General features: G+C 35.9%; 1 pseudogene; it reads left to right on the top strand.

Annotated features, from left to right (window-relative positions):
• The first annotated feature begins 45,525 nt into the window (after positions 1–45,525).
• On the top strand, positions 45,526–133,624 carry LOC100713852 (ribosomal protein S6 kinase delta-1-like; annotated as a pseudogene).
• Positions 133,625–144,179: the final 10,555 nt, after the last annotated feature.

The raw sequence follows: 144,179 nt of genomic DNA, 5'->3' as shown, positions 1-144,179 counted from the left end.
AATATATAATTTCAAAAAATTAAACAATAAGAAAAAACTAGTTGATAATTATATATTCTCTTCTTAGAAACAGCTGTTTAAGTTATAAAGTAAAGGATACAAAGTGGACATTCAAACAGTGAACCTGCAAACAGTTCTCTTCAATGATCCAACAAAAATTTAGTAATTTGTTTATCAATCCTACACACTTAAACATACATGCAGTTATATCCTTTAGAGCATGTTCTTTTCCTCTCTTTTTTTACAATACCAATTACATATTTTGGGTTTCATTACTCCTACAATTCTTATTACTTTTTACACTAGAGACACAATGTGATATTTACAAGTATGATTTTATTTATTTCACTAATGAGAATAGCCTCAAGTTGTCTCCGTTTGCCTATGAAGGCCTCAAGATCATCATTTTTATAGCTGAGTAATGTTCCATTGTTTAAAATACTACAACTTTTTCATTCACTCTGAAGTTAATGGGCATCTTGATTATTTCCAAGATTTAAGTATTACAAATTGTGGTGCTATGAACATGGGTGCACATATATAACTGTGACATGACCTTTTCAGTTTTTCTGGGAAAATACCTAGGAGACGAATAGGTGGGTTGGATGGAACTTCCAATCCTAGTCTTCTGAGAAATCTCCATACTGATTTCCATAGTGGTTGCACCAGTCTAACTCCCACCAGCAGTAAAGCCGTTTTCCTTTTTTTCCCTGCAGCCTCGTCGACATTTATTATCAGTTCATTTCTTGATGGCAGCCATTCTTTATGGTGTGAGATGAAATTTCATTGGTCTTTTAATTTGCATTTCTCAAATGACCAGTGATGGTGAACCATTGTTCATTTATTTATTTGCCATTTGTATATCTTTATCTGAGAAATGTGTGTTCATCTCAGATGCCCATTTTTGGAGAGGGTCTTTGAATTTGAGGGGCTTGATGCTTTTCAATTATTTGTATATTCTGGATATAAGTTCTTTGTCTGTAGGGTTGCTGGTTAAAATTCTTTCCTATTCTGTGAGTTTTCTATTTACTCTATTGGTGATTTCTTTTGAAGTGCAGAAACTTTTCAATTATATGATTCCAGTTATCGGTTCTTTGAAGAGTTTCTCATGCAGTTTGCATTTTGTTCATGAATTCTCTGCTTATTCCTATGTCTACAAGACTTCTGCCTACCTTGTCTTCCAGTAGACTTAGTGTTTCTGTTTTAATATTTAGCTCTTTGGTCCATTTAGACTTTAGTTTGTGATAGGCATGGATCTAGTTTCAGTCTTTGGCATGTGGAAAGCCAATTTTTCCAGAACCATTTATTAAAGATGCTATACTTCTTCCAGTGAACATGTTTAGCCCCTTTGTTAAACATTAGGAGGCTGTGTGTCTCTGTAGTTGTGTTTGCATCTTCTAATTTGTTCCATTGATCCTCAGGTCTATTTCTTTGCCACTATCATGCTGATTTTATCATTGTGTCTTTGTAGTATAGTTTCAAGTCAGGAATTGCAATGCCTCCTGCCTTGCCTTTGTTTCCAAGATTGCCTTTGCTATTTTCTAGGTTTCTTCTGTTTCCAAATGAATTTTAGGAGTGTTTTCTCTAGATCTGTGAGGTATCTTAATGGTATTTTGATTAGGATTGCATTAAATCTGTGTAAGACTTTTGGGATTATGGCCATTTTCACAATGTTGGTTCTTCCTAGCCTAGACCAAGGAATATCCTTCTATTTTCTAATATCCTCTTCAATCTCCTTTTTTAGCATAGCACAATTTTCAGCATATAGGTTGTTTACATTCTTAGATTGATTCCTAAGTATTTCATTTTTTTAGATGCTATGGTAAAGGGTGATATATCCATAATTTGTCTCTTGGTGAGTTTTTTGTTTGTGTACAAGAATGCTATTGATTTTTGAGCACTGACTTTGTATCCAGCTACAGTGCTTATTACTTCAAATAGTCTTTTAATAGAATTTTTTGGTTTTTCTATGTAGACAATCATGTCATTTGCTAATAGTGATAATTTAACTTCTTCCTTTCCTATTTTTATTCCTTTTATTTCTCTCTCTTGCCTGATGGTTCTGGCTAGTATTTCCAGAGCTATATTGAATAGGAATGGTGATAGTGGACATCCTTGTCTTGCTCCTGATTTTAAAGTGAAAGCTTCCAGTTTTTGTCCATTTAGTATGATGTTGACTATTGGTTTGTCAAAGATGGCCTTTATAAGACTGAGGTAAACATTGTGTTTTGAGAGTTTCTGAAGGGTTTTTACCATGAACATGTGTTGGACTATATCAAAAGCTTTTTCTGCATGTATTGAGATGATTCTGTGATTTTTGTTTTTGTATTACACTTATTGGTTTGCATATGTTAAACTATCCACGCATTCCTAGGATGAATCCTACTTGGTCATAATGTATAATATTCTTAATGATTTGCTGCATTCGATTTGCCAGTATTTTATTGAGAATCTTTGCATCAAAGTTTATTAGTGAGATTGGTCTTTAGTTCTTCTTTTTTGCTTGCTCTCTCTCTGGTTTTGCTATGACAGTGATATTTGCCTCCAGGAATGATTTAGGGAAGATTGCTTCCTTTTCTATTTCATTGAAAAGTTTAGTATTGGCATCAAATCTCCTAATTTCTTGTAGAATTCAGCCATGAATCAATCAAGACCTTTGCTTTTCTCTGTTGGTAAGTTTTTAATTATATTTTCAATTTCAATAGGTGGTATTGGGTTATTCAAAATTGTTAGATATTCTTGGTTGAGCTTAGGTAGTTCATATGTTTCTAGAAATCTCCATTTCCTCTGTGTTTTCCACTCTATATGAGTAGAGATTTTCAAAGTAGGTATTCATGATCTTTTGAATTTCCATGGGATCTGTAGCAATTTCCCCCTTTTGAGTCCTGATTGTGTGAATTTGGTCTTTTTCTTCATTTTTCTTTATAGGGTCAGCTAGAGGTTTGTCAATTTTGTTTATTTTGGAGAGTAAGTATTAATTAAGGAGATGAGTTGGATGTGTGACATTGACATGGGGTGAGTAATGACTGTGAATCCTGATATGTCAACTATACTGGGTTAAAATATTTTCCTAGCAGATTAGTGAAGCATGCTCCTGACTGTGTCTGGGTGGGTCACAGAGCTGTGGCCTTGGGTACTGTATCCTACCCCTCATGTGTTCTTCTCTGGTACTGTTTCTGTGTTCTCCCTGCCTACCATGAACTAAGAAACTTTTCACTGCCAAACTATTCCATTATGATCTTCATGCCTTGAAGCCAGTCAAATATGGACTGAATCTTCCCAAAACATGAGCTAAACTAAATCTCTCCTCTTGTAAGTTGTGAATTTTAGGCACTATGTCCAGTATCAGGAAAGCTAATACTATCAGGTACATACGAGGTATTCAGTAAATGTTTATTTGAATTTATGAACATCTTCCTTGCTTCTGAGTATTCATCTGCCTAAATGCCCAAATACTGACTAGATTCCCCAAAGTCATGCTGCACCAACTCCACTCACTAGTTGCCAGACATAGATAACCACTAGCTAACTGCGCCATGTGAAGCTGGACTTGTGACTTCTCTTCCAAAGTTTATAGCTGAATAAACATTTCCTCTGTAACATAAAACCATCCTCTCTCTGACTCAAGAACATGGTCTCATTTATCTTTCTATGCTTGATCCTTCAGTTAGTATGTGTTGTATTTAGCGGTTGTGTGGAGAACAATTAGAATCAGGACATGTAGTTTATAATATTATTTTTATGATGATCAGCTAGAGTTAACACAAGAAAATGCAGAAATCTAACTGCAACACCAAAGACATAGAATATTTAGTCAAGGGCCTAAATCCCACAACAATGTCCCACATGAGTCCAGATAGGAACCCAGAGCTCATGCCAAAGCTTCCCACAAGTCCAACTGGAGGTCCAGAGCCCACAAAAAGTACTCATGCCCATCTCTTTATGGATCCATGCTGGGAAGGCCCAAGGGTCAGCGGTGGAAGCCAGAAAGTCCATGTCAGTGGGGTGAAGGAGCTGTGTTGATGGAATGAGCATTCTATGCTGGAGCCAAGAAGTCACACAACAAAGATCAGGGCTGTCCTGAAAGGCACCACAGCCATTCTCAGTGACACAGAAGCTCTGAGCTCTTCCGACAACAAGCACAAGCATGTGTCAGGCAGCCAGCATGATGAACCGATCCTGGAGACCAACTAGCACACATCTTCCCCTCTAGAGCCAGGAAGTAATACTCAATGTAGGACTAAAGCTTCTCCAAGAAAACCTAACAGTTCAAACAGCAACTCGTAGGAGAACCCATAATGCCTCAATGCAATGCAGTAATGAATCATTGCCCCAGTGTCTCAACACCTCCCTTCTTCTCCACCTATTTATCCTGAAAACTTTCCTCAGGTGGAGGATCTTCACTCAATGCCATGCTGGTGTAATATAGCTGGAGTTAAGTTGACCACCAATTCTTAATCCATAACAGTATGTCTTTAAGATCTAAAACACTGATACACGTGTATCATATTACCAATATGTTCAGCTCCTATGCGTGTGACAAGGAGGCCTTTGTGGTTTTATTGATCAAAGACAGACATCAAAATGAATATATTAGCTCCATTACTAGTAGCTCAAATTGGACACTATGAAAATATCAACAATAAAGTGTATGATTAACTGTAGTATGTTCATATAATAGAATATTATACACAGAAATGAGAACTGAGTTGAGCTACCTGCAACAAAATTCATTGATCACACAAGAACAAAAGAAGGTAGACAAAAAATATCACTGTACATAATACATGAATTCATTTGTAGTAACTTTAAAAATAGGCAAAATTAATCTATAGCATTAGAGTATATAAGAATAGGAAGTAATGACTAGAAGGAGTTAAGAGGAGAGTCTAGGATGGTGGCAACACTGTTTCTTTCTTTTTTAATTTTAAAAACAAAACAAAAAAGGTTAGAAATAATACAGAATTTCATAAAATAGGAAATTAACACTAGTTAATACGTTTCATATTGTTATTTTATAAGTAGCTGATCCAAGGCTTATCTAAACTGTGACTGAGAATTCTTTGACAAGTCAATTGATACTTACTCATAGTTTGTAAGTTTTTCTATATATAGATTAATCTTTAATTGTCACAGAATTAAAAGTTCTAAATCCTTGTGCTAGATATACTGTGGAAAAACAAAACAGAACAAAAAGCTATAAGAAATGCATTTTCAAGGCTGGGGATTTAGCTCAGCAGCATAAGCACCTGCCTTGCAAGCAGGCAGTCATGAGTTCGATCCCCAGTACAACCAAAAGGAAAAAGACAAAAAAAAAAAAAAGAAAGAAAGAAGTGCATTTTCTTAGTTTTAGGATGTTAGAGAAGAATTCATTAAGATACAAACATCTGGGGAAAAATTCATTTTAGATTGTGAATGAGAATGACAGAGGTGTGCCAGAACTGGCTTATCTGAGTGTACCGTTCACATCTCTTGCCAACTCCACATTCAGTGATGTCAATCTAATAACTTGAAATCAGTCGGTATAGGAACACTTACACTAGACAAAAGCAAAAAAGCAACATTTTGTTGGTATAAATCTTGACTTTCTTCCATTCTTCCTCCCCCATCAGATTATTATTTACCAGCACTTCACTATCTAGAGAAAATTACAGCGTTACGATAATTAGCATGAGAATTACATGCCAATCTTAGCCCAGTGTAGTATAGTAATAAAGAAAAAAAAAAAAACCTTTTATTTAAAAATTCAAGAACCAATCTTCCCATAGGAAAGAAAAGGCCTACAGACTCTTAGCTCTGGGATGCATCACCCTACTGCCCTCCTGTGGCAAATAATTTCCTGTATTCTTATCTAGAGATTGAGCTCAAACCAAGAAATTCTAGGCACTGCACATAGACATTATTTGGTTCACAATACCTGTAGATAAATATCACTAACTCTGTAAGTTCTAGAAGAATATAACTGATAGACTATCTTAATACATAAATCAATATTTTTCCTCCACAATGTAAGTTAGAAACAAGATAACATCCCGAGAATAAAGAAGTCAATAAATCATGTCTGTGCAAACTGTATTCAACAATCTAGTCTAACCCACTGTGAAATTTACAAATTTACAAGAAAGCTGTAGAAGTTCACAAATCCTACAACACTGTAAATAATGCATCTGTTCTGTGAAAATCATACAGTGAATAATACATCAGAGGCAGGAGATCTGACATCTAGAACAAAGAACAGAACTGGAAAAATTTCAGGGGATTGGAACTGTGCATTACAAGCTCCGCAAGATTACTAACACTAACAATACCTAGGTACATAATATATTTTAAAGGGAAAAGATAATAGAAGAAGAAACAGTTTTAGGTTCTTAACATTAAAACAGGAACAATCTCTGTTTCATAATTACACATGAAGGAATGCAGAGGAAAGCATTGTTGAGATACATGTAATCCCTGAGACATAAGCATATTAAAGTAGCGATGAACATTAATTTCTTCATCCTCCTAGTGCCAGAAGAGTTAGGGAAAAAACATACCCAGCATATGCTACTAAAGTAGAAAGAAGTGAAAGAATCTTCCAAAGCTTTTAAGCCAGTTCTTAAGATATTTCAAGGCATTTAAGCCGTAGGCCCCAACTCAAATGCCAATCTGGTATTCCTTTCAACATTGAAGGTACACTATATTTTAAAAGATAGTGCATCTCCTTGTTTGTTTGTCTGTCTGTTTTCTTTTTTTTAAGACTATGAAGATATGTCAGTTAAATTTTTTAATTTAAAAAAGAAAAGAAAAACAAAAAACAAAAGAGACTAACAAAAAACAGCAAGCTCAAGAACAACAGCAATATAGGCTTTCAAAACAAGATGATAGAATTTAACAATGGTTTTTACATTGCACATTGTTATCTTCAAAAGAGTTGCTTACTTTAGCACATACAGATATGCAAAATTGATCTAATAATGAATATTAACTGTTTCTTTCTAAGAAGAAATAAAGTTAGTAGTATGATCACCTTAGCTACCATATATATATGTGTGTGTGTGTGTGTTTTATATCTTTTAAATTTACATATATACAAATTTATATCCTTTTCCTTTTCCCTTCCTTCTTTCAACCTTTCCCCAATCTAGTTACTTTTCTCTTTGAGCAGTTTCTTACCCTTATAAAACATTTATTATAGATTTTCGACCTTATTTGCTCTTTCAGTTTCGTATACTAGGGAGACAATGTGATATTTACACATGTGAGTTGGATTTATTTCACTTCTGAGTATGATCTCCTCATATCCATTTACATATAAAAACTTCAATGTGATCCTTCTTTATAGCTGAGTACTACTAAAAATACCACATTTTTTTAAACCATCTCCTCAGTTGATGCACATTTGGGTTGTTTCCAAGACTTGGCTATTACAAATTGTGCTGTTATAAACATGGGTGTACATATATCACTGGTACAATGTTTTTAATACTTCTGAGAAAATGCCCAGAAGCCTAGTAGCTGGGTCAAATAGAACCTCTAATCCTAGCTTTTTGAGGAACCTCCACACTGATTTCCATGTTGTGGCACCAGTCTACACTCCTAGCAACAGTGAAGAGTTCCTTTCTCTCCCCAGAGCCCCTCTAGCATTTGTTATTGGTTGATTTCTTGATCTTGACCATCTTTTCTGGAGTGAGATGGAATCTTAGCATTATTTTAATTTGTCTTTCTCTAATGACCAATTATGCTGAACATTTTTCATGTATTTATTTGCCATTTATATTTCTTTATCTAAGAAGCATGTATTCATCTCAGATGCTTATTTTTAGATTGGGTCTTTGAATCTTGAGGGCTTGATTTTTTAATTCTTTGTATGTTGCAGATAGAAGCCCTTTGTGGGACAGTTGGCTAAGATATTTTGCAATTCGTGGGTTTTCTTTTCAATGTGTTGGTGATTTCTTTTGACATGTAAAAACTTTTTAATAAGATGAGAGCCCAGTTGTTGATTCATGGGAGTGTTTGCTGTGAAGTTTGATTTTTATTCATGAACTCTCTGCCTACCCATGTGTCTTCAAATTTCTGCCTATTTTGCCTTCAGGATATTTAGTGTTTCTGTTTTAACATTTAGATATCTGAGTTTAGTTTAATGCATGGTGATAGACATGGATCTAGGATTAGCATTTGGCATGTGGAAAGCCAGTTTTTCTAGCACCACTCATTAAAGAGACTATCTTTTTTCCAGTGAATATATTTGGGCCCTTTGTTAAAGATAAGGTGGCTGAGGGTGTTTGTAGTTGTGTCTGTATCTTCTAATCAGACAAAGTAAAAAGAATAATGTTTCTACAATCAACTATACGGAAGAAAACATTCTCAGCCTACATTTGGAAATGCTTGACTGAATAAATATGAAGAATTACAGTAGATCCCATGTAGGCTGCCCAAAAATTCTCATTTGACATCTTCTGGTTAGAAATTCAGCTCCTGGCCACAGAAGTAGCATGAGGCCTGGATCTGACTGGTAATAGCACCTACTTCCTCTGGATAAAGTGAGCATGATCTGGAGTGTCTCACCAGTGTAGAGTCAATTAAGCCCTTCTTTCCTTGGCTCAATAAACACATAATTAAATAAAAGAATTTTTGGTTTTGTTTTGCTGATTTGGTTTTTGGAGCTTATTAAACTGAGAAATGTAAAACTGAAACTGTTTATGATAAGGGGCAGGCATTTTGTCTAGAAGCCTACAGAGAAGAAAAAGAAAGAAATATAGATTCAAAATGCCAGTATTTGAGTCCAGGATCCACCCATGCCAAGGAGCTGAAATGATCCTTGAACTTCCCATTTATTACATGAGCTGTATATGTATGTGTGCATGTTCATTCTTAAAATCTATTGCAAGGAAAAACCTAACACACATTGTAAGAGAACTCTTACTAGAGATCTAACTAGATCTATTTTAGTTTAAAATTTTGGCACACTCAGCAGTCTGAGGTAACAGAAAGATTCCCACCACTCTGAGGTCAGCTGGGCTACATAGTGAGTTCAAGGCCAGCCTGACTGGAAAAGATTCTCTATAAATAAATAAATCTATTTTATCTGGATACTGGCTTTTTGGCCATGGACCTAGGTAAAAGATGAATCATCAAGTGGTTAATTGTGATAACTTATGAGAAATCTCAAGAAAATTTATAAAGGAAGATCAGAGCTTATTTTCTATCATTCTTGAAAGAAGTAAATCACTTTCAGATTTACCAACCTCAACTTAACATATGGTATTGAATCCTCTAGACAAGAAACATCACTCTAAGCTACAGATTCTATTAAATAAAAGGGACTAATACCAATATTTACAAGTAAAATGTTTTACTTATACTGTAGTAATTCAATTGATCCTTAAACACCCCCGTATAGTAGGTTTCACTATTATCATTATCTAACAGACTAGGAAACTGAGGCATATAATCAACAAATCAAAATTTCAATGAGATACCAAATCATGCCAGTAAGAATGGCTACTATCAAAAAAGTAAGAATGAAAGAAAGAAAGCAAGCAAGAAAGAAAGAAAGAAAGAGAGAGAGAGAGAGAGAAAGAGGGTGAGAAAGAAAAAGAAAGAAAAGAGAAATAAAATAACAAATTCTGGCAAGGATGTAGAGCAAAATGAACTCTTATAAGCTGTTGGTGGGAATGTTAATTGGTATGGCCATTAAGGATAACAATAAAGATTCCTCACAAAACCAGAAATATAGAAATGTCTGATGGTACCATTATACCTCCTCTAAACATATTTCCAAAGGCAATGAAATCAGCATATCAAAGTGATACCTGCACAGTCACATTTATTGTATCTCTATCCATAGTAGCTAAGGTATGGAATCAGCTTGGGTGTTCATCAACAGATGAACAGATAAAGCAACTATAGTATACGTAACAATGGGGCATTGTTCAGTCATAGAAAAGAAGGAAATCCTGCCATTTTCCACAATATAGATAGAACTGTAGCACAGTATGTAAAGTAAAATAAGCCACACAGAACAAAGACAAGTAACACATTTCTCTCTCATATGTGGAAGGTAAATAAAATCAATCAGAAAATAAAATCATGGTTATTAGATATTGGGAAGTAGGATGGAGTAGAAAAATGATGGTTGGATTTGGCATGTATGTATGCAAATATCATAATGAACACCCATACTTTCATTTAATATATATTAACCAAGAAAACAAGGAAGGGAAGAAAGGATGGAAGAAATTGAAGTACACAGAACTTAAATACTTGGCCAAATTCACACAGTTGATGAAAAGTAGGCCCAGGATTTACACCAGTGGTGTAGTTCTAGAGGCCATCATATCTTTAAATAATAAGCTATACTACATTCCTGAAAGCACAAGAATAGCAGTGTTGAACTACCTACTATATGTAGACTATGGTCTTCTCAAAATGACTTTTAACATCCTTTTGAGAAAATACATGAATGCTAACTTCTCCCCAAAAGTAGCCTTTACAGATATAAAATATTCTTCTCCAATTTGACAAGCTGTTAGAAGTTGACTAAAATAACTCTGCATATTGCCTTGGAAAACAAATGCAAAGATTGTAATAACAGAAACCAGCTGAATAACACCATACTACCATTAATTGGTAACCACTTGGTCAGTTGTCTGCAGATCTGTAAGGCTTCAAATACAGACTCAGGTCATTTTAAGTAGTATCTCCATGCTTTTTTGCCATCCAAATTTAATAAAGAAAAGAAATACTAAAATGACAGACCCAAACTCTAACCAAAGTCAGCAGATCGGGGGGGGGGGGGAGTTGGGTATGAGGTCTCATTGTTTTCAAGTTTTAAATCTTTGAATCTTGGTATAATTAATCCAGAATTGTGTTCTTACTTGCACTGACTTGAATATTAAGTTGACAAGATTTTCTTGAAGCCATAATTGATACTGTACTGCCCCTCTCCAAGATGCACAGATTTTGCTAGGAAAACTGAGAATGCTCAATGTTTGTTAATAAATCCCACTATTGAGAAATATTTTGAAAATATGTGTCTTCCATAAAACTTCTTGCTGTCAGTAGATTCACTCTGTATGTAGTCTGACACCAAGGATTTTCTAAAATGCAAGGGGAAATAGATGAAAAGGCTCTGGAAATATTGACGAGTGCTGGTTTTTCTCGAACTTGGTTTTGGAATATAAGCAAAAGTATTTCCAATTTTATTCTGGGCTTTAATACTATGTATTTCCAGGTCTCCTAACAGCATCATGCATGACTTTTAAAATGAGCAGAGGAGTAGCCTTTCAGGTGGAGAACGTTGCCAAGGTAACTCCCTACCTTACCACCCTGGTATCTCTATCTCTGGTAGAACAGACAATTGTGTACACATGCTTCCTTTGCCCATAACAAAACAGAGCTGGAAAACTGCCCTCAAAATATTTATTGTTTCAAAGTCTTTCCAGTTAAATAAATAACGTCTTACTGGGCATTTTCCCAGAATCCCAGAGTCAGTTGCTTCTACTGAGCATTCACAGAGTAAAAGAGAAAAGAAAAGAGGCATAAACAGAAAGGACCAGCAAATTGTAGCTTCCAATGACTGTGACTAGAAGCTGCCAAGCTTGTTTCCTAGCTGGTGTTTTAACTTGTCTACTTGGTCTTATGAAATTAAAACCATTTTTCTAGAAAAATAAAAACAACAGGAAAGCCTCTTGCTTTTTCTCTTCCTATGTAAGAAAATAACTTTATTATGGAATAACTGTTTATCTTGTACTCTGTTCCCAAAGAGCTGCATAGAGATAGGAGACACAGGGGACAGTAATGATTTTTCAGGCATCCAGGTGCACTCCTATTTTCAGGTCAATTTTCTGCCTCATCCTTTTCGAATGATGAAAATCTATTCCAGTCACTTTCCAGCACATGTGCTACTCATTCTGCTTAATTTGGGAGAACTGCAGAAGAGTTCAACATGAAAGGAGAATACTAAGAGTATCTAAATGTAAACCCCAGCTCTGGTATTTCCCAGTTCTGGACTCAAACATCCATCCTCAACTACCCTTACCTGTCTCTATGTAAAATGAGAAAAAAAGACAGTAATTTCATGTTGAAAGTTCACAGAAGACCATGTAAATATATGTGATCACCTAGACACAAACATTTTTAATTATATCTATTATTTATTTTACTAGCAAAGTTAGAGACAAGCCCTTTGACAGGATGTTAAAGAAAAAAACAACAGAATTCCAGGCCAAGTCAATGAGAAAAGGATCAAATACTTCAATAAATAACTTTAAATCATTCCCTTTAAGGTTGTTTACAACTCTAGGGGTTAAGGATTATTATCTCTGTTTTGCAAAGAGAGAAACTGAGTCTGGAGGCTAATTACCTATCCCTAAGTAATGTAACTGAAAAATAGAAAAATCTGGATTTGAACTAAAGTCTATCTCATGGCAATGGAATGTATTCTTTTATAAGACAACAAATAGCCAACTGCATTTAAAACAATAACAGGAATATAGCATCAGGTAGACAGGAACCACTGGAACCTTTGGAAAATTTTTAGCAGGAAATAATAGTCAAGCTACTACTTACAGAAACTGTCAGTTTCTGTGAATGACAATTAATGGTGGAATTTACTTCTGGTATATCAAGATGTGGAGGATCAAATGATGTCACTAAGACCATTTGTCTATTTCCTCCTGATTTTCCTTAGAAGTGATTCCATTCTTAAATAAGATTTCCTCTTACTAATTGAAAATTGCTACAGTCCTGAAAAGCATATTTATAATCCAGAAGTCACTGAAAATATTTACTGGGATTCAATTCAAGCTATTATAACAGAAATACAAAAGACTTAGTGGCTTAAGCAACAGAAATTTATTTTGTACAGTTCTAGAGGCTGGCAAGACCAACATTAAGGTGATGGCATATTGCACATCTAGTGAGAGCATACTTTCTGCTTTGAAGGTAACTTCTTGTTGTGTTCTCATAGGAAGGAGGGGAGAAGGAAGGAAAGGAGATTGCTCCTGTGTCTTTTATTCTTATCAACTGACTGAATAATGTAGTGGTGGCAAACCTATAGCAAGTTTGATGTAGCAGGTTATTGTATCACTGAAAGCTGAAATATTTGCTGTCACTGGTAAGGTACCGGGGATTGAATTTTGGCCCCACATATGCTATGCACCTATTCTATGATTAAGCTCCATCTTGGCTCTTTTTCCTTTTTTTTAAGGAAATATACAAATCTCATTCAATAGGATTTCACCTTCATGACTTGATTACTTCTTTAGTGCCTCGTGTTTCCAAGTATCACTATAGTAGGGATTAGATTTCCAACATATTAATTGGAGAAGAAGTAGAATGCGATGATAGTACTCAGATAGGTGACAAACTTTAGGAACGTTTAATAAGGCAATTAATAGATTGCAAATATGCAGTCTGGTTGTACGTCACAAAATTATGAGTCACATTTTTGAAAAAATTGAAGCTATGCCTTACATATTTGAGTTATACTCTGTTTTGAGTCACAAAACCCCTTGAAATTCATCAGTGAAAAACAACCCATATTTTTAGTATCATGGAGCATACTACTGGTAACAGTAGGACTAGTCCCAAAACCAAAAGTGAAAAAGACTCAGTCTATCTTCTTCATCCCATGGGGGGAGGGGGCATGCACAACACAGCTGAGGTGTGAAGTTCCATACATTTTTAAATTGCAAGGAAAAGGACCCTTGTGAGACAAAATCAACATCTATATGTCTCTTCTGGCCATCTATCCTTTTCAGGTTTTAGAATTTGACCTAGAAATTTTCAACCTTGCCATCTCCTCTGCTCCTCCTTTTTGTAAAAATCTACTACCTCGTATTTTGAGAATTATTTGTTCAAAGAAAATTGCTTGGATGTGGATAATACAACATTTTCAGTAGCTACTTCTACCACCCCAAATCCTTCTCTAATGTTATCATTCCCTACAGTAATCTTCCTCAGAAGACTACAGAAGAACAAATTGAAGATGAAGTTCTCAGCTGTCACTCCAGGACCCATATCGACAGGCAGCTCAGCCAACTGTACCATCAGAGGGTCAACGCACCTGCCTTCCTCCACTGACATAGAAGACAGAGATTATTATGTGTTGTTACTTTACTCGAGTATCCTCATTTAAATGCTTCTGGCCTGTCATGTGCTTAAGACTGATTCTTAGTAATCTGTGCATGTACAATATTAGCACTTTAAACAGATGGAATGTTTTAGCCTTCTTTGTAAGACAGTATTTACACATGAGCAAGATGAGTGATCAAGATAAAAATCTCTGATGTGTGGTCTATAGTACTGTCTCAGATGGCATAAGCTAAACCATTTAAAAGCTTTACATTTCCCTTTGTATTGACAGATAACTACTTTTCTGAGTAATAAAAAAATACACAAACCATTTTTAAATCATTCCCAGGGGTTTGTGGACCCTGGCTTGTGAATCTAGAGAGCCTAACTCCAAGTGAAAATCTCCGTTCTACCTCAGGAGACAGCCTTCCAGCAGGCAGAGGACAATTTAGAGTAGCAGCTACTGTCACAGTAGGTCTCAACTGGGACGGTTTCTTCCCAGACAATGTCTGGAGACCATTCTGATAATCAGAACAATTAGCATCTAATGGAAGAAGCCATGACCCAAAATATAAACAGTGCAGTGGATGAGAAACTCAGTCAAAAGGACATGAATAAAGAGATAGAAAGACAGATAGGTACCAACTGGTTGTAAAAAAATAATACTAGAACTTTACCTTAAATATGACGTAAATACTTTAGAAGTATATGTACTCTAGGCCTGGGTGGAATTTTGTAAATCTTTTATTATAGTTATTGCTATAGGATGTTGTGTAGTTTAACATCAAAATCACTAACCATTCATTCTTTCTACTATTTAATACAGTTTTAACTAAATTTTCAAGTGAGAATGATTACTAAAGAGTTTCACTTCCTCTAGATCATAAAAAGGGCTATTCATATAAAGTTTCTGTGTCTTAGAATCTGTTTCTGAATTCTCCATATTATCCTTTCAGTCTGTCTGATCCAGTCTGGCACATTGATTGAGTTAATGGTTATGGGAGTATCCTATAGAAAACCTGATGGCACAAGTCACTTTTACCCACTAGCACAACCCCTGACACCCCTTGCCCTGTCACTGCCACTCAGAACTGTCTTGGTATTCCTTTACTCATCCAAAGCACTTGAGAACCAGTTGAGTTCAAAAAGTATCCAATCTCACTGGAATTATGTTGAATTCATAGTGGGAAGATTCAAGAACTTTAAGAAACTGTTAGTCCTGGATCAACTTATGAAATGTTCTTACTGGGTTTTTTTTTTTCTGTTGATTCCTTTTATTTACTGGTACACAGCAGTATTGTCTACAAATAATGGAGTTATAGTTCTTCCTAATCCCTCATCTTCCTTGCTGTAAGGGTGAGGGGTACCAGGCCATTGCTAAATAACAGCACACTACTGGTTAGTTTCAAAAGTTTGTAGGAATGCCTGTGATGTTTGAATTTTTAAAATATGCTGAACTATTGGTCCTGACAGAAATCTTTATTTACATAGATTAGGGTGTTTCTTTCTCATCTTACTAAGAATTTTAAAAAGAGATGGATTATAAATTTTATCAAATAGCTTTTTTGCATCTCAAGAGAGTACTAGGAAATTTTCTCTATGATCAGAGCTAAAATAGAGGCTCATGAGCAGTGGTATTACCTCCTAATTCAGCCTTCATATCCCACATCCCCATGCATGCCAGGAACTGAATACTTGTGCCCAAGGACAAAACAGAGTTGAAGACTCTAGGTGTGGCACTGGAAGTCTTCACAAGCTGCTTAGGCACACAGGGTTTTGGAGGCCTCGCTTTCTTTCTTAGGAAAGGAAATTTGCTAGGAACAAACCCCAAGGATAGGAAGCAGCTCTTTTTTTTTTTTTTTTTTTTTTTTAAGAGGAAAAAGAGAAAAACACAAAACAAACCAAAGCGGCGTAAGGGTACATGCAATACAGAACTACAAAAAACAAAACAAAACAAAACAAAACAAAACAAAAAAACATAACAGTAAGAAATCACCTGCTAGTAGATTACACACTATCTTCTTGAAAATAGTTCCTCAAATCACAGTATCAAAGAACACAAGGTGGACATTCAAACAGGGAGACGGCAAACAGCTGTGTTCAATGTTCCAAAAACATTGACAAAGTCAGCTATTTAACACCCCCAAACACACTTGCTGTTATATCCGTTAGAGCTCTTTTTCTTTTTTTTTCTCTCTCTTTTTTACAACAAAATTTACACATCTTGGATTTTATTACTCCTTAGTGCTTATTACTTTCTTTGTGGGGGGGAAGAATACAGTCAAATATGGCAAAACAAAGCTGTCAGTCAATACCAAGGATAGACATAGCACATGGTGTAGAACAGAGTACAAGTTTATCAACAATGGTTATCAACGTTGTCCCTTGTTTCCTTAAAAAGAATTGTCTATCTTATTAGATATTATAAAGTTGGACAAAACAGTAGAGAACAAGACCAATAAAACTTAGGCATTGTAAACATTACAAGACTTCCAAAGAAGACAATAGTCAAACCAGAATGGGTATCTTAGTGAATCTTATTGTCTTCAAAGTAGTTGCCTATGTCTTCAAACTTGATACTATCATATAGAATGGAACAGAGTCTAATCAGTCAAAACAAGATCGTGGGAGTACTACAGGACTTCAAAACAAGTTAATAGGAAATCGAAAAGAGTTACTATTTATATATCCTAATTTTTTTGAATTTTTTCTTTAATTAAGACAAACATAAGAAATGACTAAATAATTTTTTTTGAAACAATAAGGGGGAGATTGAGATAAAACAGGACATAACAATATAACAATAGAGGTCACAGCATGACTGTTTCAACAACCTAGTACTTCACCACCTTATAACCTGACTTAATAGTAGTTACCATAGTGTCTTTTTCCTTGAAATATTTGGATAAAACTTCATATACTCTAGCTTCAAATATTTTCATATCAAGAAGCCCAGAATAAAGCCTTTCTAATTAATGAGTGAAAACTTTATAAGGCTTCAAGGCCACCTAATGGGGAATCATGATTACCACATATTTTTATATATTTGAATCATTATTTACATTAGGGAAACTATTCGGTACTCACACATGCGAGATTGATTTATTTCACTAATGAGTATGGTCTCAAACTGCGCCCATTTATTGATAAATATCTCAATGTGATCCTTCTTTATAGCTGAATAATACTCCATTGTATAGAAATACCACAACTTTTTTATCCATTCCTCAGTTGATGGGCACTTGGGTTGTTTCCAAGATCTGGCGATTACAAATTGTGCTGCTATAAACATAGGTGCACATATATTACTGGATATGATGCTTTCAGTTCTTCTGGGAATATGCCTAGAAGTGGAATAGCTGGAATAAATGGGATTTCCAGTCCCAACTTTTTGAGAAATCTCCAGACAGATCTCCACAAAGGCTGTACCAGTCTACACTCCCACCAGCAGTGCAGGAGAGTTCCTTTTTCCCCACAGCCTCTCCAGCATTTGTTGTCGGTTTTCTTGATCCTGGCCATTCTTTCAGGAGTGAAATGGTATCTCAGTGTGGTTTTAATTTGCATTTCTCTAATGACCAATGATGATGAGCATGTTTTCATGTATTTATTTGCCATTTGCATTTCTTCATCTGAGAATTGCATATTCATCTCAGATGCCCATTTTTGGATTGGATCTTTGAATTTCGGAGGTCTGAGTTTTTTTAATTCTTTATATGTTTTAGACAAGAGGCCCTTGTCTGAGAGAGAGTTCACTAAAATCTTTTCCCAGTTTGTGGGTTTTCTTTTCACTATGCTGGAGATTTCTTTTGACATGCAGAAACTTTTTAATAAGAAGTGGTCCCAGTTATTGATTCTGGGAAGTATTTCCCGTGCGGTTTGAGTCCTGTTCATGAATTCTTTACCTACTCCTATGTCTCCAAGGTTTCTACCTATTTTGTCTTCCAATAGATTTAGTGTTTCTGTTTTAATATTCAGATCTTTGACCCATTTAGATTTTAATTTAGTACATGGTGATAGACATGGGTCTAGCTTTAGTTTTCGACAAATGGAGAGCCAGTTTTTCCAGCAGCATTTATTAAAGAGACTGTCGTTCTTCCAGTGAACCTGCTTGGCTCCTTTATCAAAAATAAGGTGGTTGAGTGTGTTCGTAGTTGTGGTTGTATCTTCTAATCTATTCCACTGATCTTCAGCTCTGTTTTGATTCCAATACCATGTTGATTTTACTACTGTTGCTTTGTAGTATAACTTCAAGTCAGGGATTGTGATGCCTCCTGCTTTGTCTTTGCTGCTTAGAATTGCCTTTGCGATTCTAGGTCTCTTCTGGTTCCAGATGAAATTTAGGAGTGATTTCTCTAGATCTATAAGGTATGTTGATGGTATTTCTATTGGGATTGCATTGAATCTGTATAACAGTTTTGGGAGAATGGCCATTTTCACAATGTTTGTTCTTCCTATCCATGAGCAAGGGATGTCTTTCCATTTTCTGAGATCATCTTCAATTTCCTTTTTCAGTGTATTATAATTTTCACTGTATAAGTCTTTCACTTCTTTCGTAAGAGTAATTCCTAAATATTTCATTTTTTTGCTTGCTAATGTGAATAGTCCAGTTTCTCTTATTTCCCTCTCTGTAATTTTGTTGTTCGTGTATAGGAATGCTATTGATTTCTGAGTATTGATTTTGTATCCAGCCACATTACTGAATTTATTTATTGTATCTAAGAGTATTTCAATGGAGTTTAGGGGGTCTTCTATGTAGAGTATCATGTCATCTGCAAACAATGATAATTTAACTTCTTCTTTTCCTATCTTTACCCCTTTTATTTCTCTTTCTTGCCTAATTGCTCTGGCTAGTACTTCCAGTACTATATTAAATAGGAGTGGTGATAAAGGACATCCTTGTCTTGTACCCGATTTTAAAGTAAAGGCTTTCAATTTTTGGCCATTTAGTATGATGCTGGCTGTTGGTTTGTCATAAATGGCCTTTATTATATTGAGGTAAAGACCATTTATTCCAATTTTCTGTAGAGTTCTTATCATGAATAAGTGTTGGACCTTATCGAAGGCTTTTTCTGCATCTATAGAGATGATCATGTGATTCTTATTTTTGGCTTTATTGATATGGTGGATTACATTTATTGATTTGCGTATGTTGAACCATCCTTGCATTCCTGGGATGAATCCCACTTGGTCATGGTGTATAATCTTCTTGATGATTTGCTGGATCCTATTTGCCAATATTTTATTGAGGACTTTTGCATCTGTGTTCATTAGGGAGATCGGTCTATAGTTCTCTTTTATAGTTGGGTCTTTCTCAGGTTTTGGTACTAGAGTAATATTTGCTTCCAGGAATGACTTAGGAAGGATTGCTTCCCTTTCAATTTCATTGAATAGTTTGAGGAGTGTCGGCATTAGGTCTTCTTTATATTTCTTGTAGAATTCTGCAGTGAATCCATCTGGGCCTGGGCTCTTCTTGGTGGGCAAGGACCCAATTACATTCTCAATTTCATTAGCAGAGATTGGGTTATTCAACAGTTTTATATCCTCTTGATCTAGCTTTGGTACTTCATATGCTTCTAAGAATCTGTCTATTTCTTCTGTGTTATCAAACTTTTGAGAGTAGAGGTTTTCGAAATAGGTGTTGATGATCCTCTGTATTTCTATTGGGTCTGTAGTGATTTCTCCTTTTTCATTTCTTATTGCATGAATTTGAGCTTTTTCTTTCCTTTTTTTTAATAAGGTTGGCTAGGGGCTTATCGATTTTATTTATTCTTTCAAAGAACCAACTCTTTGATTCGTTGATTCTTTGGATTGTTTTCTTAGTCTCTATTGCATTGATTTCTGCTCTGATTTTTATAATTTCCTCTCTTCTTTTGGCTTTGGGCTTGACTTGCTCTTCTTTTTCTAGCTGTTTGAGGTGTAGCATCAAGTTATTTATTTGTATTCGTTCTGTTTTCCTGATGTGGGAACTCAGTGCAATAAATTTTCCTCTCAGAACGGCTTTCATTGCATCCCACAGATTCCGGTAAGTTGTATCTGCATTTTCATTTTCTTTTAGGTATTGTTTAATTTCTTCTTTAATTTCTTCTGTGACCCACTGATTACTCAGGAGTGTGTTATTTAGTTTCCATGTGTTTGTGGAATTTTTGCAGTATCCTTTGTCATTAATTTCTAATTTCAGAGCGCTATGATCCGATAATATGCAAGGGATGATTTCAACTCTTTTGCATTTGCTTAAATATGTTCTGTGAGCTAATATATGGTCTATTTTAGAAAATGATCCATGTACTGCTGAGAAGAATGTGTATTCTGATGTTGTTGGGTGGAACATTCTGTATATGTCTATCAAACCCATTTGTTCACAGGTGTGATTCAGTTCTGTTATTTCTTTGCTCATTTTCTGTCTGGTTGATCTGTCCCTTGGTGTCAGTGGTGTATTAAGGTCTCCTGTTACAATTGTGTTACTGATAATTTGAGTTTTCATTTCTGTTAATAATTGTTTTATATAACTGGGTGCTCTGGAGTTTGGTGCATATATATTTAAGATAGTTATCTCTTCCTCTTGGAGTTTTCCCCTTACGAGTATGTAGTGACCTTCTTTGTCCTTTATGGTCATTGTTGGTTTAAAGTTCACGTTGTCTGCAAACAGAATGGCTACTCCTGCCATTTTTGGATTCCTGCTGCATGAAGAATTGTTTTCCATCCTTTGACTTTCAGTCTGTGAGTATCTTTCTGGGTTAGATGGGTTTCCTGTAAACAGCATATGGTTGGATTTTGTTTCTTGATCCATTCTGCTAGTCTGTTTCTTTTGATTGGTGCATTGAGACCATTTACATTAATGGTTATTACTGTTAAATGCTGGTTAATTGTAGGAATGTTATCTCTCTGCTGTTGCATCTTTATCTTTCTGTTCTGTTTAATTATTTGCTTTGCTTAGTGCTTTTTTCCTTTGTGTATCTAAACTGTCTTTCAATATTTTTTGCAGGGTTGGTTTGGTGTTCATGAAGTTCTTCAGCTGTTCTTTGTCATGGAAGTATCGTATTGCACCATCTATTTTGAATGATAGTTTTGCAGGATATATCAGTCTTGGTTGGAAATCATTTTGCTTTAGGATCTGGAATACTTCACTCCATGCTCTTCTTGACTTTATCGTTTGTGCTGAGAAGTCTGCTGTGATTCTGATAGGTTTTCCTTTATAAGTGATTTGTCTTTTCTCTCTGACAGCTTTTAATAATCTATTCTTGTGTTGGATTTCTGGGATGGTGATTATTATATGTCTGGGTGTAGTTTTATTTTGGTTATGACTGTTTGGAGTTCTATATGCTTCACTGATCCTGATGTCAGTTTCTGATCTCATGCTTGGGAAATTTTCAGCTATTACTTCTCTAAATATCCTCCTGACATCCTTCATGTTGTCTCCCTCTCTTTCATTAATCCCTATCATTCTTATGTTATTCTTCTTTGCATCGTCTTGCAGTTGTTGAATTGTTGTTTCCTGGTTCCTTGTTATTTTCAAAAGATCTTTCCTTTCCTGTTCACTAGCTGCAATCCTGTCTTCAAGGTTTGAAATTCTATCTTCACTTTCATTAAGGCGGTTTTTACAACTTTCAGTGGAGTTTTTTATTTCCTGTATATCTCTGTGCATCTGCATTATGTATTCTGTTTGTTTCTTATATTGCTCGTCTAGGGATTCTATCTTTTTGTTTAGTTCCTCCAATTTTTTATCTGTGTTTTCTTTAGATATATTTAGAATCTCTTTCATTTCTTTTATCATTTCTTCTTTTATCTGGGAGATTATTTCGAGTTTGAATTTCTTTAAAGCTTCCTGGAGTTGCTTGTCAATTTCAGTGGCTATTGTGTCCGATATATGAGGTGGATGGGATATATTTTCTTCTATATACATCGCTCCTAGGGTTTCTTGAGATGGGCTGGAGGTTTGAGGTTGTAATTTGGTCTTTCGTTTTGTCATTTTCCTATATTTCTGTGTTTCAAGTGTTATTTGAAAGCTTCCTCAGGATCTGTTGAAAATACCCTTCTATGTTTGGAGCTACTGAGACTCTGGCGCCACGCTACCCCAAGCCATTAGGCCTACAGAACCAGTGTCCCTCCTCTGCCTGCTCAGAACTCCGCAGTTCCAGACAAGCTGGGCCTCAGGGACACTGTGCGCCCACCTGCCCCTTGGAAGCTCCACAGTTCTTCAATCGCAGCCGGGTTAGGGTACTCACCACAGGCCGCAGTGCTTCAGGAACCTGTGGACCCTCCCTGGTTGCAGAGATACCCACAGTCCTCCAGACACATGGAGAGGCCGATGCAGGCACCCCAAATCTGTCCAGCTCCTCCTCTGCAGGCCTATGGCCAGGCGCGGCAGCTAAACAGGCTGGGCTAGGCTGGTAGTGTGGGCCAGCCCACCTATCGGGAGCTCAGCAGGTCTCCAAATGAAGCCGGGAATGGGGAGGCTGATGTGGAAGCCTCAAACCCACCTCTCTCCTTCACTGCACCTGGAAGCCTGAGGGAACTCCAGCAGTCTGGGCGCAGATATCCAGAGTCCTCCAGACATGCAGAGAGGCCGGTGAGGGCACCCCAGATCTGCCCAGCTCCTCCTCTGCAGACCTATGGCCAGGCGCGGCAGCTAAACAGGCTGGGCTAGGCTGGTAGTGTGGGCCAGCCCACCTATCGGGAGCTCAGCAGGTCTCCAAATGAAGCCGGGAATGGGGAGGCTGATGTGGAAGCCTCAAACCCACCTCTCTCCTTCACTGCACCTGGAAGCCTGAGGGAACTCCAGCAGTCTGGGCGCAGATATCCAGAGTCCTTCAGACACGCAGAGAGGCCAGTGAGGGCACCCCAGATCTGCCCAGCTCCTCCTCTGCAGACCTATGGCCAGGCGCGGCAGCTAAACAGGCTGGGCTAGGCTAGTAGTGTGGGCCAGCCCACCTATCGGGAGCTCAGCAGGTCTCCAAATGAAGCCGGGAATGGGGAGGCTGATGTGGAAGCCTCAAACCCACCTCTCTCCTTCACTGCACCTGGAAGCCTGAGGGAACTCCAGCAGTCTGGGCGCAGATATCCAGAGTCCTCCAGACATGCAGAGAGGCCGGTGAGGGCACCCCAGATCTGCCCAGCTCCTCCTCTGCAGACCTATGGCCAGGCACGGCAGCTAAACAGGCTGGGCTAGGCTGGTAGTGTGGGCCAGCCCACCTATCGGGAGCTCAGCAGGTCTCCAAATGAAGCCGGGAATGGGGAGGCTGATGTGGAAGCCTCAAACCCACCTCTCTCCTTCACTGCACCTGGAAGCCTGAGGGAACTCCAGCAGTCTGGGCGCAGATATCCAGAGTCCTCCAGACACGCAGAGAGGCCGGTGAGGGCACCCCAGATCTGCCCAGCTCCTCCTCTGCAGACCTATGGCCAGGCGCGGCAGCTAAACAGGCTGGGCTAGGCTGGTAGTGTGGGCCAGCCCACCTATCGGGAGCTCAGCAGGTCTCCAAATGAAGCCGGGAATGGGGAGGCTGATGTGGAAGCCTCAAACCCACCTCTCTCCTTCACTGCACCTGGAAGCCTGAGGGAACTCCAGCAGTCTGGGCGCAGATATCCAGAGTCCTCCAGACACGCAGAGAGGCCAGTGAGGGCACCCCAGATCTGCCCAGCTCCTCCTCTGCAGACCTATCAGGAAGCAGCTCTTAGGAACAGTGGTACATGGATTAAAGGGAGCAAAGAAAATTCAGATAAGGAGAAAGATGCCCATGGCTTTGTCACCACCTCACAAGTTAACATAGACCTTCTTAGAGTCCTCGTAGCTTGTATCAGGACTCACCACATAGAGTCCCAGCCCTCTCATGATAGAGGAAATAAATGACCAAGTGAAAATACTTAGCAGATGTGTGGGACATATAAGAGCTCCACAAATACAAGCTATAATACTAGTAAAGAATGCTAAGCAATCAAAGGAAATGTTATTTGCTAGTATATGATTTGTAATCAAATGATGGGTGAGAATCTATGAATCATTAAATTAGCAAAATAAGAAATAATATCTTTGGAGAAAAGGACCATTCATTTCTAAATACTACTGTGGTAAAGGTAAATCCTAAAATTTATTATTTCTAGGAGACTATGTAGGTCATTTTACCTACTACATCTCAGTCTCTATTTCCATGGCCTAGAATATAATTCCCATACATGAGGAGAGGAAACCTTGAGAAGCTCTTAGGATTGTGGACTCAGGAACCAAAACAGCTATGCAAAGTCACAGCTCTGCTACCCATCATCTGTATGGCCTCCAGCACTATCTTCAGCCTTTCTGTGCTCTAGGCTCTTCATCTTCAAAACTGGTTTAAAAATAGAACCTAACTCATGGTATTGTAAGGAATAAATAAATACTATATGCAAAGCACTTAGGTAATAATTGGAGATATCCTCTATCTTTACTGTTATTATGAGCATCATTATCTCAGGTATGTAGGGAGAAATATATGAGATTTAGAAGACATTGCAAAAAGTAAGATTTGTTTATCAGCTACTTTCCATCCAAAGGGTAAGGTATTCACTTTTAAAAATGAGCAAGTATTTTTAACTTAAATTTGAATCAAACATATGTTTGGTAATCATCTTCTTTTATGTTTGTAGAAACCTGCTCATATGTCAATATTATTTTAGAAGTACAGATCCTTCTGTTCACTCTAAATTTGGGGAAAGGAAAATTAAAAGCCTCCATTAAAATGCCAAAGTGGCAAAACAACATAATGGCATTTATTCAGAAAGGTTTGAAGAAATAAAAGTGATTCCTAATCTCATTTTAACAGATTTAGTCTTCAAATGCTATTAATGATTCCATGCTGCCCACATCATAAAACTTAAACACTTTGGTCAGCATTCCACCATCTGGCCCACCTGCTGTACAACTGTATTGCCTATTTGTTCCCTGTCCTAAACTGAGTTTTTAAAATATATCATTTGCTTTTCATCAGCTGTTACATTTCATCTAAATGCCCAATGAACCCACATCATCACCTTTCTAAATTCAATCACATTTTTGTTCTGCTAAAGTTTGGGATAGGGAATATCTCACCAAAGTTTTGTTTGCAGAATAAAGAATAAGTTCTGTACATCAAAACAGTCTGGGAACTACAGGAACCATTGGCAGTGTTGGAAATTACTGGCAACTTCAAGGGATGAGGTCTCATAAGAAGTCTTCAGGTCACAGCAGGCATCGGAAATTGGATTGTGGAATTGTGTTTTCTCCTTTTCTCCTCTTTTGCTCATTCTAGCCATGGAGTTAATGTCTTTGTTCTATCATGTGCTCCTGCCATGATATACTGTACATATTCATACCAGAATCCTAAAAGCAATGTGTCTACCCAATCATGGATTGATACTGCTAGAACTATCAACTAAAATAAAACATATATATATATATATATATATATATATATATATATTGACTTAACTCAGGTTTTAGTACAATAATAGAAAGCTAACACACTATTATGCCATGAAAGCCTCTCAAAATATTTTTCCCTCTTCCCAAACCAAACACTATCTTTCCTTCCTTTAACTTTCCGCAATCTTTGATTTACATCTTGCAGGTGTTTCTACACTTCTGTACCCAACAACACTGTGCATACTGTGTAGGGTACTGGAGACAGACAATTCAATTTGAGCTAGAAAAATGATTCCCGTAGTTCCCACACTGTTATAATGCACAGTACTTAGAAGGGTAAGAAATCAATTCTGAATTTATCTGGGGCTGGTGAGTCAACGCAATTCCCTCTGGTTTAATCAATGGCTGAAATACACTGCTCATTTTAGAAACTAAGCATACATATCCTGGCCTCTTGAAATTAGTAGTCAAAGTAAAGCAGGCAGCTTTAGGATCCCAGAATCAAAGACTCAGCAGGCTTAGAAAATCATTGAGTTCTTTCAATGATTTACATTAATTGTCATCATTTGCAGAACTGAGATCTTTTTTTTTTTTTTTACCTTTAAGCAAGGTAAAATGTAAGCACCTGGGCTATATCTTCTCACCATTTTTTTCTATTTTTGCTGGGCCTTCTGGAGTCAGCATCATTACCCATTCTGTCTTTCATTTCCCCCATTACTGAGCTTAAATATGAGTTGCTCTGAAAGATCATGGTAATCCACATAAACTATATTTCTATTACTTTTCTTTTCTTTTCTAAGAGAGTATGATAATTGCAAACTACAACAAACAGAGCTGAAAATAACTCCCCAGGCAGTTGTGCATTAGGATTAAAATGAGCCAAATTAATTTTTAAATGACCTGATAATTTGTAAGAAAGATTTAAGCAACTTAAATTTTCATCAGTGGAAAAGTAGGAGGCTCATGAAAATCAACTGTTGGTCAGATGTTTGGAGAACAGACCTTTTTTTCAAAAGTCACAGAGTTGATATTGATGGAGTATTGTTTAAGCATTTACATTCAAACAAGAAGAGAGAAGAGAGTCCTAATTCAACATGAGTTTAATCTGCCATAAAAGTCTGAAAAAGAAAGCAAGTTCAATGCCAGTTCACAATTAAATATGATACAAACATGTGCATAGAATTAATTTTCTGATTAGCATTTGAAAACAAAACCTTTGAAATTATACTTTATTTGTATTTAGAGCCTGAAGGTTTCAGCCTTTAGTAGCAGGAATAAGGTGAGTCACACTTGTCCTGCACTCACTGAAACCAGGAAGCATGGCTGTGGCACGGAGGCAAGAAGAGCCTGGTCACCTCTACAGTGTCATGGTGAGGCACTGTCCCTGCCTCCCACTACCAATCACATGGAAACATTTATAGGCAATTCACACTGCAGTTTCTTTCATTTAAAAATATTTATGTATTATTCACCTCCTAATATTTAAACAACAAGCCAAATTGTTAATGTTATATATACATTAAGGCAACTGGCTGAATTTGGTGAACTTTCATACAAAAGTTATTAATAAAAATATTTTGCTATGTTCTCACACCTACTAAGACAAAACAAAAGGCCAAGACTATCGATTATTGCCAAAGTGAATGATGTCACTCATGGGCCTTTGCCACCATTAGATCACTATTAACTAAGCAACTCTATTTTCAGTCGTATGGTTGTTCATTAATTTTGATCTATGTTGTACCCATCTTGTGATTTTGCTCTATAAAACTTCCTTTAAGAGGTGGGTACGTTGGCAACCCATTCAGTACCCCTCCTGTCTCTCAGAATCTATTCCTATTGCCCATCCCCCATTTCTATTTTCCAATAAATTTTCCTACTCATAAAAAACACTCCAACCCCTTTGGGGAGATATTATTACAATTGTAAACAAATACAAATATATATAATGAATATATATATATATATATATATATATGTAAATGTATACATATATTAATTACAAGTGTAAAAGTCTTTCAAAACAACCATCTACAAGTATCATTTTTGTATTCAGTGTAGTAAAATATTTAAATCTTATTCCTTTTTGTTTAACAACAACCATTTCACTGGGGCTTAAATCAACAGTGTAGTTATATCAATAGAAACATGTGTATGTCCAAATACACACATACATGTATAGATACATTTTTTATTCATATAAATACATGCATATTTCATATAGTAAACACAAATGCTTGTTTAGACCCTGATACATCTCTTGAATGTTCAAACCATCCACTTTAGGAATAAAAATGCCAGTATAAATAACTTTCTTAAAAAAGGAAGTAAATTACCACAATGTTTTAATCTATCCTGAAATTAAAGCATTAAAATTATAAACAATTCAATTCCCAAAGTAATCTAAGCCTAATGGAGGCATTTCAAAGTTTTAAATGATATTCAGAAACCACTGAGCTACATGCACTCTTTTGCTTGTTTTTCATTCCAGACACATGCTCTTTTTTCTGTGGTCTCTGTCCTCAATCCTGCTCTCAGTCCAGGAAAGACAGAAATCCTTGTATTGCATCAATGGAACCCAGCACTGTCTGACTTTCCACTGTGTTTGACTGGGGTGGGGGGGCAATAATAAGAGACCAGAGCAAAGGAGTCATCTTCCCCTGCCTCACTCTCCATGCATCCATTGGTGTGTTGTGGCCTGCTCTTCAGGGACTGAGTGTCCCATACTTTGCAGATACTAATTCTGGTACACTGCCTCTCCAGAGATCAGGGTACTGTCACCCAGTGAAATTGTGAGGACCTTTGTTGTTGCAGTGTCTTTTCATTCCCAGGGAGATGGGGCTGCTGAGCTCTAATCCCTGGTTGCTAAACTCCTTGCTGCTCCCTGTGCCCTAGGCTTAAGCCACCAGAGTATGCTCCAAGACTTGAACCCCATTCCTATAAGAGATCTGTGTAAGCCCATGGCTCAGCAAGTATGTCTGCATCTCATGAATGATCACTCCTGAAATCCCTCTCTCCCCTCATTCTAACCCTGCAGGCAGTCTGACAACTTCTCTGTTTGGCCACATGTTCTCTCCAATTATCCCTGATAGTTCCTTCCCAAACTTTTCAAATGTGTGTTTATAAATAAACCCTCATCAAACTCTCCATGTCCAAGTGTGCCATATGTTTCCTCTTATGATCTTAGCAGCACAGGTAATACTCCTGCCTTATCATCCTTTAAAATTTGCTCAGGGAAAAAAGGAAAATTTCTGTTCAGTTCTAACAGCTGCCATAAACTAAAACATGAAGACATATACATACAAAGAGAAGTTCATTTTAGTTGTAAAATTGCATGAGGTTCATGCAGAATTTGAAATAGATCTTTGAGGACTCTCACAGAAGACCAGTGCAGGCAAGGTAATAACCCAAAGAAAGGAAAACTAAGCCCAAATTTCAAAAACAGAAAATTACAGGCAGTTTTCAAAGATGATCAAGAGAAGAACACAAAAAGGGGTGGGGGGGAGAGCCTGGAAAACAAGTCTAAGACCATGCTTAACAGGATTTTGGAATTCAAGTAATAGTACTTCTAAACTATATCCTATGGAAAATTAATACCTTCTAACAAATTCAGACAGAGATAAGAGTAAATTATAGCTTTGTGTTTGTGAGGTGTGGGCATGTTTTCTGTATGTGTGTAAATTTAATGAGCTTTTATTTCACTAAACTTTAATCTTCATCAGACCAGGGGTGATTATCAATTGTGTTCCATAATACTCAGCATAAATTAGGTCTTAACATAATTTTATAGGTGGGATGCTGCCAGACTGGGAACAAACAGACCCCAGCCTCTCCGTGTGAGTCAGTGCCATTCCTGTACTAGGGGTAGAGAGAACAAAACCCCATTAACAAGCAAATCTTATCTGAGAATCATTGTCATGCATTGGCCACCCAGCATATCAGGAACAGATAGACCCCAGCCCCTTCTGGTGTGTGGACTGGCAAATAGAAGTACCAACACTAACCCTCCCCTATACCCACCCCAACCCCCACCACTGCCATAAGCAACTAGCTTATCCAGAGAAACACAGGCTGTGATGATAGCTATAGAGATGAAATGCAATTGGATGCCTGTGGTGCTTTGGTGTTTCACTAACATTGCAGGTCCAGGGCCAGTGGTCTGATCATAGTTTCAGAGGATAATGGTACAGAGTATAACATCTAGGGGATGCATCCTCTTCTGAGGATGGCAGCCATTGTTGATTTCCTATGATCTTGTTTTGAAGTCCTACATCATTTCTGTTGTTTTGTTGGGTTGGGTATTATTTTCTTTTGTTTTGTTTGATTATGTCAAATTCGATGGCAGGACAGCTATTTTAAAGATAGCAAGATAAATTATGGTAGCAATTTTGGATTTACTATAGGCTTGTTTAAAGTCCTTTATTGCATTCATTGCTTTGTTTTTATTGTTTCTATTCTATTCTGTTCTGTTTGATTTGCACTATACCTGAAGTTATCTACAGCTATTTTGCAGACATGAAAAGGCATTATAGTAACTGTTGCTAGTTTTGTAATGTTTTGAAGTCTGTATCTTTTACACTGGTTTTTGTTGATTGGTTTTATTTTGTTTTATACTCTTTAACAAAAAGTAAAAAAATAGTTTTATATGTGAACAAATACTTAAACAATGAAAGAACTATAGATAAGAACTCAGTTGTGAAAAGTAGGAAAACAAAGTAGAGAATGGGTATTGAGTTACAATGTAGTCATTGGAAAAGCAAAAGAAAAAAGATGGGAAATATAACACCTCTAATCTCAGCATTCTGGAAGACTGAGGCAGGAGGATTGCAAGTTCAAAGGCCAGGCTGGGCAATTTGGTGACTTATTGAGACCCTGTCTCAAAGTTAAAACGGTAAAAAAAAAAAAAAAAGTGGGAGTAGAGATCAGTGCAAAAGCCTTGCATTCAATCTTCAGTTCCAAAAACCAAAAAAGGCTATTCAAGATCAGCAGGATACAGGTGTGATAGGATGTGACTGTTATCCCAACAATCTCAGAGACTAAGGCAAGAGGATACAAGTTCAAGGTCAATTGGGCAATTCAGTGAGATCCTGTCTCAAAATTCAAAACATTGAAAGGTCTGCAAATGTAGCATAATGAAAGAGTGTTTACCTAACTTTTGTAAGGGCCTGAGCTGAAACCCCAGAGTAAGGGGGGAAAACCTCTGATAAAAATTTAGTATGGAAATTTCATGTGCAGCTAGTGATTCATCACCAAATATGCAGCTTTCAGGCATGATGAATGCTTCCCTACGAGAAACTTTGAAACATAATAATAAGACACCCTACACCATGGAGAATAAACTGTGTAATAAAATATACATGCCCTGAAGGTGAAAGATACCTTACCTTATATGGATTTTCCTTTAAGTTATGGAATTTGACAGAAAAAAAAGTCAAGGTGGGTTAACTATATTTGGGGAGGCCAAAACTGGAGCTTAAAAGATACAGCTATGTGGATGGCAGAGGCCCAAGTGAATTCATGTGTGTGACTAACACACACACATGAGTCACAAGTGACATGAGTCACAGCCATACCTGGCCTAAATTGCAGCTGCATCCCAGCCTTAGAAACCAATAAATCAAAGTGCTATACTCTTCTAAGAGCTGGAGCTACTACTACTCTGTGCCCTGCTTCTTGGATCCAGTCACCCTGCCATTCTCAGAGTATAATGCTGTTGTTCTCTGCCACCCAGAGACTTCTATGTCACCCCACTATTCCCAGATCTTGAGCCACCCTAGTAATCTTCCATTTCCAAGGCCATGTTGCTACTATGCTCTAACGCCTTGAGCCCAAGCTACTATTGCTCCCTATGTATTAGAACCAAATGACCAGAGTATACCCCTAGTCTTGAATCCTGGCTTTATAGGTGATCTATGCATGCTTATGACTCCAAAAGTGCATCAGCACCCCAATACCTAGGTTCTTCAGTAGATTGCTGAGATCCTGAGCTCTGGATTCTGGATCTACAGTTACTCACATCACTACCCTGGAATCCAATCCTGATTGTGTCTGGCTGCAGGTTATGCTAAGCTTGGGAACAAGAGAGATTCACTCAATTGGGACACTTATCCACTGGGAAGAAGACAAGAGGTAGACCCCAGAACCCTCTACCATCAAGGAACTCAAAAAACCTTTGCTACTACTGCAATTGCCATAACTACCCACAAACTGAGTTTCCAAGATCCTACAATTTTCACTGAAGCCTGCCTCAGCTGATGGAGCTTCATCATTGTGTAGACACCTACAAGAAACACACTGACTGAATTAGAATCTTTACAATGAACTCAGAGGTGAAATTCTTACCCCACTGAAACCAGACCAAAAAGCCAGGAAAAAGTGAATGCTTCACCACATGTACACACACAGATTCAACATCAGAAAAAACACAGAAAAATAGGAAATATTACTTTTAAAAAACCCACACACAATAGCTAAATCAATTTCTAAATGTTAATATCCAGTTATACTGCCTTCCCAAAATTCAGTTTTATCTTTCAGAACATGTATAGGATGAAAATGAATTAATATAGAAAGGTATTCTAGGAAGGGAAAAAAGAAATGACAGCTTGCTAGAGGGCTGGATGCAGAGGCTCTGCAGAAAAATCAGATCAGATTCTAGAATATGACAACATGGAGAGAGCCAGATGAATGGATAACAATTCTTATTAACCAAGGCTGTAACAGAAGGGAAAAATAAATCTAGAAAGAGGGAGGAAAAGTGTGAGTGGATAGCTGAAGCATGACACACTCACTAAGACCTGTTCCGCATTGTAGTAGGCACACCTGCAGGATCCAAGGTCACACTGAGACTGCGGCTGCCAATAACAGGAGTCAGCAAATCCTGGGCCCTTACAGGAGGATGCTGCACAGTGAGCAGTGGATCCAAGGGGAAGAACTATATTGGCTCTCGGTGACTGCTGTAAATTGGGACCTGGGGTCCCTCAAAGCAGCCAGAGCCACCTGGCCACATCAGAGGAGACTATGAGAAGCACCTGGGGTCCAAAGCCAGACACTGTACAGTTTTCTGACTGATTTGCCATGTGCTGGGAATGCAGTGAAGATACATTGTGCAGTGTGCAGTGAACCCAAGATGAAGATCTGCATTGATTCCTGGTGAGTGCTAGGGACTGGGTCCCCTGGCTGCTGTTGCTGGCTGGAGGACATCTTGGAATTGGGTGGAGTCCAGTGCTGTGGTGGCATCAGTGACATAGAGAGGACTGGTGGATGACATCTTGGAGTTGGGCAGAGCCCAGGGCTGCGGTGACATCAGATATTTACCCCTGGTGCAGAGAGGTCTGGTGGAAGACAGCTTGGAGTTGGGCAGAGCCCAGGGCTGCAGTGACATCAGATATTTACCCCTGGTGCAGAGAGGTCTGGTGGAAGACAGCTTGGAGTTGGGCAGAGCCCAGGGCTGTGGTGATGTCAGATATTTACCCCTGGCACAGAGAGGTCTAGTGGAGGACAGCTTGGAGTTGGGCAGAGCCTGGCATCATGGTGACATCAGGCAGTTGCCCCTGGCATAGCAGACCCCAGCAGGGACCGTTGGGGCTGAGCTCTGCACTGGTTGGGACCCAATAAGCAGACACAAAATTGTCATGACTCTAACTTGCGGATTGACAGGCACACAGGCTTGAGGCTAGCTTACACTGTCCCTGCATCCCTGTGTGTACTTCAGATAACAGCAAACTGGGGAGGGCAGCAAAAACTCAAGTGAGCATGCTTTGGAAAGACCCTAAGCAATACGGAGAGGGCCAGAGACCCCAGAACACACCAGTCTGAAAGAAACCAGAAACGTGACTAGAGATAGAAATTTTTTTAAAATCTCCAGCTGCCGAACCTGGGAAAATAAGCCCAGGAGAAGTAAAGGCAGAAGAGAACCAGTGCAGTAACCATCTAATCTAGACACAGCACCAGTGGATATAAAGAAATATCTTCATTACCTCATAGATGAATTCAAAACTGTACTTCTGACCCAAACGAGGCAAGATATAAAAAGATTAATTAAAGAAATGATAAGTCCCTCCCAAGAGAACACAGATGGAAGAATGGAGGAAACCAGAAAAGAAAGAGAAATCTCTGATGAAGAATTTAAACATAACCTAGAATACATGAAAGAGATCCAAAGAGATTACCAGGAAACTAAAAACTCCATTGAAAACTGGCAAAATGCCCTGACAGAAACTAAAGTTAGCCTTTTGAAACTTAAAGAGAGATTTATGATATATGATCATGAAAGAAAATACCTCTTAAAAATAATGAGGAAAAAGAAAGAAACAATTCAAAGGCTAGAAGACAACAAAAGGATACATAACTTAAGAATGAAGCACATGAGTGAGGAATCAAGAGAAACCAAAAATGAACTACAAAGGATATTCACAGATATATTAAAGGAAAACTTCCCAAGTATAGGAAAAAGAAATGATATCCAGATAAATGAGGCATACAGAACCCCAACCACCTACAATCAAAACAGATCTACACCCAGACATATAATAATCAAGATTCCAGAAACCCACCAAAAGAACAGAACACTAAGCCAAGGAAAAGAAGCAGATTATCTACAGTGTAAAAGTGTGAAAGTAACAACAGACTTATCAACACAAACTCTCAAATCGAGAAGGGCTTGGAGAGAAATTATCCAAACCCTGAAAGAAAATGATTTGCAACCAAGACTGATGTACCCAGAAAAACTCTCTCTCAAACTTAATGGAGAAATAAGATGCTTCCAAGTCAAGGGGGAACTGTGGGAGTTCACGGCCACCAGCCCAACCCTACAAAGAATGCTGAAGGACATTCCAGAGAGAGAGAGGAAGGGGTACTAGGATTCCAGCAACAGAGGCAGAGAGGCCTCAGTGAACCAGGCAGACAGTGGAATGAGGGAGTAAGGCGGACAAATTATAGCAGTAAAGTGGAGTAGCAGATATGAGGCGAGACGGTAAGCTATAATCTTTGATATAAATAGCTTTGATACACTAAAATAAAAAAAAACAGGCAGAGTAGATTAGGAGGCAGGTTCCAATGAGATACTCTGAATGGGAAATATACTCAAACTGAAGGAGGGTTAATAAACTGAAAGTCAAAGATGAGAAAGCAAAGCTGTATGTGTCACGAAACCTGAGAGAAATAGGGACAACTCATCCAGCAGCCGCAAATAGATGGAAAGCTATGACACTTTGGGGCAGTGTAGAACTACACAGCTGGAAGGAAGGAAAACCCTATGACTTTAGTGAGTAAAGGAGTACAGCTCAAGATGAAGTTCAGGGGTAGAAAGGTTCAGCAACACTCAGATAGACAACAGCCTGGCCTCCTAATCTAAAAACTATAGGGGCTAATGGGACTCAAAACATGCAAAGCATCCTGAGAAGGGGAAAGGTAAAAAATAGCCTAAAAAAGGAAGGCAGAGGTCATTGTTAATAGTGTATCAGTATTTAAAAATCACAGTAGTTTTATCGCTATGTTTAGTTTGACTTTACTTTCTTCCAGTCTGTCCACTCATGTCAGATTTGAGGGCACAGACATCTAACCCAAAAATAGCAGGTTATACCATGGTAACTATCCTTAATTTCCTATTAACTTAAAATGAAACCCTGTATTACTTACATTGTCTTACTATGACTGATCTTATTTGAATCTGGTTGGCTAGACCATGGTTTTTCCTTGGCTGATTTTATTTGAATTTGGTATGCTTGATAGTATCAAGTCTAAAAGTAGAGGCAACTACTCTGAAGATGACAAGATGTAAAAGATATCCATACCGGTTTTGATTATCAACTGCTCTCAAGTCCTACGACGTTTTCAAAGTTGCACTTCTATAAACATAGCTATGTAATACTATGCTTAACTACATAAACCCTGATGATGTGGTCAAGTCTATTGAAAATAACAAGAGAAAGCATAGTAACTAGGATAGATCACCTAATATTGTGATCTTATGTTTCTTTTTAGTTGCATGTTTTTCTAGGAATTTGTTTTGTTATCTTGTTATGATCTGTTTTTCCCTATAATACAGAGAGGATATGGGGCTGGGGATTTAGCTCAGTGGCATAGGCACCTGCCTTCCAAGTAGGCAGTCATGAGTTCGATCCCTGGTCCTGATTTAAAAAAAAAATACAGAGAGGATAGATATACATGTAGAAATTCACACATGGGAAGAATTTTTTAAATTATTTATGGGAACACATTATATAATGTGTGGTGTAATGAACAGATGATCTGAAGAAGAAGAGACACTAAGAAACCCAATGCTAATTTTGTAGCATTATGATGTAATATATAGCAATACTATTATTCCCTGTTCAGAGTAATATTAGTCTAGTCTCTTTCAATTTCAGCCTACATAAAGATAAGGATAGCTACTATGAAGACAGTGAGAGACACTGTGGTATTTATTACTGACTTCCCCAATGTCATATCTTGAAGACCTAAAAAGCCTTTATCATCCTGTAATGATTTGACTAGCTCTATAAAATGCAAAATGTATTCAATGTGTGCAAAGATGGGGACAACTATTTGGAAGAAAACTAGAAACAATAAGAGAGACAGTGAAGATCTCCAGTGGACTTGCTTTGAAATCTGTATTTCTTTAAATTGTTTCTTTATGAGCTGTTTTGTTCTGTTTTGATATGTTTCCTATTACCCTCTTTAAGATTAAAAAAAAACAATTGTGTAGGACTGATAACCATATTACTAAGTTTTTGTTGGATCACTGAGCAGAACTGTTGACAGTATCACTATTTGAATGTTACTTTATGTTTTAATTTTGTAACCTGAACAACTATTTCTAAGATGACAATATGTAACTTATCAAGTAATGATTTCTTACTATTAATTTTTCTGTAATTCGGTATTATTTCTATCCTTCTTTTTCTTTATGTTTTTTTGTTTCTTTCTCTTTAAATAATAATAAAAAAGTATTCTATGAAAATTGTAACAAAAATTGAGCAATGATGGCACACTTACATCACAGCAAATAAACACATAAGCAAAGGCACTCTAAGAAGAAACTGAAGTCATTCTATTAAGAAATTAACTTGTGAAAAAAAGTAACATTAGTAAATATATATGTACCCAATATTACAGTACATAAATATATAAATCCAGTATTAATACAACTAAAATAGAAAACAAAAAACAATAGTGTTGAACTTACTACTCCATTTTCAAGAATGGATATATTATTTGGATAGAAAATCAATATGGAAAAATTGACTAAATAATTCTATCAATCTAGTAGACTTACTACAGAAATATAGAACATACCACTAAACAGCTATACCACATACATTCTTCTCAATATTCTTCAGCATAAATTGTATGTTGAATTACATAACAAGTTTCAACATACTTAAGAAGAATAAAATCATAACAATTATACTTTCTAAACAGAACGGTATAAAACTAGAAAGAAACACACAGGCAGATGAAAATTAAACTTACTCGATAACAACAAATGAATTACAGAAGAAATCAGAATATAAATTAAAAAAGAAATCTTGAGATAACTTTGGGAACACAATATATCAAAATATATCAATACAACAAAAGCAAATCTAGAAGAATGTTCATACCAGTAACTCCCTACCCTAAAAATAAGATATCAAATAAACAGTCTACTCTCAAGAAACTATAAAATTAAGAAAAAATAAGCCTCAAAATATAAAAAAGGAAATGATAAAACCCAGAAATAAATAGTGAATACCAAACCAAAGGAAAAGATCATCTAAAGTAACAGTTTACTTAAAATCTATTACTATTTGCTTTTAAAAAGTAGAGATATTTACAGAATAACAAAATATTTCACAGACAGGCATGCCCCAAACTATAATTTACTGTATACTTCAACAAACTAGAGAGATTTTCTAAGTTCTTGCCAAAAGGAAATGATAAACTTTTGAGGAGACACATCAGTTTAATCTGATTAAAACACTGCAGAAATATAAATGTATCAAAAAACCTATATCAAAACTCACGGATACATATCATTTTCATATTTCATACAAGTTAGAAGAGAAATTTAACAATAAAAATATTTTTTAAAGAAAAGACTGGGGGCTGGGGATTTAGCTCAGTGGCATAAGTGCCTGCCTTGCAAGCAGGCAGTCGTGAGTTCGATCCCCAGTACCGATAAAAAGGAAAAAGACAAAAAAAAAAAGACAAGACTAAAGTTTGGGGAAAAGCAAAATCTAGTGATACAAATGCCTACAGTAACTTTCTTCTAAAAGGTGAAATCCATTCTTTTTTCTTTCAAAAATAGAAGTACCTATTTCGATGATCTTGAAGATTCAGATTTAGAAAAGGGAAAAGGTTACCTTGAATGTAGTATTCCAAGACCCAGGTCATCAGGAATTTCTAGAAACAGTCAAATCCCTAAAGCTTCCACAAAGTAAAGAAAAATCACTGGTAATTATTTGCACTGTGATAGTTTCCTTCATCTTTTCAGGTTCTACACATTGATTTCTGTACAATCTTGGAAATGTATTTTTAAGCCCCCATTAGCTGAGTGCCTTTACATGTACACACCCCAAGGTCATGACTGGGTGGTTTACATCTTCTTGAAAAGACTTGATGTATAGTGAATAAAAAGAATCAATGTTGTATGCCTCTTTTAATGGTAGAGTTTCAATTGAATGGTAAATATAACTTTGGATACAGAGATATGTACTATCTTTGACTAGCACCAGATACTGCCATGGCATCAGTCAGGGTTCCTGGTCACAAATAATAGAAAAGAACTTGAGTTAATTAGTCAAAACAGAAGAGTTTATTATAAGAATTATAGAAGAAACTAGCTCCACTGTCAACAAAGTATTTAAATGGTTATCATCTTGCCTCTGGCTATTGTTTTATTTTTTTCACACTTTCTTTTCCTTCTCCAGTCCCTGGAATCATTCTACAAGCAAAATAGTTGGAGAAACTGAATTTAAAATTTGTTTTAAATGCTGGTTTGTAGGGAAGGACTCTTATTGGCTGAGTTTGAGTGAAAAGCCCAGTGGGTTGAATTAACTACTTTTGATATTGTGGGATTGTACACCAAAGGTCTGCTGCACAGTCCCTCTTGTGGGTTTAAAAAGGTTTTAAAAAAGCCTTTCAAAGAGGATGGAATATGTTGTTATGAATTAGGAAGATTCTCAAAACATTCCTTCAACACTAGTATCCTATTGCTTAAGAATTCCTGCTGCTTTTGCCACAGTCATGTTTCTAGAAATAGTTATATAAAAGAGAAATAGCATGTGGCAAGTTCATGTCAAACCAGGTACAATAATTCCTTTCAGTTAAATGTACTCAGTTTGTCGGTACCATTCGTGGGCCACAGGGAGGAGGACAAGAAGCCAGACACTTCCTGTGTGTCGGCGCCATCCATGGGCCATGGGGAGGACAACCAGATGCCAGCCCCTTCCTGTGAATCAATGCCATGCACAGGCTGTGGGGAGGTCAACAAGATGCCAGCACATAGGCTGAGAGCCAAGAAGTGCCTAAGTGCCACCCATGAGCCATGATCAGAGAAGCACGGGCTGAGATGATAGCTATTGAAGTAAAATACAACTTAATGATTACAGTATTTAGTCTTTACCTGACTTTGAGGCCTAAAGTCTGATCACCTATTCAGAGGATAACAATACATAAGTAGCATCTATGGGGGATCTCCTTCTGAAGTGGGCAGCTGTTGTTAATTCCCTATTATGTTGTTTTGAAAGCTTGCATATTATCATTGTTTTGTTTGAGTTTTATCTTGTTTGATTTTATTATATCCAATGGCATGTGCAGCTGTTTTGCAGGATAACAAGCTATATTATGGTAACCATTTTGGATTTACTATTATGTTTTTTTGAAGTCCTGTATTGCATTTATTGTTTTGTTTTTATTGGTTCTATTCTGTTCTGTTTTGCTTGATCTTCCTATGTCTGATAATATGGGCAGCTATTTTGAAGACAACAAGAGGCATAATGGCAGCCATTGTTGATTTCCTATTATTTGTTTTGAAATCCTGTATCATTTACACTGTTTTGTTTTGATCAGCATTATTTTGCTTGGTTTCACTCTCTTTAAATAAAAACTTTTAAAAAATAAAAGAAAACAATGACTCAAAGTACAGAGGTCATTATATAAAAAAAAAAAAACCCAAGTGGTAGATGTTTCTACAATGTTTGACTGGTCTTTGTTTATTTACTTTGTTTTGTTTTTCACAATACTGGCAATTGAACTAAGGATCTTCACATTAATCTATCCATACTCCTTTTTATTTTGGGGTGTGAATTTCACTAATTTGTCTACATGGCACTTGCCTTGTAACCCTCCTACTCAAGCTCCTAGAATGCTGGAATTTCAGATGAACACCACCATGCCTGGCTCTCCAATGCTTTCTTTTTATGTGAGAAGCAAATAAATAAACAACCACAGAGATACTCAAGTAAATTATGATAACAATTTTAAATGAACAATTCTTCAGCCATTAAAAATGACCATGAAAGTGATAAAAAGAATGTTTTTGAGAAAAACCAGAATTTTGTGTCTTGCTTTCATTTTCAACTAACAATAACCACATATATGTTACTTCAAATACTTTCAAATATCAAATGCTTTGACAATTTTTAAAATAAATTTTAAAATGTACACTCATATTTAAAACATCAGTAATTAATGGAAAATGAAAGACATTGTTTCATTGGAAGAATGGAATTAATGATTTTCCATTTTTATTTCAGAATTTGCTTTATTTATTACAGTAAAAATAATAATAGTTTCTTTCACAAAATACCTTCTTTATGCCATGTATTACACCTTATGGTTTACATATCTTATTTAACATAACCCTCAGAGAAATCATGTTAGTTTGGTGTTAGAATTGCCACTTATAGATAATAATTTAACGCTTTGACAAGTGAATAAAATTTCCCAGAATGGTGACAATTTAAAGACACACAACCACGCTAATACAATTTAACCTTACCTGTGTGATTCACTAAGTGGTCTATTTCAAAAGAATGCATTAATATTGTGTGCATGTGAATGTATACATGCATACATACATATGTGTGCTTAAAAATGTAAGTGAAAATTTCAAAGTCAAATAAAAAAAGAAATAACATATGCATTTTCTACTGACAGCCAACTAAATCTCTGGCAAAACTGGAACAAAGCACAACCATCTCAGTATTTCATGGAGAAGACTCAAAGTTTCAAGCATCCAAACTAGCTTAGTAACATTTATAAACTTCAGTGCTTGTACTGTATAACTCCCATTCCCTTAATACTTCTTTAAAAAATAAATCTTCTTCCAAAAACTAATCTTCACCAATTAATTAACTTGATATGAGAACTAATACTACATAATTTGTATTTGCCAATATATTAATGTATCTTTTCCTATTATGATTTTTCCTCTAGGCAAAATCAAGCAAGTATAACACATTGTAAAGTCACTTAGCAGACCAAATCACTCCAAGATATGATATAATTAGTGTTGTGACAGTATTTAATTAAATTATGGAAGAAAAATTAAATGACAAAAGAATGAAAACATCAAAAATTAAAAATACCAGTGACATTAATTTGTCAAAAATAGAGAATGTCAGAGATACAAAGACTAAAATTGATGGGATTCTCAAAAAGAATAAAAACTTGCTTAGTGCAAGCATTCCAGCTATGGCAGAATTAGAAAATCTTTTTAAGTTACAGGAATGTAATTACGTACTCTCCATAGTTTCTGTGAAACATTTAGAAGATAAATTTGAAGGAAAAGACAACTATAATTTTAACCTAGGAAGATTTTCTTGGTCCACTCTTTTATAGCCCCCACCCCAAAATATGCTGTGTTCTGGCAATCATATACATACAAAATAAAAGGCCTAACGTTCTCAGCAGTGGTTTCTGCACAATAAAATTGCAGCTTCTCACCCTGGGTGACTTAATGCCTGAAAATGACAGTTTTACCAGCTATCAACAAAAACAAGTGTCTGCTACCTACTGTTGTTAAAGAGTGCTAATAAACTACATTTTCAGTGGCCTAATAATAGACTTAACCGGAACCATAAAATGACATGATATTTGAGAATGGGAATGAATCAGGAAAACAAATGAACAAAAAACATTAGTATCTTCTGTTTACAAATCAAAGATCTGAGACTTTCTCCTCCAATAGATACCTTGACAGATTCAACATTGAGATGGTTCTCCTATTTTCCAAAGTAATTTCTTTAGACTATCTGTAGCATTTTTTCTTCTATTTTATTGTTGGTAGGTCCATTGAGAGGAACCCAACCAAATATTTTCTCCATAAAAGAAATTTAGGGTATTTCACATGGATAAGTAGAAATAAAGATTTTAAAAGGCACTATTATAAGATGTAAAGGAGCAGCTAGGGGAGCAAGCTCAATGCTATAAGTGCCTGCCTGAGAAGAGCAAAGCCTTGAGTTCAATTACCAGTACAAAAAGGCATATAAAGAAACAATAATATTGAAATAATAGTAAAAATATTAATAGTGGTAGCAGTAATAGTAGTAGTGAGATATCCACTATCTTTAAGTAACTTTCCCAAGTAACCTTAGAATTGGATAATTGAAAATAAACATGAACTCAGTACAAAAGGCAAAGCACCACCCTAATCACCCAAAGTAATTTCAATTGCAGAATAAAAGATGGGCCAAAGTATACTACAGAAAATAGGTGGGGGGGGAGGAATATCTCTGGTTTTAATATAAAAAAGATGGAACATAATCCAAAAATAGTAACAAAATATAGATGGATGACTCAGAGCTACAAGAGAAGAATTCATAATAAATATATAAAACAATTGTAAATATCTAAACTATGAACCAGTAACAGTATTCATTAACTAGATATTGTGTGATATAAGAATAAACAGAGAGGGGCTGGGGATTTTAGCTCAGCGACATAAGCACCTGCCTTGCAAGTAGGCTTCGATCCCCGGTATCAATAAAAATGAAAAAGACAAAAAAAAAAAAGAATAAACAGAGAAAATACATACTTGAAGTAGAATTAAACTATCAATTGCACAACACGTATTCAAAAATATATATGAATATAAAACATATGAAGAGAATTAAAACATTTGATAATGCAAAAATTCTAAAATTACAAAATATAATTTCTTTTTAAATATTAGTATAACAAACATTAAACCTAACTATATTTAACCACAGAAAGTGTTACAATAAATTTTGAGAAGTTAAAAAAGAAACAATAATCTTTTTCACAGTGCAATAAAATTAAAAACTAATAACATTACAAATTTAGTAAGTTGCTCTTATCTCCTCATAAATCTATGAAAACAGGTTGTAGCTCAGAGGGAAAGGCCTGGATAGTTCAATCCCCATTACCAAAAAAAGAAAAAAGAAAAATCCCATTTGCAATAGCACAAAAGGAGAAAATGCCTGGAAATAAATTAACAATAAATATATCACACTTACATGAGGAAAACTTAACTGTTTAGAAAGCAGATGATGCAAAGTTGAAACAAGCATTCTCACAAACTGACAGTGGAATTATAATGTGACTCACATCTAATTAAGGCAATAGAACAATTAAGGAAATAGAACAAAAGAAATTCAAGCCACAAGTGAACATACCTTCGAGGCACCAATTCCATTTCTGGAAATTCATACAAATGATGTGTGCTTGCACATGTGTGAAATTATTCCTAATAACTAGAACCAGTCAGTTGGTCATACACCAAGCACAAAGAGGACTACAAAGGAATAGAATTGTGTTTTAGTGACATGTAGTAATAACTTTCATAATTGTTTCTGAAAACAATGTAATGTGTTTTAAAAATACTATGTAAATATTTAAAAGGTCTTTTTAAAAGTTCACACATTTGGATGTAGTAATCACACTTCTAAAAATATGTATGGAAATACTCTCATGTGATTATACATAAATGGGTAAATATGTTTCAACCCTGAATATAAAACAAACCAGACTGACTAAATGTTTTTCTTTTCCCTTTGGAAGGCAGCAAAATGCCTACTAACAAGCACCATCCCTTTAGAAAAAACCAGTTATAAACCGCTATAAAAAAGAAAGCAAGCAAACCCAAATGCAAATACAGTGCTGTACTTTTTTTTTTTTTTTTTTTTTTTGTCTTTTTGAGACAGGGTCTCTCTACGCAATTCAGGCTGGCCTTGAGCTCACTTTGTAGCCTAGGCTGGTCTCAAACTCACAGTGATCCTCCTGCCTCAGCCTCTGGAGTGCTAGGATTACAGGTGTGAGCTTTACTTTTAATGACCAGGAAACTGATCAATTCTTTCATGCATTCCAACTGCAAGATTCAATTCTGAAACCCCTCTGAAATGAAATAATATACAATGCTTATATTAATGGCTTTATTTCAGGCCCTGCAGTTGATGTTTTACCATAATTTTAATACAGGTCCATTTCAATTTCAGAAGCAACATATGTTCTCTTTTAATTAGGTTTTCACGAACAGTAGAAGTACAAAGTTGTAACATATAAAAAGATAGTTAAGACCAAACAAGAGACCAAGTTCCTGTAATTATAGGACTAAACACACACATACACGTGAGTGTGCACACGCACATGCACACACTCATATTCTAAAAACAAGGTTAATTTGGCTAACTGATGGCAAATAGTTCTTATAAATTTTAAGGCAACATAATTCTCTACTACCTTAGATTCAGACAGTCTTGTGTTTGATTTCTAGTTTTGCTCTATAATAACAATGGACAAACATTTAATGTCTCTAGATTTCTGTTTTTGCCTACAAAATGGGGGAACTGCGTATACACATACTACAATGTATTCTTCAGATTAAATTAGAAAATATTTGTGTAGCATTTATTGATCTGAGTAATGATTGGTGCCGAATAAACATTGTACTTCTCTCAAAAAAACAGAAGCAACAGGCACGTGTGTGTGTTTGTCAAGGGAAAGAAAGAAGAAAGGAAGAGAAAAAAAGATGGGAAGTGAGAGAGTATGAGAGAGACAGAGATGGATCCTGATTGCAAGCGTTGTCCTATGCAATGATAGCTGCTTGCAATTTAAAAACCTGTAGGTTTGAGAGTAGGAATGAAGCGAAGAGTCAGTATTGCAGTTTCAATCCAAAGATTGGTCGAATTCTCTCTTCTTTGGGGGATATTTTTTTTCTTAAGGCTTCCTACTGACTGAATGAAACTCACCCACATTATACAGGCAAATCTTTACTTATTTCAAATTTAATAATTTAAATGATAATCTCATGCAAAAAAATATTCACAACAATATCCAAATATGTTTGCCTGTACATAGAGACCATGATTCAGCCATACAATGCACAAACTGAACCACCACATCTGATTTCACTGTTGCTAACTGGGTTGAGTTTTATTCTTCAGTAAGTTCATCCATACACATCATTTCATTTAAAATTTTAATCTTAAAGGACACTCAAGAGCCACAAGCCGCCTCACTGCTCCAAGGCTACTTGGGGACATGGACATCTTGGGCCCAGGTAATGCTGATGATTCTGCGCTAAGGGCAGCACCAGAGTGACAGGGAGGATAACAGTATAGTGGGAACTGAATGCCAGGTGGCCACTTTCCACACTGTCACCTCACCCCAGAAACATCCAAGGTATATAAAAAACTTAGTATATAAAATCACTGTGTAGGTTGTTACATAAAGAAATTCATAAGATGCCCACAAAGTACTTTTATTTGAAAGAGATGCAATGATTTTAAGAAACTGCACAAAGAGATATGGAAATTTGCAAACATTTACTCTAACCTTCAGAACTGTTTCCTCGATTAGCTAAGAGAAGCATTCGATGAAATCGTCATTGAAGAGAGAAAACTTTGGGCCAAAGACCTGCTACAGTCCTGTGTTAATTATCCTACTATTTGCATCAATAAACTATAAACAGCTTGAAGATTTTTTTCATGGTGGAATAATTAATGATGGTTTTGAATTAATTAGTCCTGCAGAAGCTTGCTAGGTTTTCCTCACTGATACCTTTTCAGAGTATAGTATGCAATGTTTCTCCACTGACAGTGATCTAATATCTCTTACTATTGATGTGTATTTTCTTGCTAATTTAGAATGGAATGGCTTCTAATTCCAGTCAAAATTCTCCTTTTAGAATTTGTGGTCTGGATTTTTCTTTGGATTCTTCAGGGGCTATTGCTAGAGGCTATCGCTTCTGCAGCTAACAGATAAAAACAGAATAGGAAGTCATAGCCTCTTTGTGGTAATTTAAAACCAAAACATGGAGATTATTTGGAGAAAACAGGAGAGTGTGAACTGAGTTAGCTTTAAAAAAGAAAGAGGGAATCAACTATATAGCTGTTGCTTATATTTATAGGAAGGAAAATGACTGATTCCTAGAAGGAGAGTCCAGCCCTACCTGCCAAGAAACTATAGAAAGTACTGTAGAATAGCTCATGCTAGTAGAAAGCACCTCCAACTTTAATGGAAGACAACAGTTAGATGATGTGTCTCACATTTTACTTGTAATGCACACAGGGACAGAATAGTCACTCATCTGAAAAGGCCGGAGGAAAAGCAGTGAATCCAGCGGGAGCAGAAAGACCATCAGCTCCTGCTGCAGGATTGATATGATGTATCTGCATAACTGCAGGTATGTTTGAGTGTGTAGGATGGAAAACCATATTACTGAGCTTTTGCTGGGTCATTGAATGGAACTGTCTCCAATATCACTGTATGAACATCAACTTTATATACTTTAATTTTATAATTTTGACAACTGTTTCTAAGAAGACAATATGTAACCTATTAACTAGTGATTTCTTACTGTAAAAATTTTTATCTTGATATTCTGAGTTACTTGTACCCTTTTACTGCTTTGTTTTTTTTTATTCCCTTTCTTTTTTCTTTTTAAGTAAAATAAAAAAAGAGTGTCATCTCCAAAGAGTGAGTGTTGCTTATGTTACAGCATGCCAAAGGTAGCAAATTCTGGCTGTGTGCCACTAAATTTATAAACAAAAGTCATGAAGAAAGTTTTGCTATCAAGGAAGTAAAAAAAAATCCATACATAACTAAGGTTCACCTGTGGCAGCCAGCTTGTACCCCTCAAAACAGCAACAGCTTTGAGTCCAGAGTAAACAGTTGTTGAAGCATCCTCAAAGTTCTGCCTTTGAAGACCAATCTTACTCCAAGTTCTCCAGAGAATATTATCCAGGAAGATAATGGTGAAGACTGTTTTCCATCATATCCTACTTCTGGTCAATTTTTAAAATTGCCCTATTACTTACTTAACATTGAACAATGAATATGGTAAGAAAAGATTGAAGCAGGGTCTTTGAAAAAGGAGCACTTTAGGGAGAACTGAAGGGAAATATGTGGATGCCAAAGCCATTCTGAGCTTCCCAGCACAGCTTGCTGCCAACAGTAACAGCCTCAGCACGCAGCTGAGAGCTCATGAGCTGAAGTTCTCCTTGGACATGAGGACCCAGAAGCAATTCTTTCCTAAGAGTATTCAGTTCCCTCAAGATGTCAATAAATAGCTTCATGGAATCTTTTAGGATGTAAAATAAGGATAGCACAAATGATTTTCTGGGGCTTGATTTCAGAGCAAAAACCTGCATAGTATAAAATCAGAATCTTTGAAGCCATTCTTTGGTCTTCCAGATGGAGAAAGTGCTTACAAAAGTTTAAAGCTCAGGAGACTAAGGAAGAAAGTGGATTAGTTTTGGAAGGAGGCATAAAAGTCCATCAGATTTTTGAGGACCTTGATACAAAAAAATTATCACTAAATTTCAGGTTTTACATCCCAGAAGACTGCATTCAAAGACAGACAGCAGAAATCGTGTTATTCTTGATTCTTTACATAGAGAGGGAATTATACACTGAAATTTGAACCTAAGCAATATCTTACTGTATGATAAAACACACTTTTAACTAATGTATTGTAACAGGTGGAGTGAGGTTGAAGATTCCTGTGACAGTCCCTGACACAGCAAGAATGTACTTAGTGTGTCCTCAGAGACTGGAGCAATCACAGAAGAAACTGAAGCCTGTGATTGATAGAGCTTGAGTGCATCCTCTTTGAACCTCTCACTGGTAAGTCTTTTGCTGAGTGCCATCAAGCAGGAACAAAGACTTGTAGTACTTTGAACATGCCAGAATGTGTCTGAGAAGAGATTCGCTCACTCATTGAACAACTCTTGAAGTTCCACCCTCTGGAACATCTGGGCACTGGAGTCAGTGGTGTTGAAGATATCAAATCTCACCCATTTTTTACTGCCATGGCTCCAGCAGAGCTGATGATTTTAACACTATCCAGGGAAACCTTCACACATTTGGATCTCCCTGTGGCAGCAGCTCAGCACATAGTCATTACAGAGTACAGAACTGTTTGGATCAAGATCTTAAGAGGAAGCAGGGGGAGGAGCTTAAAGGCTTTAATTTACAATTGCTGTCTGGAAAGATAATTTTTGCAGAAGATGTTATATATACATCTTTAACCAAGGTGACACTCAATTTAATCTATATTCAGGTGGCAGAAGCCTTGCAAAACCAGCAGAAATAGGAAGACCCTTTTAAGAAACGCTTCTGACAAGGGGTTCTAAGTGTAGAATTGTTTACCTTGAGAGAAGGAACTTTATGTGGCACCTAACTGTCCTCTGCTAATCAAGCTTGAGTTATATGATCAAATTACTTTCTGAATAGTACCCTAAAAGTGATTGATGCACAGTGTCATCTATGCAGCATGAAAAGAGAGAAAAACTATTTTAGGTCTTATTTTAGGCATCCATACTGTGGTGTTCTGTAACTCAGAAATTTGTACACGTCTCCAGACAATTTCTGTGAGAAGGAAACACTTCATAATGCTAACTTTGAACTCTGTGGGTTAATATTGTTTCTTTTGAGAGGATTCATATAAACAGAAATACTCATTCCTCTCTCTTCAGCCTTACCTTTCTTTCCCTATCTTTCTACTTCTTATTCCCTTCACCTATTTTCTGATATTACCTTCTTCCTACTCTTATTACAACCTATGCGACCAAAAAGGGAAAGGACGTTATTTATTCCCCCAAAATGAATCACCTTAGTAAGGAGTGAGACATCATGATATAAAATAAATGTAAAAATGTAAAATAAAGTCTTATCATTCCCATAAGATAGAACAATAAGTACATATGATTTTCCTATAAAGGACAGTATAACACAGATAAGGAGACTAGCAGATTGTGACAGACAAATCAGAGTTGGGAGTTATTTACTGTATCCATTTGTGGAATATTTGCAGCTGTCTCGTGAAGGAAAGAACACACAAACAGCCTGGGGGAAAGGGGAAAGTTTCCAAAGTAAGTGGTACAAATGAGCAGAAAGATTATTCCAAGCAGAACAATCATTACTTCAAAGGTTCCACAAAAAGTATGCATCACAAAAAGATTAGCAACACAGCCAGGAGATGCATTTTAAAAGTAGTGGGAAATTAGACTGGTGGGGTGGGACTGTGAGTAATGATCATTCCAGGATAAGAAGAATAAAAATGGAAAGGTGAGTAGAAAAAATGGGCATGAGGTGTGTCCATGTGCATGTATATGGAAGTGAGTTTGGGACAGAGAAGAGTAAAACTGTTTAAGAAAAAGGAACTCTGCTTAAGCAATAGAAAGACATAGACCAATGTTACTAAAAATGAGGATGATAGATAGATAATCACAAGTACTAACCAAAGTCCTATGTTTAGTGTTTTACATCCCTATTATTATTTAGTCTTCCTACAGTTACAAAGGATTTTTTCTTTTCACCACTGATGAAAGTAAGTCTCAGAGAAATTCGACAACAAACCCAAAACTTCACAGTTTGGAAGTAGCAGGGACAGAAATCAAATCCAGTTTGGACAATATTGGTTCAGCCTCTCATCATTCATCATTAGAGGAAGAGTGTATAGACCACACAAACACTCGTGGAATCTACTGTAATATCACAAGAACCCATAAACCTTGTTTGCTTAGACCTAACACTCATGATTTTATATCTGCTCTAATCAACCTGACTGTAAACTTTTGAAGGTGGACATTTGCTTTCTGTTTTGCTTTCTGTTCCTAAACATGCTGTTGACTTTTTATTTTATATATTTTATGAATATTTACTGATGATTCAAATGAACTATCCTCTGTGCTAGCTACTAGTTTAAGAATGCAAGAGTCACATGGATGCAAAAATGTGTAACTTTTTTGGCCAGGTTACGGGTCCATGGTCATTTATTATCTTATCGTATCACTTTGTTATGTGTTTGTAATTTTTTATAATAAAAAGTCATAAGCAAGAGAAAGTTACCTGTTGCCAAAAATAATGGAAACTGTGAGAATTTACCTACCCTTGTTGCCCACAGTAGTTGACTCTGGGAACATTGAAAATAGTTGACAGAGAAGGACTCATCCGGCAGGTAGAAAGAAACCAGCAGTGTGGGCAAAGGAACTCTTGAGTCCTTCCTGTTTCCTTTCACCTCTCTAATTAAGGCTTCTCAAGCTCTTTTCATTCCCTAATGCTCTGTCTTTCCCCTCATCCTTTAAATTTCAGAGTTGTTCTGCCAAATTACTATTTTTTTTAATTTTATTTAAAGAGAAAAAGAAAAAAAAAACAGAAAAAGGGTACAAGTAATACAAAATTTAAAAAATAACCAGTAAGAAATCACTAGTTAATAGATTACATATTCTCATCTTAGAAATAGTTGTTCAAGTTACAAAATTGCAGTATATAAAGCGGACTTTCAAACAGTGAGACTGCAAACAGTTTTGTTCAATGATCCAACAAAACTCAGTAATATGGTTATCTATCTTATACACTTAAACATATATGTAGTTTTAATCTTTAGAGCACTTTCTTTTCTTTTCTTTTGTACAACGATAATTACACATTTGGGGTTTTATTACTCCCACAGTTCTTATTACTTTTTTTGAGGAGAGTAAAACAAAGCATGACATATCAGAACAGAGTCAGTCAAATAAAAAGGATGGACATAATAGATAATGTAAAAACAAAATGCAAGATGATCAACAATGGTTAACATACTGCCTCTTGCTATCTTAAAAAGAATTGCCTTTATCATCAGTTATAATAAAATTGAATAAAACAGTAAAGAATAAAACCAAAACATTGGAGACATTACAGGACTTTAAAAGAAGGTAATAGTCAACCAGAATGGGCATCATAATGAATCTTATTGTCTTCACAGTTGTTGCCTATACTTTCGAACTTGGTACTATCAAGCTAAGCAGAATAGGGAAAAATCTGTCAAAACAAGATGGTGAGGGCAATACCGGGTTTCAAGTCAAGTTAATAGGAAATCACAGTAGGTTACTATAATGTATCCTGCTATTTTTTATTTATTTTTCCCTTAATTAAAAAGATAATAATAAAAAGTAAATAATTTAAAAAAGGAGATTGAGATAAAAGAGGGCATAACAGCAAAACAGCGCAGGTAAAAACATAACCATTTAAGCAAAATAGTGTTTCACCACAAGATATCCTGACATAAAAGTAGTTACCATAGTGTCTCTTTCCTTGAAATCTTTGAGTATAACTTCGTATATAGTAGCACCAAACATAGCCAGACAATGTAAAACCATTCAAGAGAATAACATTATTACAGGGTATTTAGAGCCAACTAACAGAAAATGAACAATGGTTTCTGTATAATCTCCTTGTCTGTAAAAGTTTTTGCTTATATTATGACATATAATAAAATCCAATAAGATACAACCTGTTAAGACTGATGGAGAGAGAAGAATAAAAGCTTGATGAGACTTCAAAACAAGATGATACTAAATCAGCACTAGTTGTTATGATGTTTTGTTTTCTCCAAAATAGCTGTTCCTACCATCCAATCTTCTCTGACTCATTTCTGTTGAGCTCTTTTTCTGTCATTTGTTATCAGTTTGTCTTCTTCATTTCTCTTTGTGCTCCATTCATTGTAGCCTCTCTGCTACTATTTCTGGAATCTTTGTACTTTCCTTTTTTAGAATATCCTGCAGTATTCTCTGTAGAGTTGAATTGGTGGTTGCAAATTCCCCTAGTTCCTCTTTATCCGGGAAGCACTTTGTTTTTCCATCAATTTCCTGGGACAGTTGTGTAGGATATGTCAATCTTGGCTGGAGGTTATCATCTTTCAAAGCTTGAATTATTTCCCTCCATGCTCTACATGATTTGATGGTTTGTGCCAAGAAGTCTGCTGTAATTCTGATGGGTTTTCCCTTGTAAGTGATCTGTTTCTTGTCTCTGAAGGTTTTTATTATTCTGTTCTTATATTGGATTTCTGGAATTTTAATTATTATATGCCTGGGTGTAGCTCTGTTTGGGTTGTAGGTGGCTGGGGTCCTGTATGCCTCATACATCTGAGTATCCTTTACCTTTTGCTAAATTAGGGAAATTCTCTTGGATTATTTCTGTGAATAGCTTTTGTAGTACATTTGTTTTGTGTCCCAACTTCTTCTTTTATGTTCTTAATTCTTAAGTTATAGATCCTCTTATCATCTTCTAGCCTTTGTATTATTGTTATTAGTTTTCTTGTTATTTTTAAGAAGTTTTTCATTTCATGCTCCCACATTACAAATCTGCCCTCCAGTTCAGATAATCTATCCTTAGTTTCTTTCAAGCTGTTATGCCAGCTTTTGATAAAGTTTTTAGTGTCCTGGTAATCTGTTTGAACCTGCTTCATGCATTCTACATTTTCTGTTTTCCCCATCAAATAATTCTCCCCTTTTTTTCTGTTCTTCCATTCCACCATCTGTTTTTTCTTGGGGAGTGCTTAGCATTTCTCTAACTATTCTACTTATATCTTGCTTTAGGTCGTTAATAACTTCAGGACACTAATAGCATAGATTTAAGTAATCTTCTATGTAGTGAGACAAGCTAATCTACGAAGGTGTTTAACCTAATTCTTGTTACTATACTTATGAAACTGAGAGTCCTAACCCTACTAAATCAAATAAAACTTAGTGATGTGTCATGTAGTGTGGGGGATGAGGTGTCACTTTGTAGGCCCAACCCCCTCTAACCTATAATTTATAATAGCCCCCCTGGTATGTGAGACCGAGGTAGAATAGAAATGTCTGTTTTTAGTGAGATCCCTCACCCTCTGGAATCTATATTGTGAGCTGGCTTTGTTTTGTAGAAGTTTTGAAGAAGTGGCTGGCCACCCTTTGTGACACTAACAGCAGACAAATTAACAACATTCTTGAGCTAATAAATTTCTTCCTGGGCTAGAGAAGTTATGAGAACTGGTTGTGATTATTTACTTCACTTAGATAGTTTAGAATAAACATTGTAGTCTGTCACGTTGTAGCTTGCCACAAAAAATGCCTTTTCACCACTTAATTATCTGGGCTCTGTAAACTGATTGGGTTTACTATATATAAATCTTAAAATAAAGATTGGGCGTGCAGTGCAATGTAACGCGGTGCAGACAGTAAAGGTGCCGTGTCCTGTCTTCCTTTCCGAGCACTGTACCCCCCGTGTCCCGATAAGGCGTGTGTGCGTGTTTACCTTTCCCGGAATTCAGAGTGCTCTAGACACTCACGACAAGTGGCGCCCGAACAGGGACTCCGAAGGTCGCTTAGGAAGGTAAGTGAGACAACTCCCCAAGGAACCGAAACCGTGCCTTCAGAAGCAAGCGCGAAACCAGCTAGAGGCTAAAGATGCTGAGCTTGTTCCTGTCGCAGCCATGGCCAGATTACAGCTAAGAAATTCCCGCCGCTCACAGCGACCAAATTTAAATCCCCTCCCTACATGGGGACAATTAAAGAAATTGACCATAAAAGGGCAACGGCTTGTCCTTCAAGCAGGAAAGCCTTTAAACCCTAAAAACTTGTTTTTAGCTTTATGTGCCTTGCTCACCGTTGCATCGGGGGCTGAGGTACCTCCACATTCATACTGGACATATATTCCAAATCCCCCTTTATTAGAACCTGTAAAATGGGGAACTAGTGATATTTTACTTTATACCACACCTAGAGAAATTTTGTCAGCACCGTGGGCTGATTTAACCCCCCACAATCAAGATGATGGGACATTATTCAATTTTACTTATTATGGTAATCAAAGGCCTATTTACATTGGGGAACCGCCTTGCATCCCTCTGGGATGGCAGTATTGGATTCAACATGGAATAAAAGCAGGCAACAAAAGGACAAGGCTTCAAGCCTTGGCTGCTCAAACCTTTAATGTTACCTAGAAAAATTTAACAGCACCTGATACAGATACATTTCCTGTATGCCCTGAATTCACTTATAAAAATATTTCTTATCATCCCATAATTTGGCTACAGTGTATGAAAAAATTTGCTAAAAATATTGATGGGTATATTATTTGGGGACCATTTAAAAAATTCGTTAATGGATGTGCTAAATGAAATGAGACAAGATGTAATCTCTCTGTTATGTATAGTCTTCCAGATCCAAAGAAAATAACTGACGGAGCTCCTATATTGCCTCAAAAGACGTCTCTTTTGTGGTGGGGAGATGATGGAATCGCTAACCCTGCTGTTGCAGCCGAAAAATACCCTCATCACCTTCAAAATCATATTTGGAAGATTCCAGCCGCTATACAACCTGTAACCTTGTACAATGTTTCCTATTCAGGGACTAGTCGATCTGTATCTACTACTTATAATTTTACTAGGTTTAAAATATATAATATTACTGTTTGTACACCTCTGCCTTATGTCTTTTTAGTGGAAACTTTTAATTTTACACATTTTTCTTGTACTTGTTTAAATTGTCAATTGTTTACATGTTTAAATAGCACACTAAATTTCACTAAGCCTTATACAGTTATGCTGTTACAACAAAAAACTCATATTTGGTTGCCTATAAATTTAACTCGACCATGGTCTCAAGACCCAGTAATTTCTGTTACTACTAAATTTTTTAAACATCTGTTAAAACATACAAAAAGATTTATTAAAATAGTGGTTGCTATACTGTTAAGTCTGATAACTATAGCCTCCCTAACAGCAGTCTCAAAAATAGCTTTACAAACCTCTTTGCAAAAAAAAAATGTTATAAAATTATGGCATAAAAATTCTCATAAACTTTGGTTAACTCAGTGACAAATAAATGCCAAACTACAACAACAAATAGACCTCCTTAAACAAACAGTTAAATAGATGGGTAAAAAAATATTGGCTCTTCAGCATCAAGTGTTTTTAAAATGTGATTAAAATTCAACTACTTTCTATATAACCCAACGACCTTATAATCAAACAAAACATAAATGAAAAATAATTAAAATATATCTAAATAGAAACACCTCTGCCCAAGAAAAAATAAAATCTTTACATAATCAAATTGACAAAGATTTTACAAAACAAAATGATGATAAATCCCTGACACAATTCACACAATTGCTTGCTCAATCTTTAAAAGGATTAGATTCCAAAAAAATCTGACAGAGCATAACCCACACTTTAAGTGGCATGGGACTTAGTTTAATTATAGTTCTCATTGCCATAGTTCTTATATATTTTTACTACATAAGACAAAATACTATTTATAACCTGATCTTATAAAAATTGTTGTTAAAAAATAAAAAGGAAGGAAGTGTGGGGGATGAGGTGTCACTTTGTAGGCCCAACCCCCTCTAACCTACAATTTACAATAGCCCCCCTGGTATGGGAGACCGAGGTACAATAGAAATGCCTGTTCTCAGTGAGATCCCTCACCCTCTGGAATCCATACTGTGAGCTGGCTTTGTTTTGCAGAAGTCTTGAAGAAGTGGCTGGCCACCCTTTGTGACACTAACAGCAGACAAATTAACAACATTCTTGAGCTAATAAATTAATGTTTTTGGTTGGATCATTGAACACAACTGTTTGCAGTCTCACTGTTTGAATGTCCACTTTGTATTCTTTGATACTGTGATTTGAGCAACTATTTCTAAGATGATAATATGTAATCTATTAACTGGTGATTTCTTACTGTCTTTTTTTTTTTTTTTTGTAGTTCTGTATTACGTGTACCCTTACACCACTTTGTTTTGTTCTGTGTTTTTCTCTTTTTCCTTTTAAATAAAATTTTTAAAAAATTATAGTAGTTACATATTAAATCTTACATACAACATACAATAAGAGGTACTAGATATTCACTGCCAGATGTCCTAAAAAATGTGTGATACAACAATTATTCAGCAATTATTCTTAAATAAAATTTACCTTGTTTAAAATAACAAAAGATGCTGCCATTTGTTGAACATTTTTCATGTGCTCGATGTGAAATGCTATATACCTTAACTTCATATGTATTTACTACAGGTCTGTAGGTATTTAGAATCAGTTTTTGATTATTCATGTACTCTACATATGTAACACTCTTCTTAAATTTCATATGTGATTCTAAATTAAGCTCTCATGGCATTAACATTGTCATTGGATTTGTAGGCATGTGAAGAATTATGAAAATTTTGAGTCACCTGACATATGTCTGCATAGCCTAGGTCAAACAAGGCATCACTCAAAACAGTATGTTGCCTTTCTGTTTTACCCATCACATATAAATAAGTATCCTGTCTTCATGCTCTTTGGATCCTTGTGAGTGATTTTGCTGCTTGAAATGGTCTAAATTTAGTGTTGAGATGGTTGTAGTGTTCTCGAGCACAGAAGGATGTGTTGTGCCTTATGAAAACACAGTTTTTGGAGGATATTTGTTCAAGTGTAAGTTGCAGTGCAGTTAGCTAGCAGTCCAGTATTAATGAATCAACTATATATATTGGGAAATTACTTTAAAAATCATAAAACAAGAGTATGTACTGATTCCAAGGAGAAATATATGGAGTTCAGTGTTTGCAAATTCAGAGTTTATAGTAACTTTATAGAATATGGTAACTACAGTTTAGGAAATCAAATGTACTTATGACAAAAGTTAAGATACAATTTTTCTATTTTACAAAAAAATGACATCTTGAAGAGGTCACACTACGTGACAAAAAAAGTAGCACATTCTGTATCTAAGCATCTCTGAAACCCATGTCCAAGCACACTATTCTGTCAAGCAGAGGCATAGTGGCATTTCATATCTAACTGGCATGAGCCCTGGGCTCTAATCCAGGCTCAACACCAGTGTAACAGTTGGGCATTAACATTCTCTCTGTGCCTCAGTGTCTATGTTCATAAAATACTCACAAAGCATAAATAAGTTAATATGTATAATATATTTTAAAGAGAGCTTTAGTTAGTTTCAAAATTAATAATATAAAGACTCCCTTCTGTTGTAGTTAGGCGTTGTGCAGAGAACAATTAGGATTGAGACATGGAGTTTATAATATTTTTATAATGGTCACCATGAATTAACACAAGAAAATACAGGAAATAATATCACAACACCAAAGACATAGAATATTTAGTCAAGAGCCTAAATCCCACAGCAATGTCCCACATGAGTCCAGATAAAAATCCAGAGCTCATGACAATGCCTCCACTGAGTCCAACTGGAGGTCCAGAGCCCACAAGAAGGACTCACACCAGTCTTTTTTACAGATTCATGTGGGGAAGGCCCAAGGGTCAGCGGTGGAAGCCAGAAAGTCTATGCTACCAGGATGAAGGAGCTGTGCTAGTGGGATGAGCATTCTATGTGGGAGCCGAGAAGTCACACTCACAACAAAGACCAGGGCTGTCTTGAAAGGCATCACAGCCATCCTCAGTGATATGGAGGCCCTGCACTCCTCTGATGACAAGCACAGTCGAGTACATGTCAGGAAACCAGCATGATGAGCCCAACCAGAGCCAGGAAGAAATGCTTGATGTGAGGACCAAAGCTTCTCCAAGAGAACCTAATGTCTCAAACAGCAATTCATAGGAGAACCCATTATACCTCTATGCAATGCAATAATGCATTAATGCCTCAACGCCTCAACAACCTCTTTCTCCTTCTCGGCCTATTTATCCTGGCAACTTTCCTCAGGTGGGGCATCTCAGCTCAATGTCATGCTGATGTAATCCAGTTGTCATTAAGGTGACCACCAGTTCTTAATCCATTAAACCTTCCATTGGATCTGAGGAGAAGATCTAGGCAGGTAAGGAAATATCTTCCCTAGCCAACAAATCAGACTCTACAAATTGATTCTCCAGATATGGTGTCCCCATACATATGGGGAATGGCAAGTTATAGTTATTTAGTCATAGTGATTTAACATCTTTCATGCAGGAAGCACTCCTGGTGTGAAGATTAACAAGCTCATTTTCTCCATCGTGTCCAGGCTTGAGATAATTCCAGTCATCAATTCTTTTAAATCTGTATCTCTGAAATGTAACTGAGAAAAACATCATTTTCCTAGTCCCTTTCCTGAGTACAGAAAAATGTTTTATTTTTCCCTTTTTTTTAATTTTATGAAAAAAAATAAACACAAAATAATAGGTAATACATTGCATAATGTAATCTTCAAAGTAGTTAGAATACCAGATATGGGCATAAAAATTAACCAAACAATATTGGCACAAATCTTTCTTTTCACTAAACTAAGAGAAACTAGTAGGATAACTATCTTCTGTTTTTTTTTTCCTTTTCTCTTCATTCCTTTCCTCTTTGTGGCACCCTAGTTTTTCTTTCCTTTTAAACAGTTTCTTCCCATTTTACAATATTTATTGTACATTATGGATCTTGATGACTGTTTCAGTTTCTCATCAGGAAGACAATATGATGTTTTTATATAAATGAGTCTGGTTTATTTTATCTATGAGTATAGTCTCAAATTGTATCCATTTACTCATAAATGTCTCAAATTTATCCTTCTTTATAGTAGATTAGTACTTCATTGTATAAAAATACCTTTTTTAGACACTTCATTGTTGATGGATGTTTATGTTGTTTCTAAGACTCAGCTATTATAAATTGTGCTGCTATATGTGTGACTGCACATATATCACTGTGGTATGATATTTTTAATTCTTACAGGAAGTTACTCAAAAGATGATAGCAGTGTCGAATGGGAACTCTAATGTTAGTTTTATGAGAAATCTCCATACTGATTTCCACAGCGTTTGCACAAGTTTGTACTCCCACCAAGAGTGGAGAATAATTCCTTTTTCCACACAGTCCCACCAGCATTTGTTATTGGTTGGTTTCTTGATGATAGCCATTCTTTCTTAAGTGAGAGTCAGTCTCAGTGTTGTTTTAATTTGCATCTCTCAAAAGATTAATGATGCTGAACATTGATGCTGAACACCACATTATGATGGTAAAATCAACATGGTACTGGAAAAATAAATAAATAAAGCGAGCCCTGAGGATCAGTGAAACAGATTAGAAAACGCAGACACAAGTACCAACACACTTAGGCACTTTGTTACTGACAAAATGGCCAAACACATTCACTGAAAAGAAAGATCCTTTAATAAATGGTGTTGTGAAAACTGACTTTCCACATGCCAAAATGAAGACTAGACCCATGTCTATCACTGTGCACCAAATAAAGTCAAAATAGATTAAATATCTAAATATTAAAATATAAACACTAAATATGAAAAAGAAGTAGAGAAAGTATGTAGAAATCTTGAAGACATAGGTATAGTGAGAAACTTCATGAACAAAACCAAGATCACACAGGAAATACTATACAGAATCAACACCTGGGATTCCATCTTACAATAACAAAAGAAATCACCAACAAAGTGAAAAGCCAACTACAGAGTTAGAAAAAATTTCAGCCAGCTGTTCCTCAGCAAAGCACTTATAACTAGAGCACATAAAAATTTAAAAATTCCAGACTCCTCCAAATTAAAAGACCCAATCCAAAAATGGACTTTTGAGGTGAACATATACTTCTCAGATAAAGAAATACAAACAGAATAAGATTTTATGCTCATCTCACAGGAAAAAAAATATGGTAAAATGATTATCATATTACTTGATTCTACATAATACCAAAATAGAGTCACTTAAAAGCAGAGGTCAGGAGTTTTCTCCCCTGTATTCAAAAACACATTAATATTGTCTTCAGTTTTACATGTCATTTAAAAAAACTGAGTAAATTACACTCTTAACATCACTTACCAGAGTGCCTACTCAGGACTAGAATAAGATATAAGAGCATGCAGAAAGACTGATTAATTAAGATCCCCTAAAGTATAGTCATTAACTATCTGTTTAGCATTAATCTAGAAGAAATGCTAAACATTGCATCTAGAAAAGGGTAGTACGCATCCTGGTCATGTGTCATTTTACAAGGACTTAGTCTAGAGCTGGTTTCATCGGTTTCATTTTGTTTTGTGTTTGCAATTCTGAGAACAAAATTCAGGGACTTTTCAATGAGTTAGATTCCCCAGCTCTTTTGCATTTTTTTGAGACAAGATCTTGCTAAATTGCCAAATTGTTTAGGCTGGGTTCAAACTTGCCATCTTCCTGTCTCAGCCTCCCCACATGCTGAAATTACAGTTTTATACCACCACGTCTTATTACACACTGTTGACATTTGCAGAGCAATTATTTTTTGGGGGGTAGGTAGTGAAAGTGTCTTGTCCACTGTAGAATATAGAGCAAAATTCCTATCCTTTATCAATTAGAGGCCAGTACCATCTCCTACCATTTGGAATATTGGAAAATGTCTCCAATCATTACAAATGTCCTCTGAGAGACAAAATGTTTCCCTAGTTGAGAATCTCAACTCTAGAGAAGCAAGGACAGTATTTAGCTAACTAGCACAAATGGGACTAGGTTGTACTCCACTGTCTTTACCTCCACTGAAAATTCTGCATTCACTGTACTGAGTTTGTAATATTTTGGGAAATAGCCCTGTAGAAGAACAAATTGAGTAAATCTCTTGCACTATCACTTCCCATAAAGGCAAGTGAGGTATAAGATAGCCTATGTAAATGTACATATATATGATCCAATATATCTAGGCAATGTGACACATCCTGAAGGAAGCATCTCATAAAGAATTTTCTCCATTTCATCTCTCAGGTTTCTTTTCATGTTATCCACATGCTGGTGTCTGGGCACAACACATGTGGCCCACTCCTTAATGTTGCTATAACTGCTGCATAGAAAAAAGTTGCTACATGACAGATGCCACATTTATTATTGTTATGCTTATAGCTGTGTATTGTTTCACATGTTACTTTAATCTCTCAGAGGTTTATTGCACTTTTTAAAGCCAAATTCATGCACATAAAAAAAGCAATCAAACATCATTTTCATTAACATTGTGGTATAAGAGCTCTGGGTTGATACACTGTCTCTTGGGAAACTGGAGGCAATGCTTCATTTTTACGTGAGTATGTGAAATTGCTTCCTACTCCATAGAATCATGAATGCAGGGTGTATCTTGATTCAAACTGTATCTTAGGTGACAGTTTCTTCCTCTAGCCTGCTACTGTTCACAAATTAAACCCAAAAATGTCAGATTAGATAACAAAGCAAGCACTACTCAGCCTCTGAAAGTGCTCTGTTGTATCACTGCATATGTGGCTTAGTGTTTCAGAAAACTAAACGCCTAAATGCCTTCACCATAATTAACACGCCTCCTCTTTGGAATTTTAGCTGCAAAGTTTCAATAATGCTAATGATTTGGGGGCAACACCAAAACTAAACATACTAAAAATTCGCCCCCAAAATAGTCTGAAGTTGCAGGCATGCAAAAGCTTTTGGCAGTACTGATTCCAGTTTCAGTTAAAATCTTAAAGAAAAACTGCAAATATCATCAACTAGTCAAATGTTCTTTTACCTCCGAGGGAAAATGAGCCCTCTCAGAAGGGAGCTAACAGCTGTGCATATTTTCTTCTGGAATGAAATTAACTTTCTTTTGTTATATTTAGCTAAATTCTTAACTAAAGTTACCTTTGCTAGAGAAATAGAAAATCACCAGATTAAGGTTCAGTGGCATAAGAAGAGTTGGCACAGTGGACAGAAAGATCAGATTATTATTGCCACATGGAAGAAAACACACCCAGTAGCTTGAGGAACTTGATCAAATAAGTTAGCAATATTAGAATTTCAACAAAGTGTGCTCCAAATTCCATGTGCTTAGCATGGTGTACAGCTTTGGAGTCAGAGGTTCTTGATAAGTTCCAGCCTCAGACACTCAAGGATTATTCATAGAAAACATCTAAGCTGAAAAAAATATCTAAACTTTTGAAAATTTAGTCTTCTTGTTTACAAAGCAAAACTAATAATCACTATTTTATGTCTAGAAATACTGTAATTCACAAAAGAATTCTATACATATATTGTTATTATTATGTCACAGAGAAAACATGAACATTATGACATGAAAAAATGTACACCAAATACCCCCCCAAAAAATAAAGCTGAGCACAAAATTATGTATGTGTTGCTAGATGCAAATATATGCCAATAGGTATAAACATAAAAATATTATAAAATTTTAATAGAAATTTTATCTTAAATAAAGACAGATATCCAATATAGCTCAGCAGCACAGTGTTTGTGTGGCAAGCATGAGGCTGTGAACTCAATTCCCAATACAAAACAAGGACACATATTCAGGTATATATACATACAAATAATGTATACAAATATATATGTACTATACATACCTTTAAAGGATTAGAAGGCAGAAAATGTTAACAATGGTTTCCTTACCATAATGTCTATTTTAAAGACTTTCTGCATTAGAGGAGATGCTACACAATAATTAAAAACATGAGAAAAATGTTGATTTTAATACATATCTGTAGCTAGGTAGCAACAGTTTCTAATCTGTGAAATCATTTATCCTGAAATTAGACAATCCAGGTAATCCTGAAGACAGACATTTCTATTTTAACACAAGTGGGAACAAGTCTCACACTCATTATTATGCTGTTTACTCCCTCAGCCTTCTCAAAGTGTTACCAGAAACAATACAACGTTCCCAGGGGAAAAATCATTTAACTGAACTGGCAATGCACTGAAGTGCTCTGTCCTGGGATTGCACTATGTTTGTATTAACCTGGGTCTTGAAAGAACTTGTTCTGCTGGCAGGAACTGTTCCTAGATCATTATCAGAAAGCAGTTCACTCCTCATCTCCTTGCAGAAGTAGATCTGAAATCCCAACACATTCTTGTCTGTTCATTTTTCTCAGGCTTAAAATAACCTCTGAATTTGATGATAACTATAGTGTATGTTTTCAGCATCTGCCTCTTCCCTGTTGCCATCAGTATGCTTTTCTAAAATACTGTGAGTTTTATGATATCCTACCTTAAATGGTATTTTTTTCCTGCAGGATCAGGTCTTTACCTTCCCTAAGAACTTCTGCAGTCAGGCTTAGGCCTGCCCTTCCAGTCTCGTCTCCTACAGCACCTGCATTAGTACCCTGTGTAGATACATTACTACTCCTTCATTGTACTCCATCATCTTTCAACTTCCTTGCTTAGTTTATTCATGATCCCTTGACCTGAAATGTCTTTCTTTTTCATGTAAGCCCATCAAAATCCTACTACATTTTTAAAGTTCAGCTCCATTGCTGCCTCCTCAGTGAAGCATTTGATGATCCCACAGGAAAGACTTTCTTTCCCTTCTTTTGAATCTCCAGTATGTTATACAGAAAACATCCACTTTTCTTACCATCAGAGTAACCAAGCACCAGAAGGTCCAAATTTGACCACTCATAGTGCTTTCTATTCAGTACTCACCACAGAAAGTAAATAGTATAAACCAGCATTTATGCAAGGCACTAATACACAGTGTACATGCACGTACATTAGCTCATGTAATTCTTGCAGTCCTATGGAATAGATTAGTTATAATACCTGTGTTACAGAGAATAAACCAAGGTCAGCTTGCGGAAGTAACCTTAATATTAGCCAATATGTTTTTCTCAAATAGATCTGCTAATATTTTATTCCATAATATTTCCTTATTTATGGAATCCTTTTCCCCTGCCCCAACCTCAATTAACCTGCTTATTGGAGATGCTGGCTCTGGCCAGCCAAAGCAACAGCTTCCCCTCAGTAATGAGTCTCCAGAAAGAAGGCTGCAGAATACTTGTGGTTGCCTGCTGAAGCAGCTTGGCAAAGAAGCCAGCAATCCTAAAGCTCACAGCTATTAATGTTGCTGTGAAGTTCGCCTGGCCTGACCTGTCTTGTAATTCACACTGCCTGCTCTGTCACTTTCAAGACTTTTTACATCATCCAAGAGGGACCCAGATGGAATTTGTCATGGAAACTGATTACTCACAGGGCCAGACGAGAGCAGCTCTAAGCCAAGAAGTATGCTCTAAAAGACAGTTACTCCTGCAGCTCCTGGTATAGTCGGATGTTATTCTGATCTAGATATCTTTCCAGGTGAGGTCATCTCTTTGGGATACAGGTATACAGCAATCATTCATCTAGCAAATATTTATGTATACCTGATATGTACAACAGCACAATTCCTGGACTTGGAAATTTGATGAGGAAAGCATACACATACAACCTGAATTCAGAATTTTTTCAGAAAGAACATTTCTTTCACATGAATATGTCCTCCTGTATCTTAGAGCATCCAAACTATAATACATATCTCAAAGACTGGGTGGCTTATTCAAAATCAGAGAATTTATTTCTCACAGTTCTAGAGGCTGGTAGTCCAAGATCAAAGTGCTGGCTGCTTCAGTAAGGGCCTGCTTTCTGGTTCAGACAGTATTTGTCCTATAAGTCTTCGCCTGGTAGAAGAGAAGATCAAGCTTTTGTGTGTCTATTTGTGTCTATTTGTGTGTGTGTGTGTGTGTGTGTGTGTGTGTGTGTGTGTGTGTGTGTATGATGGGTTCCAAAATCCCTTTTGAAGACCAAAGTTCTTAAGTCTCTTTTGAGGCATCATAACTCTATATAACCTATGTACATCTCACTTTACAATTTCAAACCATTTCTATATTTTTATAATACCTAATGTAATGTGAAAACTGTAAAAATTATTGGTATATTATATTGGTTGAGGATAATGGCAAGAAAAATGTTGGTATCTGTAATTAAAGGTGCATTTTTTTTCAAACATTGCCTACTCATGATTGATGGAATACATGAAGATATAACCTGTGGATACAAAGAGCAGATGCTATATGTGTGTGTGTGTGTGTGTGTGTGTGTGTGTGTGTGTGTGTGTGATACTCCTTGCATCTCAGTCATAAGTCTAGATGCTCAGAAAGGTCTAAGTAGTTTGCAGTCATAATGAAAGAGGCTAAAAGGAACTGATCTTAAATACCTAAAGGTTTTTGTCAGGGAAGTGGATAAACTCTCCAAAAGACTTTATCTTTCCCATAACTATTCTTTCACTTTACTGCAAAGAGAACTCAGGGTGAAAGGCCAGCTCCATTTCACCTCTTCAGTTCTATCCTCTAAACCTTGAGGGGAAGAGAGTTAGTAAAAGAAGTGTGGTTGATATACTGTTTGTCTGTGTGTTAGTGGGCTGATGCCACACGCCATTTCACACAGACTGCTCAATAGTCCTCAGAGAGCAGAACCAAGTTACTCTCAGACTGAGCTAAATTTAAAGTTGTGCCTCCAGGACAAGTCTATATGAGGTCAATAATTCACACTGGACCTCAGAAGTCTCTTGCGAGAATTAGCTATTTGTAGGGTAATGGGAGTTGTTTACCAGAAAGCCAGTGACTTGCCTAAGGCTTGTGTTGATCCCTGGCACCAAATACTCTATTGAGTGGCACTGCAGTTCCCATCTGAGATTAATTTAAGGCAAGTATTATTAATTCATTTGCAAATCACCTCAACTTATTGCTAGGTGATGTATCTAGCATGAACCTGCCTGATGTAATTCTGTCATCACTAATTCTAGCCAATCGAGGCACAGTACTAGCCAATCTTTTGTCATTTTCAAAATTGGTCACTAAATAAGGAGGACAATAAATATATTACCAATTCCCCCAAAAAATAATTTTCTATTATAACTTATTGGATCTAATTTCCCTTTTCCAAATGATCACTGTATAATGCATAATTTAACCTTCATACAAATATATTTGTTCCTATAATTTTGTCACTAAAACTAAATACACTATAACTTCTTTTAAATAGCACTAAGTAATATAGCCAAATATTCTGTTCAAACATACTTATTTTAAAAACACCTGTGTAGAGAATCCATAAGTAAGAAGAAAGCAAGGAATTTGGGACTTTGCAGCTGTTGTTTGCATTATAAAGAGGAAGTAACAAAATAGCAAACAATTTATCTTAGCTCTGATTAATTAACCACACTATATTAAGTCCCTAAGTAAAGGAAGGAAACAAAATAAGTAATTAGGATTTTATCAATTTGAAAAAAAAAAACTATTTTCACATGTGTGTCAATTTATCTTGTCATACAACCAAATCCTTAGTGAATAGCCACTGAGCAAGTATTTATATAAAGGAATCTTACAAATGTAAAAATTAGTGCTTTATTTGAAAAACAAAAACCTTAGTCCTAAAACCAGAAGGAAAATTGGTCTTAAAATGGAACTATTGAGAATGCTACATGGCCAAATAGAAATGCTCACCACTCACATCCTCTTTCATGAAGAATAAACAAAACAAAAGTTAGATAGCCACATTTTGAGGTGAATAGACTGTGGGAAATGATGGAATTCAGAGATACCCTGGGATGATTTGGAAACCTATGGCAATAGCATAGACAGAGGAACATAGCATTGCAAAAGGGAACCCCCTCATCAGGAAAAAGACCAACAGGAGAGTTCCACCAGATTCCATCAGGAAAACTGACAATACTAAGAAGTATCACAAGAAGTATCTAAGAAGTATCACAATCTAGTCATGATAGGCTTCCTTTTCAGTTAGCGAAACAACTTGTAGTCTCTCCAGTAGACTTCTGCTTTGGAGAAGGATCTCATATCATCCACCACCAACTCCCAGGGCCCAGGCTACTATAGCAGGAGTCTTACCAAGAAAGAAGTTATAACCTGAGTTATATTGCTCTAGGGGTCAGAAAAGCCTCCATGCTCCCATCTCATAGACACTTCACCACACTGGCAGAGGGAAAACACAAACTTTATATGGCAGAGCAACTGTGACCACACACCCAAGCCCACCCAGCACATTTTGCACTTCAGGAGACAGATGTTTCAGTACAGAATGAAACAGAGTGGGTTGCCCTCAAAATTATGAGAAAAGGGTGCTTGACCTCTAGGGTCATGGACATGGTCAAGGGCATGTGCATTTACATCTCTGCTAGGACTGAGGCAGGCAATCAAGAAGTTCCCAATGCCTACCTTTATTCTGCATCTGCACATGCACTGCTGTCAGGGTAGGGAACCAGAAATGTAATTTCTGGTGCTTCTGTCCCCACCCCTGTGCTGCTTCTTTTACAGTTGTGACCTAGAACTACAGTTTTCACTGCCATCACCACACACCCACACTGCACGCAGGCACAGAAAGTGCTGGAAGCAAGCAGGGCAAAGGGAGCACTGAAGCCTACACCACACTTTTGCTACTAATTCCCCTCAAAACATTCTAAACATCTTCACTCACTTAGAAAACTTATCCCATCAATCTTGGCAATATGTCTATTATTTCAATTTTTAAATTTAATCTTTAACCACATGTTTTGGTCACTCCTTGTATAAATGAACTGAACCTTAGCAATATACTAACCACCTTAAATCACAAAAGTGAACAACAGGAGAAAAACAGAACAATATATTAAAAACAAAAGAATTTTAGCAAAATGACAGGCTAAGTCCTTACATATCTATAATAACCTTGAATGTAACAGAATAAGTTCTCCAATTAAAAGGTAAAAACTAACACTGAGAATGTAGTTTCCTGGTACAATGCCTGTTTTACAATCACTGGCCTGTGGGCTTGATCCCAGAACCAAAAAATGATTGGCCAAATGGATACAAAAACAAGACCCAGTGATACCTTGACTATAAGAAACCCATTTCACCAGCAAAGACACTCACAGTACCTGTGAAAGGAAGAAAAAATTATTGCATATGAATGAGAACCAAAACCAAAGAAAATAGTTTTTGAGACGAGATGTATAAGAAGAAATAAAGGTCACTATATAATAATTAAGAAATCAATTCAGCAAGATGATATGAAAATCTTACTTCAAAATATATTATAAGCCATAGTAAGTATAGATATATCAGATACACCAACAGAGCAGAGCAGAGATCCTAGAAGTAAATTCATGCATCTATAGCCAACTGCTTTTCAAAAAAGGTGCTACAGTGTCTTTTCAGTAAGTGGTGCTGAGTAAATTAGGTTTCCAAAGGTGGATGAACAAAACAAAACTTCTATATCTCATACATCAAAAATCAGTTAATGATAAATATAAGACATGAAAATCCTACAGGGAAACATAAGGGAGATGCTTTAGGACATTAGAAAGGGCATGAAATTTTTTTGAAAGACCCCAAAAGCACAAGAAATAAAACCAAAGCTAAGGTAATTAGATTTCATTAAGGTAAAATAAACATGAATAGAAAAAAAATCTATGTAAATTATGTGTTTGAAAATATGATAATACCAAAAATATATAATCAACTCAGAAAATTCAACAGCACAAAGAAAAAAAATCTAGTGGGGGAGAGGAAAGTGTCTTGCTATGTGGTTCATGCTGGCCTTGAACTCACAGCAATTTTTCTGCCTGTACCTCTTATATGGTGGTATTACAAATGCACCACTATGCCTGGCTCAAATAACTCAATTTAAAAGTGGAAAATAGTCCTAAATCTACATTTCACAAAAAAGACATACAAATGTCCAACAAGTATACTTTACAGTGCTGAACATCACTAAGCATCAGCAAATGCAAATCAATTGAGACTATAATTATGTTAAAGGAAACAAATCAGATGCATGAAATTAAATATCACAGTTTTCTTCATACAGTAAAAAGAAACTACAAGTAAAATAAAGGTGAAAATTGAAGATAGATAATAGGAAATATGGAAATGGATCTTTTGCAAGTGGGAAGAGGACCAAGAGACAGAAGGAGAAGTAAGGGAGATGAGAGAAAGTGAGAAGACTTATGCCAGTACTCCAACTCTCCCTGGTGAATGCAGTGGTTATGTACTGCAAACATGCATGCATACAAATAACTTTGAAGTCTTTCATGAGTGGATTTAAAATATAAATTTAATTTTATTAATTAAAATCAGTTATAACAATTTTTTTCAAAAATCACAGTTAGATATCATCTCTTGTATTAAGAATGAGTATCATTAAAAAGACAGGATAACATGTTCTGGTTAGGACATGAAGAAAAGTAAACACCGTACACATGTTGGTGGGAACACAACTTAGTATACCTATTATGGAAGGTATGAGATTTGCCACAAACTTAAAAATAAAAATATGAGCTCCAGATATCCTGCTTTTGGGTTTATATCCAAAGAAAACAGCATGTCAAGAAAACAACTGCACTCCTGTTAACTGGAGCAGTGTGTGCAAGTGCTAAGGGACAGAATCAGCCTAAATGTCTAGCAACTGATAAAGGTACAAAAAAAATGTGGAACATGTACATCATGGACTAGCCAGATCTTGGAAACGACCTAAGTGTCCATCAACTGAGGAAAGGATAAAAAAAATTGTGGTATTTTTATGCAATGGAGTACTACTCAGCTATAAAGAATAATCACATTAAGATATTTATAAATAAATGGATGCAGCTTGAGACCAGACTCATAAGTGAGATAAATCAAACTCACATGTATAAATACTGAATAGTTTCCCTAGTGTAAGAAATGATAAGAATACATAAAAGTAGGTGGTAATCACGATTCCCAATCATATGGGTTTGAGGCCATATTATGTTTTCGCTCGTGAATTGTAATGGTTTTAATCTGGGTTGTTCAACTTTATTATCTGTGATAATATGAATAGCAATTTTAAAGAAAACAAGACATCAAAATAGCTTGTGCCAATTTAATATCATCTTATCTTCCATTAAGCTGTTGTTTGTCGGTTTCCATGGGTTTTAACATGTTGTATCTTATTATATTTTACTATATGTGATAGTATAAACAAAATTTTTTATAGGCAAAGAGATAATATAGAAACCATTGTTTGTTTTCTGTTAGCTGGTTCTAAATGCCCGGTAATTCTTACATTCTCTTGAATGGCTTCACACTGTCTTGATATGTTTGATGCTATAGTATACGAAGTTATACTCAAATAATTCAAGGAAAGAGACATTATGGTGACTACTATTGTGCCAGGTTATCTGGTGGTGAAACACAATGATGCTTAAATTGTTTGGTTCTGACTTGTGTTGTTTGGTTACTATGTCCTCTTTTATCTCAATCTCCCACTTTTTAAAAATTAATTTATTTTTTCTTATTTTTTAATTAAGGCAAAACTAAATTTAAAAAATAACGGGATATATTATAGTAACTTTTTTGTTTTCCTATTAACATGATTTGAACCCCAGTATTTCTCTCCCCATCTTGTTCTGTCTGATTTTACTATATTCTGTTTTGTTTGATAGTATCAAGTTTGAAGTTATAGGCAATCACTTTGAAGGCAATAAGATTTACTATGATGCCCATTATGGCTTGACTATTATCTTCTTTTGAAGTCCTGTATGGTCTCCAGTGTAGGTTTTGTTGGTCTTGTTCTGTACTGTTTTGTTCAATTATATTGTACCTGATGATATAGGCAACTCTTTTCAACATAGCAAGAGGCATAATGGTAATCACTTGATATTCTATTTTTGCATCATATACTATGTCCATCCTTCTGTTCTAACTGACTCTGTTTTGTTTTGTCACATTTGGTCTTATTCTCTTCAAAAAAAAGTAATAAGAACTGTGGGAGTAATAAAACCCAAAAATTGTAATTGTTAATGTAAAAAAGAGAGGAAAAGAAAGTGATCTAAAGGCTATAACTGTATGTATATTTAAGTGTGTAAGATAGCAAACCATATTACTGAGTTTTTGTTGGATCATTGAACAGAACTGTCTGCAATCTCACTGTATGAATGTCCACTTTGTATGCTTTAATTTTGTAATTTGGACAACTGTTTCTAAGATGACAATATGTAATCTATTAACTAATGATTTCTTACTGTATATTTTTTTCTTGAAATCCTGTACTACTTGTACCCTTTTACTGCTGTGTTTTTTTTTCTCTTTAAATAAAAAAAGAAAGAAAAAAACCTAAATCCTGTCATTCATCATGTCATGGAAAGTAGTAGAGATCATAGGTTAAATGAAATAATCCATGGACATAAAGACAAGTACCACATAATCTTATTCATTTGTGGAACCCAAAAAACTTGATCTCACAGATGTCCAGAGTAAACTCGTGTTTATCAGAGTTGGTAGGTGGAAGGAATGGGAAACAGTCAATGGTTTAAAGTTACAGTTACAGTCCAGAGTAAGAAAATTTGGTTTGATATACATCTATCAAAACATAACATGGCACCCATAAATATGTACAATTTTTAACTTTTGTGCATTAGTTAAAATTAAATAAAATATGAGAGACTCAATCTGGCTGGTGAAGATCAGCTCACTGACTTGTATTGTTTTAATATGTAGTCTTTTGGCAGTCTTATGCTCTCCAATTCTCCACCAATACCACCATTCACTTACTTACTGACACACGTACTATATTTCTAGTACTTGGTATTTGAGTCATTGTTGCCCTGCCTTAGAAATTAACCAGGGAAAAATATTTCCTGGTTGTCAACTCAATTATACTCTCAGTTGCTTAAGATTCTAGCAAGGAGGATAGCAAAGGAATACATATCTGAAAAAGAGAAGCAAGATACTAATGGTGGATTTTCCAACACTAGCAGAGATGATAAATTAACTGCTTCTTTAATGACTTTTGCTTCTCTTCTTCTTTAGTTCAAAATGTGAGCTGATGATTTGTGGATCCTTCTTATATTTAGTCATATCCTCTTGTGACACTAATGACTAGCCCTCAGAACCCTGAGTTTGAAAATATACAACACCTCCCTGACAGCATGGTAAATTAAATCTTCAGAAAGACTGAATTTTGGTCTGGAGTTCCTTTCTAATGTGCTTTTCTATATTCCTGGTATAAACACGTAGTCCTTATAGTAAACTAAATCCTATCACAAGGGTTATAAATATTCAAAAATACTTAAAGTGTATCTACCAAAAAGCAGACACCAGCCTGAGAATGAAAATATGGCAAAATTAAAGCCCTCCACTGTAAAGGAATTTACTTGGAGAAATACATAAACTTAGGATAGCTTCAGAATATGGTATCTTGAATATAGTCACATGAGTAAAAGAAAGTAAAATGCATCCAAAAGCTCTCTAAGGTAGAATCAGTTAGATTAAAATATGAGCAGTTAGTTGAATGAACTCATTCATTCAAATATTTGGTAGAAAAATGCATGGCAAGGCCCAATGGTAGGAATTAGCTTTGAATTCCTTAAGAGCAGAAAGAACCGTATTGTGATAGCAGCTTTTAAGCAAGTAGGAGAAAGAAAAAGTATGAGCTTAGAGCAAAAGGCAGGTGCAGATCCTGTAAGGACCTAGTATGACACACGGAAGAGCTTGGCTTCTGCTCCAAATGTAAAACAAATGAAAAGCTTACACCTGGCTCTACTTCAAATCCTGTCTCTGAACCAACACATGCTGTGGCTTAAGTCTTCCCTTCTACAAAGCAAGTATCTCTACCTTGTCTAAAGGATTTTCAAATAAAGAACTCCTGAGCTTTCATTCTCCCTTCCACAGGGTTTGGCACGTTCCCTAAAATGTGTTATGTATGAATAGACATAATCCTCAAATGTAGCTCAACCTTCTTAGACTTCTGTGAGATTATTCTGTTTTCATTGCACAGATATACATTACTTAATATTCATTTTAAGAATACAGCAAAACTTGCTTTGGGTTGTGTATAAAATACCATATAGGGAATTTCCAGGAAGACAGTGTAAAGTTGTGGATCATCCAGTGAGCAATGGAACTATGAAATCTGTGTTTGAGTCCTAGTTATAACATTTATCAGCAATGTGGTCTAGGGTAAGTCATTTAACCTGTTTGAATCCTCTTGTTCCTTCTGTGTAAAAGGATGATAATATACTGTTAACTTCTGTGAGGATGAAATTAGACACTCTAAGTAGAGAATATGACGTGGTTTCAACAACCGAAAAATGGTAAATTTTTGCAGTTATCATTTCTATGGAGGAAAAAAAACCCCTATATTTGGCATCATGGGATAAGACACAGAGAAGTCTATGCATCTGTATGACAAATACATAAAAATAAGATCACTAACTCTAATGATCAGATCACAAACTTAGACTGACTGATTACAAACTATTACTGTAACATAGGCTCTCATACTACTCATTCTATTGATTTGCCAGCTGTGAAACTTTGAACAAATTATTAGATATGTCTGAAGTTATTTTGCTTCATAGTAAGTGGAAATTTCAGAATCCCTTACTCAATGAGCACTGTATTAAGAGCATGAAATAATGTATATCACATATTGATCACATCAGCTGGTATATAATGAAGTCTCTTGGATGTAGATCGGAAAAGCCCACCTTTATTCAATCAGCAAGAATTTGTTAAGTACCTACAGTGCATCAGGCATGGTTTGAGTAGCCCAGGTACAGCAGTGAATACATTCCCTGCTCTCACTTTGCTGATATTCTGTGGAAGAAGATTGACAATGAGCAAATAAATAGGTCATGCTAGGTGCTACGAAGAAAATTAAAACATGGTAAATAAATGGAAAGTGTGGGTGCTAATTGATAAAAGGTGATTACAAAACAGATCTCCAGTTACTGAGAAGGATACAAACTCAAGAGTATTGCACCCAGTTTTATTTTTAAGTCAAGAGTGGAGAAATAATTCCTCTTTTCCTGCCCTTTGGTTTGCACTAATTCTTATTTTTTAAGGGTAGGTTCATGTCAGTACAGCTTGTTAGCAGCCAAGTGATAATTTCCATTTGGCAACACTATAATGAAGACAACATCCCCAGGAAGGGCAAGTAGAACATGAAGCACTGGAAGTTAATACACATCAGAAGTGAAAAGCTCCAACCCTGACCAATCACTGTGATAAGAAACAAAGACTGTCCTGTGTCCCCAGACAGTTAGGAAAAGAAATATATTTCTGTAGTACATAACATACCCTTTATCCACTTGTTTATTTTAGAAGTAATCATGATTTTTGTCAAATCAGCCAAAAATAAATTGAGATTTTAAAAGATGAGCTCTACTTAAACATTCTGAATTAGAAGCCTTCTCACATTGAGGTCTTTCATGCCTCTGGCATGAGAAGAATGGGAAGTGGAGTTAATCTCATTTATCCTTAAGATATCTATTCAGATTATAACAGCCTGCTGAGTTACCTATAGTGGTACCATTGAAATCAATCCAGTAAGCATTATTCTCCCTCAACAGGCTAAATATTTTTTTATCTAACATGCATAGCACCAGAAATGTCTCAGATTTTTTTTCAGATTTTTACTACTTACATATACATAGAGATATATTAGATTAAAGTCAAATCTAAACAAGAAATTCATTTATGTCTCATACACAAGTTATATATATGACCTCAAGGTAATCTTAGTATGTTTTATATAAGATGGCATTTTGACTGCTATTCAACACAAGAGGTCAGGAATGGAATTGTCCAGCTACCATTTGGTTGATGCTCAAGATGTTTCAGATTTCAAAGCATTTGTGATGTCACATTAGCAATATTCAACCTGTATAGCCAAAGATATAACCACATGTGCTAAGTAAACTCACAGTTAAGTAAATAAGACAGTTGTATAGAAAAATGCATGAAATAAAGAACAGATAAAATAATGAAAGTATGCTTAAGGTATAAGAAAAAAAGACAGAAACATAGAGGAATGCTTCCTAGAAGCAACAACCAATCTGGCTTTGAAAAATGCTAGGAAGATAAATTGTGTAAGAAAATCTTGCCAGATAAAGGCAACAGCAAAACAAAACAAAACAAATTATATTATAAAAAGGAAGTAGGAGGCAATCAGGATAACCTGTAAATGAAGTTCCACATGTCAGCGGCATAAAGCAGAAGTACACTAATGTTAGATGAAGCTCAGAGGATAGGTGGCCATCAAATGTTGAATAATTTGGTTGCATTTCTCATTGTCATATATTTAAGAGACAATTAATTGGGTCTGAATTTGAAAACAGTCATTCAAAAAATTCTACAATCTAATTTTGTTCCTCATAGTCGTTCTGATATTCATTTCTAAGTTTAATAACTTACTGCCTGTGACCTGAGATCTGTCCTTATCCATTCCCCTTCTAGAGTCATACCTTTAATGTATGAAATTGAATTTATGACTAGTGAAGGGTAACAGATTAATAGCACTATAAATTAATCTATTCATCCATATAATAAGAGTAGAAAACCAAAAAAGAGGCAGTTTAATCTAACATCATCTATTATTATGACTTAAAATTCAAGCCCAGGAAAATGAGATAAAAATTTATAACCCAAGACCAAAGATCAGGGAACACACAATGGGTCCAATGCTTGGTTTCCAGAACTGTTTCAGAAAAACACCTGCAATCCCTTTCCTTTAAAAAAAAAAAAAAAAGCACATTATCTTTATATTAAATCAAATATCAGTGTTTTATCATTTCATTCATATAAAGGGAGATATTAAAATATTATTTATTCTAAACTATAGTGAACAAATAATAAGATAGTAAAGGGCAATGCAATTTTTTGATCATTTCTTTTGCACATTTTGGAAAGAAAGGAAAAGTCATTAGTCGTAGTAATATCGGGATCATCAAATACATAGCTATATGCTACCATCTTCTAGCTCTCTCAGAGAACAAGCACTGATAATCCACTGGATTTCTTTTCAACACAATCCTTACGCAGTTACTTCCCTTTGCCTTTTCAAAGGTGGTGAGCAAAATATACTATCTTAGACCAAAAGATTCTCACCTTTTTTCTGACTAAATTTTCTCCAGGTAAATTAGCTTCTATCTTCTTTTAAAACTTTTTCTGTCTTCTTTTAAAGCTGTCCTCCTAAAATTCAAAGTTAAGCATACCATGTGTCCTGTTAAAAGCTTCTGTTGGCTGCTCCAAATATAAAAGGATAAATACATATTTATTAGCCCAGTCAACAAGCCTTTCTTTATTTGGATATATGTCAAAAGTCTTTTTCTGGCCTTGCCCCATTTCCTTTCTCTGCTAAAATCCTAGTTCAACTACCTAAACCTCTCTACAGACACGCAAAGCCTTTGAATAATACCTTCACCCTGAATATGATATTCCATTTCTCTCCATCTTCTTTATGTGGTAAATGGTTATTAATTTTACCAAGTACAGTTCAAGTGCCAGCACAAAGCAAGTGGATATTTAGTGGATATTTTCCAGCATCTATTTCTTCTTGCTTGGGATGCATCCCTTCCTTATTCTCAGCATATGAAACTCAGGGTAGGTCACATGAAAAATCACATGACTTAGGTCTAGTTTAAAAGAATGACATTGCCCTTGATACAAATACTGACTCCAAGATGGACATGTGGCAGCTAGACCAGTAAACTTTCTCCCTCTGCAGTCTTTCAAATCACTAAGAAAGAATCACAAATACATTGATAAAAAATAATCTTACAATCATCATAGACTATTTTTGCCAACATATAGGAACATCTTGCTGAGGAATTAAACCTTAAACTAGGAAGATGTATCAGGTCAAAAAAATGAGAGGCACATTTCTATCATAAAGTACTGAGTCCCTGAATTCTCTTTTGTCCCCCTTAAGTTGGCATTGAGTTTGTGTTACTAGCAATAAAAAGGATTTATCTAATATATTTATCTGGTGACCCCAGAAAAATTAATCACTGTTTCCTTTGTAGCTTCATAGGTCTGTTAAAATACCCTAATATCAATTATCATGTCCTTTGGTAATTTAGTTACCTTGATGTGTCTCCTACTGCAATGGGAGCAGGACAGAATCTTGTTCATCTTTGGCACAATGCCTGTGACAGAATGAGTAGAAAGGTCTATTTAATGAAGGAGCAAAAACTCACACCTCATCCCACATTTCCAGTTTAACTGCTTCTTCAAGCTTGCAACACTCCAGAGAAAATGGTCCTGGTACTTTCTCATTCTTTTAATTTTTCTCTTATAATTTCCAGTAAGTTAAATGTGGAAATATTTTCATACTAGCTTGTAAGTTTTTTAGATCATGAACTACATGTTTCTGTGGAATTAAGCATGATGATAGGCCCTCCGTGAGACTAGTGTGCTGTATTAGTCAGCTTTATCATTACTGGGCACAGTAACAGACATCTAAAACTTAAATGAGGAGAGGTTTGATTGACTCACAATTTCAGAGGATGCAGTCTAAGGTTGACTGGCTCTAAGGCAGAAACATCACAGCAAAAAGATAAAAGATGCTTAGTTCATGGTAGCCGGGAAGAGGATAATGGAAACAAGGCTGGGGAGGAAGAGCCCAAGGGCCATATGTAGAAGCAAGGTGATGTCTTTCGCTCCACACAGATGTATGCTTTACTAATCTCTTGGGTGTTTCTTACTCCAGTCATGTTGACATATCACAATTAATAGTCATATGTGCTATGAAATATAATATTAGAATTTTATTTTATGAGTAGGAAATGCAAAGAAATCTAATGCATTTAAGAATGAATTATGAAAAATAAAACATTCAAATTTTTCTGGTTAATATAGCTGTAGATATATTTAAAATATAGAAAGATAAATACCAAAGTCTTTAAAGAATTATTTCAAAGTGATAAAATATGAGGTGATTTTGAAATTTTTTCTCATTTGCTCCTTTTCTGATTTTAAAACTTATTTATAAGAAGTGTGAGTATGTATTATAATAGCAAAATAAAAGTTCTTTTCATTTGCAAAATAAAAGCATAAATTCCATACTGTGTTTCCTTTGGTCCAATTTAAGGAAAGATGAGGAAATATATCCTTAAATGATGTAGCTGCTTATCTTTAAAACTTTAGTCTTATACACTAGCCCATTCTTAAACACAGATATTCTGGTAGAATCACAACAATTGCTGCTATTACCTAGTTTACTTGGCTGATCAGATGTAATCCCTCATTTCTGCTTTAGGAAAATATTCTATCCAGTGATCTAAGTAACAATGGCATTAACTGTATTTCTGTATTTAGGAAAAATTAAATATACATCATAATATAGCCATATGGTGGTCAAAATTAATTGTATTTGCAATTAAAATTTCATGCAGCCATTCATGGCCAATGCCTTGATGTTTCAACTAAAACTAAATACAAGAAAGTCAGTCTGTCCCTCAGTTATCATTCTGTTCCAACTATCACCAGCTTCTTAACCATGAAACTGAATATAAAATGGTAACCTTTGAAAAATTTGTGTATAAAATGTACCAGCTCCCATGCATTACTCATTGTAAAATAATACGGCAAGGAATATTATAGCAGTTAGCAAAATGGCCAACCATGAACTCAAACCCACAGAAACAACTCTTCATTGTCCTAAACCTACATGGGCTTCATCAAACCTCCACTGAGGCTCCCATATGCTGATCTCATGCCTAGACTGAATGAAGTTTTCTGAAATGTCTTTCCCTTACATCCAATTCCTATTTATCGAGCGTCATTATATATTCACCAATGATGTGCTCATAAAGGATGCACAACCAATTCTGGTTGAGGTGGAGCCTCTTTTATAGCATTTTCCAATTTCCATGATTAAATTATACACCATGACCAGCTCAAGTATTCAGTGTGATGCTGCTGAAAATGAAGTTGGAAAGAGGTCCTTGATGATGTCACCATATAGACAGGGTATATGTAAATAACTTCAAGAGTACAGATAACAGAACATAAAAATATTAAAGAGTGGATAATTTTGAGTACTTATCACCTTTGATTTTAATACCAGCTAATTATATTTTTACGTAATTTTATTTTTATTAATATCTCTTTAACAACCTACTCACAAAATCCCTTCAAATTTGGTGCTCACAGTCCTTATGAGCCAGCTAAGCACATCACTGGCATTAGACTAGGATAAGATCTGGGGATTCATGAATAAAATAGTGTCTCTGTCCACAGGAAGCCTTCAAAACCAGAGTAGAAAGAGATACATAAAGAAAATACAGCACAGGGAAAAGTGCTAAGTGGAAGTCTCTACAGAACACACCATACAGAGCAGTCTGAGGGGAGAGTCAGGGAGAAAATCAGGAAATGGTTTGAAGATATGATTTGAACTAAAATACTTCCCACATGAGAAAGACTGTTTTTGTTTAGTTTTGTTAGTTACATTTTAGGTTTAGGTTTATTGGGGCATAACTGATATATACAGAACATGTGCATATTTTATGCATACATCTTATTGAGTTTGGAGATATATACACATCCATAATATCATTAACACAATTAAGACACTAAATATATCTTTCATGTCCCAAAATTTCTTTATATTGTCTTGTGTGTCTGTTTTGTTGTTTGTTTATTTGGATACAAATATTTAATGTAAGCTCTATCTTCATAATATACATCAATATGTGCAATATCACATTGCTAACTATAAATATGAATTCAAGTTTCACAACAGATCAATAGAAATTTTTATCTTGCACAGAGAATTTTTAAAATTTTAAAATAAAAAAGAATAAAACAGTGATACAGAATTTCAAAACAAAATAACAGAAGTTAACAATGATTAATATGTATTTTTATCTTCAGAGTAGTTACTCAGATTACAAGATGTAGGCATAAAATGATCAAGCAATAAACTGATGAAATAAAAAACCATTCTTTTTGAATTAACAGATATGAGTAGTATAGTTAACTATGATATGTATATATATATGCACACATATATATGTATATCCTTTGTTTTCTCCTTCTCCTTACTGCAACAATGGTTATTTACTTTTAAGCAGTTTTTTTGACTTTCACTTTCACAATATCTACTGTATATTTTGTACTCTATTTACTTTTTCAGTTTTTACACTAGGGAGGCAATACAATATTTACACATGTGAGTTTCATTTATTTCACATGGTATGAAGTTGTATCATTTTACCTTTAAGTTTATCCTTCTATATAGTTCAGTAGTACTTCATTGTATAAAAATGCCACCTCTGAAAAAGAAAAAAATGCCACCTCTGTTTTAGCCATTATGCAATTAATGGGAATTTGGGTTTGTTTCCAAGATTTAGCTATTACAAATCATGTTGCTAAAAACATGTTTGTACATATGTTACTGTGGTATAATGTTTTCAGTTCTTTTGGGAAAATATCCAGAAGCATAATAGCTGGATTGAATAGGACCTCCAATTCTACTGTTTTGAGGAATATCCACACTGATTTCCACAGTGGCCAGCTGTATCAGTCTACACTTCCACCAGCAATGGAGAAGGGCTACTTTTTCCCTGCACCCTCACCAGCATTTGTTATTGTTTGATTGCTAGTCATTCTTTCTGGAGAGAGATGGAGTCTCAGTGTTGTTTAATTTCCATTTCTTGAATGATCAGTGCTGTTGAATATTTTTTCATATATTTATTTGCCATTTGTATTTCTTTATCTGAGAAGTGCCTATTCATCTCTGATGCCCATTTTTGGATTGGGTCTTTGAATTTAGTGGAATTTGATTTTTTAATTTCTTTATATGTTCTAGATAGAAGTCCTTTGTCTAAGGGATAATTAGATATAATTTTTCTCTCCCTGTGGGTTTTCTTTTCACTCTGTTGTGATTTCTTTTGATGTGCAAAACCTTTTTAATAAGATGAGGTTCTATTTGTTCTTTGAAGCATTTCCCATGCAGTTTGTGTTTTGTTCATGAACTCTTTGCCTATACCTATGTCTTTAAGATTTCTACCTACCTTGTCTTTCCAGTAGATTTTGTGGTTCTGTTTTAATATTTATATCGTTGATTCATTTTGACTTCAGTTTAGTGCATAGTGATAGACATGGGTCTGGTTTTAGTCTTCGGTATGTGAAAAGCCAATTAAAAAGAAAGGATGGCTTAGTAACTGTGTCGTTGCATCTGAATCTTCTAATCTGTTTAACTGATCGCTTTTTCACCAGTACCATGCTGATTTTATTCACAGTGTCTTTGTAACATGCTTTCAAGTCTGGAATTGTGATGCTTCCTGCCTTGTCCTTGCTGCCTGGATTGCCTTTACTATTCTAGGTCTCTTTTGTTTCTGGGTGAATTTTAGAAGTGTTTTCTCTAGATCTGTGATGTATACAAATGGTATTTAGATTGGGATTGCATTGAATCTGTATAACTGTTTTGGGAGTATGGCCATTTTCACAATGTTGGTTCTTTCTTACCAAGAGCAATGGATACTTTTCCATTTTCTGATGTCCTCTTCAATCTCCTTTTTCAGGATACTATAATTTTCATTATATGGATCTTTTACATCCTTTGTTGGATTTATTACTAATTATTTAAATTTTTTGGATGTCATTGTAGAAGGTGTGGTTTCCCTAGTTTCTCTCTCAGTGATTTTGTTGTTTGTATACAGGAAGGCTATGATTTTTGAATGTTGATTTTGTATACAGCTATGCTACTGAATTTGCTTATTAACTCTAGTAGTCTTTTGGTGGCATTTTGGGGGTTTTCTATGTAGAATATCATGTCATCTGCAAATAATGATAATTTAATTTCTTCCTTTCTTATTTTTATTCCTTTTATTTATCCCTTGTCTAATTGCTTTGGCTAATGTTTCCAGAACTATATTGAATAGGAGTGGCAATAGTGAACATCTGAGTCTTGTTCCTTATTTCAGATTGAAAGCTTTCAGATTTTGTTTATTTAGCATAATGTTGGCTGTTGGTTTGTCATACATGGATTTTATCAGATTGAGGTAGAGACTATCTATTTCAATATTTTATAGTGTTATTATGATCAATGAGTGTTAGACTTCATCAAAAGCTTTTTGTGCATGTATTGAGATGATCATGTGATTTTTTTCTTTGGCTCTGTTGAGATAGTGTAACTGTTCACTGTTTTGCGTGTGTCAAATCATCCCTGCATTCCTGGGATGAATGCCACTAAGTCATGGTGTATAATCTTTTTGATGATTTGCTGCATTCTGTTTGACAATATTTTCATTCAGAATTTTTGCAGAGAGAAATTTATACTAATGAAAGAACAATTCCTTTTTCCTTAGCCCTTGGAAACTATCACCCTATTCTTTGTTTCTATGAGACTGATCATTTCAGGAACTTCATATTTGAGGAATCCTGTAGTATTTGTCCATTTGTAACTAGCGAATTTCACTTACCATGTCTTCTAAATCCATTTATGCTGTACAAAAGCATGGATTTCTTTCTTTTTTGAGACTAAATAACATAATACTCCACTATATATATATATATATATATATATATATATATATACTATAATTTATTCATCTACTCCTCCTTTGATGAACATCATGCTGTTTTCATTTCTTGGCTGTTGTATACAATGGTGTCTTGAACATGGGGTGCAGATTTAATTACACTTTTAATTCTTTCCAATACATACTAGAAGCAGAATTTCTTGATTATTTAGTTGTTCACTTTTGGAACTCCAAATATATGGTTCTTCAATACATTACTATATCAAATCCAATAAGCATTCCAGTACTCTGTGCTCTTTAACATTCCACTGGAGAAAGAAGTTTTCTTGGAATAAATAAGAATTTTTTTACAATAATTAAAATATTACACTCACTTTGGAATGGCTTGCAAAAATCATACCAAAAATAGTTCATTAAAAGGCCATATGTAATATACTGAATCTTCATTTCCCAAAAATTCAAATATTTCATAACACTTATATTTATATATATATATATTCACACAGGAATCTTGACACTCACCCTGATGGAGTTAGAAGGTGGGGCCTTTGGTAAGTGATTAGGTGTTAAATGTGGAATCTTCTTAAATGGAGTTATAACAGTGACACACAAGAGCTAGCAAAATCATTCTACCTTGTGAGAATAGAACTACAAGTTCTATGAAACAGGAAAGTCCTCATCTCACAGATCACCATGTCTTGATCTTGGGCTTGCCAACCTCTACAACCTAAACCCTCAAGAATCAAGAGAAATTTCTGCTGTTTATAAGTCATCAAGTCAGCTGTATGCAGCTACAGCAACCTAACTGGTCTAAGACAATAAACACTTAGAATATAATCATATTGAAGTGGTCTGTAATATATTATATACTTCAGTGATCAGGGATATAAGTCCCTAGATGCTGAAATATCACTAGAAAATACTACTCATCTGTCAGTTCCCTTTGAAAACAGTCTTAACTGGATAAAACACCATGTCTCTGGTTACACCCCATAACAAAGAAGGGCCACATCCCAGAGATAGTCACAGAGGGACAATAAAGTTCCTCAAGTCAGGACAACTCTAGAGATAGGTTTCTATGGAATGGCTCAAGATTTGTTGAAAGTAAATCTTTTTGCCCAATTCTTCTTTATTTTCCCTGCTTCTACTAGTACTAATCCAACCAGTACTCTCTGTATGTGAATCATTGATGCTTATTTCTGTCTGAGTTTCTTTCTAGGTAATTCAACTTGTAAAAACAAGAAAAAATAAGACTCAACTCCTTAAATTAGCTCTCAGTAAATACCTATTGACCTCTGACCACACACCAAGCTCTATAAAGGACACGAAAGTTTGAAAGGGAAAGAAAGTAAATTATGATACCTATGGTGGATTGATTAGTGGCCCATATGTAACACCTAGCTAAACTGAATTATCATGGTGGGGGACATGGAGGGCCTACCTGAGGTTTGTTTTCAACAGCATAAAAAAGAACTGGAGGGGAAGAGGGTATGATATTGATTTGACTGGAGAAGCTTGTAGTCCTGCCTTTCCTAATATGAACTTGGTTGTTATCATCAGAGGAAGTCAGGATCTCATTGTCTCTGATGATGGCTGCAGTTCTCTTTGAGGGAGTTATGATCCTTATCCTTGAGCATCACTTCCTATCTACCATTCATATCCCTTAGCTTGCTGGCACATGACCTTCATCCAAGGTACAGACTTTCTAGCTCCCACCACTGACCCTTAGGCCTTCCCAGAGCAAATCCTTGATACAGACTTGTATGAGACATTGTTGTGGGCTCTGGGTCTCCAGTTGGATTCATGCAGAATATTTTCATGGGTTCTATGTCTTCAGAAGGACTCATGCAGGACATTGCTATGGGATCCAGACCCCCATTTGTATTCTTTAGGTTTGTAGTGTGTGGCAAGATCTCCCATACTCTTTGCATTTGACTTTGTGGGTGAATGTTATAAAAAAAATTTTATAGATTATGTCCTGTATTATATCTTTTGCCTTGAAAATCCTTACTACAACAATACCTAAACCTTTTCTTACAAATTTCAATGAAAGAATAAATATAAATTAAATATTCATACTAATAAATGCACAAAATATGATTACAAAAATAATTGCTCCTAAAGAAAATAACACAGTTCCAAGTGAATCTGTATAAACAATCAAATGGTACTGGAGGTCAGCTGTGGAAAAGAAGGTTAAGAATGGGGAGAGCTTTTGTATTTTCCCATAAAGTTAATAAGCAGATTTATGAATGCTGGTAAAATACATCTTAGGTCAGACACAAAAGATAGTTCTTTTACTCAGAGGAATGGGAAAATATAGAGTATCAGCATATTTGCATCATTTCCCTTAGTGACAGTATCAACAAGGCAGTGTGAAGATAGTCAGATGGCACTTGCACATGTAGTGAGATGCACTAAAAAGAGAAATACTGGTCTTGGAGAATTAAAATCTTATGATGGGCAATAAGGAAACCTGCTTTTGCTCCAACTCCTTAATCTGAAAGAATAATTCACAATGAACATACAGAAACAAGCAGAAGCATGAGAGATCCAAACAATGTGCTATTTAATCCAGGAAAAATAAATATACTCTGTCAATATGAAGTCTAGTCACTTTAACTTTAGTTTGAATCTTTCTAACAACTATCCTAAAAGAAAATGGTATAATTTTTTTCACTTTTCAAATTACCAGCCTAAGTTATAAACCCAACCACTTGAATTATCTTTCTTATCAAATCAAAGTACATTCTGGTATGTTGTAATATACAATGGTAACCACTGGATTCAAAGAAAATCAATATGCAAATCAATGCATTCTACTCCAAGTCTCATCTGTCAAGTCTTTCATATAAACTAGCTTAATTAGGAGCTCAGTGAAATGCAAGAATAGGCCTAACTCAATATCCTATGCCAAAGCTATATCAACAATACATAATCTTCCAGAAGATAGTGCAAAAAATCAGTATTAAAAAGCTGCTTCACCTCCGAAAATGAAAATGAAAAGCTGAACTCAGAGACAAGCATTTACAAGTATGAAGCAAAAAAACTGAAGGATTTTTTATTTTCTATTTATAAAGAAACTCTACCTCTCCTGCAAAAAAAAAAAAAAGTCTCATAGTTTTAGAGGTTCCAATGTGATTACCAGAAGCTGAGAGTATAGAAGAAAAATGGTAAGAAAAGGTAAGTTTAAGAATACAAAATTACACTTAAGAGAACCATGTTCTAATACTCTATAGTATAGAAGATGGCTATTGTTAATGATAATTTATTGTATATTTCTTTGGGTTTTTTTTTTTTTTGTATCAGGTATTGAAATCATGACCGTGTGCTTGCTAGGCAGGTACTTATGCCACTGAGCTAAATCTCCAGACCCTTCAAAGTAGCTAGAATAGAGGATTTTGAATATACTCAACACAAAAAATGGTTTTACTTGATGAATGTGCTAATTATCCTATTTTAGTGCTATCCATTTTACAGATGTATCAAAACATACAATATTTCCTAAATATATACAATTGCTACATATCAGTTAAATTACAGTATTTCAGAGTTAGGCAAATTTTAAAAGCTGATACATCTTAAGATTATCTAATCAAAAGAAAACCATAACATTTCTCAATATGTGTTGTACACCAGGACAACATTGGTAAATACATAAATGATCCCCATGTGTACCAAGATCAGGCCAAAAATGACAAATGTCTTAAAATTTGAAAATACATCAATCAAGTGGAATGTTTGCTAAAGCACAAAAAAATTCACCTTGATAACTACTGCCCAGAATCACAATTTATAGGGCTAGAGCCCCGGCAGTAGTTTTTAAACTTCCTAAGTGATTCTTCTGTGAAATAAAGAAGAGCATCACCATTTCATGGACAAAATCAACATGGCCCATGTTCCCAGCAGACTTCTCCATCAAGTAATGTGTTCAAGAACAAAAGTGATAATAAAGATCTCTTAAGTAGATGGATCAAATCACCAAAAGAAAAAAGTTAAGGTAATGTCTACTGCTAGGAGGAAACAGTACCTACCTTGTAAGTGGCAGATACGCTGGCATGCAGTTTGGCACTGAAATATGAGGAGATTTAAAGATATTCCTTCCTACTCTTTACTCAATATTCATAGCTTTGGGCTTCATTATATAGAAAATGCAAAATACTATTAAATTTTAACTTTCAAGTATGCACCTTTGCACCTTTCATATAAGAACAATTTTATTTATTTATTTATTTTCATATAAATAAAAATTTTTAAATGTCAAAGCCCAAAAGTCATACATTAAGGAAATAAGTTATGATATATTCATATACTGGAACATTCAATGACAGAGGAAAGGACTTACAACATATTATAAAACAAAAGGATCAGGAAATAAAATTTTATATATGAACTATATAATCACAGAACGCAGACTATAGGAAAATTTTCTATAACATTTCTGTTAGTTTCCCTGGCCTGTGGTGATATGAATGAGTTATCATAAAAAGCCATTTTTAATAAAGAAATTTATAATTTTATCATGGCTCATTTGAGACAAATAATGGCAACTAAGTCATAAAATTTGCCCTTTCTTTTCAATAGTGAATAACATTTCTATTTACTGTTTATTAATTCTGAGCTTATAGAAATAAGCACTTGATCCAGTAGCAAAAGTGATATGTTATGCACTTTTCAAATCTGCAACTTTTATGCAATAGATTTTTTTCCAAAGAAATCTTCAACAAAATAGCAATATATAAAGTGGGAACATAACTGATCTATTCAAAGTTGGAGGTAGTACCCAGAACATCAAGCCACCAATCTCTTCCTGTCCTTGTAAAGGCCTAAGAAACTCTGAATACTTAGAAAACAATTCAGAATCAATGATACTAAAAGCTCTCCAACCAAAAGCTTTCAGGTTTTTACATAATTTCTCAAAAGCTCACACTAAGGTTTTCTCTAAGCCACCAGAGAAAAATAACTGCAAATCATTCCTTTTGAATGAAAGATTTTGAGCTTATGCCCAATAGTTCAGTTTGTTCTCCTCAGTTTGTAATCATAAGTTTCTTAAAAATCTATCCAGTCTATCATTAAAGGTTCATGGCACCAAAGAAATGGATCAATACACTGACAAACATATTAATCCACAGTCCATAAAAGATTCCTCAAATTTAACAAATGTTATTATTTTATACCATGACCTGCCACCACAGCATAGTAAGGCAGATGCAATCTATGTTAGCTGAATTTTCTTTGTGTGGATGGCTGGTTTAAAGGCAATTTACAAATGGTTTTCTGTGTTTATTAGTGCATATCGATTATAGAATAATTTGCTTCTATGTGGCATTTTCATGCATGTATATAATATACATAATACCTTACTTGAATATTCTCCCTGTTTTCGCTAGAGGGTAAAAGTATCTCCTAGAATTCTACTGACTCTGGGAGGCAGGATCTGAGGACAAATGTATGAAAATCTATGATAAAAGGTGAAAGAATTGCTCCACCTCTCGTCCACCTCAGTGAGAACGGCTCTACTCATATATATCAGCTTTTCATATAATATTTGATATGCAGAAAGGGCACCACTGATAAAAATTTTCTACCCAAAACAATTATCTTAAGAGGTGATCATCTCTGTGTATTACTGCTCACAAGGATTGCCATATGGAGGAAAGGAAATACAGTGACCTGAAAATGATCCCGGCAAACATTCTATAAAATACTGTAGTCATGCTTCTTTCTTTTGTAGCCTTTCAAAGATATAAAGAAATACTTATCTATACTTTATACAAAATATGATGCATACTATATAAGCTTTGATTCTATGCTATTTTCAGTTAATGTCATAAATTTTAATATCATGAAATACAAATCTAGATTATTTTTAATCTACACAACTTCACTGGATGGGTTTCTCCTAAAGATGTCTGCTCAAAAAATAATTTTCCAAACCAGTGACCATGCAGGCAAAAATATTGTGCTAGATTAGAAAGAAAAAGCTCATCCAATACCTATAAGCATGTTACAAAGTTATTTACCAGTTCTGACTTTGTGTAAACCTACCTTTGACTACTCCCCAAGTAATTGCAAAGACTTTTGCAGTCATCATTAGGAACAGCTATTTCTGATCAACAATCAGTCTCATAGAAATTTGCTATTCTCAGTAAACAGCAAAATTATTCCTTGTTTCCTTAGGCACAGCTTATTTGAGCTATTCCTGCCACATCTTATGCTTCATAACACTGAATTAGCTGTCGGGTGGAAATGACCCTAAATGCACTTGTATAATCCAATCCCTTATCACTTGGCTCCATAAGAATTTTCAGATCTCTCTGCTGTCAAGTTTTAAAATGTTTGCATATCTATCTGAAAGATAACCTCAGTACATCGAAGGCATTAGAAAATCTGTACAAAGAATTACTTCAGCACTGGAACATTTTCTGAACAATGGCTTTCAGAATTCCATTCAAAATAACAATGATTCAAGCCTATTCAAACAGCTAATGAAGAACTTTTGATTAGGACCTTCATAAGGACAAGGTTTCTGGGAATATTTCTCTGGATATAAGTACTGGTTTCACAGATGATGATTTTTGTGTGTTTCAAGTAAAAAAGTTATACCACAAGGACCACAAGGGACCATGCTTCTGTACCTCTCCCAGTCACCAGTAGTCATGGCAAATTTATTTCTTCATTCATCAAACAAATTACATCATTCCATTTCCTATAATTTTCCAGTGGCACACCAATGGCATGCCTAAAAAGCAAGAAGAAAGCATTTAAGACAAAGGGAAGATTTTGGTTTAAGAAACAAAAAATTGCCTAGTGTGACTGAATTAGAAAAAGGGAAAGAGTGAGTATTAAAAGTGAGAATGGAGAGTTTTGTGAGAGCCAGATCACAAAAACTTACATAACATGGTGTGGATATCGTTTTTGCTCCAACTAAACTGAAAATCTCATTGTGTAACTTTCACTGGTAAAGGGAAAAAAATCTCATACACATTTTAAAAGTGAAACTTGAGCTTCTTTATAGAGAATGGCTTTGTTTTTGGTCACATTTGGCTCACATAAAGACTACAGAACCAAACAACCAGAAGTTCATTGAGAACTGCCAAACTGGCTTTGTGATTTTCATCAGTCACTTCCATTACTCTGAGAAGCTGTCTTGGAAGTACCATTGGCAACCAAATGGAATAAGTGCAAAAATGTGGCTCAGTTTTAGAGCACTCAAATATATAACAAACACCAAGGACATGATAGTAGATTTCACCTATGCATGCTTCGAAAAATACTTACAGAGCCCCTACTTACAGAGCACATGAGCCAATTATCACTACTGTTAAATGATAACACCTACTTACACTTATAGGTATTACAATTTTAATATGAAAATATCTTTTATAGAATATTCTTATTTTACAAATTTCATTAAAGTAGTATTACATAGTATGGATAATATAAAATCTGTTTCACTGATATTCTGGCTCAAATGACTATTTCAGAGAAATTCTGTATACTCCAACCTTAGTCAGCAATAATGCTTCCTTTATTCATGCTCATCTCATTTTGACAAACACCAGGAATGAGATTATAGCAGGATAGGTTGTATGAGAAACTGAAAAGAGTCTGTTTGAAAAAGAATGTCACTTCCAAGTGGGAGATGGCAGCTTTGCGACTGATTATGAGGAATTTTAAAGAAAAAGAAATCAAACTTCTCTATAGCATCTTAGATCTGGCCTCTCAGTAGAAGAGAGTGGCAGCTCAGTAGCTCTGAACAACAGCCCCATTCTCTTGCCTTCTCATTACTTCTTTTCAGATATCACACACTGAAGGACAGTAAACTTAGCTTAATGAATGCACCAATATGCATCTGTCTCGATCTCAGCTCAGCACAGTTTTTATGCATGATGGTCTCATTAGCTGCCCACCTCTTTCTGTTTCTACAGAGAGCTTTTTCAGTTCCATCTGTAAGGAGATTATTTATAGGAAGTCTGAGGAAGGACAGGATTCCAAGGAATCACCTCAAGTAATATTTATTCTACCACAGTAAAATTAAAATCAGGTACATCAATAAAGGCAGAAAGGCCTCTGTGGCAGAACAATTCAATTCCACCTTTATGTCACAAGGAATATTGTTAAGAAAAGTATTTGTCAGTTCTTTTCCTTGCCACCATCACCTCTGTAGTACCCTCCATGGAAGAAAAGCCGTCGGCCTTCACCTTTCAAGTGCCTAGTGACCTCTTTAAAATCTATGCTGCTCTCAGCTCAAACACAGGTCTACCAGCTACCCAGTCTCCTCATCAGGGAGAGAGGCAAGTTGCACACCAGAATGCCAAATGTGTATAAATCACACTGTTTGGCACTTTTCTTCTCACTAGGAACTCATTTATTACAAGTGTGTTTCTCAGGTACACTGGAGATTGACGAAGAGCTTTCCTGTTCTTTAGAAAGAAGCTTAGATTTGGGGGTAGGGGAGAGCAGAGGTGGAGATTACTAAACAGGAAGGCCAGAGATAAAACACAACATGAAAAGAACTTTTTAAAACCAGGAACTTTTGAATGAACTTGAGAATTTTTGTACAAAATAATGAATCAGATAGATTCCATAAGAGTAGAGGTGGATTGCCCCGGGACAGCACAACCTATGAGAGGAGTGTGAGTTTGCACTTCCTCCTTCATCCACTGCCCTGGAATGGCTCAGTTGGTGAGAGGAGTCTGAATTCACGGCTCCTCTCTTCCTCCATTGCCCCAGGATGGCTTGCCTGGTGAGAAGAGTATGAGTTTGTCTTCTCCCTTCCTCCATTAACCCAGGACAGCCTGGCTACTGAGAGAAGTCTTAGATCTACTCATCTTTCCCTTCACTAGTGGGACCCAAGACTTAAAGGAATGCAACTAGCAGAGTAAAAAAAATCAAAGAAATAGAATAGGACCCTGGCTAAGGCACACACAATGAACAGGCAAAACTGCAGGTGTGGAAATATCGCATGCAATTTAGCAATATGAGCCAACAGGGGATTTCTAACCTTTCCCTTTGCTTTATTCTACTCATACTCTTCCTCTCTTTCATCAACTAATTGATTATGATACTTTCATGTGAGTAAACATTGTCTCTTCTCTTTCTGGTTCACTACAAAACTTCTAGGCCTTCTCTTCCAGTCTTTCTCACCTGTGTCCTATAATTACCCAGTCCCTGGATGATCATCCTGTGCCCTCCAACACTGTTGATACTATATTTAACTCATTCAGCTCCACATTCAGCACCCTTTCCTCCTGACTCCCCCCTCAACAGGGTAAAATCTACTAAATAGAAAATCATTACATACAAATTCCAGATTTAAGGTAGATTACATTATATTTCTATAGGTCTTCCTCCTGCTGTTATAGATATCAGGAACACGGTTACCAGTTTGTCAGTAGCCAGGCTACACTTGAGTCTATTGTTATTGACAAAGGAACTACTTTAAACAGAATGTCATACATGTTATAACCATTTTTCCCCCTTTATGACAATACTGTAATGAGTTATAACCATCACCATAGTCCAGTACCAAAGGAATGGGCCCTAAGTCAAACTGATAGTAATATGTTAATATCTGTCTTAATATATTAGGAAGATCGGTTCTTGAGATAGACATGATGATCAAGAACCACCTACTGCTAGAAGATGTATGAAAGAACAGGCACCTCCTAGGAAAGCTTCACCATCAGTGAAAGCCTATCTGACATAAGAAACCTACAGGTGTCAATACATAAAACAAAATAAAATAGAAAATGACAAGATGAAGAGCAGAATGCAATCCCAAATGCCCAGCCCACCAGGACAAGTCTGAAGCACAAAAAGATAGAAAAAATCTGAAGCTAACCAATGGAACTCTATGAAATGATAGCAGAAGAAGTGAAAAAACAAATGGAAGAGGCCATAAAAAATAATCTCTAAGGTTCAAAAAGAAATGACTATCAAAATAGAAGATATTAATGTGAAAACAGATAAATAAATATAGAATCTCAAGAAAATGATGTAAACCATGAATGCAAAACATAGACAAAAAATGGAATTGACGAAACAGATATAAACAGAAATGTGGGAGGTTGGAAAATTCATTTAAAGTATACACACAGTTAATGAAGTGAAGATAGAATATCAGGCCTAGAAGATTAACAAAAAGGAAAAGAAATATATCACAAGAAACCATGAGAAATTAGTCCAACAGCTATAGCATGAAGCAAAGAAAAATAACAGAAGATGATTGGAATCAGTGACAAAGCTGAAGACAGAGCAAAAACCACTAAAAAAAAACTCTTCCTAGCAACAATGGCAGAAAACATCCCAAACACATATAAAGAACTTGACATACAAATCAATGGAGCATAAAGAACTCCAAATAGCCATGACCAAAATAATCCCACACCAAAGCACATACTAGTTAAGATGCTAGAAACTCAGCACAAGAATTAAATGTTAAAAGCACCTAGAAAAAGAAACATATTACCTATAAAAGAAAGCTCATCAGAATCACAGCAGACTTCTCAACATAAATCCTCAAATCAAGGAAAGTTTAGAGTCTGGTATTTTAAGCCATAAAGATAAACAACCATCAACTCAGATAACAATCTGAGCATTCCACAAAACTATCTTTCAAAATTGATGGAGAAGTAAGACACTTCCATAACAAAGGACAAGTGAAGAAATTTATGACCACCAAACTAGCTCTGCAGAATGCTCTGAAAAATATATTAGAAAGACATAATGAAGACTGGAAACACATGAACACCAAGCAATTAAAGAGAAGAGACAGTGATAGAAACAAGAGGAAAACAACAGGAAAAAGAAAAGCCAGGTGTTTGGTTTTTAGCTCAGCAACTTAAGCACCTACCTGACAAGCCTGACATCATGAGTTCGATCCTTGGTACCACAAAAAAAAAAAAAAAAAAAAAGAAAAGCTAATACTTATCAGTTATTACCATCAATGTAACTGGTCTCAGCTCAACAATCAAAAGAAACAGGCTGGCAGAATAGATTAAGAAGGAAGTTTGAACAGTATGCTGCATTCAAGAAATGCATTTATGAAAAAAACTCATAGACCAAAACCCAAAGTATGTAATATGATTCTGATGCCAGAGGACCCCCAAAAATCTTGGATAGCTATTCTATTTTCAGATAATGCAAACTTTAATCCAAAGCTGGCCAAAAGACACACAGAATGTCACTCCATATTTGTTAAGAGAAAACCCCAGAAGAAGCGTTACAATTATAAATATTTATGCATCAAACACAGGTTCACCCAATTGCATTAAAAAATTGACAAACATGAAAAACCAAATAAGCACTAACACAGTTATAAGGGGAGATCTTAATACCTGACTCCTACAAATAGATAGTTCAGCTAGCCAAAAAGTCAACAAAGAAATATGAGAATTAAGCCTAACCTGTGAACATTTGAACTTAATAGATGCCGACAGAGTGTCCCACCACAAAACATCAGAATACACATTGCTCTCAGAACATTCTTCAAAACAGACCATACATTAGCTGACAAAACATATTTCAGTAAATGCAGAGGAACTGAATTCATCTCATGAATACTGAATAATCATAGCACAATGAAACTGAAAATCAATACTAAAGAAAATCACAAAAACTACATTAACACATGGAAATTAAACAACAACCTTCTGAACAAAGGTTTCAGAGAAAATTAAAGACAAAACTAAACATTATATACAATTAAATGATAATGCTGATACAACATACCAAAATTTATGGAATGCAATGAAAGTAGTCCTATGAGGGACATTTGTAGTGATGAATTCTCACATCTGGAAAACAGAATGAGCTCAAGAAAACAACCTAATGTGAACCTCAACCTTTTAGAAAAAAAAAAAAAAAGAACAAATGAAACTCAAATCTCTTACAAGGGAGGAAGTTATAAAGAGCAGAAATTAATGCAATTGAAAACAATATAAAGAATCAATTAATCAAAAAGCCAGTTTTTTAAAAAAAATCAATAAAGTTGATAAGCCTTTAGTCAACTTCATCAAAAAGATAGAGAAAAAAAAAACACAAATGCAAGGAGGAATGACAAAAGAAAAATCACAACAGATCCCACAAAAATCCAGATAATAATCATTATCTACCATGAAGAGGCATTTTGTAATAAGATGAAAAACTCAGAAGAAATGGACAGATTCCTAAATACAATTAAATTGCCAAAATTAAATCGAGTATATAAAAATTGTAAATGACCCCACATCAAGCAATAAAATTGGAAATGTAATTAAAAATTTACCAACAAAAAAAAAGCCCAGGACCTTACAAATTCAGTGGCAAATCATAGAATAAATTCAGAGAACTTATACCAATAATGCTGAAATGAAAAGGGAGGAAGTACTTCCAAAATCATTCCTCAAGCAAGTATTAAAATGAGTCCAAAACCAGAGAAGAATGCAATCAACAAAGAAAACTACAGGCCATTCTCCTTAATGAACATAAATGCAAAAATTCTTCATAATATATGAGCAAACAGAGTGTAGCAATTATCAAGATAATACACCATGACCAAGTATGATCATCCCAGGGATGTAAGGATAGTTGAACATACACAAATCAATAAACACAATACACCACATTAAAAGAATCAAATACAAAACTCCCAAGATCATCTCAATAGATGCAGAAAAAGCATTTGACAAATTCTAGTACTCTTTAATGAAAATAATCCCACAGAAAATTGGAACAGATGGTCTTTATCTCAGCCTTATAAAAGCCGTCTATGACAAACCAACAGCTAACATTGTATTAAATGGGAAAGAAAGTGAGAACTTTCATGCTCATCAGGAACAGAAAACGATATTCATTATCACCACTCCTATTCAGTAAACATTAACCAGAGCAGTTAAACAACAAAAAAGAATGAAAGAAATAAGGATAGGACACTCTACATAGAGGACCCCAAAAACTCCACCAAAAAACATGTAGATTTAATATTCAAGTTCAGGAGTGTAACGGGATAAAAGTCAATACTCAGAATTCAATAACATCCCTGTATACAAGCAACAACACACAGAGAGAGAAAGCAGGGATAGCACAACCTTTATAATATCATCTAAAAATGAAATAATGGGGAGGAGACAAGAAGCAAGCTCTCCCTGTGAACCAGTGCCATGCACGAGCCACCACCAGCAGGGGAACAGCCAGATCCCAGACCCTTCTGGTGTATGGGCTGGCAAACAAGAAGAGCCAACTCCCACGCCCACCTGCAAAAGTGACCAGCTGATCCAGAGAAACACAAGCTGTGATGATAGTTACCCAGGTAAAATGCAATTTAATACTTGGGGTGTTTCACTGACCTTGCAGGTCTAGGGCCAGTGGTCTGATCATCTGTTCAGGGGACAGTGGTATGGCATCTAATGGGGATCTCATTCCAAGGGTGTTGGCCATTGTTGATTCTCTATTATCTTGTTTTGAATTCTTGTATCATTTTCATTGCTTTGTTTGGTTGAGGTTTGTTCTATTTTATTTTGTTACATTTTGTTCTATCTAATGGCATGAGCAGCTATTTCAAAGATTGCAAGATATATTAATTATAGCAGCCATTTAGGACTTATATTCTCTTATTTTAAAGTCCTTTATTGCATTCATTGCTTTATTTTTACTGGCTCCATTATATTCTGTTCTGTCTGATTTTTACTATGTCTGAAGTTATCTGCAGCTATTTTGAAGACACCATGAGGCATTGTGATAACTACTGTTGATTTCATATTATTTTTGAAGTCCTGTATCACTTATACTGGTTTGTTTTTATTTGGTTTATTCTGTTTTATTTTCCTTGGTTCATTCTCTTTATAAAATAAAATAATGAAGTAACTAGGAGTTAATCTAACAAAGGACTTAAAAGATTTGTAGAGTGAAAATTATATTTCTCTAAAAAAGCAGATTGAAGAGAATATCACAAAATGGAAAGATATCCCATGCTGTTGGATAGGAAGAACCAACATTGTGAAAATGGCCATACTCAAAGAACTGTTATACATATTTAATGCAATGTCAATCAGAATACCATTAGCATACATCACAGATCTAGAGAAAGCACTCCTAAAATTCATTTGGAATCAGAAGAAACCTGGAATAGCAAAAGTAATTCTGGGCAACAAATACAAGTCGGGGCCATCACAATTCCAGACATAAAACAATACTCAAAGCTACTGTGAAAAACTCAGCATGGCATGGGCGAAGAGGCCTGAGAATCAGTGGAACTGAATATAAGGTGTAAATGTAACCCCAAACACCCTCTGCCACCTCATCTTTGACAAAGGAGTCAAAAATGTTCACTGGAAGAAAGATAGTATCTATAATAAATGGTACTGGAAAAACTGGCTTTCCATATGTTGAAGACTAAAACTAGACACATGTCTATCACCACACATTAAGCTGAAGCCAAAATTGATCAAAGATATGAACATTAAAATAGGAACACTAAATTTACTGGAAAAGAATATAGGTAGACATCTTGAAGACAAAGATATAGGCAGAGAATTCATGAACAAAACTCAGACTACAAGAGTAATATTACAAAGACACAACAAAAAGATCACACTTTATTTTTAAAAAGCTCTTTCATGACAAAACAAGTCACCAATTGAATGAAAAGACAACGTACATAGTGGAAAAAATTATAGCCAGTTGTCCTTCAAAAAAGGGCCTATATCTAGAAAATATAAAGAAATGAAAAACTCAGAACTCCACCAAATTCAAAGACCTAATTAAAAAATGGGCATCAGTCATGGTATGTGTCAATGTCCCCCAAGACTCATGTAATTATGGACTTTCCCTAATCTAGCATATGTGACTGGTTCATTGTCTAACGTTTGGATTGGTGGTGTGAGTGCTACACCCACCAAGGGGTGGAGCAAGCATACAATGCATTGGCAGGAAAAAGGTATATTTCTCTCTCTTCTTGGTTGGAGCCTTGCTGTTTGCAGCAGCCGTGAATGGCTGCCCCACCATGCCACACTCTCTTGGAGCCAATTGAGTATGGACTGAAACCCCAAGAACTTTAAGAAATAAACCTTTCCTCCTCTAACTGTGGTCGTCAGCATCAGAGATGAATACACACTTGTCAGATGAAGAAACACAAATGGCAAATAACTATATGAAAAAATGTTCAGCATCATTGGTCATTTGAGAGATGCAAATTTAAATCACACCAAGATTTCATCTCACTCTAGAAAGAATAGCTATCATCAAAAAATCAACTGATAACAAATGTTGGAGAGGATGTAGAGGAAAAGGAACATTTCTTCACCTTTGGTAGGAGTGTAGGTTGTTGCAACCATTATGAAAATCAATGTGGAGATGCCTCAAAAAACTATGATCAGAGGTCCCAATTTGACCCAGCCACTGTCCTTCTGAGTATCTTCCCAGAAGAATTAAAAATATTATACCACAATAATATATGTGCATCCATGTGTTTAGCAGCACAATTTGTAATACCCAACTCTTGGAAACAACAGAAATGGCCACCATCTGAGGAACGGATAAAAAAGATGTGACATTTTATATAATGGAGCACTACTCAGCCAAAAGAAGGATAAACTGGAGACTTTCATAGTAAATGGATGCAATTTGAGACCTTACTCATAATTGAAATAAATCAAACCATATGTGTAACATCACATTTCTCACAAATGTGAGAAGCTGAACAAGTGTATAGAATCCAAAATAGACAAGAGTTATTGAGAATAACTGTTTGGGGCAAGCAACTGTTCAAAAGAAAAGATAAACTGTGATGTGGAAAAGGGAAAGAAAGGAAGGGAAAAAGAAAAAAAATATATGTATACATAAAATAATTATGATAGTTACACAGTTTTTCTTAGTTCATCAAAAATGAAGGTTTTTGTGTGCTAATATTTCTTGAAAAGGATATAGTGTTTGTGTTAATATTATTTGGACAAGGTATAATGCCTATATCTTGTACTCTGAATAAATAGTTTAAAGTTAACAATATGCAACGAATTAATCATTGTGCCTTTCCTCCTAGCCTGTCTTGAAACTCTATTTTGTTATTTTTATTTTTTAAATAAAAATTAAGGAGTAGAGGTGAAGAATTTCAGATGTTAACTCAGAAAAATCAGTGTCTCCAGCTCTTTATACCCACTAGTTCAATGAGGCATGAGTTAAAACAATTTTAGAAAACAATGAACATGTATCGAATTTTTTATTGTCAATATTGTCTAAGCAATATATTATGGCAACCATGTACATAGCACTTCAGTGTATCAGATATTAAATGTAGAAAAACTTTAGTATTATACATAGGATTGTAGGTTCTATGCAAATACTACACCATACCACAAAAAGACCTTGAGCTATATAGTATCAACATCCTGAGATGTTGATATCCACAGTGTCCTGAAAGTAATCCCCCATACATAGCAAAGAATGACTATACTCATTTTTTTTAAATGCTGTAATAAACTATCATGAACAGAGAGGTTTAACCAGCAAAAATAAGGGGGAGGGGGGGCTCTGGTAAAGATGGCAGAGAGATAAGAGGAGATTACAGAGGCTCCCTGAGACAGTCAACTTAGACACCAAAGTAGCATAGCATGGGGGGTCCCAGGCAGAGGTAAATGGATCCTCTTGACTCAGAAAGAAACTAAGGTGATAAGAACCAATCAAGTGTGCAGCCCCAGTGCTACTATTAGGACAGCTAAAGGTTCAGTGCTCCCTCTGCAATGCCCAAACTCACGCAGCCGCGACTTACCAAGCTACCCGAATTCCAGCCCTTTTGACTCACTGGAATTGCAGTCACACTGAGGTCAGGGATCAGCATGACCAACAGAGAGCCAAGTTAAAAGGGGACCTGGGTCAACCTGTGGTGGGTGCCGGGAATAAAACCCTTCCATGGAAAAGAGTGTCATTCCAATGGGACAACATCTGGAACTGGACAGGACTGGCAAGAACAAGGAACAGCAGTGGCTTTAGTCAGTTGTTCCCTTCCCAGATAGGACTGGTGGGATGTGTTTGGCCTGGGTCACTCCACTGGCTAAGACCTAAAATAAGTTATCCCAAACCAATTTCCTATGCGTGGCACACACTAACACAGTGAAGGCCTCAGTATGTTGACTGATTTGGAGGGGAGGGGTCAGTATACACCACCCCTGTTTGCACCACAATAGCACACTGAAGGAGGCAGGATCACCTAGCCAGCATGCTTCAGAAGAACCATGACCAACAAAGAAAATGACTGGGGACTCTTCTATATCTGTGAATGGAAGAAAAAAAAAATATGAGAATAGGAAGCAACAAGAAAAAGTACCCAGCCCCCAACCCTGAGAACATTGATCCAGGAAAGGTAAATACAAAGGATATTGAGGACAGCAAGCATGCCATATCAGACACGGCACTAGTGGACATAAAGAGATATCTTCGTGACCTCATAGATGAGTTCAAAAGTAAAATAATTAATCAAGTAAAGCAAGATATGAATAGATTAATAAAAGAAAAGCTAAGCACTTCTCATGAAGACACAGATGGAAGAATGGAGGAACACAAAAAAAGGAGAGAATCATTTGATGAAGAATATAAAGAAAATGTAAAATACATGAAACAGGTTCAAAGAGATTACCAAGAAATTAAAAGCTCCATTGAAAGCTTCAAAGAAACTAAAGATAAATTATTCAAACCTGAGGACAGGTTTGCAAAGTGGGATCATGAAAGGAAAAATTTCTTAAAAATAACAAGGAAACAAGCAGTAACAATACAAAGGCTAGAAGATGAGAGGGTCTATAAATTAAGAATAAAGAATGTGAATGAAGAAGCAGAGATACAAACAAAGGGGCTACAAAGGCTATTCACAGAAATAATTAAGGAAAACTACCCAAACATAGGAAAAGGACATGATATCCAGATGTATGAGACATAGAGAAATCCAGCCACCTACCTCCAAAACAGAGCTACACCCAGGCATATAATAATCAAGATCCCAGAAATTCAATATAAGGGCAGAATATTAAAAACTGTCAGAGAAAAGGAACAGATTACTTATAAAGGAAAACCCATCAAAATCATGACCGACTTCTCAAAACAAATCATCAAATAAAGAAGAGCTTGGAGTGAAGTATTCCAAGCCCTAAAAGAAAATAACTTCCAGCCTGGATTGATGTACCCTGAAAAATTGTCCATAGAAATTAATGGAGAAAAAAGATGCTCCCAAGACAAAGAGGAACTGGGTTAATTCATGACCACCAATCCTACTCTACAGAGAATACTGCATGACATTCTAGATAGACAGAGAAGTACCAGGATTCCAGGAACATTGGCAGACAGGCCTCAAATAATGGAGCAGAAAGCAAAATGAAGAAGACAAACAGACAACTAATGGCAGAAAAAGTGCACAACAGAAATGAGGCAGAGAAGGTTGGCTATAATCCCTAATACAGATGCCTTGATACACTACATTAAAAAAAAAAAAAAGAAACTGATACTCAGAGTAGATGAGAAGGTAGGATCCACTGAGACGATCTTTATAGGAAATATAATTAACCTGTAAAAGGGTGTGTGGACCAAAAATCAAATATGAGAAAACAATGCTCTATGTGACAGGGAACCAGAGAGTAATAGGGACAACTAGACCAGTATTCGTGGACAGGTTGGAAAAAGTCTTTAAAAGGTAAAGGAATACAACAAGAAGTCAAGTCCAGAAGGGAGAATTTTTGGAACCACTTAGGTAAATAGCAGGTTGCCCCCCCCCCCGCCAAGGCAATTTAAAACTGAGAGTGTTGGTGAAACCCAAAAATGCACAGTGCACCCTGGGGAAGTGAAAGGAGAAGAATAGTATTTAAAAATATGGCAGAAGATACTGTTAATAGTGTATCAGGAATTAAAACCCTTATACTCGCACTGCTCTAATTAGAATTTATTCTGTCCCAGTTTGTCCACATGCACTAGATATGAGGGCACAGTCAGCTATACCCAAAATATCAGGATATAGCACAGTAATCATCTTTAATTTCCTATTAACTTAATCTGAAGCCCTGTATAACTTACATTGTTTTATCATGACTCTTAGTTAAATCTGGTTTGTTTGATTGCTATTTGGTATCGACAGATTTTATTCAAAACTGTTATGATTAATAGTATCAAGTCTGATAGTATAGGCTACTACATTAAAGATGACAAGATTCACTACTATACCAATTCTGCTTTGATTACTACCTGTCTTTGTAGTTTTACACTATCTATGAAGTTATGTTTTTATTAATACTGTTATATACTGATATATTCAGTTATACTATGTCTGATGTACTGATTGTACTGATTGTACTGAAGATAACAAGAGACAACACAGTAACCATGTAGAATCCCTTGTACAGTGGTTTTGTGTCTTTTTCATTTTATGTGTTTATAAGAATATGTTTTGTTTTGTCCTGCTTTGTTTTGTTTCTCCCTCTAATACAGAAAGGATAGAAATACATGTTAAGTCTCATGCATGTGTAGAATCTATAAGCAATTTATGAGAACTGATCTTATGACACATGATAAAATGAACAGATATTTTGAAGAAAAAGAGGCACTAAAATACCCTGTGCTGATCCTGGAGTGTCATAATGTGAAACTCAGCAACAGTATTATTCTTTGTTCAGAGTGATATTAGCCTGCTTGGGTTTATTCAGTCTCAACATAATTGAAGATATGGATAACTGCATGTATGTTTAAGTGTATAGGATCGATAACCATATTACTAGCTTTTTGTTGGATAGTTGAACAGAACTGTTTATAGTCTCGCTGTTTGAATCCCCACTTTATATGTTCCATTTTTGTATCCTGAACAACTATTTGTAAGAGGACAATATGTAGCCAGGCATGGTGGCTCACGCCTGTAATCCCAGCACTCAGAAGGCTGAGGTGGGAGGATCATTGTGAGCTGGAGACCAGCCTGGGCTACAAAGTGACCTCAAGGCCAGCCTGAACTGCATATTGAGACCCCATCTCAAAAAAGACAAAAAAAAATAATAATAAAAAAGGACAATATGTGAACGTCAACTAGTGATTTCTTACTGTGTATTTTTTCTTTGAAAGTATATATTATTTCTACCCATTTCTGTTTTATTTAGTCTTTCTTTAAAATAAAATTTTAAAAAACATAAACATGTATATACTGTCACAGTTCTAGAGTTCAGAGAATTAAATTACCAATAATAGGATCATGCTGCTTACACAGCCTCCAGTGAAGCCCCCCTTTCTTGCCTAATGCAGCCTTTTGCTGCACACATGCATTATCTTGGAGGTTCAGTGGCAGTGCAAGTACATTCTCTGTCTGTCTCTGCATAGCTGTCTTCTCCACATGTCCCTATGCCCACATTTCTTTTTTCTGGTATGGACCTTCAAATAAAGTCACAATTGGAATTAAAAGCACACTTTGTGGGGGTCCACAATTTGATCCACAAGAAGTGATCAGAGAGGGACTCTCTAAGGTGGTGAGATGGTCCAGAAGTAATTTGAAGGAGCAGCTTTCCAGGCAAAGAAAACAGCAAGTGTACCCAGCCCCCATCTATAGGCAGTTGTTGAGACAAGTTCTGAAGAATGAGATAATTTATGATGTAGTCAGGCATTTGAAAGAAGCAAATCAAACTGACAGGAAAACAATTAAGAACACAGGGACTCTTGCAATCATAGATCCCTAAGGCAAATATATATAATGGTTAGGCAGTGGAAATTCACATCTACATCATGTAGGGAATGGTACAGGGAACAAAACCTCTCTAGTCTGCAGATATCTAAATTGATGTTTATGAAGACACTGCAGTAAAAAGTAAAACAATAACATGTTAAATTACGAAGTGGAATAGATTTTCAAAATTATGTAAAAAATATATCTTTTAAACTATGCAAATATAGTATATCTATTGGATTATTAGTCTTTAGAACTGCCATAATACTACATCTTTCTGGTTGTTCAAATGGTGAAATTATGTGTAGTTTTTTAACACTCTTCTCTAATTTCTGGATTTTTGGGTTAATACCAAATTTAAAATGAAAAGTAATTTTTGTCCAAAAAATGACACTTCATAAAATTATGAAACATTGTAATATGACAAGTATGAATGTTCTGTGGGACCTACGTAATCCCCCATGTCTTTCTATGGCTGCTTCAGATTTATATTACAAAAAAAGCACTGTTGATGCAATTGAAACCTCCTTTGGAAAGGCAATATTTTCAAGTCAATCATGAAAGGCCAAGAAAAATTTCATATAATATTTTTAAGAAAATGTAGCTTTGTGAAATGAATGCAGTTGTCATCACATTTATGAAACAGAGAGAGAATGCTTCTACTGCAGTAGAATTCAGCTTTTGACAAGAAAAGCTAATGGTATCTGCAATAAAATGGTGTTTACTCTATAATGCCAAGAATTATAGACTATTCCATTTCCCACATTTTAAAATGTGTTTCATGCCAATGATTAGTCTGTGTTTGTGCTCTCAGAAGACAATGCAGTGAATAATAAATATGGAGTTAGGGTAAAAACACACTGTGCTTTACATTCTAAGTGTTACCCAGTAGTGCGGAAAACTGAAACATAAGCCTTTATGGCAGGGGAAATTTTCTTTACATATTGGTAAAAGATTCAGGATACATAAACATCATTCTTAAAGCTCTCTCTTTTCTAAATTTGACCACCAAAAATTTCAGTGGAAAAATGAATCAGTCTCACCTGGTAATTCCATAAAAATATCTCTATCAATGGATTTTAAGTGTCAATGCAACAGCACTATTAGTTCTCAATCAATCATAAAATTAGAAAGGTTAAGTGAGACCCCTTTATGATTACCAATTTTTCTGAACAATATTCAAACAACAATTTTTGTAATTTTTTCCATTATTGAAACTGCTTTTCTAAATAAATGAATTAAAATATTCATGTTTTGAAAGTAAATTAAAGAGAAATACTCTGCATACTTCTTTCAGTGTTCCAGGACCACTAATATTTAATATTTTAGATCAACTATTAACTAACTGAAAGACTTTCTATTTCAGCTCAAGATATTTCATGATACAATTAGATACAATCTTGCCTTTTAGTGGTTGATAAAAATAGTATATAAAATGTACTTGCAAAGTATAAAGTGTTATGGGAATATAAGTAATTTTCACTATTCGCTAAAAATAAGCGGGCCAGAATTTAGCTCAGCAGTGTAAGCATCTGCATGGCAAGCCCAAGGTTATGAGTTTAATCCCTGGTACCAAAAAAAAAAAGTGTTTGGCAGTGGGGAACACTGTCCTTTTCCAATCCTTTAAAGTTTATTATATGATATCATGATATACTAACAATGATAATGGCATTGTCTGTAAGTTTTTATCTCCCAAAAAGTAAAATCCTTATTGTTTCTTTGATATAAGATCAAATATTAAACAGTAAAAATTCAAACACTTATTTTTCACTTAATAATATTCAAAGATTCTAATTATTTTTATACTACAGAGGCAATATGATATTTACAAATGTTTCTTATTTGAACTACTGGACATAAAAATCACAAACAAAGACTCTACATTCAATTTTTAATATAATTCCCTTCAGGCTCTTTGCCAAGAGGTAACAAATAGGGACAAGCCAGTGATTGTTATTTCTAGAGACAAACTGTGAAAGAAATAATTTCTTTAAAATTGAATGTTTTCCACCAACCTGATGTATGATTTAAAACTGCAGAAGATACAAATTCAACTCAGTTATTTTTCCAAGTAATCACCTTGCATAGCTACCCACTTGAGTATTTCTACTTCGTGTAGTTTTGGGTTTTTTCATTCAGAAATCAAATCGTTTTAAAATCTATGGAACATTAGACTCTTCACTTTTTCATGAAGTTAAATCATTCCTCATGGTCAACAATTTGGCCACCAGTAACTTGTGTTTATTTCTAATCATCTAATTCACTTGTAAAGTTCAACAATTTGCCATATTTGTCAGTGTTTGAAATAATGTGGTGCAGATTCAAGACATATTAGCCTAAGGGAAATTGCAAACATATATTGCTCAACATCAACATCTTTAGATAAAGTAGTTACGTGTTGACAAAAATGAAGGAAGTGCTATATGTGTTTATTAAATATTGATCACAGTAGCCATGCTAACATCACATTTTCACAAACTAATAAGAAAATTCTCACAGCATAATGGCACCGAAGAAAAAATAAAGAATATGCTCTGTATATTTGCTCTTTCAGAGGATCATTATTTATTGAAGCCAACTATTTATTATTTATATGGCAGGTACTATTTTAGATTTTGGATTCTTAGAAGGAAACAAGTTTATAGAAATGTACCAGAAAAAGAGGCTGGTAAAGCAGCAACTTAGGGAGAACCTGGCTCTAAATTAAAAATAGAAAGGGTTGAGGATATAGCTAAGTGCAAAGACCCTGGTTTAATCACAAGTACAGAAAAAAGAAATAAATAATGTAATTGTTATTCATGGAAAGTCCAATGCTATATGTCTCAAAGTCTTCAGTATGGGACTGTATACAGTATATCAAGGCTACCTCCATTTTTTTTTCCTGTGGACTCACATTCTGCTCACCCATCAAGTCTTTTCCATTCAGATGTCAAATGAAGACAAACAATGGAGAAAATCATCCTATTTCCTAATCTCCTAGGAAACATACTCCCCCACTCATACTCTATTGGATAGAACCAAAGTCAGACTCTACCTGATGCAAAGGATGCAAGGAAATGCAGTAATGATTAGCAACCTACCTACCAGATAGAAGACCATAAGTCTTTTGGAGGTTAGATGATAGCTTGGCTTAACATCCTAAACAGATGATATGGTAAATTACAGTGGAGAGACTACAGACAATCCCATTTAGGAGACAGAATTGAAACATTAAAATGAAGCCTTAGAAAATTATGATTCATAACTCATGTGAGATGAATGCTGCTGGAGAAAAAGAATAGTTCACTACTTGGAAAGGTAACACTGAAAAAAAATGAGAAAAAGACTCTGAAGTGAAACTGTTTGGAAAGTGGGGAGAGATGACATTATAGCAGTTTCAATGAAAAGTATGGTAAAGGATAACAATTCCATTTAAAATAGTATCCTGTTTTGAAAAGCTGCATTATCACTTTAAAAACTGAGAAATGGCATATATTTAATTGCTGTTTTGTCAGAAGCACTGATTTCCTTGATTGTGTTGTGAAAACAAAACTACTAAAGATAATCTTTTTTAAAGCCCTCAAAGAAAAATTAATATTTATGACAGCTGTCCATCTGAAACCACAGCAGATTGAAGTCAATCATTAACATGGCCAGAAAAGTTCTTGCAAGTGGCCTCATGCTGAGATTTTTTTAATATATGGTTTTTCCTCTTAAATAACCTTTTGGGCATGAATGAATGACTGAAAAAATAGTAGGATAACTTGGCAAATCAAATTCTCATATATAAAGAAGTATATCATTCTGAGAAAATAATGCACTCAGACTTTGATTTTCTCCAGTTCAACAAGGAAGAGTTAAAGTATTTTAAATCCCAAAACTAGTAAGCATAGTGTATCAAATTTTATGACTCAAAAATCTAGCTTTTAGGAATGGGAAAAAAAACCACTTCCATCATCTCATTCACCTCATTCCCCCATTTCTCAGATGAATGTATGGGAGATTAGAGTCAAACTAATAAGAACATTGGAAAAATCAGGTTTGCAACTTATTGTTTATTGAATAGGGACTGCCCATTAAACAGCTGACCATATACATTAGCCTTTCCTTTTGACATCTCTAACAAAAGTACTCCATGCATAGCACTATAAACTACTCCTATAATATTGAAATCCAGCTTGCTGCAAATAGGTTCTTAGTGCAAGATATTAGGCAAAGACAAGAATGTAGAAGAGGGAACTAAAAAACAAGATTTTTCCCCAGAAAGTGCAGGACTTTGGGGGAACACACAGGTACACAGACAGCATTTGTTAGTCTGGTGCCTTACGGATTATTCTATTGATCTATTGACTTTGTCCCCATACTAAATATACTCTGGCTCTGTAAGGGTTAGGATTGTTTGAAAAAAAATCCTGCTATTTTTAAATTGTGGTATCATCCACGATGGATGGATGAATTCATCCATCCATCCCACAAAGCTTTGCTCAATTAGAGGCCAATCATTACATTACAATAAAGTAATGATGAATACTAATATATTCTGCATTTGATAGGTCCCGGTGGATTAGATGAGGGATACAGAAAAATGTCACCACAATATCATCAGCTCATACGTGTGATTTTCTTAAATGTTCCTTGAGTGGAAACATTCCTTGACAAAGTTGCTCATCAGAAAGGCAATATTGAATATCTGGAATTACGTGAGAAACTCAGTTACTTTGCATGGTTTTCAGGTTCCAAGATAAGAACCTGTGTATTATGATGTAAAACCATCTACATGAAGGATTGTCTCCACCCAGTAGCATTGATAACATGTTACAGCTTGTTAGAAGGGCAGAATCTCCAACTTGCCTTCAGATCCAGTGATCAGCAATCCATATTTTGCCAAGATTCCCAGAAAATGGTGTGTGTCCATTTTAAAAGAGACCCTATACTAGAAACTAAAACTATCTGTAATGTTTACAAATATCATAATCACAAACTATAATTTCTCCTGTCTGAAACTCACCCTCTTGTCCTATCAATTGAGGGTCATTATTCCTGTCTCAAACACATGGAACATAAAGGAGATGTCAGGACTGCAAGTGACATCCACCTGGTGACAGACCTGAAACAATAAATCTGTGATCATATTTTTAGGCCTATTCTGCAGGGATAGAAATCTAGGTGCTCTAAAATTTCCACACTAGCCACTGGGTAGTTGTTCTATTGCAGTTGGCATCATTATACAAACAGGGAATAATGATAAAACTCAAAGCACACAGTTTTGGAAGGAAAGATCTTTAGAACTGGAATGTTTGAGCACTACTTTAGTTCCTTTCTACTTATTTACCCTATCAAAATGCCTATCAATTTCTCTTTGAAGTCTGCTCTAACACTTAAGAGAAAGTGTGACTATCCAGAAGTCAGCTTACCTATCTGAACTTTAGTTTCTCTCATGTGCCCTTGGGGATAATTGCAAATATGCTTGAGAGGTTAGAGTTAATGTACAGAACCACTTCATGTAATTCTCAGCATGTAAGAGGCCTTCACCAAAGGGAGAGAAGAAGAGTTTTCTTATTTCTGTACTTTCCTGCCTCATAATCATTATTTTAGCATATTCCCTCCCAGTATTTTCTTCCCTAGAATATGAATGATTACTCCAATTGTAATCACAGTTTACAATGAATATTATAAGCTGTGTTATTTGGGTTGTTATACAATCTCCATAGCCTTCATTTTAATGGATTTATTATACAGTAAATAACTGAGTGCATTAAACTCTGAATGAAATACCATTACCAATTCTTAGACTGATTTCCTTTTATTTTTGTATTAGAAAGTCTATTCTAATGAACTTCTTTATGCTCTTGCTTTAGTCACATTTTAAGTTAGATACTTAGGTTAAATTTTCAAGTGTCATCGTCTGAGTTTTTAAAAATATAATTAACTCTCTAAAATTATACTTTAATGAATTCTCAAGTCATCACAGCTTCATAAACATACATATGTTTAATTTGAATTGTTTCACTCTATATCCAAAATAAATAAAATATAAGCCTCTTAGAGGCAATGACAGAATACATTTAAATTATAGGCATTCTAAAAGTATATTTAAACACATGGAAAAAGAAAACATATGAAGAATCTGATAAGCCAATTTCTTTTTGAAATCTGCTCCAACACTTTGAGAAAGTGTGACTACCCAGAGGTCAGCTTACCTATCTGAACCTTAGTTTTCCTCATGTGAACCTGGGCATAATTACAACTATGATTGAGAGGTAAGAGTTAGAAATACTATATGTAATTTCCAGCATGCAAGAGGCCTTCACCAAAGGGACAGGAGGAGGAAAGCCTGGGAGATGTCTGCTGGGAAGAAAGATCGCACTGGTTGTTGGACCCCACATGATGTGTATTATGGCTTGGCAGAAAGATTGTCTGCATTTTGCTTGTGTCCAGAGACTTCACCTTAGATGGAGATTAAGAGTAATGGACTGATTAATCAATCAAAGGAAATTTCAAGGCAGTCGAATACCGAGTTGGTGACATGGTTATTGTTAGAGATTTCTAGCCAGATTTAAGTTGGGGATCAAGAGAAAAAAAAAAAAAAGAAAAGAAAACCAGCAGGATGATTTAAAACATTGTGTTTGGCCAGAAAGGGAGTTCCAGGAAACTTGTGGACTGTAAAGACAGAGATGAGATCTTGATTGCTGAGAAAGAACAAAAAAATAAAAAAGATGACCTAGGGCCATTCCTGGAAGCATTCAGTCTCCTGTCTCCACCTTTTGCAGCCACATAATACAAAAGTGAAAGAATTTGCTTGGAAGAGAAAGCTACAAAGTGCCATGTTCCAGAGTAGCAATGGAGGACACAGGAGCTTCCTAAATGGCGGCCACCATGCCAAATTCCAGATTGGTGGTGGCATAGAGAGAAAATCCTGGCTACTGTTCTAGCCAGCAACAAACCTTGGCTGCATCCACATGCTGCTGATTTTAGGTGCACAGAAAATGCACAAATTCTGAGGGTAAGATGGCTTCTACTAGGATTGCAAAAGGCCTAGGAGGCCAAAGAGTGTGCCCCTGAGAGGGCAATTTGTAAAGATGTAAGGCAGAAGCCAAAAATGCAGTGGAGACCCCAGAAGTTTGGAAAAGCCAGGAACCTTGACCACCCAAGGAAAGCTGCTGAAATATAGCAGAGAGGGCTTAAGAGAGAAGCTGCAGGAGTTAAAATCCATGGAAGTGCTGTGGGGGTGAAATCACCCAATCCTTTGGAGCTTGCAATCAGATTCCTTCAGATGCTGAGCATGGAACTCCAGGACTTAATATTTGCCTTGCTGGATGTTGGACTTGCTTTGTTTCTGATGTTTTATATTGCCCTGTTTGTAACTTCTGGAATGATAATTTTTATCTTGTGCCTCTGAGTTTTGGAAATGCTTAATCTTGTTTCATTTGTACAGGGGATTACAGTTAAGAGTTTGCCATAGATTCTCAGAGGAGATTTGGGACTTCAACTTTTCAGCAATGCTGAATATGTTAGGACTTTGGGAACTCTTGGGGACAGACTAAATGTATTTTGTATAAAGGATGTGCATGAATCTTTGGGGCCAGTGGTAGAATGTCATGGTTTATGTCAGTGGTTCCCAAGCCTCATGCAATTATGGACTCAACCAAATCTAGTGTTTGTGATTGGTTTATTATCTAATGCTTGGATTGGTGGTGTGAGTGTTTCACCCACCCAGAGATGGAGCTAGGATACAATGTAAGGGAAAAAAGAAAATGTCTCTCTTTCTTGGGGTTCACACTTGCTATTTGCGGGAGCCATGAATGGTGGCCCTGCCATGCCATGCTGCCTTGGAGCCAGCTGAGTAAGGACTGAAACCTCCAACCTATAAGAAATAAACCTTGCCTTCCTTCATTTTAGGTTTTGAATATTTTGTCCCAGCAATGAGAAAAATAGCCAGCACATTCTATTTTCCCAGTTTCAATCCATTAATATTGGAAGTTTGGCAAAGTAAGAATGGAGAAGAGTCATCTTCTAATTCACATATGAATCATATTTACTTTTGGTACTCCAATTTCCTATCCACCCCACTCAACTTGTCATAACCCAAAAACTAGGTGAGAGAATAGGGTAAAGTATTTCACTGCAAAATTTTATAATAAATACCGAATTACTGTTCATTACTCTTCTTTATGACTCTATTTCCTCACTGATATAAAAAGTTGACTCACATCATCCCCAGAGATGGAAGGGAACTTGAACACACTTTCTTTATGGCATGAGGCTTTTATACCACACATGAAAAGCATGTCAATATACCTATCAATCTGTCAGCCTTATATGCCATAGTTGTATAATGCTTCATTACACTAGTCAGTATTGTCTGTTAAAAAAATGAGATTCAAGAGTGCTATTCTGATCCGTGTGGTTCAGATAAAGATTATAAAACAACAATGCAGCACATTCCCCCACAGAAAGTATACAGGAACAATAGTAGATAAGAAAATAAAAAAGAAAAATAGTTCAAGGGATCAATTATGAAACAAATCCAAAGAAAAGAATGCATTTGAAAAGAGTCTTACTCAAATCAACAGATAGTACAATGGTACTATTTATGAAGTGGTTAAAGAAAATGAGAAAAGTAGGATTCAGTACCTAAGGCCATAACATCAGCATTTTTGTCACCCTGGCCGCATTTTCCTAAACAAAATCTTATTTAGAAGCACAATATATAAAGCAAATTAGAGAAGCAGTGTGACAGATAAAGTGTAGATTTTGGAATCTAATCACAAGAGACCCTGAGTGAACTCCACAGAACCAAAACACTGTGGGTGACAACATCCTAACAGATGCTAGAGAAAGGTGGCTCGCTATGTGATCCAGGAGAGAAAAGACACTTGAGTAGTCCCATAACAGGCATTCTCTCCTCACTGCCCAGAATACCAGTGAGTTCTATGCCCATGGGGCATTCTGCCAACTTCTCCCTTTCAGTATCTATGTGGGACCCCCCTAACCCCAACAAACAGCTACTAAATGCCATGAACCCTCGGTACCACAAAGTTTGTGAACTGGATAGTAGCACTTGGTGCAGGTAAACTGAAGAAGAGAAATATAGCCAGTGAAGGTTGCAAGATGTGCTAATCCTGAGCAGTTTAGAAAGGATAAACATAAAGTAGCTGCAGAGATTTCTACAGAGAAAAAAGGCAAGGATTAAGACTCCCCTTCAAAAATCAGGAGGAAGTGAGGCACTTCACCAGGTAAATGCACTTCCCAACTTTCAACACAACTGAAAGTATCCAATCATAAAGAGACAAAGAAAAATATGTGGCTGGCCACACCACAGGAACACTACTGAACACAAGCAGTTTTCTATTTTCAAAGAGAAGGAGGCAGAATCAATGGTCAGTCCTGACTCCAAGGCCTCTTCACTTACTAGCAAGAGAACAACTGATAAAAACACCAGTAAACATAGTCAGGCACTCTGTCCACCGAGGACTAGAACTCAGCCCCCAACAATTTGTGAATGTATAGAGAAGATTACACTAGTCCAACACTGACTACAACCTAGGTAGGATTTGAGAGGACTATTCACTTTTGTGTTTTTGTATGTATGTGTTTCAGGGATTTTTTTCCTGTTTTATTTCCCCTCTCTCTTCTTTCTTTTCTTTTTCTCTTTCCATTTCCATTATGGCTTTAATTTAACAACTATTTTTCAGATACATGTTCAGTTAACCATCAGCAAAAATTATGTATGGAAGATTCAAATGCAAGCTTCTGTCAGAATATTAATTTATTTTGATGATTTCACAAATTCTCTGAATAGACAAATATGTTTCCCTTTTTCTTCTTTTTTCTATCCTCTTCATATATGCTCTCAAATCCCTTTCCACTAGCTCTCTACTTTATGTACAAAAATAAAATCAACTAAGTCTTGTCTCTTTGTTTCATTTATTTGGTATCTTTCTCTCATTTTCTTCTTTCCAAATCATTCTCTTGATTTTCTTCTTCTTTTTCCTTTCCTAATCTTCCATATCCCAGCCTACTTGTCATCATTATTCTATCACATTCTGTCTGGATTACTCAAAAAATGGGTGAAATTTTAAGCCAAGTTTTAGATTACATGTCTAGGGCCATGGATTTAGCTCAGCAGTATAAGCACCTGCCTTGCAAGTGCAAGGCCATGAGTTCAATCCCTGGCAAAACAACAACAATAAAAAAACCTAAGGTAAATTACATGTCCAACATATGAGTGAATCTTTGGGTGCTTATTGAACCAATAGTGATACTATATTTCCAATACAGGATCTGAGACTGATCCTATTAGGTTATGAGACTGAAGAAACATAAATAACAAAAGATAACCAAAAGCCTCATCATGGAAAACATAAACTAACTAAAAAGGTTTTGTCTTTAGTGGCAGAGCTTTTCTACCCTAACAGAGACAACTATTGACATTAGAGTAAAACACCACCAGAAACCTCCAAAAACTGAATAAAAGACTCAAAAAATGAAAATGATAGAATGTTTTATGAGATAAAAGAAGAAACAGATAAACATCTAATTAGCTCAGTGATCTCAGGATGTCAAAAATACATGAATGATTTAATTTGCAAAGTATTTAATGAGCTCCAAGACACAAATAAAAACTTAATGAACTATACAAAATAATACAATAATAAACATTTTAGTAAAGAATTAGAGATCATCAAAAATAATCAAGCAGTTATCCAGGATATACAAAATGATACTGAAAGTATAGGAAGCAAAAATGACCAATGAGAAAAGACAATGTCAGAATCAAAAGGCAAGGTTGATGTGTAGATCAAGTACTAGAATAGACAACATGAAATAGAATCCAAAGGTGGGCAGTAACTCAAAAATACAAACCTAATGAATATAGAGTTATCAATTATAAGGTGATGCAAAGGCATAAAAAGTTTATCTACCAAAATCACAGCAGAAATTGTCCAAATCTATAAAAAGAATACAACTTCCAAATAAACAATGAGTATAGCAGCCTTTCCAGAAAATAGCTTCACAAAATAGGCAAAAATCCTAGATTCCAGCACAAAGAGAGAATACTAAAAACTGTTAAGAGAAAAACATCAAGTATCTCATAACTGCAAGAACTATCAGATTGCCCAATGCAAATGTTAAAGTTAGGAGAGGTTGAAGCAAAATTTTTCACAACCTACAGAAAACTTTAAATTCAAATTAAAATATGCAGAAAAAGTCTTTTAAAATTGAGAGATTAATAATCCTAACAGGCATTGAAAAAAATACTCAATGGACCCTAGACAGAGACAATAAGGCTAACATTGTCAAAGAGTCCAAAGGAAAGAAGATCTCAAATCGGGGAAGTAATTTTAAGAAGAGAAGCAATAAACCAACCAGCAACAGAAAAATAATGCAATGACAAAATTCAGTAAATATATTTCAGTAATAGGATTCAGTGTGAATGGCCTAAACTTTTTGTGTGAAGAGGGGACTTAAATTTTAAAGACATAGACTGGCATATTGCATCAAAAGTTAAAATATAACATGTTGCTTACAAGATAAAATAAAAACCACTAAAAGTAACAAGGATGTAAAAAAGTACTGCATGAAACAAGATTCTAAAACCAAGCAGAAGTAACTACTCTTATTTTTAGACAAAATAGACTTCCAATCAAAGTGATCAGAAAAGTAAAGAGATCTCATACTTCTAAAGGGGAAAATTCAAAAAGAAGAGATAACAATTGTCAATAAATATGCTGCAAATTCCAATGTCCCCAAATTCATAAAATAAATGCTAGAAAATATAAAATGTCAAATTAACACAAATGGAATCATAGAGAGGGATTTCGTGGTCTTACTTTCACAAATAAACAGGTTACCCAGAAAAAATATCAACAAATAAATATCATAGCTGAACTACACCATCAACAAATGGATTATTAGTTGTCTACAGAGAATTGCATACGATCATGAAACAATGCATATTTTTTCTCAGTAGCACAGTGTATTTCCAAAACAGACCACATCTTAAGGCATAAAGTAAGCTTAAATAAACACAAAAGAATGGAAATACTCTGCATATTATTGGATCATAGATAAATGCAACTAACAATGAAACTGCCACAACCACATGAAGATTAAATAATTTACTTTTGCATGATGAATGAATTGCAGAAAACACGTAGAAGGTCCTAGAATCAAATAGTGGCACCACAACACACCAAAACTTATAAGACACAATGAAAAGAGTTCTAACATGGAAATTTGTAACTACGAATGCCTACATTTTAAAAAAAAAAAAACTTGAGCAAACCCAAATAAATATCCAAAAAATGTACCTCACAGAAAATCATAATCAATTAATCCAAAACTTGGAGAATAAAAGAAATTATAAAATCATAATCAATTAATCCAAAATTTGGAGAATAAAAGAAATTATGAGTAAAATTGACAGTAAAATATATAAAGGATCAATTAATCAGAGAGTTGATTCTTTAAAGGAATAAAGATTATATGATTCCCTTTAAAAGTCAAAGAAAATAATCATGTCAATGCAATTAGAAATAAAAAAGACACAAGTCCCAAAAGACACCACTGACATCCAGAGGACTACAAGAAAACAATTTAAAAACTTATACTGCAGGGATTCTGGGAAGATGGCAGAATAGTAAGTAGCAGAGTAAATAGCTTCTCTGAGAGAAATAGCCCAGATGCTGGAATATAACATTCTGGAGAAGATCAGAAGGAAAGAAATGGGTTCCCTCAACCCAGAAAAAAAGATAAAGTGAGAATCAAAGCCCACAGAGAGAGAGAGAGAGAGAGAGAGAGAGAGAGAGAGAGAGAGAGAGAGAAACAAAAGAAAAACTTAAACAGAAGGCGACAGCCAGAGGTGGCTTCACCAGAGTCAGTCCCACTATGTGAGATGTGCCACTGGAACCTGGAGACACACAGTCACAGTGAAGTGGGTGGCTGGCAAACCTGAAGACCTCAACAGGGAGACACAGTGGCAGAGGGGAACAGCAGACCAGAAAACTGCACTGGCCAGCAGCGTATGTGGGGGACTCAGTCAGAATACACTGTGTTCCTAGGAACACAGGATTGGACGATTGGCCGTGTACCATTTTGGAGTCAGGCAAGATTAGCCTAGAAGCAAAACTGAAGCTGGCTTCATTCAGCCACTCCTAGTGCAGAGCAGATTGGTGAAAATTGCGTGGCCTGAGTTCCACCTCTGTGCACAATCAACAGCCAAGGCTGCGGTTTCCCTAAAGCTAGCCCTCACAAACCCCACCCATGTGGCGCACACTAACATGATGGAGATTCCATATGGTTAAATAGCTCTGAAGGATGGCCCAGTCTGCCTTGCCGCGCTTATACTCCAGTAGTTACCAGCAGATTGGGGAAAGCAGAAAACAACAGAAATACCTAATCAGCACACTTCAGAGTAATTATAAACAATACAGGAAGTGCCGGGGACCCCATTACCCACTTGTCTGGAAGAAACCAGGAACATGATAAGAGGAAGAAACAAAAAGTAGTCTCTGGCCTTCAACCCAAGCAGTACTGGCTCAGGAGAGGTAAACAGAAGAGATCAGGATTTGCACACCTGTAGTTTCTGAAGTAACAGCAACTGACATAAAGAAACAACTTCGTGAAACTACAAAAAAAAAAAAAACCCTTAAAACAGAAATACTATTGTAAGTAAAGGAAAATAGAAGAAAAATAATAAAAGAAATGCCAAGCACCTCTAAAGAAGACACAGGTGGAAGAACAAAGGAGCATAGAAAAAGGAGGGAAACCTTCAATGAAGAATATAAAAAATTTAGAATACACAAAACAGGTTCAAAGAGATTACCAGAAAATTAAAAACGCCATTGAAAGCTGGCAAAACTGCTTGAAAGAAACTAAAGATAGACTACCAAATCTTGAAGACAGGTTTGCAAATTGCAGTCATGAAAGGAAAGATCTCCCAAAAATAACAAGGAACCAGGAAGTAACAATACAAAGGCTAGAAGATAACAAGAGGATCTATAACTTAAGAAAAAAAAAATGTGAGTAAAGAAGCAGGGGTAAAAACAAATGAATTACAAAGGCTATTTACAGGAATAATTAAAGGAACTTCCCAACTATAGGAAAAGCAAATGATATTCTGATAAATCAAGCATACAGTACTCCAGCCACCTATAACCAAAACAGAGGTACACCTAGACATATAATAATCAAGATCCCAGAAATTCAGAAGAACAGAATATTAAGAGCTGCCAGAGAAAAGAAACATATACCTGTAAAGGAAAACCCATCAGAATCACAACAGACTTCTCAACACATATCATCAAATCAAGAAGAGCTTGGAGTGAAGTATTCCAAGTGTGAAAGAAAATAACCTTCAACCCAGATTGTTGTATCCTGCAAAACTGTCTCTCAAAATTAATGGAGAAACAAGATGCTTCCATGACAAAGAGGAACAGGGGAGTTCAAAACCACCAAACCAACCCTACAAAAATGTCCTACTGAAGAACATTCTAAAGAGAGAGAGAAAAAAAAAGGACTATGGCTTCAGGAAAAGGACTATGGCTTCAGTGGAAGAGGGGGCTCACTGAATTGGGAAGACAATGGAATGAAGGGGAAAATTAGACAAACCAACAGCAGAAAAATAGCATGGCAGAGATGAGGCAGAGAAGGTTGGCCATAATCACTAACATAGATGGCCTCAATATGCTAATAAAAAGAAACACAGGTAGAGTGGATCAGGAGATAAGGTCCATCAAGATGCTCTACATAAGAAATATAATTAATCTGAAAGAGGGTTCATAAACTGAAAGTCAAAGATGAGAATACAATGCTCTATATGACAGGGAACCAGAAGAAAGTAGGGGTAGCTTGCCCATCAGATACAGACTGGCTAGAAAGTCATAACATTTTTATGCAATGGAAAACTACTCAGCTATAAAGACAGGAAACCTTGAGGCTTTTGTAGGAAAATGGATACAAGATCATTTTCAGAGGTAAAAAGATTCAGAATCACTTAAGTAAATAGTAAGTTGCCTCCCTAATCTAAACTCTAAAGGAGTTAGTGAGATACAAAATGTACAATGTACCCTGTGAATAAAGGAGAGGAATTGTCTAAAAAGAGAAGGCAGTGGCCATTGTTAATCTATTATCAATGATTTAAAACCCATATTGTTTTCATTGATCTGTTTAGTTTGGTTATATTCTGTTCCAGTTTGTCTATTTGTACTAGATTTGAGGCATGGATAGCTATTCCACAGATACCAGGATATACTATGGTAACCATCTTTCATTTCCTATTAAGTTAATTTGAAGTCCTATAATTGCTTTCACTGTCTTGTTTTGACTGATTTTATTTGAATCTGTTTTATCTGATTTCTGTCTTGTTTTGACTGATTGTATTTGAATCTGTTTTGTGTGACTCTATCAAGTCTGAGAGTATAGGCAACTACTCTAAAGACAATAAGATTCACTACGATATCCATTTTGGTTTGACTATTATCTTTTTTGAAGTCCTATAATGTCTCCAATGTTTTGTTTTTGTTGTTTGTTCTGTACTGTTATGTTCAATTTTATTATCCCTGAAGATATTGGCAATTCTCTTGAAGGTAACAAGAGTCAATATGGTAACTTTGTTTATTACCTTATATTTTGGTTTCAAGTCAAGTACTATCTCCATCCTTTTGTTTTGACTGACTCCATTTTGTTTTATCTCATTTGGTTTTATTCTCTTTAAAGTAAAAATTTAAACAATAAATAAATAAATAACAACATGCTGCAAAAAAAAGTGAATCTAGAAAAAAAATGGATAAATGCATAAATACACATGAATTACAAAAACTGAACCAAGATGATACAAAAACATTGAGCAAATAAATAACAGACAATAAAATAAAGGCAGTAATGAATACCCTACCACTAAATAAATGCTCAGGACTTACTGAATTCACTGCTGAATTTTACCAGAACATCAAGTAAGAGTTAATGCCTACATCCCACAAATTCTTTTTTGACATTCAAAGGCAAGAAACATAACCAAATTCATTCATTGAATGTAGCATTATCCTCATACCATATCTGGAAAAGGACTCAACTAGAAAAGAATACTACAGGACAAGTTTCTAATCAAAATAGATGCAGCAATCCTCAAAAATATATTTGCAAACTAAATACAAATCACTAAAATGATCTTAAAATCTGACCAAGTTGGCTTCATTCCAGGAATATAAAAATGGTTCAAAATACATAAGTCAATGAATATAATACATCAATAAAATTAAAAATTGCTTGGCCATCACAAAAGATGCATAAAAATCTTTGACAAAGTACAGCATTCACTCATGATAAAAACCCTGACCAAAAAAAGGTATAGAAGATGTCAACTTTCCTCTTGTTGCTGGAACAAAACACCTGACACCCAAAATGAAGAAAGAAAGGTTTATTTAGCTCACTGTTTATAGAGGTTTTAGTCTATGATCAGCTGGCCCCAAGGCAGGATGGCATGGCACAGGGGCCACACTTCAATGCAGTAGCCAGAGCAAAAGGAGAAAAAAACGCTTCTTCTCCTCCCTTATATTGTACATAGACTACGCCCCACAGGCCAAGGTGGGTGTAGCACTCACAAAATCTCCATCTTCCTCTTGCACAGAATGAAGATATTTTCAAAGTAAGAACCCTAGCTCCCTGATGAGTCTCTCAGTTAAAACTTCTAGACTTCTTAAGTTGACAAAATGTATCAATCATAACAGAAGAAAGTCACTTTAAACTGATGAAAGCCATTTATGACAAATTCACTACACACACACTAAATGAAAAAAAACTGAAAGTATTCCCCACTAAAAACATAAATAAGACAAAGTATCCATTCTTACAAACCCTCTTCAATTTAGTACTCAAACATTTTGTGAGAACAGTCAGCCAAGAAAAACAAACAAAAGGGATTTGGATTGGAAAGAAAAAAGTCAACAAAGAAGATAACAAAGAAGATCAAAAAAACTACAAGAATACTCTTACAGTAAACAATTTCAGCAAATTAGCAGGATACAAAATACAGACACAAAATCAAAAGGATTCCTCTACAACATCAACAATGAACCCACTAAGAAAGAAATTAGGAAAAAAATCCTATTCACAATGGCTTCCAAAAAATTAAATGCATAGAAATTAACCTAACCAAGGTAGTTAAAAACCTATACAACAAAAACTATAATACTCTGAAAAAAGAAATTGAAGTAGACATGAAAAAATGGGAAAACATCCACTGTGCCTAAATTAGCAAAATCAATACTGTCAAAATGTTCAGAGTATCAAATGGATACAGAAGTTTAATGGAATGCCAATCAAAATATAAACAACATTTTTCACAGATCTAGCAAAAATAGTTCTATAACTTATATGCAATTGTGGTAGGACTCCTCCAAATGTGTGGGCTTGAGAATTTTTTAAAATGTAGAGATATCAGCTTCTGTGCATGCATGTGTAATTCTTATGCAATTCTGTATCATAAATCATGCCCAACCACATTGTAGAATGCTCATGTCTGGCCATATAAGGGAAATATAAAGACACAACACTTTATACAAGGGTGTAACCATGCCATGTTCAGCACTTGGTTGTTGATACGAAATGGCTGAGTCAGTGCAGGCACAAGTAAAGCTGCTTCTTAGGAAAAAGTCTCAGTGTCAAATCGCTTTATACAAAAATCCTGCAGCATTCCTGGGAACTCAGGATTTGGTGGTGTATTTCCACATCCTTTATCAGCTGAATCCACCACATCTTGGAACACTGGGAGACATGACCCTACCTAGCACCAATGGACTGTTTGAACCATAGCGGAGACTGGCCACTCTTGAAATGCTGGGCCAAGAGCTCCAGGTGCACAATGGAAACTGGAACCCAGAAACTAGTTCAGGAAGTGTTACTTTTCAGATTTGGTAAGACCCAGGTTTGATTTACTAGTCCTACCTTTAAAAAGACAGAAGGGGAGACTGATGACTTCCCAGGGTTGCCTGAGTAACTTTGACTGAAACTGAAACCACAACTCTCAGGAACTGAGGAGCAGCCTGGAGTTCTGAGTAGTTCAGCAAGGAATGAAAGCACAGACCCAGGGTTCTGGGTGGTGGTTTGGATTCATTGTGTATTTGCATGTGTTAGAGACAGATAGCAGACAACAGGAAGGTTCTGACCTGACCACAGGACTGAAGAGAGTGTTAGGTACCAATCCTACCTTCTGTAGTGACCCTCATATGACTAAGGGTAAGATAGGTCCCCAGGAGCTCTGCCAATGCTAAGAGGTTCCTTAAATATCTCCATAAGGAGAATGGCCAGAGATGGAGGAAGTGAGTATATAAGACTCTTCCAATTAAAACCCTTCCTTTCTTTTCTCCCTTTTTTGTACATGAACATTGCCTGCTGGGGGGAAGGCAAAATCAGACTAAAATGACACTCTTAGTGCACATGTGAAAGAATTTTGAAAAGGGATATTTAAGTGACTGTGGTGTTAAACTGACCCCCAGAAAGCTACAGACCTTCTGGAATATTGAGTGACCATTATTGGGATGGAATGATCCTTTGAGGACTCATGTAATAAGGAGATAATTAGTCAAGTGCTTAGGATCATCGCAGGGGACCCCAGCCATCCTGTCCAATTGATAAATTTACTTTCAACTTCCAATTTAAATTGATAACTTTAATGTAATTAATATACTTTAAAATTTCTTATGGATTTCAAATTCTTAAACTACAATTATAGAGTTAAATTGCTATTTTCCCTGCTCCTGTAGACATTAAAATAAGAGCATTGATTCAAAGTAACTTGAAAGTCTGTTGATATCCAATCAAATTTGAAAATGTAACAATCTGAGACCAAAGGAGAAAAAAGGAAAATATAACCAAAATTATAGAAAAATAATTTTAAATCAAAAGCTGAGCTAAATATAACAAGGGGCACAATCCAAAGGCTTCTAACTTTTTTTGTTTTGGCTACTAAGAAGATAGGGAGCTGGAGAGTAGAAAAGCTTAGCACCTTCCACCATATGGGAGTGGCGAGGGGAGGCACATGGCCTCTGCTTTCCTTGATCTATGGTTAAATTAAAAGTTGATTTTTTCTTCTCCAAAGGTAAATAAGAAATTAAAAGACAAAACTTCTGTCCACCTCTCATACTCTTTCTGGTTATGAATCTAGAGTAAGAATAAAATATTTTTTCTCAACTATATGTTTACTGGTATTAGCTTATTACAAGAAATGTCTATGTTAATTGGTCACCCCAAAATTTCTGTCAGTCAAGTTACAATGAACCCAAAACAGATTATTACAGCTATAGCTCAACTTGGCCAATATTTCTACAAGTGCACTTTTATCTAGAAGGACCTATTTATCTCAGTTACATATTGATTTTGAGTTGGAAGAGGTGAATCCAATCTCATAAATGGAAGTAAAACTGGTGCCTGGTTCCCTCCAGCCTGACTCCAGCAACAGCCATCACTGCCAGTGGAAGGAAGGCCATGATGCAAAGGAACCAGAGAAGTCAAGGAAGCTCTTCATTGCTGGTCCGAGCTTTGAAACTATACACAGTAGTATAAAAGAATATTTTGAGACATGGGGAAAACTTCTAGACTGTGTGGTAATGAGAGATAATTAAATAAAACACTTCAGGGGTTTTGGTTTTGTGACTTACTCTTGTGTTGAAGAGATGGGTACAGCAATGTGTGCACAATCACACAAAACTGATGGGCATGTAGTGGAACCAAAGACAGCTATTCATAAAGAGAATTAATTCAGCAAAGACTGGTGCCCATCTAGCAGTAAAGAAAATTTTTGTTGGTAGTATCAAAGAAAACACAGACGAATATAATTGAGAGACTACTTTAAAAATTAGGGCAAGACTGAAACCTTGGAAGTTATGGAAGATATCTAGGTAAGATTGTGAGATTAAACCTACTGCTTTGCTTGCACTACTGCTTTACCTGATCTCCTGGTTATTCAACAACTGAGATTTAGGAATCAAAGCTAAAATGGTAAGAGAACAGTCCATATTTTGACCCTGGCCCTCCAAAGTCAAAAAAGGCCAAGAATAGGAGATCTATCTTACAAAATCCTACAACTTTGGTAAGCCACTCAATCTGCTGAGAAAGGAGACCACCAGATACCCAAAGAACAGGAATCAATTGAGTTACAGTGTACTAAAAATCAGCATCAGTAAAGATATAAATGTTGTCTATGCTTCCAGAAGAAGCTAAGCCATCAAGCAAGACAATGACCCATCCTGGTGATTACCACTGACAGGACACCTGAGGGGTTCAACACATGATCCCACAAATAACTTTGGAAAGCTTTAAGTGACCTTGATATTTTTCCAAAAAAAAAAGAATAATATTGTTTAATACTGGTCTCACTTAACTTGGTCTTAAACACTCAGTAGAAAAGTATAGCCAAAGGTATAAAAATTACAGTAACATAGACTAGAAATAAACAGGGGCTTCAGTCACTAACCTGTGCTGTGCATTCAAGACTAGCATGAGCTACATAGTGAGTTCAAGGCCAGCCTGAAATACAGGGCAAGATACTGTCTGAAAAAGAAAAATCAACAAATGGAATTATATCAAATTAAAAAGCTTCTGCACCACAAAGGACATAATCAATGAGTGAAAAAATAACCTATGGAATGAGAAAGAAAATTATCATATATCCCTCAGACAGAGGACTAATATCTGGAAAATAGGAAGAACTAAAAATATTGAACATCAAGATAAAAAGAGCCAATCCAAAAAATGGGCTATATAAATAAATAGACACTCCTCAGAAGAACAAAGGCTGATCAATCTATGAAAAAATATCACATCTTTGGTCATTAAAGAAATAAAAATCAAATAGCACTGAAATTCTACTTAACCCAATAAAAATTTATATTCAGGACTCAAGAAGAATAAAATACTGGTGAGGCCATGGGGGAGAAAGAGAATATTTCTACACTGTTGATTGAAATAAAAATACAACCACTATGGAAGTCATTAGACAATGCATCAAAAGATAAAATAGAAGTTTTATTTGACCAAGCTATATCTCTCCTATTGTATCTTCCCAAAAGTGTTAAAGTCATAACACTGCATTGACACATGATATTTGTTTTTACAACTCAAAATAGCTAAACCATGGAAGTGAACTATATGCCCATCATCAGATGGATGGAATGTATAATATATAATATATAATATATATACATGTTATATATAACATATACTTCCAAAATCAATGAATCTTAAGATCCTTAAACTAAGTGAAATAAATTACACACTGAAAGTAAAATACTGAAAGTTCCAGGAGAACATGGTGGATAGATAACAGCAGCTACAGAGGCTCTCTGAGACAGCCAGCATAGATGCCAGGAATGGTGCAGTGTGGGGAGTTCTAAGCAGGGGGAGATATACCCTGATGACTCAGGAACAAACTAAGATGAGAGAACCAACTGGAAATGCAATCCTGGTGCTATGCTGGAAAAGCTAAAGTCTCAGTGCCGAAGCTGGAACCCACACCCCTGAAAGCCACGGCTTGAATTTCCTGCTGCCACTGCTACATCTAAATCAACACAGCAGATATAGAGATGTTAAAGCTCTAGAAGTGGGAATTGGCAAACCAAATTGAAAGCAGAGCTGGTGGGGAGCCCTGCATCAACCTGCAATGAGTGAGAGGAACAGGGACCCTTCCATAGACTAGGAGGAGCCAACAGAGAACATTCTGGGACCGGGAAGACTAGCTGGAACTGGACACTGCAGTGAATTCAGTCACATTTTCCCCTCTCAAGTGGGATTGGTGGGAGTCTTGACCTGGGTGACACTGCGGACTAAGCCCCAGTAGGCTTAGTCCAAAACAGGTCCCTGCACCTGGCAGTGCACCCTAATGCCACGAAGGCTTCAGCAGGTTGACTGACCTTAAGGGGTGGGCCCAGCATAGGCTGCCCAGGTCTGTGTCTCCCTAGTACACTGCAGTGGGTGGGAAACCCTAGCCAGCACGGTTCAAACAAACTGTAACCAACAAAGAAAGAAAGTGGGCCTCCTATACATGCTTGCATGGAAGGAACAAAGTGTGGGAAGAGGGAGGAAAAAGAAAGGGTCCTCGGTCCCCAATCCTGTGAACACTGATCCAGGAAAGGTAAATGCAAAGGAGAATGAGGACAGAAAACATTCAATGTCAGGCATGGCACCAATAGACATAAAGCAATATCTCCAGGATCTCATAGATGAGTTCAAAAGTGAAGTATTTAACCAAATAAAGCAAGGTATAAGTAGAATAGTTAAAGAAATCCTAAGCACCTCCCAAGAAAAAACAGATGGTGGAATGGAAGAACAAAAAAAAGGGGGAGATTTATTTGATGGAGAAAATAGAGAAAACGTAGAATACATGAAGCAGGTTCAAAGAGATTACCAGGAAACTAAAAACTTTACTGAAAGCTCACATAACAGCTTGAAAGAAACTAAGGATAGATTATCTGAACTGGAGGACAGATTTGTAATGTGGGAGCATGAAAGGAAAAACTTAAAAATTACAAGGAAACAAGCAGTAACAGTACAAAGGCTAGAAACTGATAAGATGATGTATAACTTAAGAATCAAGAATGTAAAGGAAGAAGCAGGGATACAAATAAACGAAGTGCAAAGGCTATTCACAGAAATAATCAAGGAGAACTTCCCTAATATGGGAAAAGTTACAGATATTCAGATGTATGAGGCATACAGGATCCCAGTCACCTACAACACAAACAGAACTACACTCAGGCATATAATAATCAAAATTCCAGAAATCCATATAAGAACAGAAAAAGCTGTCAGAGACAAGAAACAGATCACTTACAAAGGAACACCCATCAGAATTATAGCAGACTTCTCAGCACAAACCATCAAATCACAAAGAGTGTGGGGCGAAATAATTTAAGCTTTGAAAGACAATAACCTCCAGCCAAGACTGATATATCCTGCACAACTGTCCCTAGAAATTAATCGAGGAATAAGGTGCTTCCAGGATAAATAAGAACTAGGGGAATTTGCAAGCACCAATCAACTCTACAGAGAATAAAGCAGGACATTTTAAAAGAGAAAAACACCAAGATTCCAGAAACAGTGGCAGAGAGGCCTCTGTGAATGGAGCAGAAAGCGAAATGAAGAAGACAAACTGACAACTAATGACAGAGAAAGAGCTCAACAGAAATGAGGCAGAGAAGATTGGATGGTATAAACAGCTATTTTGGAGAAAACAAGATATCATAATAGCTAGTGCTGATTTAATACCATCTTGTTTTGAAGTCCCATCAAGCTTTTTTTCTTCTGTCTGCATTGATCTTAACATGTTGTATATTATTGGATCTTATTATATGTGATAATACAAACAAAAACTTTTATAGACAAGGAGATAATACAGAAACCATTGTTCATTTTCTGTTAGTTGGTTCTAAATACCCTGTAATACTCTCATTCTTTTGAATGGTTTTACATTGTCTTGATATGTTTGATGCTACAGTATACGAAATTATACTCAAAGATTTCAAGGAAAGAGACACTATGGTAAGTACTTTTATGTCAGGATATCTTGTAGTGAAATGCTATTTTGCTTAAATGGTTATGTTTTGACCTGCGCTGTTTTGTTGTTATGTTCTCTTTTATCTCAATCTCCTTTCTTAATATCTCTTTAATAAAGGGAAAAAATAAATAAAAATAGCAGGATATATTATAGTAACCCACTTTGACTTTCTATTACTTGATTTGAAATGCTGTATTGCTCTTACCATCTTGTTCTGACTGATTTTACTCTATTCTGTTTTGCTTGATAGTACCAAGTTTGAGAGTATAGGCAACAACTGTAAAGACAATAAGATTCACTATGATGCCCTTTCTGGTTTGACTATTATCTTCTTTTGAAGTCCTGTAATGTCTCCAATGTTTTGGTTTTATTGGTTTTGTTCTTTACTGTTTTGTTCAATTTTGTTATAACTGATGATATAGGCAATTCTTTTTAAGATAGCAAGAGGCATTATTGTAACCTTTGTTGATCACCTTGTATTCTGTTTTTATGTTATGTTTTATGTCCATCCTTTCGATTTGACTGACTCTGTTTTATTATGTCACATTTGGTTTTATTCTCTTCAAAAAAAGTAGTAAGAACTGTGGGAGTAATAAAACCCAAAATGTGTAATTGTCATTGTAAAAAAAGAGGAAAAGAAAGTGCTCTAAAAATATAACTGCATGTATATTTAAGCGTATAAGATAGATAACCATATTACTGAATTTTTGTTGGATCATTGAACAGCACTTTTTGCAGTCTCACTGTTTGAATGTCCACTTGATATGCCTTAATTTTGTAACTTTAACAACTATTTCTAAGGTGATAATATGTAATCTATTAACTAGTGATTTCCTACTGTTCATTTTTTTGAAATTCTGTATAACTTGTACCCTTTTTTTTCTCCTTAAATAAGATTTTAAAAAAAGTAAAATAGTGTACGATTTCTCTAATATGAGAGACCCAAAATATAAATAATTTGAAGAAAATAAAAGAAAATTTTTAGGAAATGAGAAGTAAACTGTAGAAATGGGAAAGAGATAGGAAAGGAGGGAAAAGAGAAGGTGGAGAGAAAAAATGGTAATAAAAATGATTAAAATGCAATATGAATGTACCAATTCTGCATGATGAACATAATCCCTCTGTCTCACAACATATACTCTTAATTTTTATTAATAGTATATGTTTTCCATACATAATGAATTACATTCATCTTGGCTAATTGGTGCTTGTACATAACACACATTAATAGATAGTTGTCTGCTTTGTTTTTTGTGTGTGATACTGAGAATTGGGTTTAGGGCCATTTCACTGAGATATATCCTAGCCCAGATATATCTGAGATATGTATCCACTAAGTTGTCTAAGTTTGTCTTTTTTTTAAAGTAAATAGTATTTTCTTATGTGTGCACATAGTCACACAATACATATTCTTCATCCATTCATTTATCACTAGGAAGTAGATAAAGAGAATACAGGGAAAGTTTGCAACATCTTATATATTATTTTGGCCCAACATTCAAGGTCCAGCACAATGCAAAAATGTCCTCAGTGACAGAAATTTTGTCTTTCTCCTCCTTATTAAACACCATTTTATCACCAAACCTTGCATAAATATGATGTCTCAAGAACCTCTGAAAAGAACACAGTGCTTCTTCCAAAGACTGGACATATAACTCTGCAGGTGACCCTTTACCTATTCAGCATATGAGTGGATGAATCACAGATGGATAGCTCAATGCTCCTCTGTAATTATCTCTCATCTTTGACATGCCTGAACTGAAAGGCCACAGACAGGGTGGAAGGAGCAAAAGAAACAGGAGAAACAAACAAGGCTTACTTGGGTTCTCATATCCAAGGAGCAATAACCTTTCAAGACAATATTTTCATTATCATTCTGATCTCAACAGCCATTTTGAATTCAACTACAAACTGTGTATCTTCTTGAATGAGTTAGGAAGTTCACGATGTCACTTGAATCATTCTGCCTTAAGTGGGTTACCAGTTCTAATCGCTTTTCCCTATAGACAAATGCTGAAATTCTGATGAAAGACAAGATTTACTTGCAAGAATATATCTAGTGGTTCCCTGAACATTTGCAATCCATATAAACATAAGCTTCCTCTCCTCTGATTCAAAACAGAAAACACAAATACTGTGACGTATCAAAGGCAAACACCAATGGACATCATGTGTCCTTTTGGCATAGCACATCTGCATGCAGCCTGGCAGCAATTCTGAAGTGCTAATGCTTTGGGGTATTCTAACCAATAGTTCCCAAGGTTTGGGTTTGCTTCACTTTTAAAACAGAGGAGGCAGCACAAATATATGCTATAACCGGAGACTATTTTAATGCAGACATTCAGGGAGATATTAAGATTATATAACCAGAGATCCCACATAATTTAAGAGGCCAGGAACCCCCTCCATTGGAAATAGACCCTTAGGTTACACCCAAAGGATAACAAGTACATGCTGGACATTAAACAGAATGGTATTATATGTAAAAGTTACAGTATGGGCAAAAGTTAAGACATTAAAAAGAACCTGGAATATTCAGAACTTTAAAAGATGAAGAAAGATGGAACACAGATCCAGCCCAGATTCAGGCCAAAATTGGATAAGGAGTTAGGAATCAGGAGAGCTTATTATTTCTGAACAGAATTGATTAAGCTACTATGTCACATAAATCCCTATTCATATCTTATTATGGAGTTAGAGAAATATGAAAGAAAAATAATCCAATCTAACTTTGGACTTTCTTCCTGAACTCCTTGACCAACCTGCAATGACCATTCCTGACTCTATATCATGAACAATCATTAAGTACTGTTAAATTTCCCAAATAGCATTGCTAGCCTGGCATATAAGAACTGAACTCTGTGTAGTCACAATTTTTACAATAGCAAGATTTTCACAGAAATTAAATGACTTCTTTGAGGCATGTCACTAAACATATGCCATTATTACTAATTCCATATTTTCTCTTCTTACTCTGATAGTTAGGCTTCAGGTGATGAGAATGAAGTCACTCATTCACATCTTCTTAGATTTTTTTTTCATTTAAAAGGCAATGTTATGCCTGGGAGGCAGAAAATAGACCCAGAGAGGTCAAATAATTTCTTCAAGACCCTATTAGTAAGGAAAAATAAAGATTAGAGGTATGTACTCTCTCAGATCCACATTCTTCTATTTAAAGATAGGTCTCAATATGTGATCCATACAACAGTTTGTTAAAATGCATGTTCTAGGATCTTATCTAGAGCTATAAATCTTAAAATCTCAGACTCTTAAGCATATTTCTTAAGCATATTTTAAGCATATTTCTTAAGCATAGTTCTTAAGCATATTTTTTAATTTTTATGGCACTGATAAACAGAAAAATTCTCTGGAAGAATCCATTTAAATAACTGTCATATTAAAATAAGTGTCACTGATGAAAAACTATGCCAGAATATTTATATCAGTATAGTACATAATAATGAAAATCTGGAAATTACCCAAATTTCCACTAAGAATTGAAAAGAAAAATAATACTGTACAAGATAGCCTGCCATATAAAATAGGATACCATAAAGCCATGATAATGAAAAGATCTACAGGAATATGTAAATTGGTAAATCTCACAAACATTGTAAAAATTAGTCAGAAAGTAGTATATACTGTACATTTTCAGTTCTACAGTAAAAACATACAAAATTCATCCATGTACTATAAATCAGCATGATGCATATCCTACTGATTGTGGGGCAAGTGGGACCAATGGAGTAACTGGAAAAATACAATATTAAAATAATTATTATTGGGTAAGAGTTGAATCCTGTTTCTTCAGTTAAGTGCTATTTTTATTGATGTGCTCAGTTCATTGAAATTCATTTAACATCATTCATTTCACAGCTATGTAAACTTCTCTGTATCTATATTAGAATAAAAACAAGTTTTAAAAGATAGCAAATACCACTCCTGAATTTAAAACAAAAAACACAGAGACTAGTCTCTAGTGGTCTATCCATTCTTCTCACAAACCAACTCCATGTACACAGGTGCATCAGGCACCTCTTACCTTCTGGTCCTGACTTGGGCACTTTTGTTATTTTCTAGATGAGTCTCCCAGAGAAGATTTATTGTATTTTAGTATATTGATTAGTTTTGTTGGCTAAAAAAGAAATATCTGCTCATTTTCCTCCCTGACAAATTGTAAGATACAGCCAAGCATAAAAGGAGAAACTCTATTCCACCAGCTGCCTCTCCTCAACCATTACATATGGTATTAGTTTACTTCCTTTGCCCTGTGTATACTCCTGACACAGTTAGAATAGTTTTACTGGTTATTTTGTATCCTCACTTGTTTTTATGGATGTGATATTTTGAGTATTTCATGACTTATTCCACAGGATTAGACTTAGACCATTTATTGTGTATCAATTCTTCAGTAAGAGTCTATTGAACTCCCCTAGTGGTTAAGTCCCTGTATTGTTATGGTGTTAAAGACTTATGAAACATAGCTACGTGAAATACACATATTTTATAGGCAAATAATAAATGTAAATTTCTTTAGAAAAAAGTCATGGGCATGGAAACAATAACTAATAATGGGAAATAAACAACTGGGCATTCATTATGGTAGGAAGAATTATGAGAAGAGATAACTTGCAATAGTTGGAACTCTGTTGCTGTAGGTGTGGTCCTTGGGCCAAAAGCACAAGGGTCAGATGAAAACCTGTTGGAAATGCAGGATCCTAGGCCATGCCTCACACCAGATCAGACAGGATCTCCATTTTCACAACATCTCTGACAGGTCTGTATGACTACTGCAGTCAGGAAGCATTGACCTAGACAGATTCTTGGTGATGGATAAAAATCAGATACTTAGGGGAATCCTGTAGTGAAGAGAATTCCATGGTTTAGAGAGAGGACAGAAAAACAGTTTTGTAAATCAAGATACTAAAATGCTTAGCAGGTACTTTATTTGCAGCAATCGGGCATTTGAAGAGACAATGAGAGAGAAAACTGAGTTTATAGATTGAGGTCATATTGGGTTAGATTTTAGACAAACAAGTTTTGTTATTATCTCTCCTCTATTGCAATGTGTATTTGTACATTTTTCACAAATTCTTATTTGTGAAAAATAAATTATTACAGTGGGAGCAACTAAGCATCTTGAACAGACAACCTAGAAGCTGATTGAAAATGCAGCTTCCTAGGGGCTGAGGATTTAACTCAGTGGCATAAGTGCCTGCCTTGCAAGTAGGCAGTTGTAAGTTCAATCCCCAGTACCAATAAAAAAGGAAAAAGGCTAAAAAAAAAAAGAAAGAAAGAAAGAAAATGCAGCTTCCCAACTCTATTCCCCACTCTACTGACTCAGATTATTTAAAGATAAACCTTGGAATTGAAAGTTTGAGGGCCACTGTTGTTACACAGTGTCTATTATAAAGATAAAATTTATTTAAAAGTCACAGTAAAACAAATTAAAACTTCTTTAAGATTCTATTTGTATTGTCTCCCTAATGTAAAAAAGAAGTGAAAGAGTAATAAGATCAAAAATGCAAAATAGATATTGTGATAATGAAAGGGAAAGTGCTCAAAGGAGAGAAAGAAAGTTTCATGCATAAAGATAAATATATTAGATAGCTGTACTACTAATCTCTGTTAGTTCATCCGAAAGAATACTTTGTGCTTTTATTATTTGATCATTTTTAGTGCCTAAATCTTGTAAACTGAACAACTACTTCTAAGATAACAATATACAATGTATTAGTGTTAGCTTCCTTTTTTTGAGAGTCTATATCCTTTCTTATCCTTCTTTCTGTTTTGCATTTTTAAAATTAAAAAAAATATATTCTATTCCCCAATGTAAAACACAGCCTAAGAATTCAATCTGTATTCATTTTGCTTGTTTGTTTTCAAGGAAAATTTTATTTCACAATCACTAGTACTTTAAATTCTTAATCTGTTTTAATATAAATATAAATTACTAAGAAACACACCCACCCAAGACATTCCCCATAAGTCACCACCATTTGCAGAGTGGGAGAGGGAAAGAACAAGGTCCCCACAAAGAAGCAAGCCCTCTCTGCATACCAGCACCATGCAGGGGCTGCCGCTGGTGGAGGGAAAGCCAGACGCCTGCCCCTTCTGGTGTGTGGGCTAGTAAACAACAGGAACCAATCCCCACCCCAACCCAGCCACAAATGACCGCCTGACATAGAGAAACACAGGCTGTAATGATAGCTATTGAGTGAAATGCAATTTGATGCCTTTGGTGCTTTAGTGTTTCACTGACCTTGCAGGTGTAGGGCCAGTGGGTCTGATCATCTATTCAGAGGATAGCGGTATGCACTGTGGCATCTATGGGGGATCTCCCTCTGAAGGTGGTAGCCGTTGTTAATTCCCTATTATCTTGTTTTGAAGTCCTGTATCATTTTCATTGTTTTGTTTAGTTGGGATTTGTTCTGTTTTGTTTTATTTTGTATATCCGATGGCATGAGCAGCTATTTCAAAGACAGCAAGACATATTATAGTAGTCATTTTGGATTTACTATTTTCTTGTTTGTAAGTCTTTATTGCATTCATTGTTTTGTTTTTATTGGTTTAATTACATTCTGTTCTGTTTGATTTTTCACTACGTCTGAAGGTATCTGCAACGATTTTGAAGACAAGAAGCATTATGGTAACTATTTTCAATTTCATATTGTTTTAAAATTCTATACCACTTACACTGGCTTGTTTTGAAGGTTCTATTCTGTTTTATTTTCCTCGGGTTTATCCTCTTTAAAAATGAAAAAATCTTATTAGGAAACAAAATAGCACTGCTCTAAAAAATGTCATATACGTATCTAATAAGGTTTTGTGTTTTGTTGATTTAATGAGGCCACATTTTTCCTTGAAGCAGTAGTCTAGGAATCCCTCATCTCCACTGAAAATAAACCAAACTGAAGAAGGACACCATATTCTTTCACAGGCTTCACGCAGCCCTAAGGAAGTGGTGTAGCTGTGGAAGCATTTACAACATAGGTAACCAAATCCACAATTATAGTCCAAGAGGAAAGTTGCAGATGGGAGGATACAGAATCCTCACCTTCCTTCTGTATCCACAAGTCTTGCATTTTGTTGGATTTTAGTGCTAATGATTGAACCAAGGGTCTTACGCATGCTAAGCAAGAGCTCTATCTCTGAGGCACATCTCTATCCCCATTCTATTCCCAAAATAACTTTTTGGGTAGTGTTGGGTTCTTGAGACAGGGTCATGCTATGAGACTTAGGCTAGGCTCAACCTCACCTTGATACTTCTGTCTCAGCCTCCCTAGTGCTGGGATTACAGGTGTGTACTACACCATCACCAGTTCATCCTCAGACTAAATTTCCCAGTCAGGACACAAACTTGTGATCCTCCTGCCTCAGCCTCCTAGAATGCTTGGATGACAGATGTGCACCACCACACCTATCAAAGAGCCTAAGGTTTCAAAAAAGCTTCTGTCCATGCAGCTCTAACTCTCCTGAGCCAGGAGGCCCAGAGAACAAAGGCCAAAGTCTCAAACCAGGGCCTGCCCACCTTAAGGCCTTGGTGCCCCTGCCCCTCACTCTCCATTCTCTGAGCACCTCAGGTCCCTTTGCCTCTAGCCTTTGCCACTGGATAGTCAAGAACACCATATTTGCCATCTGCTCCATCCTATCCCATACTGATCACTATGGCCCCTGCTCAGACTCTGGCATGCACATTTATCCTCCTCTGTGGTGTCAGCACACCCTTCTGAGAAGGTTGCTCAGGACAACACCACTCCTTACCTTCTGGATTCACTTGCACCCACCTTTACCTATCATCCACTCCTGACATCTCCATATTTGCTGTGAGTCTGTGGACCTGGCGAGATGGTCTCATGGGGCACAGGCTTTATTGCTTCATGGCAAACCCAAGGTGTGTGTCTTGTACTGGAGCAACCTACCATGCCTTCACACATGCAGCAAGCACCAGCCACTGCAGTAGCCAGCTTCTCTCTCAGCAGGTCCACAAGCAGCTTCTTCTGTGTTCTCAGTTGGCAGGTCTCCACTAGCAGCACCTGGTTCTTGGCCTGCTACCCTGGCAGCATCTGGGTTGGGCTGGTCAGCAGAGCTGCCAGCAAGGATGGACACACATTGCCAGCTGGCCCTTAGCTGCCCAGCAGCAACCACAGAACACAAGGCCACATTGCCAAGGTGCGAGTGTGGTGGGCTACAGTGTAGGCCCAGCTTGGCCTGGCATGCTTGATGGTCTAGCAAGTAGAAGGTGCCAGGGTGCAGACACCATGAGTTCTGAAGGATGATGGTGAGCCTAGGCCACTGAAGAGGAGAAACTGCAGGTGAGACCCTCCTCAACACAGGCAGAGGTACACAGCTGCCATTCAGTGCTGACCAGATGCTGCCCCTCTTATACAATGTTTACCCCACCCACCAATGTTTACCCTGCTCCCACCCAGTGTCACAGAAACTACCTTTTCCAAAGTCCCCTCTTCCTGCCCTCCCCTCAGCACAGGTAGAATTCAAGGGTGAGTGCTGCTGAGTATTCTTTATTTGGGGAGGGTGTTGCTTTATTCTTGTTTTGTTTTGTTTTTGAGATGGAGTCTCCCTAAGATGTGCAGGTGAGACTCAAACTTATAATCCTCCTGCCTCAGCTCCCCTTACTTCTGGTATAACAGAGGTGTGCCACTGTATCCTAGCTTGAAAGATTACCTTTTTTCAGGTAGGCCTTGGATACAGATATGTAGATGAAGAACTAGGCCTTTGTGGGGAGACTCTGGCCAAAGAAATAATTAAAGTAAAAGTGATAAGGAAGGGATCTTGGAACAACAGTTCTAAAATGCCTGATGACAACAGTCAGCAGCATTTATAGCAAGTTTCTCTCAGAAATGTTTGCTTCAATCCATTGTGTTCCTTCTGCCCTGATCAGATTGCTCAAACTAGGTCCACCTGTGTCACATAGCAAACCATCCTGTTCTTTCCCCATCCCCTGACCAAAATTCCTACATAAATGTTGCAGATGTTTTCCTTCTACATCTTTATTCTCATGTCCTTAACTTACAGATAAGTAACTGCAGAGGTCTCAGCTTGGGGTTGTGTTGCTGAGATTTTGGGTCAGCCACTCCAGGCCCCTTGATGACTGAACTAAGTCTCATCTCCATCTAATTTTTAATCCTTTACACTGCTATCATCATCCACTGTAACACGCCTTGTACTCTGAGCTGCTGCTGACTGCAGTGACAGATGGAGGAAGGAGAGATAGTAGCAAAGGCAAGTTGGGAGAAGGCAGTGTCGAGACTTGAGAGCCCCGTATAAACACATGCATCAGCTGTTTCTCCTCAGTGCAATGACTAGAAGATGCACTTGGTGGCAAGAAGAGAGAATTAACATTGGTCTCCAAGAAAGACAAACTGGCTCAGCTGTTGTTTGAAGTTAGCTAGCTTTAAGCACTTGATGGAGATAATTAAGGAGAATGGATTCTATCTAAAAGTATGCCTCTTCATCCCCTGCCCTAGAGACTTAGGCATCTCCCAAAAATCCTATCAGAAAAGCAGGGCTGAAGAGTGGAATCCCACTTAGACTCAGCATCCACCTTTCCCAAATAACTGGCAGGGTGGGTTGGGTAGAGGGAGATAAGTAGCTACCTGTACCTATGAAATAGGAAAGTAGAGAAGGGTAAAAATTGGCCAGGAACAAAAGTGAGACAAGATCCCAGAACATATAAGCAGAATAGGTCGCAAAGGCCTGCATGTGACTCCTCATGAGAACTAAAGCGGGTATCTTTGATAGGATGGCCTAGACCTGAGGTCAGCCTGAGGGAGGAGTGAGGGATACAAAAAGCACAGTTCACATTGAGTTTTTGCCACTATGTCCTCTGTTTCTTGGTCACATCCTTCACACTGTGGGTTGTACTGCTTTTCCTACTTTTATTTGCCCCAAAGTCACTTCACAGAGCCTGTTTCTTTTCCAACTTTCAATAAAATTCTGACACAATTTGCACATGTCTTGGCCAATTCTTTGCACAGAAGCTGACTTCTGAGCTGTAAGACAAACTCTAGGGAGATGGGCCTGGTGCTGCACTTCAGGGACTAAGGCTGGAAAGTCACCATGAGTCTGAGTCCAGCCTGGTCCACACACTGGGTTCCAGGCCAGCCTCAACTACATAGCAAGACACTGCCTCATGTCGCTGCTGCCAAATTAGTGACCAAGCAATCAGCCAGCACTTTTAGAATGAATGAACCAATGTATAAACGATAAAATGACTAAGCAGATAACTTCAGAATAACTCTTATATGAAATACATACATTATAATTTCATTCTCATACAAAAGTAATGAACAATGAAATTAACTATCAAACTCAGTATTGGTTGCAAGTAGCTTCTCTTAAAAAAAAAAAAAAAAAAAAAAACCTGGCTTGGATTTCAATATGCAACCAACAAAAACTTCTTACAAGATTAAATCTTTTCATTATGGACAGAAAAATATTGTTTTGGTTACAGTTCTATAAGGGGTGTCAGAGTTTGGAGGATGTTGGGAACCTCTTTGCAAATCATGCATCAGAATGAGATTGTGAAACACTAGATTTAGAGTTGCAGCAAGGTACAGGGCTCTCAAAACTTATCAACATGCAGTTCACATTTCTGTTCAAGGAAAAGACATAGAAATGTGGATGTCATTTGGCATTTTCTCTAGTAATCATCTCACAAAATAACAAGGGTAGAGGAGGTAAAAATATAAAGAATTTGGAATGTGTTAGAAAAATGCGTAAGATGAATGAGAGCATTTCTACACAAGAGCAATGATGAATTGTACAGAACAAGAGGGAATGCAAGTCGCTGTACTGAAACAGAATGCTTTAAGTGTTGATAGTAGACAACAAGCAGTGTCAGCACCCCATTTAAGCAAACTGCAGCAGGGGAGCATACAGGCAGGAAATCTGTTTGCAAGTCTGTGCTAGTCAGAAAGTTTACCACTGTAAAGACAAAAAATCCAACTCAAACTAAACTAAAACTCAAAGCAAAACTAAAATGAAGCCCCAAGCCAATTCATATTACTAATAATTGCAACTTTCTTCTAGATTTATGGAAATCATATTAAATTTCACAAAAATGTTTTGAAACACCATTCCCAATCTGCCACCCAGCTGTTTCTCAGTTTGGCTTTCCCCTTCCAGGATTCATGGGACACAAAGGTGGCTTTCAGCAGCTTCAGATCGCTGTCTTCCAAAGTTCAACTCTAGCAAAACATAAAGCATTTCATCTCAATAACTCCTCAGTTCATGTTAATGTAATTTATCCATGCTAAATTAATTACTGAAGCTAGAGATACACTGAAGGTACACTGATTGGCTGGGACCAGGTCTTATGCTCATACCTGAGCCAATCAGGACAGTTATAATGAAGGTCATACTCTGAAAAATATGTTCAAACTCTGGCACCATAAGCAGAACCCCACCTAAAAAAAAGTCTGAAAAAATGAATTAAAAGAGATCGCCAAAAAACACTATGAGTTTTAGAACAGAGAAGGGGGAAATAGTCCTTAGGGAGGCAAAGACAAGAAATATATTGGTGACAACTTTTACAGGCAAGTGTGGCACCAATAATTACCCCTAGTTTATTATATTTAACATCAACAAATCAAGGATGAATCAAAAAGTAAGAGCTGCTTACTTACCCTGCTTGGTGGAAACTGCATTACATCATTCCCTGTTGCTTGAAACCAGGAAAGACTTCTGATAAGCTTAAACTCCACAGCTGAATTTACAAGGAATTTAAAGACATAACCTTGGTATCTCTCATTACTCTCCAACCACCGGCTCTTCACTCTGATGTCTCCAGGCCTATACATATGCTATTTTCTCTATTACACAATTTTCATCTATTCTGCGCCTTCAAAGCCCTCACATGAACTTCTCTTGGTATAACCCTTACCCATCATTTGACTGAATGCCCTCCTCACAGAAACCTGAGCCTGTGTCAGCTTCTGATGTCTGCAATAGCTCCAATCCAAATTTATAGAAAATGTTCAGTTGTGTCTCGCTACAATTGTACATAAGTTCACTAAAGATGGGCATGGAACTTTCCTCCTCCCCACCAACCATTTTTTCCCTTAAGGAAAAGAAAACTCTAGGGAAAAATATTAGGTACTTAGAAAATATTAGTAGGATAGATGGATGGATTTATAGATCAAAAATTAAAGGAGAAACTAGGCATGGTGGTACATGCCTGTGTTGTGAATTAAAAAAGGGTGGTCAACTTAATACCAGCTGAACTAAATCAGTGTGATGCTGAGCATGGATGGCCCACCTGAGGAATGTTGTCAGCCTAAAAAGCAGATGTGGAGAGGAGGAGTACAGTATTGTGTGTTCTCTTATGTGTTATTGCTTGGAGCCATTGGTTCTTCTGGAGGAGCTTGTCATGCTGGCTCTCTTGATTTGAACTCGGTTCTCATTGTCGGAGGAGCTCGGGACCTTGTTACTGAGAATGGCTACGTTTCACTTTAGGGGAGCTTTGGTCTTTGCTTTTATCATTGCTTCCTGGCTCTGGAGGGGAAGATGTGTGCTGTCTAATTTCCAGGAGAAGTTTGTCAAGCGGATTTGCTGATATGTACTCAGCTGACATTAATCACGGGAGCTTGGGACCTCATTGTTGTTGAGGTTGGCTGTGGTAATTTCAGGGGAGCCCAGGTTCTAGTTTTGAGCATTGCTTCTTGGCTCTAGTACAGAACCCTCAGCCTGGTGGCACACATCCTGCACCCTGCTGGCATAGACGTTCTAGATCCCACCTCTGATCTTTGTATTTTCCGAGAACAAATCTGTGGGATAGACTTATATAGGTCATTGTTGTGGCTCTAGGTTTTCTGCTGAACTCATGCACATTATTGCCAGGGGATCCAGGCCTTTGGCTGGATTTTCTAGGTCTTTAGCATTGTGGATAGATTTCCTGTACTTTCTTTGTATTTGACTTCTTGGGTGACCATTATAAATAATATTCTAAATTATGTGTTCAATATATAATTGTTCTCTTTGCAACACCTGACTAAAACAGCCTGTAATCCTAACACTCAGAAGGCTGAGGCAGGACTGCCATGAGTTGAAAGCCAATCTCAACTATACAGTGAGACTCTGTGTCAGAAAATAAACAAAAAAAAATGAAAAGGTATTATGAAAACATGCATCAAAATATTTTAGCCCTATTAAATTACTCATCTAGATGTATATAAGACATTTATATACAAATTATAGATTTTACAATGTGCAATGTTTTGAATATTTACTCTACATATAGCATAGTTCTAGGCTCTAAAGTACATCAATGAAATAAGATTAAAAATAGGATGGAAATAGTAAACAATATAAAGCAAATAACATGTTAGAATATAGTAAGTTACACAGAATATAGTAAGTTACACATTATAAAGTAAGTAACATATTAGAATATAGTAAGTTACACAAAAGAATACTGAGAAAGAGAAAGAATACTAAGCTCAGGAGTGCTGAGCTAGTGGAATATAATTTTTAAGAAGTTGGCTATCGTAGATAGCATTGAGCAAAAATATGAGAAAAGGTATGCAGAAGCCATGCAAATATCTAGGGAAAAGGTGACCTAGGCAAGAGAACAACAGTAATTTAGCCCTGAAGAGAGAGCACAACTGCATCAATGCTTATTTGCTGAAATGAGCCAGGGCACAATCATTTTGTTACTAAAGAAACAAAAACTCTTTTCTAATCACCAAAAGATCACCTTATTCATTTTTAACTTTTAATACAGAAATACCACAGATTTACTGAAACTTTGTATGACAGTAGACTATAATTCTGGAGGTTTTCTACCAGCCAAAAGTTTAAGAAATTAAAAGAACCAAAAAGCAAAAATATTTTCAGCTACAGTGTATACTGAGTTTACAATGTTCATTTGCATTAACTTATTCATCTGAGAATTTAATGAAAATGCCTTAATTACTTGTAAAGGAAAATGTCTATTAAAATTCAGGAAAGCTGGTATTAGCTATGATGAATTTCTCTTTATTACTGCTTTAACAACCGCAAACTTCAACAATTATATGACTATTAATGTCTATTTTGTTCATTACAAGTTGAAAAAATCTAAGCTGCCAGCTTTGAATACTTCTTATCATTGGTGATGACAAGTATTTTTATTCACTTCCCTCCCTTCTGGTTTGCTTCAATAGAATGATAAAGACAAGAATATAATAAACTCTGTTTTCTGAGCCATACTTAGATAATATAATATACTAATGAGGACACATTTAGGCTTATACTAAAACCTTGCTTAAAATTTGGTTCCAGAAGAAGTCCTTTACATTATCCTAAACTACCAAAAATGGTTTCAATGATTCTGAGCAAAAATAACACTTACACAAACTAAAATAATCTGACAATGACAACAACAGTAATAATAATATTAATAATAAGGGGTTTTTTTTTGTTTTTTTGTTTTTGTTTTTTACTATTCTAGGGATTAAACCAGAACCTTCACACTGAGCCACGTCAATGCCTCTTTTTTACTTTGACTTGTTAAGGCACTAAGTTGCCCATTCTGAGCTCAAATTTGCTACCCTCCTTCCTTAGCCTCCCAAAGGGCTATAATTTCAGACATGTACTGCTATACCCACGGATAACTTAGCTGTACTCTGCAAAAATGATTGAAACATTTAACCTCATCCTCACAACATGCCAAGGATTCAGTTATCATTTTAACTTTCCAGAAGAATAAATCTGAGAAGCACTCCCATAAGTGGTGAAAACTATTGATATTATGTGATCTCATTCTTTTAACCATACAGATTGGATCTGTGGGGATTCTCTCTCTGAGGAGAGTCAACTTGATTACTTCCTATAGTTAGCTAGAACCTCCTGTAACCTGGAGACAGAAAAGCCTTCTGCTATTAAAGCAGGAAAAAAAAGGAGAAATGGGAAATCACTATTTGACGAGAAGGCAGAGAAAAACTTTTTTGCTTACTTATGCCTTTCCAAACTTGTTTCCAGGCCTCCTGAGGATGACCCATCATTTCTATGCTCAGGATGAGTACAAATAAAAATACACTCCCAGTTGTGCCTTCAGCTCTCTGAAGAGAATTTCTCTTACTTCCACTTAAATATATTCATTAGTATTGACTAGAATTAACCTGAGAATTTAATGAGACCACCTGAATCAGAAAACTTAACCCTGTCCCATTAATCACCAGTGCAAGTATAAAAGTAGGAACCAGAGATAAACGGTACCCACTAGGCATTACCAGAGGCCCTGTGTGAAAGACATTGCCCTCCTCCAAACTCAAATGTGATTGTGCTTACTTGTGAGCAGCTATGCTCTACAGAAGTGACTTCCCTAAATTGGCCTTCAGTTTGAATAGTGAGTCTGGCCAAGGCTGTGTGCTTGTCTTCATGGAAGCAAGTGGGTGGCACGTTGGGCTAGCATTGCTCCTTGCCAACAGCCACAGCTGAGCCCAGAAAAGGAGGCCAGGTGACTGTGAGGCTAAGATATAAGATAACATCTTCACTGAATCCCTTCCCCAAATTGACTACAAAAAAGGTTACTCGTAAACCACAACCTGAATCTGGCTGTTCTGTTGCTTTTGCACACATGCTTTGTGCCCTTTCTTTTCTTTATTTTCTTTTTTTTAATTTTTTTTATTTTAAAAAAGATTAAGATAAAAGAGGACATAACAACACAGGTCAGAACAGAACAATTTAAGCAACATAGTGTTTCACCACAGGAAAATCTGACTTAACAGTAGCTACCATAGTGTCTCTTTCCTTGAAATATTTGAGTATACCTTCATATACTATAGGATCAAACATAAAAAGGCAGTGTAAAACCATTCAAGAGAATGAAAATATTACAGGGTATTTAGAACCAACTGACAGAAAACAAACAATGGTTTCTATATTATATCCTTGTCTATAAAAAGTTTTGTTTATACTATCACATATAGTAAGATACAACATGATAAAACTGATGGAGAGAGAAAAACAAAAGCTTGGTGGGACTTCAAAACGAGATGATATTAAGTCATCACTAGCTATTATAATGTCTTCTTTTCTTCAAAACAGCTGTTCATACCATCACAAACAATAAAATCATACAAACCAGAATAAAACTATTCCAATTAATGAATGAAAACATTATAAGGCTTCAAAGCAATATAATGGGGAATCATGATTACCACATACTTTTATGTTTTCTTACCATTTCTTACACTAGGGAAACTATTCAGTATTTATACATGTGAGTTTGATTTATTTTGCTTATGAGTATGGTCTTAAGCTGTGTTTATTTATTTATAAATATCTCAATGTGATCCTTCTTTATAGCTGAGTAGTACTCCATTGTATAAAAATACCACAACTTTTTAAACCATTCCTCAGTTGATGGACACTTGGGTTGTTTCCAAGATCTAGCAAATACAAATTGTGCTGCTGTAAACATGGGTGCACATATCACATTGTGGTATGATGCTTTCAGTTCATCTGGGAATATGCCTAGAAGTGGAATAGCTGGAACAAATGGGACTTCCAATCCTAGCTTTCTGAGAAATCCTCAAACTGACCTCTACAATAGTTTGCACTCTTTTTTTAAAAAGTCTTGCCTGCCTAGCCACTTATCTAGTGCAATGAACTGTAATCCTCTCACCATTTTCCTCAATGTAAATGATCAGTCAATACCAAGGAGGGGCTGGGGATACAGCTCAGTGGCACAGTACTTACCTGGCAAGTGCAAGGTCCTGAGTTCAATTCCTGGTACAAAAAATAAAAATAAAAAAGACAAGATAAATACCAAGGTTCAGGCTGCCTGTGGCCCTTTGTTCCCATGAACATATTCCCGACTGCATCATCATTTTGTCTTTTATTCTTTCTTTTTACTGTGTACTGTAATACAATAGGATAGTAGGGTCTCCTACAAGGGTCCCCAGCAACCATACATATGTGTTCATAGTTCTCTTAAATCCAAATCATTACCGTAGCAATTCCTCTAAACATTTTTTAAAATCATCATAAGCAACAATATCAAGAAATAATAAAATCTTGAAATATTATACTCAAGATATTCTACTGTTTACATATTTTCTCATGTCTAACTTAGAAAACACACATTTATGTACATATACAATCACGTTTGAAGACTTGCCATCCATGTGCCACCACTCTATATTAGTTTACTCTCATTGCATGGTGTCGTTGCCAGGGGTATACTGAAATAAGTGTCTATAATTAATTTCATATCTGGCTTCACTTCTGCACTGTAAATTTTAGGTGAGCAGACTCAGTATGTCTGGAGCAATACCGTAGCATAAATTCTCAGAGAATTCTTAATCAGTTAATTAATCCTCTCTCTCTTCTTATCCCCATTTTTCAGAAGCTCAGAGAAGTGAGAGAACTTGCCAGCGCTCACAGAGCTAGTACATGCAAAACAATACTGACGCTCAGCTCTGCCTAACTCCATAGTTCATGCTCCTCACTATGCTTTCACGGTCCCTCCAAAACTACCCGTGTGTCTTCTCTAACTATCTGAAAGTCCGCTTTTCAATGGGAAAATTTCAACAGCCATTTAAGGATGTTGAACTTAGCACAATATTTTCAGCAATAAAAGACAGCACTGGAAAATATTAACATTTTTCACCTACAAAATAAAATTATATTTTGCTACTACATAAAGTTATAGGGCTAGAATTGGCTATGCTTAAAAACATCCTTATTGCACAGATTTTCATAAAACATCTCTTTAAATCCCTTTTAATGCAAAATAATTAACTAGATATTAAAGCTAGTGTTTAAATATACCTCAGAGCAAGATTACCAAGGTAAAAATGAACAGGAATGTTTTTCTTCAAATTCCTCTCTGCTACATATACCTCTCCTTTTAACATCTGTGATTTTAGGTAAAATTTACAGCCTGATATAGCAAACAGAGAAGTTGGCAGAAATGACAAGGACTAGGAATGGATTGATGGTCAAAATAAAAGAAGTGCACAGAAGAAATTCAAAATAAATAAAATATCCCAAAATATTTTACCCAATATGCAAAAGTTCAAAAACTGGAAAACTAGAAAATGCGCATCCACATGATTGAGGCTAGTACACTGTGCTTTAAAAAGTAAAATACATAACCAAGGTTTACACATAGATGAATTGATATTAAAATATGTACTTAAAGCTGGGTGTGGTGGTTCATTTCTGTAATCCTATCTCTCAGGAGGCTGAGATAGGAGGAATGTTGCAAGATTGAGACCAGCCTGGGCTAAAAGTGAGTTCAAGGCCATCCTGAACTGTGTAGTGAGATGCTGTCCCAAAAAGCCAAAAAATAAATAAAATAAAATCTGTATTTATTATTTCCCTTGAGAAATCCTTTTGGAGTGCATTCTTTCCCA

Source organism: Cavia porcellus, unplaced genomic scaffold (genome assembly GCF_034190915.1).
Source record: "Cavia porcellus strain 051 isolate PalLab524CR breed Dunkin Hartley unplaced genomic scaffold, mCavPor4.1 scaffold_13, whole genome shotgun sequence".
Lineage (NCBI taxonomy): Eukaryota > Metazoa > Chordata > Mammalia > Rodentia > Caviidae > Cavia > Cavia porcellus.
This window is presented reverse-complemented; position numbering and strand designations above follow the sequence as displayed.